The sequence below is a fragment of the Homo sapiens genome, chromosome 10 (genome assembly GCF_000001405.40).
Source record: "Homo sapiens chromosome 10, GRCh38.p14 Primary Assembly".
Classification (NCBI taxonomy): Eukaryota; Metazoa; Chordata; class Mammalia; order Primates; family Hominidae; genus Homo; species Homo sapiens.
This window is the reverse complement of record NC_000010.11, coordinates 46,901,036-47,045,214: the sequence shown is the minus strand read 5'-3', so window position 1 is coordinate 47,045,214 and position 144,179 is coordinate 46,901,036. Positions and strand designations below refer to the sequence as shown.

The following is a 144,179-nucleotide window of genomic DNA, read 5'->3' as shown; positions in this document are numbered from 1 at the left end:
TCTCCTTCTTACAGCCCAGCTCCCACATTGGACTCAGTTCTGTGATTTGGGATCTGGCCTTGACCTCCAACTTGCCCCAGATTGTGCCTTGGACTTGGCCCAGTCCATGCTCAGGTGGGCCACCCAGAGCCACTTTGGGCCTCTCAGAGCTTATTTCCTTTGGTGTTTGGTGCTGTGGACAGAGAATAGTCTGGCGGAGAGGGGAGCTGAGACATGCAGGATGCTGGTGCCTGGAATGGCTGGCACTGAGCCCATCGCTGCCTGGAACCACTGGCTGCCTCCTCTCTGTGGCTTGTCTTTGCCATAGTCTGTGAGCTTGGGGCCCACACCCCATGGAGCACCATGGCCAGACCCAGGCAGCAAAGGTGAGGTTGGCCCACAGGGAAACCTGTGGAAGGCTCTGGCCCCCACCCCATCCCAGGCTCACCCTGCCTCACAGAAAGCACAGGAGACCCCTGGCACTGGGGCTGGAGCCCAGGACACCTCTCCCAACTTCCTCTGGATTATGAAATATATTTCATGTGATATCTCAATTCTTTTCAAACAACATGGAGTGACATCTGCAGGGCACTTTCCTAATGCTAAACACCTTGGGTCAGCAGTAGAAATGCCTCCAGTCATTGGGGTGGCTCCTAATCTTCAGATGTCAGGCGCCAGGGAACCCAACTTAGGGACTAAGATCCTCACTTGGGAAGGGTCCTGGGGGCCATCAGAGGGATGGCCATCACTCACAGGTGAGCGAGTGTGCACATCTGGATTCATTTCCACGACTCAGGATCACATCAGGCAGCATCAGGGGCCCCAGGAGGGATGGAGGTCACAGGCTCCCACCCTCGTCTTAGCCCTGGAAACATGAAGGCCTCCAGTGCCCTCCTCCAGTAACCCCGTGAGTGCCTGGCACAACAGTGGGCACTCAGTGAATGCCGGTAAGTGCCTGCTGACCAGAGCTCATATGGGGGAGTGCACCTCTCTGGCAAGCTGGATCCCATCAGTGTCGGCCCACATGTGCACCAGCCTCGTTTCAGCTGGGAGAATCGCATCAGGACAATGGGAAAGCTTCTCCCCGTTCCCCTGCCAGGTGGGCCCAACGCCAGAGCCGCGATCCAGGGCATCGCTGCTAAGTTTCCAGGCTCCCGTCAGGCATCACTCCCACCCAGGGGGACCCTGCACTGTCTCACTTCTTTAGAGACAGATCAAATTGGAGAGAGTTGGCTCGCATCAAAGACAAGGCCTATGTTGTTTACACACATTTTTTTGGGAAGAGGGAACAAATTATTTTCCTTCTTGTCCATGGGATGCCAATGATGAGTTCTGGAGAACCACTCAGAGACACCTGTCATGAATTCCCAGGGCAGGGTGAGTGGAGATGGAGCAAACAGCCCACAGCGCAGGCTCCTGATTTAGAAGGGAAAGTGCAGCATGGATTCTCTAAAGTCCAGCAGCAGCAGCTTGCAGGAGACACTGCGGCACTCATGGTGCCCTGAAAGTTGCACGGGATGGAGGCCACAGGGGACGATGCATGCTGATGACATGGCAGGAAGGGCAGGTCTTGACTCAGCCCAAGGGAGCTTCTACCCGGGGCCGCCGTCCTGCACTTCTGAGCATATTCATCAGGGACAAGGGGAGAGGCAGGCTCATGGCCCTAGGGTCTGGGTCCCCCTGACACACCCACACAGTGGTGGAGCCTTGAGGACAGCCTGGGGCCTGCTGCAGGTGTCCCAGGGAAGAGGGCATGGGGGATCTGTGCCTGCCCACATTGGAATGCCTCCCCCATGGGAAGCACTGCAGGCTGGGCAACTATGGGGGAAATCACCAGGAGCCTGCACAGAGGCCCCGCCCAATGCACTGGAGCATGAAGCAAGGAGCGTCTGCCTGCCCTAAGGGCACCCCATCTGGAGAGAGTGACTATGGCACTGGCCATCCTGTCAGCCGGGAGCCTCAGGGAACAAAGGCAGAGAGAGCCCCCAGAGGAGATGGCAGCTCAGGTGAGCCTCAAGTGATCACCTGCAAGGAGGGGATTTCCACAGAGGGGCGTGAGTCGACGGTGGGATGCAGCTTCTTTTATTCATTTATTTATTTATTTGTTTGGCCAAAAAGAAGAAAGAAAAAGTCCCACTCATCTTTACCATCCAGATCACATTGGGCAGAGGTTCAAGGAACCTGCGTGTGGCACCCTGGGTGGAAGAACGCTCTGGTCCCGACAGCAGTCTCCCTCTGCTGAGGCCTTCCCTGACTCCCCAACACCCGCTCCCCATTTCCCTTCCCTTCTCTCCCTGCTCTGCAGCCTGATCATCACAGACGTAGTGTGGGCTCCACCCATTTTTGGAGACCGTCAGCCCTTCCATGGCAGCACCTTGCTTTCACCGGGCTCCCAGTCTTGAGCTCTGCCCTGAGTGCCTCCCATGCACAGTGCTCATTCATTTTGGTTCATTCAGCACCTTCCCATTTTACAGGTAGAGAAACATAGGCCCAGAGAGGCTAAGTGACTTGTCCAAAGCAACCAGCTGGCGCATGGCAGAGCAAGGACTCCATCCAGGCTTCCTGAATCTGCATAGTTAACCCCTGGGCCATAGAATCTAAAATGGTAACATTATCTAAGGTCTGGGATTTTTGCAGTTGCAATGTTCCCAGAGCCGAAAACAGTGGGTGGCACATAATGAGATCTTCATAAATGTTTGTGAAATGAATGTAGACCCAGCCCTCCTGACACTGAATCTGCAACCCCCCAACACACATGCATTACAGTGAGAGAAATTTGTCATCTTGGATGCACTGAACCACATGGCATTTCAGCTCAGGGTCCCCACTGTCTGTGTCGGAAGCCTCTGGGGCCTGGGAAAGCAGCACACCCCATACCCTCGAGTAAGGGTAAACTACCAGGAAGCAATGTCGGGTGCAGAGAGCATGGCCTTTGGAGCATCTGCTGGAGTCATTTTCCTGACCCTTTGTCCTTCTGCCCACAGTTCTCTCCCCTTCTCAGCACAGCATGGAGGTCAGAGGCCGCCGTAGAAGCCTCATTGAAGAGAAGACAGTCTGTACTAGAAACTCAAGGATTAGAACTGAGGTTGAATCCCACTTTCGCACTTGGAAGCTGTGTGATCTTGAGCAGGTGTTCCAACCTCTCTGAGCTCCAGATACCTCTGGATTGACAAGGTCAGGGTTTCTCCCTGAGAAGTAATTTTCTAACACCTTGACATACACACTCTCCTGGCCTGTGTCCTGGACCACTGGGCCAGTTTCAACCCCTCTGCTGGAGACAGCAGCAAGGTCCCTGGACGATCCCTATGTTCGAAGTCTGCTTGCCACTGCCTCCAACAGCCTGTCTGCCATTCCCCAGGCCTCAGTGCTATTCTGTGGTGAGCACAGAAGTGTCCTTGCCCAGTCTCAGTTTTTATTTATTTTTTATTGTCAGCCTCAGTTCCTAAAATCTTACCACGTTATTAGAGGAAGGTATATTTTTGACAACTTTATCCACAGTTACCTTAAATCAAGGTGTCATATACACAGTGCCAAGACTGAAGATGTTTTTCAACATAAAAATCCATTTTGATGATGCAAAGGCTGTTGAGAATCCCTTTTGAAATTTCATCAGCCAGTACTCAGAAGACTTTTGGATTTGACTAACACAGAGGAATCTCTTCTTGGTAAAGGACCTCAGATCCAGATGTTGTTCCAATGGAAAAAAAAAAAAAAAGGAAGAAGAAGAAGAAAAAGAACTTTTTCCAACATTCCTTTATAAGGAAGCTGGTGCTGGGGATATGATGTCCACTTTACTGGGACAAACCAAAATATCTTGATAAGTAGAAAATTTTTTTTAGCAAATAACCTGCTGTTGGAAATTTTTTAAAAAATAAACACAGTCCTATAATCTATGTCAAGTTCAGTGGTAAACATGAATAAAAAGAACTTAAAGAACTTAAAGAGTCAAGCGTCATCTGGGTACCAGTAAACTCAATGTAAGTGGTGATTCAGCAAGTGAGCTTAGGTTTTTAAAATGTACTTTCAATTTTTTTGTTAACAGGAAATGAGTTAACTTATTAATAAAATCCAAATAAAATGTAAAATGTAGTAAGGTTGGCACAAAATAATTCCCATGCATGTGAAGTCTGCACCTGTTTATCTGGGGGGACTATAATCTTGCAGAAACTTGAAACATCCTGACATCTTTAGTATCTTGCTCTGCAAATTGGGAATTACAGCACCTACCTCTCAGAGTTGTTTGTTCACTTCCCCTGCCCCACATTCCAGGTGAACCCCCGACAGTGGGTGCTTGCTTCCCCAAGCCAGAATTTAGGTCCAGGTGTGTGGGTCCTTACGGCACATCCTAAGTGACAGCATGCAGGTTCTGCCTCTGAAGACAGCCCTTCCCTCCTTCCCTTTCTCCCTCCCTTTACTCCACACCTCCGCATGAGCATCTAGTGGGCACAGGCCAGGGGCAATGCTCTAGGACTTGGTGATACAACAGTGAGCAAAGTCTCTGTCCTCACAGCGCTTACCATGTAGAACAAGAAGAAAGATGCTCAAGGAACACACAGATGTCTAAAGTTTAATGCAAATAACATAAAAGCCAAGATAACTGAGTCCCAGGCTGTTCCACCCTTCCCCCTTTTAAAACAATCCCCTCTGCTTTGCATGCAGGCTTCTCTCCTTCTACCCTAGCCCAGGTGAGGGCATTCAGAGAGCTCCAGGGGGCATCAAATGGAAGGGGTGGCTCAAGGTCTCACCAGCTTGCAGCCTCAGCGGAGAGCAGTCACTGCCCCTGTCCAGAGTCCGAGCAAGCTAAGCAGGCTTGGGTCTGATCAGCATCCACCCACAACGAGGGCATGAGGGAGGGCGAGTGTGCAGAGGGACAGGCCACACTTCTTCCAATCCCATGCGTGGAGGCAGGCAGGTGCCCTGCTGTGGCTGTGGGGCAGGACTCAGGGGATGGACCAGCTCCAGGAATGGGTATGGAACAGATTCACATGGCCCAGGTCAGATTCATGTCACAGCCTGGTGGGCAGCTTGACCATGCCAGCACCAGAGCACAGGCCCTGCCATGGAGGCTGGAACCTGTGGGCTGGGCTGCCAGGCTTTGGGCTTGCGGAGCAACACACCTGCCACTCGGGATGGGGTTTTGTCTACGGCGCTGCCTTGTGGACAGTGAGATTGGATGGGGGAGCAGCAGAGCAGTCAGGAATGATGAGGACACGGGGTGGTCCTCAAGCCTGGTCCATCTGCTACGGCAAGCCTAGTTTGGGACTTAAGGTGGCTGCACCATTGTAGTGGTTATTACGTGGGTTTTCAGAACCAGTCTTCGGATCAAATCCCACTCCTGCTCCTTCTCAGCTGGGTGACCTTCAGCAAGGCTTCCTCATCTGTAACTTGGCAACAGTGACAGGTGCCTTGCAAAGCTGTCTTAAGAATTGATGAGATGGTGAAATCCAAACCTCAAGCTAAAGCAAGTGGGGAGAAAATGGTCACTGCTGTGAACAGACATATCAGCAGCAGCTGTGGTGCATGGCAGAGCCGTCCCCCCTGCAGCATCATTCCACGAGGCGTGGCTGGGTAGGCCTTGCGGGGCCAGCACATTCTCACCCTGCCCACCTACCAAGGCCTGTTTGTGTTAATGTCACAGCTCTGAAGCATTATCATCAGAGGCCATGAGATTTCAAAGGAGCTTCCTTTGCAGAGCCACATTGCTCTGTCCATAATTAGCACAAGTTTCCATGAGCATGACGATGAGGCCAGAGGGGCTGCCCTGCAGGCTGGTTTGTTAGTGTAAGACATTCCTGGGGCATCTGCGTAGCCTGGGCTATGCTTTTCCAGCCCTCGCTCCCCCTGGCCCCTGCCCTCAGCAGCCCCCAGGCCCTCATTAAGGGATTAGCGATATGGGCCATGCAATCCCTTGGCCATCTGCTTGAGAAGTGCTGGGTTCTTTGCTCTGTCCCGCCTGAACCTTATCAGTGGTCCTCGCGCAATGTTTGTGTTGCAAAAATCAAAGCAGGTCTTGGGCGGAAATTATAGACCACTGGTGTCATGAGCTAATTAAAGACTACGGGGTCATACACAAGGGAGAGGACACAGATTTCTCCCACTGTCTGTCCTTCTGCTAATGGGACATTGACAAGCACAGACCAGGAAGAAGGCTGAGAAAGCCAGCAGCCCGTGAGAGTATGATAAAAGGTGACAGTGACAGGTCTTGCTTCACCAAGTACAGATTGGGGGATGCTCCTATCAGGGCCCAGCACCCGTCACAAAGGGTGTGGCTGTGGGGCCTGGCGGCAGGCTAGGGGCACTCCCCCAGCAGCCATCCAGAGCCTGAGGGAGGGGATCTGTGGGGGGACAGTCTCATGTTAATGGCAACACATTTATGACCCAGGAGGAAGTTTAGGACAGTTCTGAATGTCTACATCTCCATCATCAAAACAGATTAAAATTCAAGAATAATCTTGAACAATGGAAAATAGACAGGCAGGGAAAAACCAAAATGTAACCTTGAATAGCTTCTGCTGTTGTTCTCTGTTTACCAGGAGGCTGTGAGCTTCTTGAAGGGTTTGGCTCCCCCACATGCGAGGTCGGGGACTGGGGTGATCTAAGTGAGTGATGGGAGCTCAAACCCTTGCACATGGGATGAGATAACATCCCTAGGTACCATTTGAATGCTCTCTCCCCCTCCACACTCACCCCAGTTCCCAGCCCCAGGCAGATGGACCAGACTCCACTGCTGAATCTAAAGTAAAGGCGGCAAATGTACGACCACTAGGGTCAATATCTGGTGACTTAGGTCCTGATGAGAGTGCTTGCCATGATTCCTGCACAGAGGGTGATCCTGTACTAGAGGACTGGCTCCAAAGCTTCCACCGGCCAGGGAAGGGGTCACAGGAGCACATCACCACCCAAGCAAGTGTGATCCCTGCCAGGACTAGCAGTGCTGCAGTAGCCTTGCCCACTCTCCTGCGGTCAGGACCCCTCAGTGATGGCACACGTCATCCAGTTTGGAAAGATCATCCAGCCTCAAGACTGGGCAGCACCTCCCACTCAATGCACCCATGTGGCCAGCCCACTCTAGGGGTCCGGGACACGCTTCGGTCTGGGTGCGGGGGTATTCGAGGGGGGACTGCCATGTCTGTCAGGGAGTGTGGGAAGCAGATGCTGTAAGGTGCAAACCAGTAATTTTCTGGGGACACCTTCTGAGCCCCTCCTCCTTCCTTCAGCCATTCTCCATGCCCCCTTTTGCTGAGCATAATCCTCAATTTCTTTATTACTCAATCCAGCCTTCTCTGGCAGAGGAGTATCTACTATTTTCCAGGGGAGGCTTCTCAAACCAAGGCCTGCAGGCGAAATCCAGCCTGCTATCTATTTTTATCAATGAAGTTTTATTGGAATGCAGCCAGGTTGATCTGTTTATGCACTGCCTATGGCTGCTTTCAGGCTATGATGGCAGAGTTGAGTGGTTGCATCAGAGACCCTACGGCCTGAAAGCCTAAAATATTTACTCTCTGACTCTTTATAGAGAAAATTTACTGTCTCCTATTCTAGGAGGTATAGAAAAACTATTTTAGTTTAGCCTCATAATGTCCCTGGGCAATAGACGTTGATTTTCATTTGAAGGAAAGCCACCAAGGCTTGGCAAAGTTAAATAGAACCCAGCTGTTAGGGAAGGGAGGTGGGCCTCAAAGCCACATGTACTAACTCTAAAGACTGTCTTTTTGGCATTTGTCTTGTTGCATCTTTGGCAGAATAAGCCGAGGGTGAAATGTTGCCTTGATCCTGTTGCTGGAGCAGGGCTAGAGCTTTTACACCTCCCAAACCTGCAGGATGTCTAGTAACAGCCCCCAACTTTTCTCCATGGAAGTCCCGGTTAAAATCCAAAGACAAATGACCCTCTCCATATTATCCTCCAAGATCCAAAATTACTCATTCAAACAGCTCTTTCCTCTTCTCCTTAGGTTTGTGACATAAAAGTGTATCCACCAGTGAGCCTCTTCCTCCTCCCTTTGATCCAGGCATTGTGTGTGCATTTGGAGCCTGAGCCAGGTGGGTAAGGTGACCCTGGATGCCGCACGAGGTCCTTTTTGGGACTGGCAGGTGCCTCTTCACTGGGCAGTGGAGACGCAGGATGAGGGAGTTGATTTGTGGCTATAGAGAAGCTGTCAGAGACAGAACCTCTGGTTACTCAGTGATGGCCCTCCGGGAGTCAGGAACCCAACAGACCTCATCTTTAGTCTGTAGGATCCCCCAGAAAGCAGACGCGCTGGGCATTAGAGTGCCTCTTGTTCTCTCTATTGGCTGTCAAGCCTCTGAACGCCCTTAGTGCTTGAAGAACTGGCCCCAGCATGGATGAGTCCTGCAGGATTCAGGACCTAGCTGCTGCTACAGACACGGAGCAGGGCAGTCCAGACTCAGCCATCTTTCTGCTGCTGCACCCACCTACTTGTTACCTGAACTCTGCCACCCAGCAGTAAGCTCTGCCAGGCCTCACAGTGGGGTGGTGGGGTGTGGCCCACACCTCGCCACCACCCACCCCCACCTCCAGGTTGACCTCGGTGGTCAAGCTTGCCTTGATACCTTCCTGTTCTCCAAGCCTGTGCTCCAGGATTCTCTGTCAACCACCCCATCTGTTCAATAAATTCATTTTCTACTAAAGTCAGCCCACACCTGTGCAGAAACAGGGTTGGAGCAATTTAGGTGCCTTGTCCAAAGTGATAACAGATGGGAAAAGGCAGAGCTGGGATTCAAGCGCATCTCCTCTGACCCTAACAAGCACAGGCTGCTCTCGCTAGCCACACCCCTCTCAAGGAGCAGCACTGCTCTTTCTAGACCCTCAGAAATGGGCCACCTCCCAGATGCCAGGTGTGAGTGTCCTGACACCTGCCCCTCACTCTCCTCCCCAGCCAGGGCTTCTCTGATGAATTTTCCCAAGTCAGCCTCTTGAACTACCTGCCTTCCTGGGAAACACCTTCAAATCTGCAGAGGACCAAGTGGGCTCCAGAAATGAAAGTGGAGCATTTCACTGTGTGTGGAGCAGTGAGAAAGGGAGAGGGTAGGCTTGGAGAGTGCAGTTAGCCTGCATTGGGCATCCTGACCCGTCGGGCCCCAGGATGGGAGGGCACAGGAGCCTCCAGTCACAGGAGGTCCTTGGGGGGACAATGCCCAAGGCCTAGTTGAGGAAGGGGGCAGAGAGCCGGCTCCCAGCACACCTGCCAGGCCCCACACCTGGGACCTTGGGGTCCCAGAGATTTCTTTTCAATGCCTAAAGCTTTGCTCTCCGAGCCTAAGGACAAGTGGGCAGGACAGGGCAGGATGGCATAGACTTGACCTCCTTCCCCTTGTCCCAAGTTGCACTCTCCAGACATGGGCTGGCTGCACACATGGGCTGGACACTCAGGGGGAAGGTCAGACTTCCCAATCTGGGACCCTGATTTTGCTGTTCATGGCCAGGTGTCTGTCCCTTGGCTGTCAGCTGTGTTCACCAGGTGTGTGTCCCCTCAGAAGGTAAGTGGCTCTTCCAGTGGGAGTGTTGGGAGAAGGAAGGAGAAGAGCATTCTGCAGGCATCCGCCCTGCTGCAACTGCGTGTGGCTGAGTGCCCCACACTCTGTGCCCAGGGCCACCTGTCTCCCATTATGGCTGAATGTGCTAATAGGGAGATTCCAGACCTTAGTTCCCCTGGTAGTAAAGGTGACCCTGCAGCTCCATCTCAGGGGTGTGCCTCCCTGAGGCAGTCTTTCACCCATGAGAGACTTGCCCAAGATCAAGACAGCAGAACACTGAAGCTGAGCTGCCCCTCCAACCCAGCTCTCGCCGACCCCAGGAATCAGGGGGCTCCCCACTTATTTCCTCCTGTGTTCCAGGGCTAAACATTCGGCTTTACACACACACTTACCTGCATTTAACACCTCCAGTCATCAGCCCTGCTTGAATCAAGTTGCCTATGTGCCAGGGAAGTGGTGGAGGTGACCGCTCCTGACCACAGTCACCTGGCCCCACTGGGCAGGAGCATCTCCTGGCCGGGAGCAGTGAGGGTGGGAAAGTCATTTTCTCAAGCATTGGATGGGGGCTGGAGGGGAGCAGACATGCTCTGTGGTGGGCTTTGGGAACACAGATTCCTTGTTCTGGGTGAGCGGTCATGAGGCAATCCCCATTTCCTCATCTATAAAATGGAAAAAGAACCTGAGAATGCTGGCCTCATGACCTCATTGTGCGGCACACACAGGGAGGATCAGTCCTGTGGTGGGTGCTGCCCCACCAGGGCAGGTGCTCCGGCAGTGACGGGGCTCGTCCACAGCTGTGGCAACCCCGATGCCCCCACCTTATCTGGTAGTCATTGTCATCTGCATCCTCCCTGTCATTAACCTCCCCATGCCCCATGCCCTCCCTTTTACATCCTGGCCAGGCTGTCTGTGCCAGCTCACCAGCAGCCCATGAAAAGCCTGGACAATGATTGGAGAGAACAGTAATGAATACAAATCATTCTCTGGGCACCACAGAGCCTATCTTGGGTGATGCAGCCTCTGGGTGCTAACCATCCTTGGTCCTTCCTGGAATGGCTGTCAGGCCACTGAGGCCGCAGGCTTGATGAAGATGGATGATGGCCTGTGCCTGGGTAATGCTGTACTAACACAGAGCCCAGCGTTTAATCAGAGCTCTGCTCTCTGCCAGAGCCGAGTAATTGGAGGCAGGTGCTAAGCACAATTGAAATAAAATGTGGAGTTAATAAGGACAGTCGACAAGGATGTTACAAGTCCCCTGTCCAAGTTTTCAACAGGAATTGGAAGGCAACTTGGAGACCTCAGAAACTGTGAGTTAATTTCCAACGTTTCTCTTCAAAAACAAGTACAATCAACTTTAGGGCTTTTTTTAAAGCTTATTTATTTTCATATTTGCAATTCAAAAATAAGATGGTCAGAAAAGCAGCACATGTCTAAGATACTTCTGATGTACTACAGGGGACACCAGCTCCATGGAGGCCTGGACACCCCTCTTCCCACCTTCATGCTCCGCACTCAGCACCAGAGTCCTCCAATCTGCCTCTCTGGCTGTCCCTTCCTCTCCCAGCCCATTCTTAATGGCCTCTGCATCCCTCATCTTGTATCATCCAGGCCATTGCTACCAGCGCAGTCTTGCTAGAATGCACAACTCCCTGCAGAAAGTTCTATTCCCTCCCAAGTAGAGCTAAGCCCCAAGTCTCCATGGCCTGGCCCGAGCTGGGCCCAGCCTTATCTCCCACTGCTCCTGTTCCCTTTTGCTGCTCTAGTCATGGTGAAAATCCTCCACCTGCCTGGAGGGTCCCTGCCACCTCCACTCTTAATACACTCTCTCCCTGGCCTGAAGGATCTTCCGCCCTTCTTCATTGACATTCCCAGATAGTGCCCCAAGAGCTGTCCTGAGCCCCGCGCCTACTTCCTGTGCCCACCCATCCCACGGACAGCACTGTCCATCACATCACACCCTCCACAGGCTGCTGCCAGTGTCCTGTCTCCCAACCCGCTAGACTCTGCGGTGCCCAGGTCAGACTGTGACACCTGCAGGACTGCACCCCGCATGGCGCCTGCACCCCACGAGGCATCAGGGATGCACTGGACCAGCCCAAGGCTGTCCTTGTATCATGTGCTATCACTTACTAGCCAGCACGTTCCCTTAAAGCTGCATGGGTGACATTGACATGGTCTGTGCCCACCCTCTTCATCCTCAAAACAGTCCCAGTTTATGATTTCATTTCATAAATGACTGCCCCCCCCCACCAACTAAGAACTGGAACCGTAAGAGGCAGATGAATGAAAGGAAAACAGATTCAAGCCTGAAATCCTCCCCACCCAGCCAGCAAGCTGTCTCGAGTGCCCTCTCGGCTCAGTCTTCAGTGAAGTGACACCTGGTGAGGATGGGCTGTGGATTGTCCCCCTCACCAGCTAATACACCTGGATTACACAGTCACCTGGAGAATGAGCCTCAGGGTGACCCACCTCCATGTCAAGGGGAATCTTGAGGTCCATGAGACCCAGCTCCTATGTGAGGGGACCCACCTCCGTGTCAAGGGGACTCTTGAGGTCCATGAGACCCAGCTCCTATGTGAGGGGACCATTCCGCATTATCCCCAAAGTTGGAGTGCATGGAGCTACCATATGATCCAGCAACCCTACTGCTGGGTCTATACTCAAAAGAAGGAAAATCAGTTTATCAAAGTGATATCTGCACCCCCATGTTTATTGCTGCAGTATTCACAACAGCCAACATGTGGTCACTGAGCTTGACTGATGCTCAGTGTCCATCAATAACTGAATGGATAAAGAAATGAGTGAACAATGGAATATTATTCATCCGTAAAAAAGAATGGAATTCTGTCATTCATGGCCACATGGATGAGCCTGGAGGACATCATGATAAGTGCAATAAGCCAAGCACAGAAGGACAAATATCGCATGTCCTCACTCATATGTGGAAGCTTAAAAAGTGGGTCTCATGAAGATAGAGAGTGGGTTGGTGGTCACCAGGGACCAGGAAGGTTAGGGAGAGCAAAGGATAAAGAGGGGTTGATTGATGGGTACAAATATACAGTTAGATAAAAGAAACAAGACCTCATGTTCAGTAGATCAATAGGGTGACAATAGTTAAAAAAAAATCTATTGTACACTTCAAAGTAACTAGAAGAGAATAATTAGAATGTTTCTAGCATAAAGAAAAGACAAATGTTTAAGGTGATGAGAATCCCAATTACCTTGATTTAATCTACACATTATATGAATATTTCAAATTATCACACATACCCCTAAAATATGTTCAACTATTATGTCTCAATAAAAAAAAGTTGGAGTCCAACTTCCCCCAAGACACCCCAGGAAGGGGTTTTGTGATGAGCAACAGCTCAGAGATCAGAAAGCCCCCTCTAAGTCTTGCTGACATCCTCCTGTCTCTGTCGGGGAGCTACAGAGCCACTCTGGAAGCAAATGCTCCCTTCCCCACCCCTCAAATGGAGCAGTCCCTTCTGGACATGGTTCCAGGCCCATCTTTTTCCTGCTCAGCCACAGCACCTCTTCAGAGGACCTCGGTGGGGTCTGCGCAGCACCGAGGAGGCTTCACTCCATTCGGGCAGTTCTGCCTCTATGGAAGACAGTGGCTCAGAGAGTCAGAGAATGCCCTCTGGAATCTTCTGTGGCTCTGACTCACACCCAGCCAAGGCCTTCCCTCTCCCCACCCAAGTCTGACCATGTGAGGAGCTTTGCACACAATGTCCCTGATTCTCTTGCATCCTTGTCCTCAAGCCAGAGTGGACTCAGCGAAGTGCAATGATCTGAGGGCTGTGCTTACTCGAGGCCCACCTGGGCCTGCTGTCTGCTCCTCCCTGCTGCTCCCAGGGGAGTCCCCCCACTTCCCCAACATCCCCAGCCCCATCTCCCCTGGCTCCAGGCTCCATTGCAATCTGAAAGCTCTACAGGCAGCTCAAACTCAGGTCCCAAATGGAACTCATTATGGATCCCTCCAAACTCACTCCTCCTCCATCCCCTGCTCCAAAGAATGACATCACCACCAGCCGGTCCCCACGCCAGAAACCTGGGAATCATTTGAGGTGTCTCTGGCCCTCATCTCCACCCCTAGCAATCAGTCAGCATTGCGGCTGCACTGGCCTGAGGTTTCCTGAGCCCAGCCCACTCCCTTGCCCACTGTCATTCCCTGGCTCAGGCTCTCATCTTTTGCCAAGGCTGTTACCGCACCAGCGCCCTCACTGTCTTTCTGATTCTAAGCTGGCTCCCTGCCAGTCCTTCCCTAGCACAGGTCTCAAGATGATCTTTATAAAGGTCCAACATGGTGTGTCATTCCAGCTCTAAATCCCTCAAGGGCTCCCCCTACATTTCAAGAACTCAAATGTCTTGACACAGCAAGGGAGAACCACGTGACCTGGCTCAGGCCTGCTCCCCGACCTGGGAGCCTTTCTCTTCTGCACATTCAACACTGCTTTTTTCTCACTTTGACCCTTGTATTTGGACTCCCTTGTCCTCCATCCTCATCCCTGGGCAGTGGCTCTCAAACCTAAGTGTGCATCGAAATCACTGTAGGGGCTTGTTCAGGCACATACAACACTGGGATCCCCTCAGGGTTTCTGATAGGTGAGTTTGGGGTGGAGCCTGAGAATCTGCATTTCCAATGTCAAGTTCATATGATGGTGATGCTGCTAACCTGATGGCCACACTTTGAGAGACAGCACCACCACTAAAACCTTCAATAAGCGCTCGAAAGGACCCAAAAATGCTAGCCGAATGAATGAATGAATGAATGAATGAGTGGGATACACTCTGGCCAGCCAAAGTTTTGCAGCCACTCGTTAGGACTCTGTTGACTGGATCTCACGTATGTGAGTAATCTTGGGTGGAATTTCTGAATAAGTTAAAAAAGACAAAGCTACATGTTGCTTTTATCAGGGTTGGGGGACCCCTGTGAGTTTCTCTTCGAGGTCAGGTCCTGCTGTGCGCCCTAAGGGTCAGCATCTTTCCCAGACACGGAGGTGGGAATTGGAGGGCCTGGGCCTGGGACCTCTGAATGCATTCCCGTTACATCATTTGGATTTCTTTATAGACTGGAGAGTTTACAACATCATCAAAACACATGTTTTTGTGATTTTCCAACAGCCTTGATTCCTGCTACCATGTCCTGTTCCCAGGCCACCACTGAGCACAGCAGACAGATGCCAGCAAGCATCTGAGCTCTCAAATGCACACAGCATGTCCCTTCTCGTGGGCGGGGAGCTTTGGAAAATGGAACACTGGGTGTGAAAGACCCAGAAAGGGCCCTGTGAGGCTGCAGAGAAGGGGTGAGGGTGAGGCCAGCCTGCCCAGCCAGACCGTAACTGTGGAGACTCCGTGAGTTTCCAGAGTCGTGATTAGCATGAAGAAGCCCCTGGGGCCCAGCACAGCCATGATGACCAGCACAGTCCGCTGCATCAGCCACCGAGGGCCTGGGCCCTGTGGAACTCGCCGGGGTAGTGCTCATGATCCTGCTTCTCAGTGTATCTGGACTAGGAAACCCCATGGTGGTCAGGACATCCAGGGGAGCTGACGGTCTGTGGCCACATCACTCTCCCCTTCAGGCCCACCAGGCTGAAAGGGCAAATTCCAACCCTCCTTCAGAAAGGGAGTTCTCCCCGAGTCCTTGAGATCCACTGCTCTCTTGGGGCTAAACTGTGTTAACGAAAAATTCAGATGTTGAAGTCTCAACCCCCAGTACCTCTGAATGTGACTGTATTTGAAGATAGAGTCTTTAAAGACATGACTGAGTTAAAATGAAATCATTAGGATGGGCCCTAATCCAGTATGACTGGTGTCTGTGTAAGAAGAGGAGACAAGGACACAGACACTCAGAGGGAGGACCATGTGAGGACATGGCAGAAGGCGGCGTCTGCAAGGCAGGGAGAGAGGCCTCAGGAGAACCCAGCCCTGCCGACACCCTGATCTTGGACTTCTAGCCCTGTGGGAACTATATGGGAAACCGTGGGAAAACGACTTTCTGTAGTTAAGCCCCCTAGTCTGTGATTCTTTGTTTCTGAAGCTCAAGCCGACTAAGACAGACTCTCCAGAGCCCTGGCCAATGCGGGCCTCTCTGCTGGGTGAGGAACTAAGCTTAGCGTGCCTCATGAAGGGGTTCAGGGGTGTCCCTGAGGCCTGTGCCCATTGCCTGCTCTGTCTTCCCCCTGGAGAGGGCCCTTCAGCTCTGTCTGCCCTGGGCATCTCAATCCCACCCTGGCTTCCCATCCCCACAGGGTGAACTGCTTGAAATGCAGATGTGCTCACTGAGAAAGAGGGGCTTGAGCCAGGTTTCCAGGCAATCCTCACTTGACTGAGCCCCAGACGGCAGCACTTTGGGCCCCATCCCCCAGGCACGGCCTATTCCCCTGGGGCTGCACAGAGGCTGTGGGGCTGTTACCTGGAGCTGACCTTCGGTGCCATACAGCCCTTTTCTCTCTGGCCTGAGCATTAGCCCTCTCCCCAAGGCGGTCCTGCCTCCTACCCCCAGAGGGGTGTGCTTCCCTTTAATTTCCTGCTTCTTCCGTGAGGATCTGGAAGCCACCTTGCCTCTGGGTGGGACCTGAACTACACACCTATAGCTGGAGATGCTGCCATGGAGCGGAGAAGGAAGGAGGTGAGCTAAGAGAAGGGGTGGGTGACAATTCTCTTGACACCAACCGGGGACCCACAATTCAATTCATTTCTAACACAACTGCCTGGAGCTAGCACAGACCCCACAAGCTAGGGACTCTGCCCTGCAAGACTGCACCCACTTCAAGATGCCAGCCACAAATCTCAGGGGCCCCAGGCCACCTGCACTTCTGCCTGGCAGAGTACACATTTGGGGGCTCCCACAGACCGCCCCCTTGATAATTTGCTAGAACAACTCACAAAACTCAGAAAAGAGCTGTCCCTACTATTACAGTTTATGATAAAGGCTACAGATAGATGGCCACATGAAGAGGTCCTTGGGGCCAGATCTGGGGCAGGGCCCATGCCCTCCGGGCTCCCCTTCCAGCACACCCATGTGTTTCAGCATCAGAAAGCTCCCTGAGCCGCCCGTTCCAGGGGCTTTGTTGGGGTTTCATTACACAGACATAATGGATGCAATCGCTGGCCATGTGACGGAACGCAATCTTCAGCCCCTGTGCCTCCCTGGAGGTCAGAGGTGGGCAGGGCCGAAAGCATCCGTCCTGTAATCAAGTGCTTGGGTTCTCTGATGCCCTTCCCTGCCTTATCCCACTCAGGTGTGGAGAACTCTGGTGAGGGCCCTCCTCTGGGATACAGACCACTGGCTTCTCTCAGCATTTTCATGTGGCAGAAAGTGGGTAAGAAATATTCTGGGGGTCCCTTTTATAAGGCACTAAACCCATTCCAGCGGGCTCCACCTTCATGACCTAAATCACCTCCCAAAGGCCCCAATCCTAATCCCATTACCCTGGGGATTAAGATTTCGGCATACGAATTTGGGGGGACATAAACATTCCATCCATTTTCTCTCCCCTCTCTCCTGAGTGACCCCATAGGGTTACTGGGTGAGGGTACCACTCTCGGTCTGCAGGCCCCACTCCTCCTCCCACTGCCGAAGGTGTCTAGACCCAAAGGAGGAGACCCTGCCCCGAGTCATGCTGCTCCCATACTGCCACCAGGCTGCTGGGATGCTGGGTGGGGGGCTGCAGAGGCAGGTGGGGGCCCCGAGAGTGGTGTTAGGGCACCCTGCCCGATCTTCTAAGTGACAGGAGAGTGGGGCAGGGGTGGCGCCCATGAAGAAAGGCTGTTTTGCTGTCCACGTGGAGAGTCATACAGGGGATCACAGTGTACAGCCTTGGGAAAGCTCTCACTAAATAGTCCTTGAATGGAACTGGGGGGGCCTGAAGCAGGTGGGTTAAGGGGAGCCTCCATGTGTCTGAGACCTAAGAGCAGGACTAACTTGGTGACCAGCCGGCTGGGTAGGCAGAGCAAGGGCTTCAGGCTTCTGTCTGGGCTGTGAGAGACCTTGTGGATGCAGGGTAGGGGGGCAGGAAAGAGTGTGGAGTGGCAGCTTCATTGCAGACGTGCTGAAGATGAGGACACGGGAGCCTGGGCAGGGGTAGCCATCAGACATGAGGACACCTATGTCTGAAACTCAGAAGTCAGGGCAAGAGGCACAGATTTGGGGCTAGCCATGCCATGGCTGCTGGGGAGGGCATGCTGGGGCTGTGATGGAGAAGTCTCCTGTACAGCCCTGTCCCTGACCTCCCACCCCTGGCTCTCTCCCTCTCCCCAGGGCACAGCTTCCCAGGAAAGAAAAGCCAATCCCATGAAACATTGGTGGTGCAAGCCTGGCAGCATCTGTAACGCTCTCACTGTGCTGTTCCTTGTTGGGACTAAGACAGCCGCACCAGCAGGCTTCTCCAAGGACTGGGCGAGGCTGCCCTGTGAAGCACATGGCCCACAGGTCCGTGCACCCCTCTGCCACGCCCTGGCTGGGGTGGGCACTGGTTATCCCTTCCCCATTGGCCTCAGGATCCGGGTTGCCTGGCTTGTGGAGACTTGTGCCATGCTCTTCTGATTAGCCAACTGTGGAGGCTTCCAGAAGTGCAGGGCGACAAGCCTGTCCCACTGGGCCCCATCAAACCCCCCAAGTGCTTCCCTTCCCACTCCAATACCTCTGCATCTGAAGCTCCATCTGAGGCTGGGAGGCTCCTGGCTTCTTCCTAGGGCTCTGGCATGCCTCACCTTGGCAGAACACCCTCAAAATGTGAACACAAGTGTGTTGGGGTACTGACGCAGTCGATGGGGAGAACCTGGCAGGTGTGGCATCAGGCTGGCAGCTTCTGACCAGCCCCATGACCCCTGGGTGGCCACCATTCCCTTCTCTGCAAAGAAAGAGGCCATGAGTGACCCCCTCCTCTGGTGGGGTGAAGCTTCGAGGAGATGGGACCCTTGTCTGCCTGGCGCCCAGCTTCCACTGGCACCAGTGGGCATTCAGTGCAGGAATCCCCTCTGCCCTCCCCCTCCCCACCCCTCCTATCCAAGTTGACATCCTCACTCCGGTCCCTGTGGGGTACTCAGAAGGAAGGCCCAAGGCTGGGCAGAGGGCTCACTGGATAGCCCAGGAGCCCAACTCCCCACTTTCTCCACCCACCAACACCTTGTGGGCGAGCGCCCCCCAGAGCCCAAGGGCCCAGGGCAGCAGCCCGTCCTGGAAACTGCTGTGAGGCCTGGTTGTGCACTCAGGGGCAGTGGCCGGGCTCCTGGCTTCCGGCAGAGTCCCGCTGGGAACTCCAAGAAGGGAATGGTGAGTGGGAGGCCCTGACCTTCTTCATGTGTGTGGATGGAGGCAGCTGGACCCCATGAGGAGCTCAGGTCACAGGGGCTGGGCCCTGGGAGTGAGGGGTCAGGGAGGCCAGAGCCAGTATGTGCTGGTTGCAGGTCCAATCCTGTCAAATCCTCACCTTCTTCACGGGAGGGGAGGCGGTCACTCTCATGAACCCTATTTTACAGAAGATGAAACAGGCTCGAGGAGGGTTAGTACCCTAGGCTCACACAGCTGGGGGCAGAGCTGGGATTAAACCAGGTTGGATGGGGCCAGGGACCCTGAGTGAATGCACCACCCACGCTGCCCTGCAGAACCATGTGGAGATGGGCACAGTGACCGGAGGTGGCCTTGGGGGTCGATGACATTTGCAGGCAATAGTGTAGCTCTGGCTCTCTGTAGTATTTCCTGCAGGGAGGCAGAGGGCAGATGGGGTCTCTGCCTCATGATCCTGCAGGGAATCTGCCGTCAGCGCTGGAGCACCTGTGGGCACTTGATCCTATCCAGCTGTAGCAGTTGTCATCCCCAGGAGGGGCCAGAGTGGCAGACAGACCTCCGTGCCCCTCTTCAGGAAGCTAAGGGTGACTGGAGCTCACAGGCCTCCACCCAGCCTGGACTCCTCTCTCCCAGGCTTCTGGGAGTCATCCCAGAGGAGGTGGGGCCCAGAGTCCATCCTGTCCAAAGACCACAGACTTGGATTCCTGCAAGGGCCAGGAAGGATGAGTAAAGAGCTGAGGATGGGGCCTGGTGGAGGCTCTGGCCACCCAACAAGCACCAGCCTCTAAGAAAGGCACAGCCACTGACTGTGCATCTGTGGGCTACCAGGCTACAGCCTCATGTGGACAGGGTCGGATGAGCCCCTGTTCACACAGGTCTGGGCTAGCAAAGTCCTACAGCCACCCTGCCGCACCACACAGGGGAGGGAGCAAAGGCCCCCGACTGCAGAAGCCCCACCCCATCTGGCTTCAGTCTTCTCTCTGTCTCTGGTCCTGAGGCCCTCACACGTTCCCTGCTCTGTTCCCAACACACCCTCCTCCACCAGACTGCCTCTGAGAGCAGGGCACAGGCAGCAGGCTATGCAAGTGAGAGGCTGTGGAGTTAGGCCTGGCTCGCTCCACCTCCCTGCTGTGTGACCCTGGGCAGGTGCTTCACCTCTCTGAGCTTCAGTGTTGTCACTTGACAGGTGGTTGTGAAGATCCAAAGCAATAATGTGTGTCAAGTGCTTTGCATGCAGCAGATGAAGCCTTCCTTTCCTCCCTGAAATTAACAAGTGCAGTGCTGGGAAGTGGGAGTCAGGCATAATATTAAGTCCATGCTCAAATAGGTTGTGGGTCTGATGGCAGAGGTTTCCAGCTGGGGCTCATCTGTTAGCCATGAACTTCTGACCCAGAACAGAGGAGGAGACACAGGTTCAGCAGCTGAGCGTGTGAGTTGGGGAGTCAGGGGATCCTGCTTCCCAGTACCTGCCTCTGGCAGGGTCCTGATTGCTGCGCAGGTGGGCAACGCCACCTAGTGGGCATGCATAGTGCCATGACTCAGGGTATTGATTGTCCTCACACACGCGCACATACACATGCACAGAGCTGTGAACACACACCTCAGGCCCCTACCCACACCTTCACCCGCACACAAACGTCTTCTAGCTTCTTACCCCTTGGATCCTATCTTGGAGCTGAGCATCAGCAGCCATAAAACCATGCATCCTTCCTCTTTCCAAAAGCCAATTTGGGGATTGTGTGAGGACAGCCAGGTAGTCTGAAATGGAAAGGGGGTGAGGTCACATTTGCTAAGGGCATGATAGTGCATGCCAGGCTCCAAGCCATGAGGGAGGTGTCACCGTAGCACTGAAAGGTTAAGAGCTTGCCCAAGCCCACCCAGAGAACACAAGACTGCAAGCCCCAGGCTGTGCAGCTGTACGGCCTGGTTCCTACAAGCTCCACAGACTATTCCATCATAAAAAAGGGTTTTTCTGGATCCTTTAACTTCCTTCTTGAACTAGATTTTATTTGAAATGGAATCAACTTGACTCATAATTCTATTTAGGGTCCCGAGATGATTTTCTAAGTGACAGCAGAACCTGCATTCTCAGCAGCCATTGTCTAACCTATGCTGTCCTCCTCCTCCTTCTCCTCCCAGCAACGGTGTGTGTGTGTGACTGTGTGGTTTGTGTGTGCACAAATGTGTGTGTGTGGTTGTGTGTGTATATGTGGTGTGTGTGGTGATGTATGGTGTGATTGTGTGTGGTGATGTATGGTGTGATGTGTGTGTGTGGTGTGTAGTGTGTGTGGTGTGTGTGATGTGTGTGGTATAGTGTGTGGTATAGTGTGTGTGGTGTGTGTGTGTGGAGTGTGGAGTACTTGTGGAATGAATGTGTGGTGTGTGTTTGTGGTATATGTGCGGTGTGTGTGGTGTGGTGTGCATGTGTGGTGTGTGTAATATGTGGTGTTTGTGGTGTGGAGTGTGTGTGGTGTGTGGAGTGTGTGGAGTGTGAAGTGTGCATGGTGTGTATGGCATGATGTGTATGTGTGCATGGTGTGTATGGCATGGTGTGTACATGTACATGGTATGTGTGATGTGTGGTGAGATGTGTGTGTTATATGTGGTGTGCCGTGCATGTGTGGTGTGTGTAATGTGTGGTGTGTGGTGTGTAATGTGTGGTGTGTGTGGTATGAGTGTGTTTGTGGTGAGTGGGGTTCGCGGCACCAACAGGCGCTCAGAGTGTGGTTAAACCCCTGCTCTGCACCAGATGTCCTGGGTGTGTTCCTGTGGAACCCGTGCCTGGACTGCAGGCTGCTCCTGGTGCCTTGTTTCTAATGAACAGAACAAGGCAGAAGTCATCGGCCACCACTTCCAAGATTAGATTACAAAAAAAAAAACCTCGGGTTCTGCCCTGGGTGCCTCCTGCCTGCTCCCTTGCCTGTTTCAGGGAAAGCCGGTGGCCAGGCTGTGGCCTGGAGAGGACCACGCAGCAGAGAACTGAGCCTGGCCTCAGCCAACAGTCAGCAAGTGATCTGCCAGCAACTGCCTGAGTGTGCTTGGAAGCAGAGCCTCCGAGTGAAGAGAGCGTGTGGGACGCCCTGAGGCAGAAGACCCAGCGAAGCCACCCCAATCCCTGCCCCATAGGAACCGTGCGAGGATAACTGTTGTTGGAAGCCACCAAAGGGAGGGCAGTTTGTCACACCGCCACAGAGAACTAACTCAATGGACCTTTTCTGTCCCCTTCTGAGCCCCACACTCCCTGCTATAAAGTAGGGATTGGGTCACAGGTCATGCTTGCTTAACACGGTACTTGGGACCAAAGAGAGACTCAACAAAAGTTCCCTTTTTCCTGTCCACACTCAGAGGCAGGCTTGGATCCTGCTCACCCAGCCTCATGTGATGAAAAACTCCAAGTCAGGCTCCGTCCCACAGCTGGGGTCTGACAAACAGCACCCCCTTGCCAGCCACGGCAGCTGGAGAAGGAGGTCGCCGGCAGCTGGAGAAGGAGGTCGCCAGCAGCAGGGCTGGAGAGCAGATCTGATGGCATCAGCTCGGGCTTGCTCCGTCCATGCCGGGCTGGAGTGTGGCCATCACTCCCAGCCACAGAAGCTCGTTGATCTCTGACCTCCCTGGTGGGAACAGGCCCTTCTCCAGGACAGGCCAGGGCACCTGCACTCAGACAGTCTGCGGGTGCTCCCTAGGCCAGGGCTGACAGCCCCGATGGAAAGCTGATGCCCTGCCTTTGGCACAGTGAGTCCAGGAAGAGGCACCTAGCCACCACCCACATCTATGGGAGACACACCTAGCCAGCTCCTGATTCCCTAGCCTCACTCCAGGCACCTCCTAACACTCCTTCCATCTTCCTAAGGGGCAAGAGGCAGCCTCCCACCCCAACAACGCTGGCTGCTGCCCAGGCTAGCCCAGTGAGCTCCATCTGCAGTCCCATGGCGTGGATCCCAGGACCCTGACTCCTGGGAGTGGGCCCTGGGAGGAGTTTCAGAGCTGCTGTCTCCCAGGGGAGGCTGGCCAAGCCCCTCTTCTCCTGCTCTCCCTCCCGTCAGGCACAGCAGCCCCCTGCTCTGGGAAAGTACAAAGACCTCACCTCTGAGACCCCTCCACCTTCGAAGCTCTAAAACCAGGATTCTCGCATGAGCCACCCTAACAGCAACCCTGATAAGATGTTCTTCCTACTTTCTAGATGACGAAAGTCAGACTCTAAGGCTCAAGAGTTTTTGGCAAGGTCACACAGCAAGGGTGGCAGTCTTAAACGTGGCCCCAGAATCCCTTGACTTTCCTTCCACTGAGGGGTGGGGTTTATGCCCTGTCTTTGAGCCTAGGCTCTGTGGCTGCTTGGCCAAAGAAACACTGTGGACATGATGCTGGGCCAGTTTCTGGGCTCAGGCTGTAAGAAACCTGGGTTCTCTTGGAACCCAATCATCCTTCTCCGAGGGTGCCCAAGTGGCCCAAGGAGAAGAACCTGGCTTGGCCCCCTGCTGACAGCCATGCGGTGTGCCATCTTGAAAGCGGACCCTCCACCCCACCTTGAGTTGCCCAGGTGATGCCACGGGGAACCATCCCCATGAAGCCCGACCCACACTACAATGTCATGAGCTAAATAAATGTGTTTTTCTAAACCGCTAGGTTTCAGGGTAATTTTAAGTAACTGATACAGCAAGAAGTGATGAACACAGTTCAGATGATCTCCAAGTCCACGGTCTTTTTGATTCCCAACCATGGCTGCCTCCCTGATTCTCACTGTATTAGTCTGAAGAGCTTATTAGGGGAGGAACAGAGGCCTTGAAAAGACCCCCAAACTGAAATCCCCTTCCCCCCAGGGACAGCCCCCTCCAGGAAATTCCTTTCAGGGCTGTCCTCGCTGCATTTCATCTCTAGCCCTGCGGCAGGGGTAGAATTCTCAGATGACCCCTAATGACTTTTGTCTTTTTTATAATTTTCCTCGAGTGAGTAAATGTGAGTATGAAAATCTATCACTCTCAAGATTATGTTACTTATTTCGTGCAAAGACTTTGCAAATGTTATGAAGGTTACTAGTCAGTCAGTTGGCCTTAAGGAGATATTTTCTGCTTGGGTCTAACCTAATCACAGGAGACCTTTAAGAGTAGAACATTTTTTTTCTGGTGGTGGGAGATGAGGTAGTCAGAGAGATTTGATGCTTAAAGGGGCTTGTACACTAGGGAGGTTCTCCTCTCCTGAGACGGAGGGGCCATGGGGCCAGGCCCTGAGAGGAGCCTCTAGGAGCTGGGGTGGTCCTTAGATATCAGCCAGCAAGAAAGTGAGGACCTCAGTCCAACAACCACAAGGACATGAATTCTGCCCACAATCTGAATGAGCTTGGAAACAATTTTTCCCCCAAATTGTCCAGAAAAGAATGCAGTCCTACCAACAACTCAATTTCACTTGTGGGATTCTGGGTGGACAACCCAGTTGAGCCCACCGGGACCTCTGACTTACAGAACCATGAGATAAATGAGTTAAGTTGCTAACTTTGTAATTTGTTACATAGGAATAACAAAATTAATACGATCCCGTTCTTTTTGTTTCCAGACTCTTCCTTCTCCAAAAGTGTCCTTCCTTTTTTTCATTGCAGACCTTGTAAATGGGGTGACATGTAGATCTTTAAGCCGTGGCTGGAGCGTGGGTCTACAGCCTTGGCCAAGGCCCCTGGGCCAGCCCTTGGGAGTAGTGTTTCCACCCATAGCTGAGGGCTGAGTGTGGGCCCACAGTGGAATGCCTGAGCGTGCACTAGCTGGGCCTCCATGGCCTGGCAGAGCCTTCCTGGGCTGGACCGGCTGAGTTTCTGAGTCCAGGGGATGCCGCCAATGATCAGGCTCCCAGACTTCCTGTTAGGGTGACTAAGCCCAGCCTTAATTAGGTGGACTCTGATGATCTGTTCTCTCTCAATTTCCTCATTTCTAGGACAATAATGGTTCTCTGTTCATACCAGAATTTCCTCCTAAAGAACCAGCCCCAGACTCTTCACACCATTTATTCAGTCTTCTCCCTGTGTAACCCCAGCCTTTCCCATCTCTTTCCTTTTCTGAAACCCAGCCACACTCTTACAGCGCACGCTTACACTGCTGTACAGGTGGGGCTGAGTGTGCCTGACGCCCCTTCACCTCCTCTCCTCACCCCAGTTCTTGGCCACACTCTAGAACGCAGATAACACAGGAGTTCCCATGTCCATCTTTGAAATGAGAAGCCTGAGGCCCAGAGCCCTCAGCACGGAATGGAAGGCTTTGAATGCAAACCTAGAGGGTTCCTAGTTACTTTATGTCTCTGCAGTTACTTTCCAGGTTTTTAAGGACAGTGATCTTTGTCTTCTATCACCACTGAAGTTATCCCCTTCAGAAAGAAGCACTGGCCTAGATATGCAACAGATTGTTAAAAAAAAAAACTGTCTGATAATTGCAAGGTTGTGTATTTACTTATCATATCAAGAAGAAACGTGTGGTTTTGACTCTCCATTTCCTTACTAATCATCTTATCTGTGCTACAGCACCACCACATTATCTGTGTCCACTCCACGGTGGTATGTTCACCACATCACTGGAAAATAATGCCACTCACTGACAGCACACCCCCACCAAGCTCCATCTTCTCAGAGGATGAGGGCCCAGACTCTCAACACCCTCTTCTCTCTGCCCCCTGCCATTGTCTCCAGAATGGGAGACGACGCCAACCTCCATGCTCTGACTCTGCTGAAACCCTGCTCCCAGGCCCTCTCTGGTGGCCTCTGACTCCACTCTTCTCAGCCACACACAGAAACATACTCATCTTGGGTTTCTTCATCCCTCAAGAATCAAACCAGCTCCCAGGCCAAGCCCTCTGACATTGCCGTCATTGGCCACAATCTGCCTCCCCTTCCACCTCTCCCCAGGCCTGGTTCACCTGCTTTTTATTTCCATAAAGAACACCCCATTCTTTTATCCTGCAAGTCCCTCCTGAAACCATTTTCAGCTCTATCCTCACACACAGACCAAACCCCTGCAGAGTCCCCCTTTCTATGGCTGCCTTGTCAGGAACCAACCATGGATAAGGCACCACCTGCCTTCCTCTATCTCCTGGCCAGTGCGACATGGAGGGGAAGCTGTGCAACTGTGTGCCTTGGCTCCTTGACAAGCCAGGCAACCTCCATGAGCCCCCCAGGCTGATGCACAGCCCAGCTCTTCATCCCTTGCTAGCATCCAACAGCTGTTCCCAATCTCCTTCTTTTTCCCCAGTCCACAAACCCACCCCCACGTCCCAAACTCGTACCAGATGAATTCACTTTATAATTTATTGAGAATTTCATCCTATAATGACATTCTCACCTTCTCTCCCCTTCTCCTGAGAATGTCTCTTATCTTACCCCAGTGTGTCTTTTTCTGTGAAATACCCTTCCTCTTTTTGAAACAAACATTTCCCTCTGGACTCTAAATCTCTCAGCTTCCTGATTCCTTCCTGACCTCCTTCCATTTTTCTGTCTTCTAACTTCTTAAATTTTTATTTTTTAGCTGTATTGAGATAGAATTGATATACAGAAAATTGCACACATTTCATGTATACCTCTTCATGAGTTTGGACATATGCACACACCATCACCACAACTAAGGAACTAAACATATTCATCACCTCCAAAAATTTGTGTACTTTTTTGTAAGTCACTTTTTTTGTAAGAACACTTAACATGAACTCTGTCCTCTTAATGTATTTTAAAATGCACAATGCTGTATTGTTAACCATAGGTACTATGCTGTACAGCAGATCTCCAGAACTTACTCATCTTGCATAACAGAAACTTTATACCTTGAAAAACAATTCCCCATTTCTTCCCCACCGCCAGCCCCTAGCAGCTGCCATTCTACTGTTTCTATGAGTTTGACTATCTTAGATGCCTTATGTAAGTGACATCATGCAGTATTTGTCCTTCTGTGACTGGCTTATTTTACTTAGTATGTCTTCTAGGCTTATCCTTTCTTTTGCAAATGGCAGGGTTTTCTTCTTTTTAAAGGCTGAACAATATTCCATTGTGTATATGCATGGCAGTTTCTTCATGCATCCATTGATGGACACAGGTTGATTTCATATCTTGGCTATTGTGAATAGTGCTGCAATAAATGTGGGAGTGCAGATATCTCTTTGATATACCAATTTCTTTTCTTTTGGGTAGATACCCAACTGTGGCATGTCTGGGTCATACAGTACTATTTTTAGTTTTTTGAGGAACTGCCATGATGTTTTCCATAATGACTGTAGTAACTTACATTCCCACCAACAGTGTAAGAATGTTCCCCTTTCTTCACATCTATGCAAGCATGCTATTTTTTGTCTTCTTGATAACAGCTATTTTAACTGTGGCTAGATGATATTGCATTATTTTGATTTGCATTTCTCTGATGATTAGTGACGTTTAGCATTTTTTTCATATATCTGTTGGCCATTTGTATGTCTTCTTTTGAGAAATGTCTATTCAGATATTTTTCTCATTGGATTATTATTATTATTATCATTATTATTATTAGCCATTGAGTGGTTTGAGTTCCTTACCTATTCTGGTTATTAATCTCTTATCAGATGGATATTTTGCAAATATTTTCTCTCATTCTGTAGGTTGGTTGTCTCTTTGCTTTGTTAATTGTTTCCTTTGCTGTGTATAATTTTTTTAGCTTGATGTGATCCCATTTGTCCATTTTTGCTTAGGTTTCGCCACTTTTAAGGTATTACCTAGGAACAATCTTTGCCCATACCAATGTCCTGAAGCATTTTGAACTGGGACACTTTTGAAAGTGAAGGAGGTGTCATTAATAATTACGCAGGTCAACAGGCATCAAGTGGACTGTCCTGATCATCCTAGCCCCAGGCTTGCCATAAGGATATTTGGGATTTGTTTGAATCGGGTGTGGTAAGACATGCAGGGATTAAAATGACTGTCATGAAGGAAGAGGCCTCCGCACAGGTCCCTAGAAACAGGAGGCGTGGTGCCCCAGTCAGAGGCCAACAGGGAAGCACTGGGTTTAGTCCGGGGTCAAGGAGAGTGGGAATCTATGGGCAAGAGCCTTTATTGAGGTTTCTGTGAAAAGCAACAGGCAAGGCAAGGTAAACAGGCCTAAGATGAGCTAATTTGAATAATAGGAGAGGGTCTGGGGCACAGGGGCTGCCCAGGTGTCTGGCACCTGGCCCTGGGTGATTAGGGCAGGTGAGTAGTGATCATGAGTGAGAGCCCCCTGGAGGGGGTCACTCAGGGTGTAAGCTCTGGACTGGTTGGTCTGTGTCAGAAAAGCATGGGCTTGGGTGACTTATTCACTGTCCTTAGGAATTGGCAACGCTGGGAGGGGCAGCAAGGCCCCAAACTGTCAGAGCAGCAGAATACAGAAAATAAAAGGGATGGCTAATATAGGGACTATCAGAGTCACCCAACAGGCTTTTTCATAAAGTCCATGCTCTCTTCCCACCCCCGAGAGTTAAGTCCATGCTCCCTTCCCACCCCCTCCCCCAGGTAAGAATGACTGCCTGAGTGAGCCAGTGCTACCCATGTACACGTGCACACACCAGGTGCGTGTGGAAAGGGAGAGATTGGGAGCCAGGGCTTTGCCTGCTGCCTCCCCCTGCACCCCCAACTTATACTCACTTGACACATCTAATGCCTCAAATCTAAGTTTGTGTCCTTCGCCTGCTGGACTGGATCCCACCGCCTGCCTGGTGCCACAGTGACTCCTATTTTCTCGTTCACCTGGAATGCCTTCCCCCTCCACATGTCGAAGACCCAGCTGTCTCAAGGCCCTGCTACAAGGCTGTTTCCTGGAAATTCAGCTTAGGCCTCTCTCCCTGCCTGAGTCCCAGCCGCAGTTTACACTCCCTCCCAGCGCCCCAGCCTGCCTTCCACCATGTCCACCTCTCCTATCAGTGTGCGCTTCCTAAGCAGCTCCTCTGGGGCAGAGAGAGGTGTAGACACTCTTAGAATGAACAATGCTGCCCACCTCCAGCGTAAGGCATGGTGCCGATGTGCCAGTGCCTTACTCCCTGGCAGCATAGTAAATGGGAGCAGAAGCCTCTGGGAAACACGCTGTCTTAGCCTAGTGTTTCCCATAGTAGGTTACAGGGCATGTGCTCTTCCTGGGGTTTGCTGAACTGCAAAACTTCTCACAGCTTAGATACTGAGGAGCCTGTGATGAAGAGATTCTCCTTAGGGCATTGAAAACCTTTTTTTTTCTTTTCTTTTTTTTTTTTTGTAATTTATGTACTTGCCCTCTTTTTTCTGAGACTCATGGGACTGGTGGTCTTGAAAAGCATAAATGTCTAAGAAAGGTGCTTTCAGGAGACTGTAGGGCCCCGCTTAAGCAAGTGGCTCCTCCCGCAGACTGCAGGTCATGTTGGCTGGACTATCACCTATTTTACTGATGATCCTAAACCTCTGATTAAGGTGACCTTTGCCTGGTGAAGCTAATATGTCCCATCTGCTCCTTCTCTTTGGTCCCCCAAGGGACATAAACTAAGCCAGCCCATCCCCTTGTCCTTGGCTCCAGTCAAGCTAATCAGCTTTCAGTCCCCTGAATTCACCACGCTTCTTCTCACCTCTGTGCCTTTCTCACACTGCCTGCTTCAACCGCAAATCTCTCTCTCTCATATACATCACCTAATATATATATGACCATATATACAGACATAAATATAATAAACACATATGTACATATGTATGAAGTTGGACATGCATGTGTATATGCTAGGCTAGAAAGATGGTAGATACATAATAGATGATATAGATGATAGATGGTGGATAGATAGTAGATAGATCAATAGATAGATAATAGAGAGATAATAGGTAGATTATAGATGATAGATATAGATGATAGATTAGATAGATGATAGATAGATAGATAGATAGATAGATAGATAGATAGATAGATGATAGGAGAGATTGCTTATTAGGCTGCCCCTTTTACTTAGGACATATCTAGAAATATTCACTAAATGAAGAAAGGTAAATTAAACTAGAAAGTAAGTGAATGGATGGATGGATGGGTGGAAGGATGCATGGATGGAAGTAGAATTTGTATTACACATATTGGAGAATTTTAATCTGATAATAAACAGAAGGTGTGGCTTGACAAGGACTCCTTCCTTGCCAGACTTTAGTCAGTCTGCTTTGAGCCCTCTTCTTGACTAGGCCGTGGCCTGTTGAACTCAGTTTACGGAGACTTCCCCAACCCTTGATGTCTAATTAAGTTCCTCTTAGTGATTTTCCACCCACTGACACCTGACTATACCCCTGCACCTTGGCTATAAATCCTTAGCTGTCTTTGCTGTATGCAGAGTTGAACTCAGTTCTATACTTGTCTCTCTCCCCTACTGCAAAAACCTTTCTTGCCATTTTTAACAACTGTCCAGTGCAATTTCTTCTTGACAGGCTGTGAATGTGTACATGTATAGACCCATTCTGGGTTTCACTTGGCTGCTTTGGACAAATCTTAGGCATTGTAGGTTGTCACCAGCACATTTGTAACATGGGTGTACTGCCTACTGGGCTCTCTGAGGAAACCCTTCCAGAAAGGGTCAGAAGGCAATTCTTAAATGTAATGGGTGCTTTAGAAGTCAGCCTAGATTTGAAGTGGTGTATCAGCACTGAAGAAACACTGTGTTCTCCTTCAGCACGCTGGAAGAACAGCAACGTGTTACTCATTCAAGTTTGTCCTCTTGGCCCTTGGGCTCCCAGAATAAAAGATGGCTTCTCTAGAGTCAGAAGGGCAAGAGAACTGTGGGGAAGGAAGTGAACGCTGGCTCAACTGCTAGTGCCTGCCTGGTTCATGCTAAGCACTCTGTCCGTGTGGCCTCACGCAATCTTGCCAGCAACCTGCTTGGGCAGATATCATCACTGTTTCACACCTGGGTGCTCATCCATGTGGCTTCTCTTCACCTGGCCTCTTGGCATTAGTCTAGCCCTAGCTTCTTTATAGCATGATGGTGGCTTCCCCAGGGTAGCAGAAGCTGCTGGTCTTCTTAAGGGCCAGAATCAGGACTGGCTTAAAAATCATCACTTTGTCTACATTTTATTGGTCAGGGAGTGTCAAAGCTTTGCCCCCAATTCAAGGGGCAGGAAAAGACTCCACTTCTTGAAAGTAGAGCAGTGTTCCTGAATAGGGAGGGGAGGAATTGATGGAGACCATCTACTGCCTGCCCTGACCCGGGACGGGGACCTGGTAGGGATTCTGCTCACTGAGGCCAGGAAGCAGGTATTGGACACCTGTGGCATCATGGACCGGAAGTGCATTATACCTACCTGGGCCAGGTACAGGTGCTGACGGACTCAGAAACAGATGTAGGGATTAGTGGAATCCAGGACTAACCTACACTCGCTTACAGTAAGCCTGCATGTCACAAATCCGAGGTGGCCCTGTAGAGGGAGCCACGGCCTTTTTCTGCTAGTTTGGGCTAGCCCTGGGCCACAGCAGCCAGCCCATCGGTCCAGGGGGAGTCTAGAATGTGCAGCGAGGCCCTCCGGGTGCTTGCTGGCCAAGCTGCCTGGGCTGTGTGGCTGTATCACAGTCCTGACCGCACCCTCCCAGCCTTCCCAGAACAGAGCTTCCAAGGCGAAAACACCTCCTGGCTGTTCTCCTTCCCCAAATGGCTATGTTTTATGATGTGCTAAGTTTGGGGGGGAAAAAAGAAAATTCCTCCAGCTGTGGTGTAATCCCATCTGAAGGCATTCCAGGGATTTGATTTATAATCTCTGGGCATGAGCCGCATGCTGGGCTCTGTGAGAGGGGCGCCTGTCCGGGGCGCTGCAGGGCCAGGGCCGTTGAGGCCCTCCGGGTGGAGCTGCCTCCTTTGTGGGTTCCCAGTTTCCAGCATGCTGGAGCTGTCTCCAAGCCCAAGTTGTGCATGGAACAGGCATGCAGCTAATATTCAGAATCAGGATGAGCTCACTCTGCTACCAACTTGCATAATATTTATTTATTCACTCATTTAACAAAGTTTCTGGGGACTAGAAAATACCTTAGGTACTGATAATACAAAATGAATATGGCAAAGATTGAAATACGTTTGAACCAAGGTTAATATCAGAGGTAGGTATTGAAAGTTTCAACCCAACAATCAGCTTGTAAAACAGCGGTCTGTTTTCTTTCCCTTTTTTTTTTTTTTTTTTTCAAGAGGGGTTGAATTATTTTTGTGAGGGTGCTGGTAAGAGGAAGCTCTACATGAATTATTGGAGAATAACAGTTCTGAAAGGAGATGTGGCTGTTCTAAGCCCAGCCTGGTGCTGGTCTCCCCAGTGTCTTTCTCTCGAGAAAGAAACAAATGAAAGTTGATCTCAGCAACCAGGACCCATCTGGGTACCCACACCTTTCCTTCCCAGCAGCCCTGCAGGGTTGAGGCTTGTTCTCACAGCCTGGAACACAAGAATAGCATGTGTTCCAGATGGAGCAGAATGATTCTGGCCTAGGAAAGACATTATACCGAATGGGTTTCAGATTCTTATTGGTATCTGGGAAAGGACAGACAGCCACTTCTACTTAAAGAAATGCCCACAATCCCACTTCCCATCATGGGCAGAACATGCACATGAACTGCACCCCACAGAGGACCCTGTGTACAGGGTGGTGCAAGGCCAACATAAAATCAAGTCAGGCCAAAGAGGAAAAGTGTCTTTGCCCAACCGCGGTATTGTGAAGGGAGCCTTGCACAGCTGAGTCACTATTTTGATTCAAAGACTGTCTATTTCTTTTTGTCCTCCCTTTGTCCCTTTGTTTCCTTGGTTGAAATTGTGCTCGGTGAGTGAACTGTCCCTGGCCTGCTACTAGGGTCAGCAGGGCCTGAGTCTCATGTCACCTTTGATCATCATTGGCAGCTTCTCCAGCTCCCTGAGACAGTCAGGGCAGGGGGCTTTAAAATCTTTGAGCAACTGTATACATAGAGGGCTGAATCCTAGACACAGCTGACATATACTATGACTTATTTCATTTTTAACCAGTAAGTCTTGGGTCTATCTGTTATTAGCAGAAGCTTCTAAGCAAAACAAGAATTCCAAAATTCAGGAGGATTAGCTTGACAGATTTCCCAAACACCTTGGACAGCAACATGAGTTAAAATGTGACCCCCATCATCACTATGCATTCATCATGACTAGCTTGCCTCTCTCAAAAAATGGCCTGGGAGAGAATGGGCCAGAGGTGCTGTTCTATCTGTCAAATGTGATCTATGTAATCATCCTAGTTGGCACTGCAGAATGAAAACTCAAATGTGTCTCTTCTCATTCCATGAAAAAGGAAAGCTCCTGAGGGTTCTCTGTGACAATACTTATGCTACTTATTCTTGGTCCTGTGGTGGCACTCAGTTTCTCTAAAAGCGAAAGGACATTATGGTGGCCTACTTCACCCAAATGCTAGGAGATCACACAGTGAAAGTCAGGTATTTGCATTCATTCACTCCTTAGAAACTATGTACTGCTGGAAACTGAGGAGCAGAGACATCCCCTGCCCCTACAGGACAGTGTTGGTGAGGATGGATTTAAAGACAACAGAGCAGAATCCGAGTTGCCCCCTGCCCTGATTCAACACCAGCTGTCAACATCAGCTGGCAGAGAGGAGGAAAAGTGGCTTCCAAAGACGAAAAGAACAATCAAGGAAGCCATTCGAAGATAGTAGAAAAGAAAGCAACAGTCAGCTCAAGAATACGCAGTAGATGAAAACTACAGCTTCCACACAGGAAGAGCTAAAGGAGAGAGGCCCTCAAAAAAAGGTTACAAGAAGAGTTTAAAAGTGAGTTGACCATTTTAATGATATTGATTCTTCCAATCATGAGCATGGAATGTTCTTCCATTTGTTTGCATCATCTGTGATTTCTTTCAGCGTGTAATTAATTCTCCATGTAGAGATCTTTCACCTCCTTGGTTAGATGTATTGCTAGATATTTTTGTGGCTGTTGTCAATAGGATTGTATTCTTGATTTGACTCTCAGATTGAACATTATTGGTGTATAGAAATGCTACTGATTTTTGTACCTTGATTTTGTCTGTTGAAACTTTACAGAAGTTGTTTACCATTTCTAGAAGCCTTCTAGTGGGGTCTTTAGGGGTTTTTTGGTTTAGAATTATATTATCTCTTATTTCTTTTTCTTGCATGATTGCTCTGGCTAGGACTTCCAGGACTATGTTGAAGAGAAGTTAATGGGTATGGGCATGAACAGACACTTCCCAAAACAAGACATACATGCAACCAAAAAACATATGAGAAAATGCTCCACATCACTAATCACTAGAGAAATGCAGCCACAATGAGATACCATCTCACACCAATCAGAATGGCTATTATTAAAAAGTCAAAAAATAACATGCTGATGAGGCTGTGGAGAAAAGGGCATGCTCATACATTATTGGCGGGAGTGTAATTAGTTCAGCCACTGTGGAAAGCAGTTTGGATATTTCTCAAAGAACTTAATACAGAGCTACCATTTAACCCAGCAATCCCATTACTGGGTATATATCCAAAGAAAAATAAATTATTCTACCAAAAAGACACATGCACTTGTATGTGCATCTCAGCACAATTTACAATAGTGAAGACATGGAATCAACCTGGGTTCCCATCAGTGGTGGACTGGATAAAGAAAATGTGGTACATATACACCAGGGAATACTACACAGCCATATAAAGAGAACGAAATCATGTCCTTTGCAGCAACATGGATGCAGCTGGATGCCATTATCTTAAATGAATTAATGCAGGAACAAAATAAAACAAATACTGTATGCTCTCACTTACAAGTGGGAGCTAAATATTGGGTACTCATGGACATAAAGATGGAAACAATAAACACTGGGAACTCCTACAGTGGGGAGAGAGGGAGGGAGGCAAGAGTTCAAAAATTACCTATTGAGTACTATGCTGATTACCTGGGTGGTGGGATCAGTCATATGCCAAACCTCAGCATCACGTAATATACCCATGTAACAAACCTGCACATGTATCCCCTGAATCTAAAATAAAAGTTGAAATTTTTTAAAAAAGAGAGAAATGACTTAGCATGTCAATGAAAGACTTTATATTAATGACAAACTCTAGTGGAATATATGTCCATTTTCTTCACTTTTACGTAATAAAATTTAAAACTTTCAAAAATAAAAGATAAATGAGTCGACAACGGTGCTTGGGGAAAACAATTCTTGTTTGTTAATACTCTCCAACCCAGCTCTTTTGCCTTCCAGCTGGCTAGTCATTAAACAGTTAAATGAAACAATAAAGTGTGCTCACTCCCTCTGTGTATGAGAATTATGTTTCCAACACAATAGATTCCTCCATAACAACACTGAATGTTAAGAGAAAGTAAGTGAAACAATGTCTACAAGCCCTCCAAGTGAGAAAAAAATGACACATGAATTTTATACAGAGCCAAAATGTCACATACATATAAAGAACTTCAATTAATTGAAAGAATGCCAGAAATCAAGGACAGTAGAACTTGTGAGCCCATCTTGGAAAACCTTTTGGAGGATGAACTGTCATCAGCCAAGTTATGCATAATGAAATTTCTATATACTAGCTAAAGAGACAAAACAAATTTGTCATTACATTATGCTCTTTGGATATTTAATTCACTCCTCCTTATCCTAATATTCCTAATTTCATAACCAGAAGCTGAAGTGATGTCACTTTATCCATGTAAGTTCTTCTCCAGGCTCTTCAGGTGCTAATATGCTTAAATCTCTTCAAATATTTTATAGTGTTTGTTTTTGTCGACAATTGGAATATGACCATGTTCCTGCCTGTCCTACTTATTATACGGGTGTGTCAAAAGGGCAAGTGTGTCACAGGGCAAGTGGCATAGCACCAGGAGATACACACCTGCACGAATGTCCATGTATCTGGGTGTGGGCAACCAGAGTGCACATGAGAATGAGAAGGGCTACTTCTGTGACTTTCCTGAACCAATAGTCCCAATAGAGCCAGGCTAGAGCAAAACCACAGCCTCCAAACCCAGAGGTGCCTCCCCCAGCACTGATTTAGGAGCCCCCAGCCCATCTCCAAGTGTTGTGCGGCACTCTGAAGTTCCTCCTCACCCCCTTGAGGCAGCTGCTCCGTGGGTCTCTGGACTCCTCAAACTCTGATTCCCCTGGCAGAACACCCTCCTGGCTGCAGGTGTGGCTCCTGTCCCAGCCTCAAAGCAACAGGTTCCTGTGCTCCCATCATTACAGCGAAGAGCTGAGGGCTCTTTTCTTTTAATTGAATCCCCTGAGGAACGCCCCCCAACAACAGGATATCCCCAGGCTATCTGTTCTTATCATACTCATAATGTTTGGCTTTGTCATGCCATTCACCCAGCCTCAACTTAACACACTTTCCCTGAAGGTCTAAATCCAGACAAAAATATGAGCAACCCTTCTCAACACTTGGCCTCCCTAACATAATTACAAACCCCTTATTCATAGTCTTTGGCTCTGTCCAGAGCTTAGGCAGTCTCTTCATGCCTGGATGATTCTCCCACACAGTATGTGACCTGAGAAGTCAGGAATGATCATTGTGCTCTAATGTCATAGCAAGTGGCATGCCACCTAGCTCTGGGGGTGGCAGTCGGTGCCAGAGGCCCTGTCATTGTCTTCCCTAGAGGCCATAAGAACTCTCATGGAAATAAGTTGACCCCACAGGTATGCCAGCCCAGACATCCTGGTGAGGCCCCAGCATGCCCCAGTTCTCAACGGCAAGCAGCTCGGGAAGTACCGAAAGGACCCAGGCACCATTTAGTTTTGTAAGGCCATTCAGTAAAGCTCAGGCTCTTGGAAAGCCAGCCTCTTTGATTCAGTCCTTTGTTGCTACTCGCTTTAATGTTTACCTCATTTTCTGCTTCATGCAGCCAGAATTACTGGTAAATAAGCCCTTCAGCAACCGTAGAGTCTTGTGCTCTGCTGGAGATGTATATGCTTGGAGAATGAAATACTGTGAACATACATATTTCAGTTTGGACTGTGAAATGCCTTCTATACATCTGATTTGTAAGAGAGATGGTTCTGATCGCTAACATCTCAGTGGTGATCCTGAGGAGAAAGGCTTGACAGAATTTTAAAGGTGCTCTATGGAGTATAATTAACCAAATCCACCCCCCCTCCGTATCTGAAAAAGAATTCTGGCAGTGTTACCAGTGAGGAAGATAGGTTCTTTTGCATAAAGGGACGTTTAGTTGTTTCCCTGGGGTTATTATTTCCAAGCCTGGCTGTGTGATGGACTCAGTTTCCCCAGTTGCATTCCAATCCATTCTTCAGACCAGTCCAAAACAGTACTTAACTTATAGGAGAGAAACAGTGTTTTACCATAAAATGTGCTTCTGTTGTAAGTTTGCTGTAGCTATGCCCTAGCAGATTAAGGTAATTCCCTTCTATTCCAAGTTTACTAAAATTTTTTATTTTTAAAATATAGAATGGATATCAAATTTGATTCGAATTTTTTTTCTGCATCTATTGAGGAATGGCTCTTGGGAACAATATTTTCTGAGCTCTTGCATGTTGATTTCAATTTTCACCCTGTGCATCAAGGTCAGTTTTTCTAGACATAACATATTGGCTCATAAAAATCTTTCCTTGGACATCTTATTATTCCATCTTCTTTTGTATTAAAGCATTACTCTTAAAAATCTGATAATCATCTAATTTTCTTTTCCTCATATTCTTTTGCGTAAATCCTCCCCCCTCCCCATTTTCTTTCTTCAAACTGCAGCAATTTTACTTAAAATTTATTAAACCTTGGTATTGGTCATACTCATTTGATGGTTTCAGGTATGTACTATGATACTTCAACATATAATTTTAAAAACAATTATTTCAGGAAAATTTTCTTTAATTATTACTCTAAATATTTCTTGAATTAGTGAATTTGTTCTGAACCCTTGCTTTGGTTTTTCTTCTTTAAACTTTCTGTTATCTATCTACTAGTCTTCTTTACCTATCATTGATCCTTCTTATGCTCTTAAATCCTGTTTTCTTTCTCCATTTTGTTTTGAAATTATTCCTCTTAAGCTTTCTATTTATTGTAAAGCATCAGTTATCAATTTTTTTGTGTTCCTTCTAGTTTATAGATTTTATTTCTAATTTTTGTTTCTAACTCTTTCTTGATTTTCATACTGCTTTAAATTTTTCTAGTTCTGATTTTTGTTATTCCATCCTGTTTTATGCAATTCTCCTATTGTCTTTAAGCTCATTTTGAAATAGTAGGATATCGTTTTCTGTGACTTCCCGAGCTGCTTGCCATTGAGAACTGTGTTTTGAGTGTATCTTTCTGGTGTACCTTCATTGTTTGTAAGGGATGCTATTCAGCTCCTCAGTCTTTTTTTTTTCTTATGGTAACTTGTACGGGATTTGATCATAATATTTTCTAGTGCTTGTTTCCATGTGAATTTGGATTTCCTGAACTAAACTTGACTTGGACAGACAGCTCTTATAAGTTCACTGAGCTTGCTTTCTGAGGTTTTCTGGCTCTATTCTCCTCAATCACTTTTATAGGATCTTCTCTTTTCTTTATCCCATTCTCTCCATTCTCTCCTCAACTTTGATTCTAAGGTTTCTCCTCAGTGTGACTCTGTTCTGGAAAGGAGCCCTGGCTGGTCACCTTTTAGAGCAGATAAGAGCTACACTGCTCTAACCCCTTCAGGCCCTACCATGTACTCCTCGCACTTTTCCACTTTGAAGGTGAAATTAAAGGGATACAAAGAAATGGAAGAACATTCCATGCTCATGGGTAGGAAGAATCAATATCGTGAAAATGGCCATACTGCCCAAGGTAATTTATAGATTCAATGCCATCCCCATCAAGCTACCAATGACTTTCTTCACAGAATTGGAAAAAACTACTTTAAAGTTCATATGGAACCAAAAAAGAGCCCGCATCGCCAAGTCAATCCTAAGCCAAAAGAACAAAGCTGGAGGCATCACGCTACCTGACTTCAAACTATGCTACAAGGCTACAGTAACCAAAACAGCATGGTACTGGTACCAAAACAGAGATATAGATCAATGGAACAGAACAGAGCCCTCAGAAATAACGCCACATATCTACAACTATCTGATCTTTGACAAACCTGAGAAAAACAAGCAATGGGGAAAGGATTCCCTATTTAATAAATGGTGTTGGGAAAACTGGCTAGCCATATGTGGAAAGCTGAAACTGGATCCCTTCCTTACACCTTATACAAAAATTAATTCAAGATGGATTAAAGACTTAAACATTAGACCTAAAACCATAAAAACCCTAGAAGAAAACCTAGGCATTACCATTCAGGACATAGGCATGGGCAAGGACTTCATGTCTAAAACACCAAAAGCAATGGCAACAAAAGCCAAAATTGACAAATAGGATCTAATTAAACTAAAGAGCTTCTGCAGAGCAAAAGAAACTACCATCAGAGTGAACAGGCAACCTACAAAATGGGAGAAAATTTTTGCAACCTACTCATCTGACAAAGGGCTAATATCCAGAATCTACAATGAACTCAAACAAATTTACAAGAAAAAAACAAACAACCCCATCAAAAAGTGGGCAAAGGACATGAACAGACACTTCTCAAAAGAAGACATTTATGCAGCCAAAAAACATACGAAAAAATGCTCACCATCACTGGCCATCAGAGAAATGCAAATCAAAACCACAATGAGATACCATCTCACACCAGTTAGAATGGCAATCATTAAAAAGTCAGGAAACAACAGGTGCTGGAGAGGATGTGGAGAAATAGGAACACTTTTACACTGTTGGTGGGACTGTAAACTAGTTCAACCATTGTGGAAGTCAGTGTGGCGATTCCTCAGGGATCTAGAACTAGAAATACCATTTGACTCAGCCATCCCATTACTGGGTATATACCCAAAGGACTATAAATCATGCTGCTATAAAGACACATGCACATGTATGTTTATTGCAGCACTATTCACAATAGCAAAGACTTGGAACCAACCCAAATGTCCAACAATGATAGACTGGATTAAGAAAATGTGGCACATATACACCATGGGATAGTATGCGGCCATAAAAAATGATGAGTTCATGTCCTTTGTAGGGACATGGATGAAATTGGAAATCATCATTCTCAGTAAACTATCGCAAGGACAAAAAACCAAACACCGCATGTTCTCACTCATAGGTGGGAATTGAACAATGAGAACACATGGACACAGGAAGGGGAACATCACACTCTGGGGACTGTTGTGGGGTGGGGGGAGGGGGGAGGGATAGCATTAGGAGATATACCTAATGCTAAATGACGAGTTAATGGGTGCAGCACACCAGCATGGCACATGTATACATATGTAACTAACCTGCACATTGTGCACATGTACCCTAAAACATAAAGTATAATAATAATGAAATTAAAAAAAAAAAAAAGAAAGTGAGCAATGCCCATCCAGTTTCAGACGCCATCCTCAGCTTAGCCCCACCACACCTCCTAGTAAATATCTGTTGGATCTTTAGGCTGTGTTCAGGTCTATCAGTTGGTAAATAAAACGGGTCCTTCACCAGAGTTTGAGAAGCATTGCTGAAGGAATCAGCAGAGGGAGAGATGAGTGTTAGAAGGCTTCATAGAAGAGATAGTTCTTAGGCCAGGCCCTGGAGGGCAATCAGGGTTGAAGTGAATGTTGAAGTTCCTCAGTGCTCTGCCCTTGGCCTCCATCTCACTTTGTTTGTGGAGCTTATCCATTCCCATGCCCTCAAACATCACTTTCAAGGCAAGCATTCCTCCAGACCTGAGTTTTCAGCTCAGGAATCTTTTTTAACATGAAACTTGTAGAGACACTTGCATAGGTATAATGAATTCAGCATGAACCAAACAAGTGCATGACTTTCTCCCCAAGTTTTGTCAATGAATCTCAAAAGTTTTGTTGCGTTTTTATTTTCGTTCAGTTCCAAATATTTTGTAACTTCTAATTTTTTCTCTGACTCATAAGTTATTTAGAAGTATGCTGTTTAATTTCCAAATATTTTGGAATTTTAAAAATATCTTCACATTATTGATTTCTAGTTAATTCCATAATCATACTTTATATAGTTACATTCTTCTGAAATATAGTGAGACTAATGACCCAAAATACAGTCTCTTTTGGTGAATGTTCTATGTCCGCTTGAAAAGAATGTGTATTCTGCTGTAGTTTAGTGTTCTGTAAGTATCAGTTAGGTCAAGCAGGTTGGTAGGGTTATTCAAATCTTTTACGTCTTAGTTTCTGTTTACTTGTTCTATCAATTACTTAGAGACAAATGCTGAAACCTCAAACTCTAATTATGGATTTGCATATTTTTCCAGTTTGATCTTATATATCCATTTTTGTTTCATGTATTTGAAGCTCTGTATTTGAAATGCTATCCTTAGCATACAGCAAATTCACAAATATAAATGAGTCTGTAATGCTCAACTCTATTTTGTTCCATTTATCTATCTATATATCCATGTGCCAGAATCAGATTGTTTTAATTACTGTGACTTTAGATAATACTTTGACTATCGTTAAGGCAAACCTTTTCCCTTTCCTCCAGTTAATTTTTCTTTCTCAAAAATATCTTAGCTCTTTTCATACATTTACTGTTCATTTAGAATGTAAGCATCATCTGGGCACGTTCTTGTTAAGTTTAATCTTAAGTATTTCACATATTTTATAAAATATACATTTTATATATGCCTGTTGCTCAAAGATATTTTTCCTGTTGAAGATACAGAACAGGGGTTGGCAAAAATTTTCTTTAAAGGGCCAGGTGGTAAAAATTGTAGGCTTTATAAGACATATGATCTCTGCTGATACTATTCACTCAGTCATCGCCATAATACAAAAGCAGCCACAGACAATATGTAAACAAATGGGCATAAAACTTTATTTACAAAAAAAGGCAAGAAGTCAGATATGGCCTGTGGGCCATAGTTTGCTGGTTGTAGATAAAGAGACAGACTAATAGATATAGAGAAAGATTAATTTTTACATAGTTATCTTGTATCTTAACTTCATAATAAGTTTGCTAATACTATTTTTGAGTTGAGTCTATTATTTCTATGTGAACAACGTATGAACAAAAGATCATTTTCTTCTAGCTTTCCAATATTTACAGCAATTATTCCACTTTTGTAATCTTACTGCATTGGCTAGATAACTCTGGAGCAATACTCAGCTACTGTGCTAACAGGAGGTATTGTTTTGTTAATAGGGGGGGCTCTGTTTTTCACCTACAAATTTGATGTTGCTGTTGGTTTCTAAAAAATGTTATCACGTTCAAGTTTCAGATACAATGCTTGTATTCAATCTTTTAAGATCCCTTCTAATTCAAATTGTTTAATTATGAAGTAATTACCAGTTTTTGATTGAGGCTATAGACAAATGAGTGTTCCAGTGAGCAATCCATCACCCCCATTGAATACCAATGACTTCTTTTTACTTAATAGAGACCTTCTGAATCTTCTTGTTCAATTACATGAACCTCAAGACAACATAGAAGAAAACGAATTCTTCCGAGGAATTAGAAAAAAATTAAGTAGGAAATAAAAGTATTTTGCTTTAGACTTTTTAAAGGTGTTTTCCTTTGAGGTTTTTCAATAAAAATAAATCACTAAAATAACTTTTGAGTGCTAAAGGTAAATTTAGCTGAAAATTCAATAATGTTCTAAGGAGATTGGGGGTAAAAGGTCCAAAGGAAGATAAATTACTAACTCTAATATGGAAGAAAAAAATCTAAGATGTTTATTTCTGAAAAGCTTTGGTCTAACATGTAAGCCTCAAGAACATACAACTTTAAAAATATGTATTTAAAATTGAAAGTTAATAAATATATATATGCTTATATTTAAATATTTTAAAACTTCCTTTAAATTAGCATTCATATACTCACAAAGGTGTCAATGAAAATTTCATGTTCACATTGCAGGCAGAAATTGATTCATTATTGATATAAAATTATTTCAATCAGTCAAAAGTTTTCACTTTGGCATTCACCTTCCAAGAATGAAGTGAAAACAAATGCAATTAGTATTTCCATATTCACTCCTTTAATTTCCCTGGAAAACTAAAAATTAGTCCAGCTGTAAAAATATGAGGCACACATTAAAGAAGAGACATGTTTAACATCAAGCATTGTGGAATTTTTCTTTACAAGACGATTTCAAGGCCCAGATAAATAAAAATACTTCAGGCAATACACAGTAAATATTTTATTTTAATAATAGCATAGAATTCTTCTGAAGAAAATTGTTATACATTATAGCTATTATTTTACAGTAACAGAGAGAAAATAAAATTAGAGATACAAATATTAAAGGCCAATTATCAAAATGAAATTAACACAGATTATTATTCATATGAACAATGTAAACAGAATCATCTATTTGATTTAACATCAAATATATTTTTGGCATATAATTATTTTTACAATGAGAATTATTAATTATTCAACCAATTCAAATATACTCATTCAGCCAAAAGAACAAAATAAGCCTCTTAGAAATTCAAGATTTATAGATTGATATTAAACATTTTCTCAATACATAGAATATTCTGATCTCCATTGAGTTAAACTGTACAAACACTCATATCTATTGTTTTATAGCTTATAATTAGGTATAGCTTGTCACCAGAACTCCTTGTCCAAAATATCACTATTAATTGTACGAGGCAAAGTCCTATAATAAAATTACTGTAATAATGGCCACATCTTTTCAAAAACAGAATATGGAAGTTTCCATTTTCATGACTATGAATCTGGTTTTCCAAAATTGGGTTCCCAAATCCAGTTTCTAAATGTTTCAACAGAGGTGAGAAAGTAAAGGAAATAAATGATTTAATGGAACTCTGGAAAAAAAACTATCATAGATCTTAGTTTGAAAAATACATCAAACATGAGAGATACCATGAATGACTCAGAATTATATAATAATGCCTATATCAAACTTTATTAGTTAGCTAAAGGGCAAAGAGTAAGAGGCAAGTTAAAGGTAATACTTGCTTTTAACAAAGCAGACTAAGTAATATGTTAAGTGTTAGGGTGGGATAGGAAAGAACTCAGGCATGGCAAAAGTCTCCTCTTGGGCTTTCTATATAAACATCTATTTTAGTTTTGGACTGTTCACCGAGAGGAGCTCTCCCTATCCATGAAATGCTTCCCAGACCAACAGGTCTTGGTCTAGCAGCTGTAGGAAGGCAGCAGTATGAAAATGTAGGAAATGGAAGCCAATTTGTGTCCAAAGTTAGTCCACCCTAACTGGACTCTTTTTAAACTGGGTTATTCAAATGCCAGCAAAAAGTACAGGCTCTAGCTAAAGAACATGAATAGACATCTGTCTTAAAAATGCCTGGAAGAGGTCATGATTATTGGCCTTATGTTCTCCCAGAATAAGAACTTACAAAGTCCTGGAAATCCTCAGCTCTCTCCAGCCACCTTTCCAAATAAAATCTTAATGAATATATTTTAAATCCTTTATTGGGCTCTGTAATCCCTTCAACCAAATAGCCAAGCTGCAATCGTTTTATGTAACATCTGTTTCACTGGAAAATGTGGGAAGTTATTTTGATATTGTCTAGCAAGATCAATAAGTAAACACTGATCACCCCAAGCCAAATGATATTGCCCTTCAGGGAGCTTTTAGAAAGAAAATAAACTGATAAACCAAGAAAGCAGATTGTATGCATAGCAAAGCCCTTCAGCACAGTGCAAACATGTTCTTTATGAGGAGGTGCAAACCCACTTGGTAATTTCAAGTGAGAGGCAACAGAAGTCTTTCTTAATCCAAAGTCAGAAGTTTCCGAAGAACTTCAAGCACAATATCGTAACAAAAGTGATACTGCTCCTATATACATATATATAAAAAACAACAGAATGTTAAGTAATTGAATAACAGAATCCACTTTCAGAAAACACATTTGTAATTTTCAGCCACACTGGAAAGTTCCTAAAAAGAGCAAACATTTAACTATAAACACTTAAGAACTTTACGTGAATACATTTTTAAAACTATGAGGAAGATAAATGATCAAAATATAGCTCTTGGCCTAGAACTAGTTACCTTAAGGCTTAACATAACTGTTTTTTTTATCATTATCCATATTCTATTAATCTACCCTCCCAATGACTACTAACAAATCTGTGACATAAATGATGTCTTTTTATGACGTCCTGATAACCTTGACAGTTTAGTGGCAAGTAAATATCTCAAACTGCTATCCAGAAATGTTTTAAAAATAACTTTAGATGTTACTTAAATAGCACGGCATTATGGACAAGGCATGTGTTTGGACACGAGGAGACCTCAACTTCAGGCTTGGCTCCTCCCCTTCTATCTGAGTGACCCCATGGAGCAGGCTTTATTGCTCTGAATTTGAAGTACTTGGTCAGGAATACCAGAGAATCAGAGCAAAACTAATGTCTACCTCAAACAGTAGGAATTCAATGAGATTATGTCAATAAAAGAGCTTTTAAGTGGTAAAGTGTTATGCAATGTTAATCTTTATATTCATTATTCTTATTATTATGTATGTGGTGAAAGCTTACCTTCGTTTGAACCATGCCAGAACGTTGTTCTCTCATTTGGGCCACTATATCCATGATGTTGAACTGTAATAAGATGACAGTAATTTTGTATGATCCACATGGGGGAAAAACACAAATTCACAGATTGCCAAAAAGGGTGAAAGAGATGTCAAGATTTAATCAGAAAGATCTCATTTTCACTCACAAGAAAATGTGCTATTTTTAACTTAGCCCAATGGATAAGGAAGACTATTTTAATAGGTTTTCAGGAGAAAGCAGGAAGCAATCATTCATAATAAGAAATGCTCTCCAAAATAAGTAATAAATTTGCCCTTGTGTGTCCCTGTTTGTTATCCAAAGGCAGAACTTAAAGCAGCACTGTAATTCTGGAAAGGCACAGAAGACTTTCTCTGGCCCCAACAATAGCATATCTGTTTCTTATATGAAGATCCCTGTCAACTCACACGGAAACTGGGAGCAACAGTCGACCCAACACTAGATTCCAGACTGTGTGTGGACACCAGTACAGCTGGGTGTGGTCATTGAGTTGGTGCAGGCCTACAAAGGTCTGTTGCTGGTCCACAATGAGTCAAGAAACTGGGAGTAAGTGCTCAGAAACTCTTATGGCAATTTGACACTGGCACAGCACTGAGAAGTGTGCTCAACTGAACAGGATATAGACCAGCTCAGGTGTTGCTGAACTTGCCTGGAGAGTCACATGTGGGACAAGCTGAGAATGAGTCGTTTCAGCAAGACATTGTGGACACATGTAAATGTTGTCAACTGTAACCCCAAAGCATATAAAAATAGAAAACAATAAGCATTCCTTTATTTTCATAGCTTATCATTTTTATAATTAAAATTTTTAATTAACCCTTTGAAAAAACTTTTAGTTTTTTAGAGACAGGGTCTTGCTCTGTTGTCTCAGCTGCTGGAGTACAGCGGTGTCATCATATTTCACTGCAATCTCAAACTACAATCCTCCCTCCTCAACCTCCTGAGTAGCAAGAACTATAGGTGCGTTCCACCATGCCCAGCTAACTTTTTTATTTTTATTTTTGTTACCCAGGCTGGTTTCAAACTCCTGGCCTAAAGTGATCCTCAGCCTTGGCCTCCTAAGGTCTGGGATTATAGGCGTCAGCCACCATATCTGCCATAAAAAAATTTTATTTTATAATACAGATATACAGGAAGTTGTACAGGGTGGCCCTGTGTATCTTTCACCCAGTTTCCCAGATGGTGTCATCTTGTTTAACAAGATATAATATCAAAACCAGGAAACTGACATTGGGACAATCCACAAAGCTTAATTCAGATTTCACCAGTTTTACATGCAACTGTTAGTGAGTGTGTGAGAGTGTGTATGTGTGCATGTGTGCATGCACAGAGCTCCATGCAATTATATCATATGTGAAGATTCATGTAACTATAACCACAGTCCAGATACAGAGCTGTTCCACCACAAGACTTCCTCCTGCTATCCCTATAGAGTCACACTCATCCACCCCAATCTCTAACCCTTGGAAAATAGTAATCTGTTCTCCTTCTCTATGCTTTTGCTATTTCAAGAAGAAATAGCAAAATTCACTATATGAATAAAATTGCACAATAGCTAACCTTTTGTGATTGACTTTTTTCCCACCCAGAATAACTTGGAGATCCATCCAAGTTGTTGGTGTAACAATAGTTTGCTTCCTTTTATTGCTAAATAATATTCCATGATGTGGATATGTGCCACTTTATTTAACCATCAATTTGTTGAAGGACATCTGGGTTGTTCTGGTTTTTGGCTACTGTGAATATAATCTGCTATGAACATTTACATACAGGTTTCTGTATGAACATAAATTTTGATTAATCTGGGATAAATGCCCCAAGAGTGCTATTGCTGGGTTATATGTCAACTTTAGTTAGTTTTGTTTTTGTTTTCTTTCCAAGAAACTGCTCAATTGTTTTCCGTAGTGGCTGGTACCAGTCTACATTCCCAATGTCTCATACATATGGGTAATGTATGAGCAATACAGTTTCTCCAAATCTTCACATAATTCTCCAAATCCTCACCAGCATTTCCAAATCTTCATCAGCATGGGGTGCTGTCACTATTTTTACATAAGCCTTTCTGATAGGTGTGTAATGCTACTCCATCCTGGTTTTAATTAGCATTTCCCCAAGGGCTAATGAAGCTGAGCATCTTTTCACGTGCTTGTCATCTGTATGTTCTCTTTGGTGAACTGTCTGTTCATGTCTTTTACCCATTTCTGTTTTTCTTTTTTTTTTAACTATTGATTTTTGAGGGTTCCTTATAAATTCTAGATCCAAGGCCTTTGTTGGATATGTGCCCTGCATATAGTTACTCTCTAGCTTGTTTTTTTTTTTTTATCCTCTTCATTGGGTCTTTCACAAAACATAAAATTTTAGTTTGCTTTCCCTCTGAGATCAGTGATGGCAACAACGCCTGCTCTCACCACTCTTATTCAATATAGCACTTGACATTTTAGTACAGCAATAAGACCAGAAAATAAGTAGGATGTATACAGATTGTATACAGATCAAAAAGGAAGAGACAAATCTATATGCACATGGCATGACTGTCTATGTAGAACACACTAAAGAATCTAAAAAAAAAAAAACCTACAAAACCTCTAAGAGCTAATAAGTAATTTCAACAAGATCACAGGGTACAAGATCAACAAATGAAAATCAATTAAATTTCTACGTACTAGCAATGAATATGTGGAAACTGAAAGTACAAACACAATACCATTTACAATTGCTCCAAAGAAAATGAATAGGGTAAATTTAACAAAACATATACAAGATCTATACACTGAAAATGACAAAATGCTGATGCAAGAATTCAAAAAAGACCTAAATAAATACACTTACCATGTTCATGGATTGGAAGATTCAATACAGTAAAGATATCAGCTCTCTCCAATTAAACTACAGATTTAAAGTAATTTCCATCCAAATCCCAGCAAGTTTTGTGTAGATGTAGCCAAACTAATTCTAAAATTTATTAGAGAAAGCACAGACCCTAGGATAGCTCAAACAATTTTGAAAAAGGAGAATAACGTGGGAGGAATCATTCTATCTGATGTTAAAGCTTACTATATCACTACAATAATCCAAAGGGTGGTACCGGCAGAAGGATAGACACACTAATCAATAGAACAGAATACGGAACCAGAAATAGGCCCATACAAATATGCCCAATAATTTTTGACAAAGGTACAACAATAATTCAATAGAGGAATAACAGAATTTTCAATAAATGATATTGAAACAACTAGCCATCAATAGGCCAAAAAATGAATCTTCACCTAAATTTAATAATTTATTAACTCAAAATGGACTATGGACTTAAATGTCAAATATGAACTTACAGAATTTTCATAAAAGAACACAAAAAAATTATTCAGGCCCTCAGCTAAGTGATGAGCTGTTAGACTTGATATCAAAACATGATCCATAAAAGGAAAAACTAATAAAATACAATCTCATCAGAATTAAAAACTGTAACTTCTTTAAAAGCATTTTTTTAATTATAATTTAAGATTAGGCAAATTATGGAAATACATTTGAATTACTAATTTTTAATCAGTTTACTGACTATAAAACAAGCATGACTGGACTGTTCAGTTAAGAAAAGACACAGCTTTCCAAATGTGGCTGTAGTGGTTAACCAAATAATGAAGATGGAAGTGACTGCAATGAAATGAAGACAAAGAGTTATATAATTTTCACTTGGAGTTATGATTCCTCATATATTGAGTTTTATAGTCATTATTGATTGTGAAGCTCTAAAACTACACTTGTGTTATTTCCAAAGATGTACTGGTTAACAAAGCAAAGGAACCATTAAGACTTATTTGTAATTTACATAAAAAATAATTAATTCAAAGATAAAATAATTATCTTAAAGAGAATTAGATTAAAAAGACAAGAGAGGACTTCTGGTTCCAAAATAACAGTGTAGAAGCAAGCTGGCTTCACTTCTTTACAAAGAAAACCAAAACCAAATATACAGCACTGAAATTATCACCAACAATATCCCAGAAATCAAATACGAGGAGAAGACAGTTCCTGGATCCACAGAGATGGGAAAAAAACTCTAAGTAGGCAGTAAGAGAATTGGGTTTCCACATCTGCAATGCCCATTTCTCCAATTTGCCCAGCACCAAGAGTGCAAAAAATCTCCACCTGATTCATGATTTCTATACCAGAAAAGGTGACATCCAGGTTTCCCACCATCTGGGTTACCTGGCAGGAAACCTGTCCCTACCTCAACCCACAGGAAGCACTACATGTGCCTGAAGAAAGAAATACCCTGAGAAGAGTCAGAAACAAACAGGTGAGGTGGGACTACCATCCCCAGCCCTGGAAACTCTGGTCTGTAACTCAGCTAAAGGAGATGCCAAACCAGAGTGGTTGTTTAGTAGCACCACATTGCAGAAGATACATTGCACAGGACCCCTGGGCATGAATCTCTAGCCACCTTTCCCACACTGCCATGATATCTCCTTTGAGACTTTCCCTAATTGGAATGAGCAGCTCTCTTATTGTTTACTGGAGCCAAGGCAAACTTGGTCGTAAGGTGACATCTAGTGCCAAAAAGAAGGCAGCAACTTAGCCCCTCACCAAAAAAAAAAAAAAAAAAAAGAAAAAAAAAATTCGACAGGTAAATTACATAGAATCTATAACCAAATACATTCAATAAAAAACAAAAATAAGCCAGACAGAGAACACTGGAATAAATAACTAATCCTTCATTCAAAGACATCAATACAAGATATATATTTCTTGCACATCCAGAAGAAACTGCAGTCAACACAAAACCATGACCTCCCCAAATGGATAAAGCAAGGAACCAGTGACTGACCCTCATGAGATAGCCATATAAGAGCTCCCTGATCAAAAATTCAAACTAGTATTAATAGCTTTGAGGAAACTCAGAGATCTCCAAGGTAACAGAACACCAATTCAAAAATTTATTAGACAAACTTAACAAAGAGATTGAAATAATTTAAAAATCAAATAGAAATCTTGGAGCTGAGAAATATATTAGCTGAACTGAAAAATTCATTACAGCCTCACAATAGCAGAATGAATCAAGCAGAGGAAAGAATCAGGGAGCTTGAAAACCGGCTACTTGAAAATGCAGTCATAGGTGGAAAAAGAATAAAAAAGAATGAAGATCATCACCAAATATAGACAATTACCTCAAAAGACCAAATCCAAAAATTACTGGTGTTCAAGAGGGAGTTGAACAAGAGCAAGGGGTAGGAAGCTTATTCAAAGAAATAATAACAAAACTTTCCAAAATGCAACAGATATAAATATTCAGGTATAAGAGCATCAGGGCCGGGCGCGGTGGCTCACGCTTGTAATCCCAGCACTTTGGGAGGCCGAGGCGGGCGGATCACGAGGTCAGGAGATCGAGACCATCCTGGCTAACACGGTGAAACCCCGTCTCTACTAAAAAAATACAAAAAAATTAGCCGGGCGTGATGGCGGGCGCCTGTAGTCCCAGCTACTTGGGAGGCTGAGGCAGGAGAATGGCGTGAACCTGGGAGGCGGCGGAGCTTGCAGTGAGCCGAGATTGCGCCACTGCACTCCCGCCTGGGCCACAGAGCGAGACTCCGTCTCAAAAAAAAAAAAAAAAAAAAAAAAGAGCATCAGAGAACACCAAACATATTCAACCCAAATAAGGCTACACCAAAGCATAAAATAATAAAACTCTCAAAGCTCAAGGATAAAGAGAGGATCCTAAAAAGTAGCAGGAGAAAAGAAGTAATTAACATATAAAAGAGCTCCAATTCATCTGACAATTGACTCTCAACAGAAATCATATAGGCCAGGAGGAAGTGGGATAAATTTTCAAAGTGTTGAAAGAAAAAAAAAACCTGTTATCCAAGAACACTATATTCAGCAAAGGTACTTTTAAATATGAAGGAGTGATAAAGTATTTTTCAGATAAACAAAATCTGAGGATTCAACAGCAGCAGACCTGACTTACAAGAAATGCTAAAGCGAGTTCTTCAGAAGGAAAATAAAAAAATACAAAAAACCACATACACATTCAAAAAGAAAACTTTTCAAGGCATAAAATCCACTGGTAACATTAACAACATGGACAAAACCAGAATACTCTATTATTGTAATGATGGTGTGCAATCCATGCCTAACTCTGGTATGAAGCTGAAAGATAAACTCATAAAAAGCCGTAATAGCTACAGCAACCTATTAAGAGAAAGGTAATATAAAAATACACAAATTTAGATAATAAGCAGTTGAAATGTGGTGGGGATGGAGTTAAAGCATAGAGAATTTTTTTAAAATTTTTTCTTTGTTTCTATTCTTTACTTTGTGATCTAAGATAAGTTGTCACTTCTTTAAAATAGCTTATTGAGATCCACTCAAGGCAAAAAGAACTGGGAAGTCCCCACAGCTGTCTGCTGGGCAGAAAACCCTAGGCTATGGGTGCCACATCAGCTATACACCCACGGCAACACCGCCCTGCCTGGAGATCTCACACCCCTGACCTACTGCATCAACAAACCATCTGTAGGTCTACTGCACAATTAGCTCTGACTCCCAAGCACAGAGGATCAGCAGGCCTCCAGTGTGCTGTGGATCTCCTGGTGACCTAATCTTTGGCTCGAGCTGCCCCAAGGGAGGAGAGAGCACAGGCTGCCAGGGTTCCCCTTGGGGTTAAAGAGATGTGGGCATGGTGCCAGTGACTGGAGGGGGCTCCCCTAAGGCCTGGAAATGGACCTGGCAGGGGATCATCGCTACCCCTTCCCACCACCCCCACTGCTGCAAATGTGCTGGAATACAAAAGAGCCATGTGACTGAGAGTCTATTTGCCGGCCATTATTCTCAAGCACCATCTACTGGATTGAAGCCTAAATTACAACACCCCAAACTCTTCCAGTATACACTGCCTGTGAAATCCAGTGCCAGAATCTAGCCACAAGTATTAATAAATATCCCATACAGAGTGTTGGCCCTCTGAAAGCACCCAGAAATAAAGCCAACTGACTATACTCAGCTTATGCTACAGTCAAACCCACAAGGGATACAAAGAATATAAAAACAAAAAGCCTCATCGAAATGATAGCAAATTCAACAAGATAAAAGAACACGTGCCCTCTCAGAAGAGAAAGATTTAATGCAAGAACTTTGGCAATTCAAAAAGTCAGTGCCTCCTTATCTCCAAACAATTGTACTAGCTCGCCAGAAATTGTTCTTAACTAAATTGAGATGGCTGAAATGACAAACATAGAACTCAGAATCTGGGTGGTAAGGAAGCTTAATGAGATTCAGGAGACAGCTGAAACCTAATCCAAGGAATTTGGTAAAATGATCCAAGAGTTAAAAAGTTGACAAAGCCATTTTAAGAAACAAACAAACTGACCTTCTGGAATTGAAAAATTCACTACAGAAATTTCATAATACAGTTGGAAGCATTAACAACGGAATAGACCAAGATGAGGAAAGAATCTCAGAGCTCAAAGATTGGTCCTTCAAATCAATTCAGTCAGACAAAAATAAAGAAAAAAGAATTTCGGGCCAGGGGTGGTGGCTCATGCCTATGATCCCAGCACTTTGGGAGGCTGAGGTGGGAGGATCTCTTGGGGCCAGGAGTTTGAGACCTGCCTGGCCAACATGGTGAAACCCCATCTCTACTAAAAATACAAAAACTAGTGAGGCTTGGTGGCACGCGCTTGTAGTCCCAGTTACTCAGGAGGCTGAGGCATGAAAATTGCTTGAACCTGAGAGGTGGAGGATGTAGTGAGCTGAGATCACGCCACTGCACTCCAGCCTGGGCGACAGACCAAGACTCTGTCTCAAAAAAAAAAAAAAAAAAATTGAAAATGAACAAAACCTCCAAGAAATAAGAGATTATGTAAAGAGACCAAACCTATGACTCACTGGCATTTCTGAAAGAGAAGAAGAGTAAACAACTTGGAAAACATATTTGAAAATATAGTGCGCAAAACTTTTCCCAATCTCACTAGAGAAGTCAATAGGCAAATTTAAGAAATTCAGCAAAGTCCTGTGAGATACCATACAAGATGACCATCCTCAAGACATATAGTTAACAGATTCACCAAGGTCAATGCAAAAGAAAAAATCTTAAAGGCAGCTAGAGAGAAAGGTCAGCTTACTTACAAAGGAAATCCCATCAGGCTAGGAGTAGACCTCTCAGCAGAAACTTACAAGTGAGAAGAAACTGTGGACCTATTTTCAGCATTATTAAATAAAATAAACTCCAAACAATAATTTGATATTCTTCCAAAGAAAGCTTCATAAGCAAAGGAGAAATAAAATCCTTTTCAGACAATCAAAGCTAAGGAAATTCATGAGCACTAGACCAGTCTTACAAGAAGTCCTTAAGGAAGTGCTAAATGTGGAAATGAAAGAACAGTACCTGGCACCACAAAAACACAAGTACATGGCCCACAGACACCATAAAGGAGATACACAATCAAATCTACAAAGCAACCAGCCAACAATGTGATGACAGCATCAAAATCTCACATATTGATATAAACCTTGAAGGCAAATGGTCTAAATACCCAACTTAAAAGGCTTAGGATGGCAAAATGGATTAAAAAAATAAGGCCCAACCATATTCTGTCTTCAAGAGACCCATCTCACATGTAAGAACACCCACAGGCTCAAAGTAAAGGGATGGAGAAAGATCTATCATGCAAATGGAAAACAAAAGGAAAGCAGGGGTCACTATTCTTATATCAGATAAAACAGACTTTAAACCAACAATGATCTAAAAGGACAAAGTAGGGCATTACACAGTGACAAAGGGAAAAATTCAAAAAGAAGAGTTAACTATCTTAAATATACACACAGCTAACATTGGAGCACCCGGATTCATAAAACAAGTTCTTCTGGACCTATGAAAAGACTTAGTCACACAATAATATTGGGAGCCTTCAACACCCAACTGGCAGGATTAGAGAGATCATCAAAGCGAAAAATTAATTAATAAAGAAATTCTGGTCTTAAATTCAACACTTGACCAATTGGACTCAATAAATATCTACAGACTAGTCCACTCCAAAACCATAGGATATACAGTCTTCTTATCTGCACATGGAATATACTCTAAGATCGACTATATGCTCAGCCATAAAGCAAATCTGAAAAAGATTAAAAACACTGAAATCATCTCAAGCATACTCTCAGACCACAGTACAATAAAAACAGAAATTACTACCAAGAAGATCTCCCAAAACTACACAATTACTTGGAAATTAAACAACTTGCTCCTAAATGACTTTTGGGTAAACAAATGAATTCAGAAATCAAAAAAATTCTTTGAAATTAATGAAAACAGAGACAAAACAAATCAAAATCTTTGGGATGCAGCTAAAGCAGTGCTAAGAGTATAGTTTATAGTGCTAAATGCCTACATCAAAGAAGTTAGGAAGATCTTAAATGAACAACCTGATGTCTCACCTAGAGAAACTAGAAAAAAAGAACGAATCAATCCCAAACTAGCAGAAGAAAACAAATAACCAAAATCAGAGCAGAACTGAATGAAATTAAGATGGAAAAATGCATACGAAAGATCAACAAACAATTTTTTTTTTTTTGAGATGGAGTCTCGCTCTGTCTCCCAGGCTGGAGTGCAGTGACACAATCTCAGCTCACTGCAACCTCTGCCTCTTGGGTTCAAGCAATTCTCCTGTCTCAGCTTCCCAAGTAGCTGGGACTGCAGGTGCATGCCATCACACCTGGCTAATTTTTGTATTTTTAGTAGAGACGGGGTTTCGCCATATTGATCAGGCTGGTCTCGAACTCCTGACCTCAGGTGATCCACCCGCCTCGGCCTCCCAAAGTGCTGGGATCACAGGCATGAGCCACCGCGCCTGGTCTGTTTTTTGAAAGAATAAACAAAATTGATAGACTGCTAGCTAAACAACAAAAAAAGGAAAATCTAAGCCCAATCAGAAATGACAAAGATGACATTACAACTAATCCCACAGAAATATAAAAGATCTTCAGAGATTATTATAAATATCTATGCACACGAAAAATAGAAAATCTAGAGGAAATGAGTAAATTCCTGAAAACTCCCAAGATTCAACCAGGAAGAAATTCCTGTTCAAGAAAACCTGAACAGACCAATAATGAATTCCAAAAGTGAATCAGTAATAAAAATCCTACCAACCAAAAAAAGCCCTGGACCAGACGGATTCACAGCTAAAGTCTACCACATGTACAAAGAAGAACTGCTACCAATCCTACTGAAACCATTCCAAAAAATTCAAGGAGGAGGGACTCCTCTCTAACTCATTCTATGAAGCCATTATCAACTTGATACCAAAATCTGACAGAGACACAATGAAAAAAAAGTTCAAGCCAATATCCCCGATGAACATAGAGGCAAAAAAAAAAAAAAATCCTCAACAAAATACTAGCAAAACAAATGTAACAACACATCAAAAAGATAATGCACTATGACCAAGTGGGATTTATCCCCAGAATGCAAGTATAATTTGACATATGCAAATCAATAAATGTGATATATCAACAGAATGAATGACAAAAACCATATGAGAATCTTAATAGATGTGGAAGAAGCATTTGATAAAATTCAACATGCTTTCATGATAAAAAAAAAAAACTCTAAACAAATGAGGCATAGAAGGAACATATCTAAACACAATAAAGACGATATATGACAAACACACAGCTAAGATCATACTGAATGGGGAAAAGCTCAAAGCCTTTCTTCTAAGAACTGGAAAACAGGTCAAGAATGCCCACTTTTACCACTCTTATTCAGTATAATGTTGGATGTCCTAGCCATTGCAATTAGTCAAGAGAAAGAAATAAGGGGCATCCAAATTGGAAAAAAAGGAAATTAAATTGTCCTTCTTTGCATGTAACATGACTATATATTCATATATTCATATATATATGTATATATATATATATCCCCCAAAACTAATGACTCTACCAAAACACTCTAAGAACTAATAAACTAATTCAGTACAGTTGCAGGATACAAAGTCGACATACAAAAATCAGTGATATTTCTAGACTCCAATAACAAACTAGCTGAAAGGAAATAAAGAAGGTGATCTTATTTACAATAGCTATTAAAAAAAAAAAACACCTAGGATAAATTTAACCAAAAAAGTAAAAGACTTCTATGAGGAAAACTATAAAACACTGATGAAAGAAACGAAGAGGACAGAAACAAATGGAAATAATCCTATGCTAATGAATTGGAAAATGGAATACTATGCAGCCATAAAAAAAGAGTGACATCCTGTCATTCACAGCAATATGGACAAGTCTGGAGAACATTGCATTAAGCAAAACAAGGCAGGCACAGAAAGATAAATACTGCATGTTCTCATTTATATATGAGAGCTAAAAAATCAAACTCATGGAAGTCAAGAGTAGAACTGTGGGTATTAAAGATGATAAGGAAAGGTTGGCTAACAAATACAAAATTAAGCTAGATAGGAGGAATGAGCTCTGGTGTTCTGCATCACTGTAGGGCAAATATGGTTAATTATAATTTATTGTATATATTTAAAGAGCTAGGAAAGAAGATTTTTGATGTTCACAACACAAAGAAATGACAAATGTTTGAGGTGATGCATATGTTAACTACCTTGATCTGATCACTACACATTGTATACATATATCTAAATACCACTCTCTGTACCCCACAAATATGTACAATTATTACATGTCAACTAAAAATAAAAGGAAAAACAACATAGATGGAATCATTTTAACAGATAAAACTTGAGAATAAAAATAATCATAAAGGAAATATTGTAATCATCACATCTGATTCCTGTGTCTATCTCTTAGCTGGTTCCAAATTAAAAACAAAAGTAAAGGATTGTGAATTATTGACTCAAACTCAATTATATTATTATGTTTATTTTGCAAATGAGAAAACTAGATTTGAGAGAGGATGAGCAATTTACCCAAAGTCACCAAAATCTAAAGTATGTGGCAAAACAGGCAGTCAAACAGGGACCCCTCATTAACTCAGAAGTCTACATTTTTTCTCACATTCTTATGTGCTTGTCACTTATATTCATTAAAAACAGGCACATTCCATCAACATTCTCTAGTAAGAGTCTAAACACCCCGTGTAAGATACAGGGAAGGAAAAGGAAATGGAACTCACATTTTCTGTGTATCTATTATGTTCCAGACACTGTCCTAAGCCATTATTTACAATACATACTTTAATCCTCACAAACACCCCCAGGAACCTGCAGCAAGTTCGGTGAGAATCAGGTATCCAAAGCTCATGTGCTTTTGATTTACTAAGTTGCTTTTGAAGACCAAATATTAGTCTTCCAAATGATCAGGCTATTAAATGTAGTGTGTAAACACCAACAGCATCAGTGTATCTGCTTGATTCACACACTTACTGAACAGTTCTTTACGATGGCACAGAACACGACATCCACACATAGGAACACCCCTGTCCGGCCTATGCCGGCACTGCAGTGAACAACCATGGGTCCTGTAAGGTGGCTCTTCCTTGCATAACGAATATATTTTATGAAGCTATCTGCTGAGGCAGGAGTGCCATGGTCTGGCCACTTGGTGAACTGCAACTGTTTTACAGAGTGACTAGTTCCCGTCTGTTAGAGAAAGAAACAGAGCGAGAAAGACATTTATTGATTTCTTATATTAGAGACCTCACGCCAACTTCTAATATTCAAATGATAATAATAATGGCTATATGGTATTACCTTGGTATTATATAGAACTTTCAAAAAGTACTCAAACCTCTTTTTGATGTTTATAAGAATTCTGGAAGTTGCTAGGAATAGAGGTTTTCTCCATTTTACAAAGGAGAGCACAGTAACAACAATAAAAATACCAGTATTAACAGGTAACAAAAATTAAGCACTTGCTATGTGGCAGTTACTATGCTAGGGGCTTCACATGAATTCTCTCCTTTAATCTTCACATCAACCATGTGAGATAGGCACCATTTTATCTCCATTTTACAGATGAAAATTTAAGGATGAGGGGGACGAGAGATGTATGCTAGGTCAGAAGGTTCACACGTTTAGAGCTGGAACTGTAATGTAGGTGTCTTGAATTCTAATCTACCATCATTCTTCTGTACCATGAGGCTACAGGAAAACCAAGATTTCAAAATGCTTAGAGTGAGAGATGGACTGTCATGTTAGGAATAAGACCAAAAGGCAAAGTATCTTAGTTTAGAAATGACATATGAAATTTAATTAAGACATATAGGTGTCTGACAAGAGAGGCACCGATCTCTTCCAGCGATGAAGACAGGGTAGTCAATGACCATGAGAGTAGATTGTGGGTCCCACTATTGTGCTGAGCCCCCTTGAAGTGGAGTCATGAAACTCTTCCCAGCATTGTCAGATAAAGCACTTTGAATTTACCTATATCTCATCCAAAGGGATCATGACCCTTTCCTCAGTGTGGGGCCCTTATTTTATCACACATGGGACCCTAATGGAAGAACTCAAAATGAGTTTCTCACTTCTCCTATGCTTCTCCCGAATGCACCTCTTTTTCCTAAGCTTTCTGAATAAAGATGCTAGTGCTCAGAGCTCTATTCTAATCCACAGTGTCGACTGAAATTTGTGATAGTTAATTTTATGTGTCAACTTGGCTGAGCCCTGGTATCCAGATACTAGGCCAAATATTATTTTGTGCCTCTGTGAAGGTATTTTTTAGGTGAGATTAACATTTAAATTGGTAGAATTTGAGTAAAGCAGGTTATTCTCCATAAAGTGGGTTGGCTTCATCTAATCAGCTGAAGGCCTTAAGAGAACAAAAACTGACCTCCCATGAGCAAGAAGGAATTCTACCAGCAGATTGCTTTTGGACTCAAACTCCAATTCTTCCCTGGGTCTTCAGCCTACTTTCCCACCCTGCAGATTTGCCAACCCTCCACAATCACTTGAACCAACTCCTTAAAATTAATCTCTCTCTCTGGATCAGTCCCATAACCTGTATTCAGGGATCTCAATGTTATACTGCTAGAAAAATACACATAATCACATATTTTGTTGCTACTACAAATGTATGGGTCAAACCTCAGCATCACTCAGCAACCCTTTTCCTGGTGATTGTGCTCCAATCAACTTCTTTGGTGATGACTCCAAAACTCACCATTCTCTGCAAGTTTCCTGTTCAACTCCTATTCCCTTCACTCGTGTTAACACATGTATCACCTACCTGCCAACTGAATCCACTAGAGCAATCTAACTCATTGCTTTCTCCTATAAACCATTCCTTTTCTGTTTTCTAAGTCTATTAGACCAAGGAATCCATGAATTATTCTAGACCAATGCTTCTCAACAGAACTTCCTATACTGAAGCAAATGTCTTAAATAGTGGCAATATAGTAGCCACTATCAACATGCCACTCATAAGCCCTAAAATGTGGCTACTTGCAGGTGAGGAACTCAATTTGTTATTTTACATAAATTTAAATAACTTAAATTTAAACTTAAATATCCACATGTGGTTACTGTATTGAATATATTTTCAACCCCTCCTCTGTCACTTATAAATCATAAGTCATAAGTCACATATGTCTCCCAATTTTATCTGCAAAACACTTGCGTCTGTGCTTTCCACCCCCATGCCAACAGCCGTAGTTGATCATGTCACTTACTAAAATTCTTCAATGTCTCCCAATTATCTTCATAATAAAGTTCATGCTACTTAGCTGAAATTTAAGACATTTCACATTCTAGCTGGCCCCTGCTTACTTTTGAGAACCTCATCTCATCTTTTATTACTCCCTGGCACTGAACTTTTACATTTCAGAAACACTTAACTACTTATATTTGTCTCTACACACACCTTATGCTATTTTATATTTTGATCATCTACTTTCTCCCTCCATCTTTTTCATTTGCATAATTCTCAAAACAAATGCCACCTCCTCCAGTAAACCTGTCTCAAAACCCCAAGTAAAGCCAAGTGTTTACCTTCTGAGCCCCAAAGTGCCCAAGACATATCTCAACATTATCACTGAACACGGTAAGTTAGGTATCTATCAGTGAGTGTAACCAACCTCTCCACTATTCGGTAAGTACTGATAGTGCCTGGCCCAGTGATTAGCATACTTTAAGGACTCAATACGTATCTGCTACATTTGGCAGAGGCAGGTATAACCCAGAATCAGACAACTTCAACAGTCACTCTCCCTGCCCCACCTCTCTTTTCCAATTTTTTCTTCTCCACAGAATCTGGTTGAGGAGAAGTAGAAGTGGTGGTGGCTTCTGGTACCAGGGACAAGTAAAAAGTTACTTAAGAAGTATCATCGATCGATTTTCCATCCTACTCCTAACTTCTAGTTCTAAGACATCTGCTTATGTGGTGAAACATATATCTAATACTGATGTTTAAAAACTTACGGACTTCTCCACAACTTGAAACATTCGAATGATGAAATATTGAAGTATCTGGTAGTTCTCCAGGAATACACGGAAGTGTTTCAATTCCAATGGCTTCTTCAGAGAAATGGGCCAGTAATGGTAGCATTTGATAATTCCACCTTCTATCTCTCTGGTTATCATGGCAATAACATTTGAATTATTTTCCAACACCATTTGCCAAAAGTCATCTATGGTGCTCAGCAGTGGTCCTTGAGTAGCGATATAAAAATACTCTTCTCCACAATTGACTATTCTAATATAACTAGCATTGATGTAGTCCTTGCTTTTTCCAAGAGGAACGCGTGTTGAATCATCTATTACAGAAACAGAAACATCTGGTAGATAAAGGTGGGAGATACATCACACCCAGACTTCACGAAAGGATTTCACACATGTAAATCCATATATCTCTTTGACCAATAGAGAAGATGGCCTAGGAGTTTCTTTTCAAAATGGTTGAGTCCATGAGTTTAAATTATTTCCTCCCTGAAAACTATTGGCATGACCTAAGAAATATACAATTATGGGATGTTTATTTTTCAAATCAGTTTTTAATAAATGCAGAATGATATCATTAGCATCCAGGTACTTTTGGAAATTTCTGCTAGAAGTGGCATGGGCAAGGTTAAGTCAAGGGAAGTATCCTATAGTTTGCAACTGAACACAACAGAGGAGAAACTCTTTGTGGGAGTAAATGAGTGATATTATCCTGCAAATCTGAAACCTGCAAACCCAGAGCAGCAGGGGCCAGGGGAAAAAAAAAATCTGATAGTTGACTGCAGACAAATTCTAGGATTAATGGAATTCCACCACTGTCCCCAAACTAGACAGCCATATTTTATGTCCATTCTCAGCCTTCATCTGGTGATAGGACATGTTATTCAAAGCAAAGATATTGTGGCAAAAGGATGCTACCAAGGGAAATTGCTCCAAGTAATATGGGACTCATCTAACATGGACTGTTATAACAAATATGAGAGGGAAAACCAGCTATTTGGCCTACTAACCTTCACTGCTCCAGGAGTTCCTTCTTCACCTGACACAGACATCTGAAGCTCTGGTTCCACCACCATCCCCACAGTGAGAGCAGAAACACACACAGCAAAGGAGGCCCTTCTCTGCCATGCAGCTCTCTCACCAATAACCTCTCCTTACTACTCAGAATCACATGGACCACTTATCTAGTAAATATGCTGACAAGACCTGAACAGGCATTTATATAATATCTGGCAGAACTCTTCTCAAATTTTAACATAGCACACAGAAACTTTCCCTTGTAAATATGAATGAACAGAAAAAATCAGCCAGGCGCGGTGGCTCACATCTATAATCCCAGTTACTCAGGAGACTGAGGCAGGAGAATCGCTTGAACCAGGGAGGCGGAGGCTGCAGTGATCTGAGACCGCGCCACTGTACTTCAGCCTGGGTGACAGAATGAGTGAGACTCCATCTCAAACAAAAAAAAAAAAAAAAAAAAAGCTAGATATATAAAGATACCCGGTATTTCAAAAAGGGAGACCATTCTAAAAAATCACAACAAATATTCTCCTTTCTATAAAAGATGATAACACCTTAAAAACTCCTATTTGTATATTAAATAAAATTCAAGAGAGCATTAATTATTTAAAACAATACTTTATACCTATGTTTACTAACAAATATGTTATATTACTAAATTATAAAGGTGATAACAATGGCTTTGTAGGGAGATCTTTCATCATATTTATGTAGATATATGATGATATATGTCATATAATAATAATAAGCCTGGCAAGTGTTCATCACAATGTTAGCAGTAGTTATTACAGTATCTAAACCATATAAATTACTTCATAGTAAAAAAAGCATTTTTTAAATTTTGAAATGAGATTAAATATGTGAAAATTAAATAATCTAAAATAATAAAAGCTTGATTTCATATAAAAGTCACAATCATTCAACTCAAACTCCTAAAGCAGGAATTGAACAGAAAAACAAATTTATGTTTAGAAAATCAGCTTAAAAAATTTTCCCAGAACTCAGAAAAAAAAGATTAAAAAAACCTACAATAATGATTAAAATGGTAAAAGACACAGCGCATACAAGGGGAATGTAAAAAACGAATTTCAGAAGCAAACTGTGGAATTCACTGCAGAAAAGAAATAATTCAAGTGATCATAGGAAAGCTCCCTAAACAGAAGCAGGAGTACTAACAGAATGCAGTGAAACATGCATACCAGGTTCAAGCAGCATGATACGCTACATGTATCACCTTGTCAACTCCAAAACAAACCTTTGAGGGAGGTGCTATTATATTCATACTTTTCAAATAAAGAATCTGTACAAAGTAACTTGTTCCATATTATGCAGCAATCTTCTAGACTCCACAGACTAGGTAAATCTAGACTCTGGTCCAAAAATAATTCCATGCTCTGTTGTCCATCAAGGAAGACTCAAGTTTGCAGACAGAAAGGCCTAAGTGTCAGACAACATTAATGAAGAGAGCCACTAAGACCCCTAGACCAGCAGAGCATAAGGCCACAGGAACAGGAACAGGAAGCAAAAATTATGCTAATGGATGACTAGGGGTAATGGCAACTGGTGCCACTCCCATTTCCACCCCTTGATTCTTGAATCTTGGCTATGGTAGAAACAGCATCATATATTGGATGCTGACATGGGGCATGTATAATCTCCTGAAGAACATTACCCCAGCCCTGCAAGGTACTGCCACCTAGCTTTCACTGTAATTGAGTCTTCAAAAGGCCATTCATCCATTCTGTCAAGCCAGCCGCTTTGAGAGGATAAGGAATATGGTAACATAGTGGCAATGAGGCCATTGCCACAAGGTATTTGCCACAAAGTGAGTTCTTTGATTACAGCAATGCTGTATGGAATACCATGATGGTGGATAAGGCATTCTGTAGGTCCACAGATGGTAAATTGGTGGGAGCACTGTGTGCAGGGAAGGCAAATCCATACCCAGAGTTACTGTCTATTCTAGTAAGAAAAAAGCACTGCTCCATGCATTATGGAAGTGGTCCCAGTGTAATCAACCTGCCATCAGCTAGCTGGCTGATCATCCCATGGAATAGTGCCCATCAGGTACTCAGTGTTGGTCTCTGTTGCTGGCAGATTGGACACTCAGTAGCAGCTGTAGCCAGGTCAGCCTTGGTGAGTGGAAGTCCATGTTGCTGAGCTCATACATAACCTCCATCCCTGCCATTATGGCCACTTTGTTCATGAGACCTATGGGCAATGACACAATGACAGGGGTGACTGGGGGTATAGTCTAGCTGATATTCATAGAGCATGTCACTCTATTCACTTGATTATTAAAGTCTGCCCCTGCTGAGATCAACCTTTGGTGAGCATTCACATGGGATACAAATATCTTTGTGTTTGTGCCTATCTAGCAAGATCTATTCACGTGCCTCTTCCCCAGACCTTATTGTCACCAATTTTTCCAACCATGTTCCTTCAAATTCCCTGACCATCCAGCTAAGCCATTAAACATAGCCCATGAATCAGTACACATTTATACGTCTGGCCATTTCTCCAAGCAAAAAACAAAAAAACAAAAAGCACCAAGTGCACTACCCAATGTTCTGCCCACTGGGAGTTATTTCTCTTCACCACTGTCCTTCAGAGATGTCTCAAAAAAGGGGCTGTAGTGCTATAGCTGTCCTCTTCTGGCTGGTACCTTTATATCACGCAGAACCTTCTGTAGACCAGGTCCAAGTCTTCTCTTCTTCTGTCAGCTGATCATAGGCAACTCCTCATGAGACAACAGGTGCTGGCTGAAGAGAGCAGGTAATGTAGCAGGGGTGGGAACAGTGAGCATTTGGGCAGCTTCTTCGTGTAACTTATTTGTGCCTTCAGGATCTGCTCAAGCCCAATGTTGTATCTACCACTTTCATTTGATGGTGGAGTGCTGCTGTGTATGCCCAACTTTATGGCTTGGTGGCCCATAGTTAAGCATTCTCTACTTAGTTCTCTATGAAGCAGTCTCTACCAAGGCCCAGTAGCAGGCCAAAAGCTGTTTCTCAAAAAGAGAGTCCAGAGAGGGTGGCAGGAATTTGCTCTAAAATCCTACGTGCCTGCACTGTGATTCATCTAAAGGGGTCTGCCAAAGGTCCAAACAGCACCCTTATCTGCCAATGACACTTCAAGCACCACTGGATCTGCTAGATCATACAGCCCACGTGGCAGAGAGGCTTGCATGGCAGACTGATCCTGTTTCAGAGCCTTCTCTTGTTTTGGGCCCCACTCAAAACTAGCAGCTTTTCACATCACTTAGTAAATGGACCAGAGTAGCACATCAAAATAAGGAATGTTTCCTCCAAAACGCCCTGGTTCACTAGCCATTGTGCCTCTTTTTTGCTTGTAGGAAGAGCCAGATACAATTTATCCTTCACCTTATGATTATCTCCACATGTCCCACAACACTGGACCTCTAGAAATTTCACTGAAGTAGAAGGCCACTGAATTTTTGTTGGATATATCTCCTACCCTCTGACAGACAAATAAGACTAAAGCATTTGCTACTTCTTGTTCACTAGATCCAATCAGCACAATGTCATCAATGTAATAAACCTCTGTAATATCCTGTGGAAGGGAAAGGTGATTGAGATCCCTGAGAACTAAATTACAACATAGGGCTGAAGAGTTAATACACCCCTGAGGTAGGACAGTGAGGGTGTATTGTTGGCCCTGCCAGCTGAAAGTAAACTACTTTTGGTGTTCTTGATTAATAGGTATAGAGAAAAAAGCATTTCCCAGATCAATAGCTACATAGCAGGTATGAAGAGATGTGCTGATTTTCTAAGGCAATGAAACTATATCTGGTATAGCAGCTGCAACTAGAGTCACCATCTGAGGAAGCTTACAATAATCCACTGTCATTCTCCAAATTCCATCTCTTTTTTGTGTAGGTCATATAGGTGAGTTGAATGGGATGTGATAGATATCAACATCACTTCATCCTTAAAGTCCTTGATGGAGGCATTAATATCAGCAATCTCTTCAGGAATGTAGTATTGCTTTTGCTTTTTTACTATTTTCCTAGGTAGAATCAGTTCTACTGGCTTCCACTGGCCCTTTCCTGCCATAATATTCCTCACTCCACAGGTCAGAGAAGCAATGTGGGGATTCTACCAGTTTCTGAGTATGTTTATTCCAATTATTCATTCCAGGGCTTGGAAAATAATCACAAGATGGTTTTAGGGACCTACTGAGTCCACTGTGAAATGAACTTGAACTAAAGCTCCATTGACTATATGACCTCCATAAGCCCCTGCTTTGATTTGTAGACCACAGTGATGTTTTGGGTCTCCTGGAATTGGTGTCAGTTCAGAGCCAGTGTCCAGTAGTTTCTGAAAGTTCTGACTATTTTCTTTTTCCAAATGTACAGTCACCCTGGCAAAAGGCTATAGATCCCTTTGGAGAAGGCTGAAAGATTAACAGTATACATTTTTAGCAGTGTGCCAGGGTCCTCCCTTTCATTCAAGGTGTTCTCTGTGTGTAAACTGGCTCAAGTCTGGGAAGTTATTGACTGGTTGTGATTCTCTGTTCCTATGGTTCAGGTTAGAATTTTGCTCACTTGACCTAGAACTCTTCTGCTTACACCTATCAAGGAAGAATTCAGTAGACGTCCCATCTAGTTCACTTCTAGGAACACCATGATCAACTAATCAACACCACAGGTCTCTACAGGTCAGACTGTTCTGATTGCTGCTTTGACTCTGCTATTACCATACCATGCTCACCTTGCCTTTGGCTATCAAGTGCCACCACCTGGCCCTTATCTCTCTGGGATCCAATTATACCCACTGCATTCAGGTTTCCCAACTCAGTGGCAGCAATTTCCACTGCAATATCTGAACTACAGAGAAGAACAATCACAGTATTCTTCAAGGATTCTGGGACTCACCTCACAAATATATTTCTCACAGTTATGAGAAAAGTACATCCTCTGGACCTCCTGGGGTGGGTTGGCAGGTCTTAAATGATAAACCTAATCTAATATTCCAATCTCCCTAATCCTTTGGATCACAGTATATAGTATATCGAGGCAGTTCTGGCATTTTATCTTCATTTAGACTGGGCCACCTTTTGGTCCATTTAATACAACCAACCAAATAAACTGTAAGAGCTCTTTCTAACTCCCTAATCCACATATTAAGTCCAGAATCTCTTCTTTGTGGTCCCATTTCAATAAATTCAGCCTGATCAAACACTAAGTTCCTTCCACCATTGTCCCACACCCTTAAAATCCCTCCCCACAAATATTTCCCAGATTTCTGTCAGTATAAATTGGAAAAATCATGTAGCTCTTTTGTAGTGTAACATACCTCCCCATGGGTCACACTTTGTACCTTACCTTTAAGGGCCTGCTGGGACTTGAGTCTAGTTATAGGTCTAGAAGCAATGAAGGATGGTAGCTGTGAGTCTTGAGAAGAATCAGCAATGTCTTGCAAGGCAACAAACTCAGGGGAGGTAATAAAAGTTTCCTCAGGTAAAGTAGCATTAATCTCCTCAGATGGGGGTGGCATGGCTGCTTTTACTGGCAAGGAAGACTCATCAGGGTCAAGGGGTTCGATACACCCAGCTTTATAAGGCTCTTCACATATGTCTGCACTCCAGTTTTCAAGATCCCATTCCTTCTCAGTTAATGCCCTCATTTTAACAGCAGACACCCTAAAAGGGTGGGGATTCAATTTGCACTGTAATTCAGCCATTTTCAGGATGAGATTTTGGGTTTGGTTTTCAATAATCTCAGCTTTGTTGTTATAAAATATAAGAGTTTCTTTCAGGGCAGAAAGAGAAACTTTTGGGTTATTCATGCGGCACTTGAGCTGGGAAATTTAATCCCTAAGATCATCCTTTCCTTCTCTACATTAGGAGTAACTAGCCAATCTCATTGTTCTCATGAGAACTCAAAAATGTTCTAAGGTATCAAATACAGATGCCCAGAACCTTGCTTCTTGTAAATGTCTGAATAGGATTACCTAATGGCAATACTTTGCATATCTCTACTGTCACATTACACTATGAATTATTAATACTCTATTCACTACTGAAAAGTCATTAATGCCTTTACATCTTATCAGATTAGGGAAGTAATTCATAAAACTCATCCTTAAAATTCTGTTCCTCTAGAATTGCTCTCAGTACCAAATTCTGTTACTCTAGATTCTCTAGATAAATAGAATCAATAGGCTGTATATATACAGTGAGAAAGATTTATTTTAAAGAACTGACTCATGATTGTGGGGACTGGCAAGTCAATATCTGCAGGGCAGGCCAGCAGGTTAGACCCCAGGGAAAAGTTGACATTGTAGTCTTGAGTGCAAAGGCAGTCTGGAGGTAGAATTCCTTCTTCCTCTGGAAATTTTAGCGTTTTTTTCTTAATGACTTCAACTGACTGAATAAGGCCCACTCTCGTTATGGAGGCTAATCAGCTTTACTCAAAGTCTGCTAATCTAAATGTTAATTACATCTTTTAAAAAATACCTTCACACCAACATCTAGACTAATATTTGACCAAATAGCTGAGTATCATAGCCTAGCCTAGTTGACACATGAAATTAACCATTAAACAAGCTAAAAATTTTAGTAGATGATTTGAAGGAGGAAATTTTTTAAAAACTTATATTAGTTTCCTATAAAACCAAGTGAAAGAAAAAAATAAGAATAAAAATGAGAGAGAGAGAGAGATAGAGAAAGTACTTGCAAAACTACAGAGGTAAAAGAAGTAACGAGAAAAGGTTTTATAAGATAGAACCAAGAGGCAACCCTAAAATTCATAGAAACTAAAAAAAAAAAAAAAAAAAGACAAGAGTAGACTGAAGAGTAGAAATTACAACTAAAGGAAGATCAATTAAAGGGTTTATTTGTCTAGGTAAGAATGATGGAAATGAAGCATACCTGGTAACATTATTTAATTCCAGGAAAATAGTTAAAGATTTTGAAATAAAAGAGCATATTTCTCATGAAGAAAAGGAGTCAGATGGCCATTACAGTTCTCATCTAAAACACTGGAAGGAAGAGGACAGTGAAGTAACACTCAGGGAAAAAAAATGAGAAAAAAAAGAACTAAAACCCAAGATTCCTAAAACCAACAAGGATATTCGTTTATCAGGATAAAAAAAAAAAAAAAAAAAAGTAGAGCTTGAGACTGCATCAACTACTTATACCCATCTCCAATCAAACAATTAATTCATCAGAACAGTGATTTCAAATTAAGGGAAAAGGGAAAGAAAATGAAGTAATAGCAACAAATACTACAAAACATAGTTTCATATCTATAAGAAGAATGACGAGAGCCAGGCATTCCAGCTACTTGGGAGGCTGAGACAGAAGGATCACTTGAAGCCAAGAGTTTGAGACCAGCCTAAGCAAAAGCGTGAGTCCCTGTTTCTAAAAAAAAAATAAATGAATAAAAAATTAGCTGGGTATGGTGGCACATGCCCATCCCCATAGTCCCAACTACTTGGGAAGCTGAGGTGGGAGGATTGCTTGAGCTCAGGAGTTTGAGGTTTCGGTGAGCTATGATTATGCTACTGCACTCCAAGTAGACTCTGATTCTTAAAGAAACAAAACAGCTCTGTGCGGTGGCTCATGCTTATAATCCCAGCACTTTGGGAGGCCGAGGTGGGTGGATCACCTGAGGTCAGGAGTTCGAGACCAGCCTGACCAACATGGAGAAAACCCATCTCTACTAAAAATACAAAATTAGCCAGGTGTGGTGGCACATGCCTGTAATCCCAGCTACTCAGGAGGCTGAGGCAGGAAAATCGCTTGAACCCAGGAGGCAAAGGGTGCGGTGAGCTGAGACTATGCCACTGCACTCCAGCCTGGGCGACAGCGAGACTCCATCTCAAAAGGAGAAAAAAAAAAAGGTTTCTTGAAATAGGAAAGAAAACAATGTACAATAAATACAGTGGTGGTTAGGCCTGGGTTTGAATCCCAGATCTCTCTCCTATTTGCAGTGTGAAAGTGAGAAAATTACTTATCTCTTTTAGCCTTTCTGTAAACAAGGACACTAACATACTGACACCTTAGAGGTAGGTTGTTGTGGGGATTAAACATTACTACCTATAACAGACTTAAATTAGTAATAAGCAATAGTAATAAACATATTAGTGTTACTACTACTATTATTATTAGTGGGTGGTAGTAGCAGAAACAAACATAGAGCAACCTCAAGAAGTACAGAAAGAAGCTTGTTAAATCTCTGCCTTGAAGAGCTTGTTTTCCCATCTATCTATATTATAATGCTGAAGTGTATGAAAATTTTTTAAAAGTGTAATATACCTTTTGCACTCACAAACCACCTTTTTAACAGTTTATGGAGGTAAAACTGTCATACATGTGCACCCATGAGACCACCACCACAATAAAGATAATTAAACATCTCCATCAGTGCAAAACTATCCTCATGCCTCTTTATAATCTATCCTTCTTGCTCTCATCTTGCCCCAAGGCAACCACTGAGACGTTCTGTCAATACAAATTAGTTTAAATTTTCTAACATTTTATATATGTGGAAGCATACAGTATATTAGTTTTCTAGGTTTGAAATTTATTTTCACATTCTGGAGGCTGGAAGTCCAGTATTGTTATGGTTTGGATGTTTGTCCTCTCCAAACCTTATGTTGAAAACTGATCCCCAACATTGGAAGTGGGGCCTAATGGGAGGTTTTGAGTCATGGAGACAAATCACTCATGAATAGATTGATGCCCTTCCTCAGGGTTGAGTGAGTTCTCACTCTATTCACTGCCGCAAAAACCGATTATTAAAAAGGACCAGGCACCTCTCTCTCTCCCTCTTGTGTCCTCTTTCACCATGTAATCTCTGCACATGCTGATTCCACTTCACCTTCTACCATGAGTGGAAGTAGCCTGAAGCCCTCACTAGAGGCCCAATCTTGAACCTTCCAGCCAGCAGAACTGGGAATTAAATAAACCTCTTTTATTTATAAATTAACCAGCCCCAAGTATTCCTTTATAGCAATACAAAATGGAATAAGACAGAAAATTGGTACTGAGAATTGGGGTGTTGCTATAAAGATACCTGAAAATGTGGAAGCAGTTTTGGAACTGGGCGATGAGCGGAGGTTGGAAGTGTGTGGAAGGCTCAGAAAAAGACAATAATATGAGAGAGTGTCTGGAAAAAGTGCCCAAAGGCACTTCAGAAATATTTGGGGCCACCCCTTCCCTAATAGGCCCAAGGCCTTCTGGGGACAGACCTGGAGCACCACTGCCCTTGGCCACCTCAGGATGCTGCTCCCCACATCCTGGCTGCTCTGGCTCCAGCAGTGGGTCAAATGGCCCCAGGTAGGGTTTGGGCCACTGCTCCTGAGGGGCTAAGTGGTAAGCCTTGGTGGCATTCATGTGGTGTTAAGTCTGCAGGCATCCAGAATGCAAGGGACATGGAGGCTTGGCAGCTTTAACCTAAATTTCAGAGAATATATTAAAAAGCCTGGGAAAGCAGGCAGATGCCTATTGCAGGAGTGGAGCCACCAAAGAGAGCCCCTACCAAGGCAATCTTTAGTGGAAATGTTGGGTTGGAGTTTCCTTAGAGTCCCCACCAGGGCAACTCTTAGTGGACCCACAAAGGTGCTGGAACCCCACAATAGTAGAGCTATCCACAGCATTCCACCTCAGCCTGAAAAAGCTGCAGCATTATTACAACCCATGGAAGCAGCCAGTGGTCTACGCCCAGCAAAGCTATGGGGGAAGGGCTACTCAAGGCCTTGGGAGCCCACCCCACACACCACTGTGACCAATATGTAGGAGATAGAGTCAAAGGAGATTATTTTGGAGCTTTAAGATTTAAAGTGTGCCCTGCTGTGTTTTGGACTTGCATGGGGCCTATTATCCCTTTCTTTTGACCAATTTTTCCTTTTTGGAATGGAAACATTTACCCAGTGCCTGTACCACCATTGTACCTTGGAGGTAAATAATCTCTTTTTTGATTTTACAGGCTTACAACTGGAAAGAACTTACTTTGAGTCTCAGATGTGACTTTGAACTTTTAAGTTGGTGCTGAAACAAGTTGACTTTTAGGGACTATTGGGAAGGAATAATTGTATTTTGCAATGTGGTAAGAACATAAGTTTTAAAGGGCCGGGGGCAAAATGCTATGATTTAGATGTTTGGCCCTTCTAAACCTCATGTTGAAACTTGATTCCCAATGTTGGAAGTGGAGCCTAATGGGAGGTGTTTGAGTCACAAGGGCACATCCCTCATTAATAGATTAATGGCAGGAGTGAGCTCTCACTCTATTCGTTCTGCAAGAGCCTGGTACCTCCCCATTTCTCTCCTGCTTCCTCTCTCACCATGTGATCTCTGCATATGCTGGTTTTACTTCACTTTCCACCATGAGTGGAAGCAGCCCATAGCCCTCACCAGATGCCCACTCTTGAACCTTCCGGTCTGCAGAACTATGAGCTAACTAAATCCCTTTCCTTCATAAATTATTCCTCTATAGCAACACAAAGAAACTAAGACAAAGATCAAGGTGGCAGCAGGCTTGGTTTTTCCTGAGGCCTCTCTCCTTGGCCTGCCAATGGCTGCCTTCTTGCTGTGTCTTCACATGGACCTTTCTCTGTGCCTTTGGATCCCTGATGTCTCTTGTGTGTCCCAATTTCTTCTTTATATAAGGACATCTGATGGATTGGATTGGGCACACTCTAAGAACCTCATTTTATATTAATTACTACTTTAAAGGCCCTATCTCCAAATCAGGTCACATTCTGAGGTACAAAGGGTTGGAACTTCAACATACAAATTTTGGGAGAATTTAATTTGGCTCATAACACACAGTATATACTCTTTTGACTGGCTTATTTCACTGAGTAAAATTATTTTAAGATTCATTCATGTTGTTCAATGCATTGTTAGTCATTTTTTATTGCCTAGTTGCATTCTATTATGTAGACATACCACAATTTGTTTATTCACTCTTCCGTTGATGGGCATTTGCACTGTTTCCAGTTTTTGGCTATTATAAGTAAATCTGATATGAACATTAGTATATAAGTCTTTATGCAGACATATGCTTTAATTTCTCTTAGGTAAAACATATGAATAGAACTGCTAAATCATATGGTAGGTACATGTTTAACTTTATTAGAAACAAATTCCATTTCATTGCAGTGAGTGTAAAATGGTATCTCATTATGGTTTTAATTTGCATTTTCCTAATGATTTACAATGGTGAATATCATTTCATGCATTTATTTGCCATCCTTATATCTTCCCTGAGAAGTGTCTGCTCAAATTTTTTGCTCATTTAGTGTTGGGTTATTTGTCCTCTTCTTGATTTGTAGTAATTATAGATTATAAATATAAGTTTTTGTGAGATAAATGTTTTGCCTGTATTTTTCTTCTAGCCTGTTGCTTTCCTTTTTGGTTTTATAATAATATGCTTTGAAGAGCAGGGTTTTTTTTTTAATTTGATGAAGTCCAATTTATTTTTTTTCTTTTACAATTTGAGGGTTTTGTGTCCTATTTAGGAAAAATTTGCCAAAGCCAAGGGCAGTAACGTTTTCTCCTAGGGTTTCTTTCAGAAGTTTTATGTTTTTAACTCTAATGATAGGTCTATAATCTATTTTGAGTTAATTTTTATATAAGTTGTGAGGTAAGAATCAAAGTTCATTTTTGGTACATGAATATGCAACTGTCCAGATGATTTGTTGAAAGATTATCCCTTCCTTATTGTCTTGCATTAAATTTAGATATTATCATCTTCTCTGTTCTTCTCACATGATCATACAGAACACTCAATGAGAAATATATAAGCATGCTCTGAAAAGTGAGAAGCTAACAGAAACCTAAGTCACTACCTTGATTAGTTCTGAATAGGTCCCTGATAGATAAGTAACAGAAAAAATATTAGGCCAGGAGTTGGGGAACCTGTGTGACTCGCTCTTTTATTAGCCTTCAAACTGCTTTGTAAGTTGTGAAATGGTAAAGAAATGGAAGATATTGTCTTTATACCTAAAAATTCCTATACTACATAATAAAGGCCATTCTTGCTTGGCATGATGGTACAGGGCCATAAATATGACCATGCAAGTTGAAACCATGCGAAAGGACCTTTGTTGTTGTTGTTGTTGTTGAGACGGAGTCTTGCTCTGTCGCCCGGGGCTGGAGTGCAGTGGCGCTATCTCAGCTCGGCTCACTGCAAGCTCTGCCTCCTGAGTTCACGCCATTCTCCTGCCTCAGCCTCCTGAGTAGCTGGGACTACAGGGGCCTCCACCACGCCCAGCTAATTTTTTTGTATTTTTAGTAGAGACAGGGTTTCACCGTGTTAGCCAGGATGGTCTTGATCTCCTGACCTCCTGATCTGCCCGCCTCGGCCTCCCAAAGTGCTGGGATTACAGGCATGAGCCACCGCGCCCAGTCACAAAAGGATCTTAGTAATCAATAGGAAATATTATTCTTGTTTCATGGCTCTTAACATTTTTTGTGAAATCATTAAAAACTCACTTATTGCTGGCTATACATATATAGAGAAGCAAAAAATAGCAAGACTAATATTTAGAACATTGTAATTTAAAACATTAGAAATATTGGGAATTAAAGCATTTAATTTGTTAAAAAAAAAAAAAAAAACTTACCCAGAGTAGTTTGAACAGTGTTTGCCTCTTCTTTTTGTTGTATAACTTACAATACAGAGTGAGCATTTTTTCTATGTCTAGGCTAACTTCCAAGTCTGGATCAGTTTCCACCTTTTATCCTTGGCACTTATATTGCTGTGAAATAGCTCCAAAGTTTCTTTAATGTCAAGTTTTCTACCATCATTGCTTCCCCTAGGTTGCCTTTATCCTTTTCCTCACAAGCACTTTGGTCATTCATGTCGGTAAGTTCCCCTTCCACAGGTGCCTTAGGCTGCAGCTCTAGGGTCTTTTGAGCAGTAGCAGTGTCAGCATGTCCCTGGTCAGCTAGTTCTTCTATAACTCCATTCAAATTTCATTTCCAACATTATCACTTTTTATCCCTTTATTGCAGTTTCATCTCTCTCAGCCAAATCTCTCTCTTGATTATACATTTTGGTAAAAGGTCATAGGGGTTTACCATTGAGAGACAAGGAGACAATACAATCACATGCTTTGCTGTGTGTGAACTGAATAAGAGGCTCACAGTTACCTATCACTGACATATTTTGAAAGAAGTAACATTTATTAGTCACTGGTCATGATGCACATCTGTTATTTACATAGGGACTTGTGGACTAAAGTGCCAGCAAAGATGCTTACTACTTTAGGCAATTACTTGCAGTGAATATATTGTGGTAACTAAAATGTGAATTGTACTGTGGGACTGGTGTTATTTAGCTAAACACAGTAACTGATATTTGAGCATATTGGGGCCATGCAAAGTGAAGGTTCCCTATATTTGCAGTGTTCAAAGGTGTGTGAATTCATCTATTTAGTGTTCTCAGCATTTGAAGACGACAAATAAATTACTTCTTTAGCTTTCTTAATATGAGTCTTCAGGAACCTTTTCTATAAAGTCAAGAAATGTGTGATTAAAAAAACCACAGAGCTTTCTATGATGGCCACTTAAGTTGGCTGAGTTTCAGATTAGATTACACTGCGTTATGAGGTAGATATACCAATGGGCCTTTAAAAAGAATATGGTTGAATTATAGTTTCTTTTCTTTTATGAAAAGCCAAAAGTTTTACATAACTTCCCTTACTTTAATGATTTAACATTATTTTTATTATCTTTGAATTTCTTAGTTGTAACTCTTTTGATATCCAGAATAAAAACTTCAAGTCAGATCAAATATTATGTGTACCTTCTATTGTAAAATGAGCTTCTTACAATCCCGAGAGGCTAATTTTTAAGGCATGTTTGCTTTTAGTCTCCTTGAGGGCAAACTGCACATGCAGAAATAGAAATTATAAAATTTGGACCTTTGACATTTTGGAGAAGCAACAAATTATTAGTATTATTTATTAAAATGTCTAATCATGGTTCATTATTCTGATTTCAGAAGTATTCATCAATGCACTTCTCCACACTCTCCCCACAGAAGATAACAGAATAGCTTATTTTAACCATGTTGGATATGTACTTGTTTTTTATCATCATAAAGTTAGTTTCAATTCTAATAAACCAACTAAACATGAAGGTATTTATCTAGTGACCGCAGTCACTGTGTTCCACTCTGGTTTTTATAATAACTATCTCAAGTCTAGTAGGAGAAACAAAAGTGAAAATAATTAAAATATGGTTTGGTAGAAGGGGAGAGTGGTTACAAGATGCTGTGAGACTACTGGAAAAACACCAAACCTAGCTTTGAGGAAAATAAGAAAAGCCTATTGGAGCTGGTTAAGAAAGATAGCAGGAACTGCCTCAGCAAAGAAGGGATGAGTAGTTCTTTCAAGAACTGCAGGTTAAGAGGCATAAAAACCAACAAATAAGAAAAGAATTATGAATTCTAGATACCAAAAGAAGTTTTGTGGGAGAGCTAAGGCTAGAGAGGCAAACAGGTGAAATTCTTAGGCCATGTTAAACAACTGTACCATGATAGTAACAAAGAGCCAAGAAAGAGCTTTAAAAGAAGAGCTACATGTTCTGACTTGCATTTTAAGAAAATCTCAGTAGCTTTTGTGAATGATCAGAAAGGGAGGCAGTAAAGAAGAACGTAACCAGCTGAGAGGTAAAATGGGCTCAGTCTAAGTCAGCAGCAGTGGGAACTGAGAGATGGGGGAGGACTCCAGAGGTATTATGGAGGTAGAATCAACTGACTCCCTGTTTTCTGGTTTGAACTTGGTGATTACATAAGATATAGAATATAAGAAGAGGGTCAAGTTGGAGGAAGTAAAATAGTAAATTTAGTTTTGAAAAACTTTGACTTTGAAAGGAATGTGAGTTATGGAATGAGATATCCTGCCTAAGATTAAAATTGCATTGCTGTGTTTTGATTCTGCTCTTTGAATGGCCTGAGATGGATAACTCCTAAGAGTAACTGAGTGAGGAGGACAGAAGGTGCCACTACCCTCCCATCCAACACAGGGAAGCAATGTTAAGGCTCTGTGGAGACAATCAAAAGGCAGCCTCCTGTTGGAGAGCAGATTAACAGCTTTATTGTCCAGGATGAAGGATGCAAATAGCTCTTTTTTCGCGTGTCTAAACAAAATAGCCAGAGAAGGTGGTTAAGGCTTCGGGTACCAAAAGTGGTGTATGACTCAGACTATTGGATTTTATGTTTTGGAAGGCTCATGCTCTGAGAAGCAGCAATATATGAGAACAAGGCTGAAGGACTGCTGTAAAGGACCCTGTAACAGTGGCTGAAGGATGTACCAGAAAACAGAGGACCTGACTCTCTCATATGTAGCACATATCTTAGAATATGCCCAGATCACCCAGTGCTATGTACCAGAACCCTTTATCATGGTCACAGGCCAAAATGTCTCATACAAAAAGCCATACAGTGCCCTTTGCACTTTTTCTAAATGTAAACAGGAAAATAATCAAAACTATTTTTAGCTTACATGGAAGAATATCTCGGTATCTATTTTTTTCTCTGTTGCTTGGTTGATTCCCAGAGTTGAACTCACCAGGCAGATTCTTAAGTTCTAAAGCCTTTAAAAGGTTAAAAATGAATAAATAAATAAATAATAAATTGTGTATTTACTATAACCAATAAAAAAGAAAAAAATATGCCTTTGTTTAGTGCTCATGATCCTTAAATCCCTATATGACATGACCTGCTATTTAATGTGTTGTATGATAAGTGAAGCTAGATCCTCATTTAAAAAGTGCTATATAAAATATCTCAAGTTTCACATGCCAATCAATGAGTTGGTTAATAAGAAAATGTTAAACTTTCTGGAGATACTTTCCACTTGAACTTCATTTTGTTCTTCTTTCATAAAAAAGGAAATACAAGCTATTCATTTCTCAGAACCTACCCACAGATCTATCATTTTATAAATAAAAATAACAACATAACAACAACAAAAACATATAAACAAAAAATATATACAAACAGTCTCACAATTTACCCTTCCCCTTTGAAGAAATTATAGTTAGGACCCTAAGAATCCTTCCTTTCAAAAAATTTCTTTACCAAGTGTGAATTCAACAAACACTTATTACGCATTTAGTAGGTATCTGGCCTTGTTTCAGACACTGGAATACAGGGATGAATTGGATAATGGCCTCATCCTTAAGGAGTGAACAGAGTAGTTAGAGGACATGTAATCAAATACCATGTGACCAATGTACGGAGACAGTAGTATAAATGACAGCACTAGATTGCACCTAAAAGTCAAGAAGAAAAGCTCCTCAAAGGGAAATAGCCCTTGAACTGGGCCTTAGTGAGTCACTGGAAGTTAGCATATGAAAAACAGTGTGTACTTAGAAGGAAAGAGGAGAGAAGGTGAAGGGGTGGAAATAATGGAGGCATACATGTCCCTTTGGGAAACTGTGACTAATACGGTAATAAGAGCACAAAGCACATGATCTAGTCCAACAACAGACTAAAACTATAAAATATCTTGTTTCATATATAAATGAAATTAGGAGGTAGCTAGTCATACTTTATTAGAATATTTGTGGAGAAAGCCTGAAAATCTATACATTTTCAAAGCTCTTGGGTAACTCTTGTGTAGCCAACCTAGCAACCGCTGCCATGGGGAACAAGGAGCCTGTGAAGGTTTTAAGTAGTACAATAAAATGATCAAGTCTTTCTGAAAATCAATTTTAAAATTAATCTGGAAAAAATTCTGTAGGAAGAATGAGAAAAAATTCATTTATGAATGAATAATGATGGCAGATGAGTCTCATTAGATGTTAAAAGATAATATGAAGCTATGCTAATTAACAGAACAATACCAATAAAGGAATAAGAAAATCAGTAGAAAAAGTCCAAGAATAAATTAAAATATATGTAAGGCTCTAGTATATGATAAAAGTGGCATTTTACCTCACTCAAGAGAAATTCCAGGAGAGTCTTGGGACAACTGGATAGTTATATAATGCTGAGTCCCTATCAAACATCTTATACCAAATTAAATTCTAGCTGCATCAAAGATTTAAATGCTTAAAAATCATAAAGGTACTAGAAAAAAACATGAAGTAATTATTACAATCCTAGAGTAAAAGAAGCATTCCTAAAGAGCACAGAAAGCCCCAAACCCAGAAGCCCCAAAAGCAAAGATTGCCATATTTGACCACTAAAAATCAGCTATTTCTTCATGGTAAATAGGCATGTGTGTGCACATGCATGTGCACCTGTGTGTAACACAAACAACAGCAGAAAAAATACTACGTGTAAGACACACAAAGGCATAATTTTTTCCTTAAAGAGTTAGTAATCGGCCAGGCGCGGTGGCTCACGCCTGTAATCCCAGCACTTTGGGAGGCCAAGGTGGGCTGATCACCTTAGGTCAGGAGTTTGAGAGCAGCCCTGGCCAACATGGTGAAACCCTGTCTCTACTAAAAATACAAAAATTAGCCAGGTATGGTGGCAGGCACCTGTAATCCCAGCTACTCGGGAGGCTGAGGCAGGAGAATCGCTTGAACCTGGGAGGCGGAGGTTGCAGTGAGCCGAGATCGCACCACTGCACTCCAGCCTGGGGGACAAGAGCAAGACTCATCTCAAAAAAAAAAAGAGTAACCAATAAGAAAAAAAAAAAAAGGAAAATGGGGCAAAGAATTGAAACTAGCAGTTCACTGAAAATATAAAAGGCTTAAAAACATATGGAAAGATATTCTTTTGTTCTCAAATAAATACCAATTAAGTAATCAATAAGAAATAATTTGTCATTTAAGAGATGAGAAAAGATCCAAAAAATTGATAGCCCAAAATATTAATATTGTCTTTCTAGGAATTTGTTCAAAAAATATTTAAATATATGCATACAGTATATGAAGAGAGATGACCGCTGTTCATAATAGCAAAGACTAGAACAACCTAAATGTCCAAATGTTCCATGGTAGTTAATTATATGGATAAGTACCCTAATTTCAGAAATTAAATATTAAATAAATTAAGGTACTTATCCATATAATTACCATGCAACACTTAAAAAAATGAGATACTGCTATACATGCTGATAATATACTTGGAAATTGTATCTAGGAGGAAAACAAATTTAAGGATGTAAAGTGCATTCCAACAAATTTTTTTAAAAGTTTGCATGACAAAATGACAAAATGAATAGTGTAAAGGGGCCCTAGAAAGTCTTGAGAGAAAGAGAGAGACTTTCTATTTTATATCCTTTTATGCTATTTGGCTTTTTTTTTAACCACGTACATCTATTACTTTAAAATATATATAACATTTAAAAGTAAAAACAATGTACTAAAACCAAATAAAGAAAGAAAAGAAAAGAAACCCTCTGGCAATGATATAAAAAAAGAAATCACATATAGACTTTCGTTAAGAAAATATTTACCATAAATTCCTGCATGATATCATACGCTGCTGTTTTTTCCTCAAGGATTTTCAAACAATCCTTGATGGCTGTCTGCTCATGAAAATTGAATATTAATGGCCGAATCTGAGCCAACTGATCTAGTTCTCCTTCAGAAACAATTTTGCGCGTATCTAAGGAAGAGAAAAATTCACATATGTAAGTTACTGGTATATATGTGAAGGGAGATTTTATTTTTGTTTCTGTTTCTCTTAAAGACACAGCCATTTAAGGGTAAACAGAAGTTTATTTTTCCACGGGTGAAGAGTCTACTACTTTGAAAGAGGCTTCCTTTGGAAAAATCATGGCTATTTACACCTTGAAATTATACAAAATCCACTGCCCTTGGAGAAAACTGTTCAGTGCCATAAACATAACGAATGCTGTGGATTGAGAAGTGTTCAGTTTTATAATGTGAATTGGGTATATGGATTGAAAATTATGCCAAGGCAAGAACGTACAAGGCTTGGATTAGGAAAGAGAACTTTTGCCCTCCCTGGGACCAAGTGTTTGGAAGTTCCTAGAGTCTGAGATGTGGTGATGTGGAGAGTTCACGTCCTGTTTCATTACTCTGAAACAGATTGAACATGAACGCACACACGTGCACACACACCAAGGATGGAGAGGATCTATGCAATATAATTAATAAGATGGAATAATGGATACATATGGACACTTGCAACCAATAATTGGGGAGAACATTCTATTAATATTTAATAGCACACATACAATCTTTTTATTTTTAATTATGATCTTTTAGGTAATGTTGACAGTCAAGGTTCCAAACATCTGAAATTTTATACATTATGTCCACTGGCCAAAATGCAATAAATCTAGAAGTCAACAGTAAAAGAGTATTTTAAAAGCTTCAAAATTTTGAGGTAAGATGTTCAAGTAAAACAAGTTCTCATAATCTCTTTGCAAAGCCAAATAATGTGAACAATAATCAAGTTAATACCAGCAAAAAGATATATACAAAACAATATAGCAAAAGAAAGAGGTGGAAATTTCTAAGAATCTGCACATTCCTGGGAAGCACATCTTATCTTGGTACTCCACTATATCCAGAGGCTCTTTGTAGGGTTGGAAGTGAGGGCTCTTGGTTGGGATAGACAGGCACAGAAATCCTAAAATTTCTCACAAATATCCCTAACCTTAGTATGAGAGGAGGTCTAAGCAGGCTGGAAGGGGAGATAAAATTCCCACAAGCGTAGAAGCCATTTTGATCATCTTTGATGCCCAACAGAAAAACCCTTAGATCTTCCCATTGTGTTCCACCTTTGCTAGTACAAAAGCTGGGAGAATGAAGAGAGAAAAAAATGAAAATGTAGAATGACTGTAACAAACACTGGTGTTGACTCCCCAACACCGATTCTACCCCTCTGGTTAGTTAAAGCCATTTGTGATCATTCCATAGTAAGATCCTTCCAGTGAATAATTCAGAAATAGGTAGGAGATTTGCGCCAACCATAGAAATAGGCTGGTCTTGTAAAAAAGAGAAGCAAACCTCTCTTCTACCCTCATCCCTCTGTACACACATAAACAAAGAAGTATAAGGACCTAATTATCATAGTCTGCCCTCTTATGGCCATAAAAGGAAAGAGTATAGCAAATGTGAAAAACATAAAGAAACTATGTTCTTGATGACATTAGCAACTGATCATATTGAACCTGGAATCCTTCCTATCTCTGGGCTTCCATTATGGTAGAAAATATATATATATCTTTATCATTAACATCATTCTGAATTTGGTCTCTTTTTCTTGTAGCCTGGTCCAAGAATTCCAATCAAAGTATAAAGGTGAGGTTTCAGCTGTAGATCCTGGGAATCATTTCAGCCAGTTTACAGAAAGGGATTTGATCTAGCTATTTGGTGTTGTATCACCATTGTGTGGGCTTGAAGAACAGATGCTTCTCTCATTATGATCCAAGAACAACACTGCATAATGGTCTGCCAAGAAAAGTTCTGTCTTTGCCACAATTAGGAAACTGAGGAAGTTGGAGACCATTTTTTCTAGCCACTGGCTCCTAGATGACACCACTTCAGCAACAATGGAGAAATAAGAAAGTCACTACCACAACTGTTGGCTCTAGTAACACATCACCTTACCTATAATGAGGACCAGGAACGCCAAGCCTGCTATGATGCATAGCAATAAAATGGATGCCTCTCTACACATTTACATCTTGGCTAAGTGCATATGATCGGCAAAGCCCAAATAAGCTACCAGGAAGTCTTGAAAATGTAATTTTTCATTTTTCTGCCTGGGCCATACAGGAAGGTACACTAGGAGAAGGGTGTGACTGATATTGAGTAAGGGCATCTGTGATATCTGCTTAACATTTCAGCCACACCATGCCCTTTGAGTATCCTGCTCCTTGGCCCCTATCCCTTCAGCACACTTATCATTGTCCTCGGGCAAAATAAACAATGCAGCCCTCCAAAATACAGTTTACAAGGGAAGATGATGAGATCCAAATAAAAATGGAAATCAGGAAGAATTCATTCCTGCTCAATCAACAAAACCGAAGAGACAGAAAAAGCTATACGTGTTCATAACAAAATGGAATAAAATGTGAAACACAGAAAAAATAATAATATAATATAGCATGCAGAATAATTTTTAAAATCTATTCTAAAATGGAAGATAAGCTTAAAAAGGAAAATGAACTGTGTATGCAACATCTGTCGAAAGAAAAAGAAAAATTATTTTAAATAACAGTTCACAAGGAGATAAGAAAACAATAGAATGAGGTTTAAAAAAATTAGTTTATAAACCTAAGAAAATAAAGGTAAAACTCAAAAGTACATAATTACAGCAATAATTTATAATTAAATCGAATTCTGCAAGAAACAAAGCAGACAGTTGAAAATCAACTTATTGCCATAGGACAAAGGCATGTATACATACAGTAATGAAGACAAGAAAGGTTTAAAAACAAACAGTGAAAAGATAATGCATGTGAGGACCTCATCAGAGGCTCAGGAGAAAAGCTGCAGACAGGGTGAGGAACTTGAGAAATCCTCCTTTGTGGGGCAAGCTTGGGAAGGGGAAAAACAGCATCCACAGGAATGGCACAAAGCATGCCCAAAATGCTTTTCCCTATTTCCCTAATGGACCAAAAGCATAAGAACCTGAGAAAACGCATGAAACTCTGTCATCCTCAAGGCACAAATGAAGACTCATTAACATTGGGGGTAGGGAAGAGAGAAGAGCATCCTGGACCCAGGCCATAAGATATTCCCTACACCTGCAGAATGGACAAAATAACAAAGGAGGTACCGCCTGAGGCCTTCCTAAGACTGAGACTGAACAAGGACAGCAGAGAATGTCACCCCAACCAGGTTGGCAAGCAAGGTAATCATAAGTAAGAGCTCTCTACTGCTGGGAATTAGAGAAGATCATGGAGAAGACCTTCTCTGAGGTGCATGTACAATGGGAAGAGCTAAAGCAGAGGGTGGAGTAAACACTGAGGCAAATCCTCTACATGTAAGGTAACACTGGAGGAATTTGAAGCTGGTGGTGCACTAAGGGTAACCATAGCAACATCAAACCCAAGCCCTGCTGCATTACTGAGTAAATTGATGCAACTCCTCACACTGAAGGCCTACCAACAAAAGAGTCATGTCCATCCCTATTTACCTCAGCGTCTAGAACTTAGCTAAGAAATACTACAATAGCTCCCCCTTAGCTGCAGGGGATATGTTCCAAGACCCCCAGTGGATGCATGAAACTCTGGATAGTATTGAACCTGATCGTCATCAACTGAAACATATTTTTGTTCATGTCTTCCACCCATAAATTTAATGCCTTTTCCATCTTAAGTAAGCATGTATCATGCACTGTGGCCATAACTTTGGCACTCTGATGTGCAACAGCAAAACTTGGATAGAAGATTCATTCTTACCATAGGTCTACGCAACTTTAGCATATGATTTTTTTCTTTCCTTATTAAGTCAAGAACTTTCACCTTTTCATGTAAAGAAAGCACTTTACAGCTTCCCTTTGGCATATTCAAATTGCCAGCATCACTACTCTTTGGGGCCATTACTAAGTAAAATAAGGGTTACTTGAACACAAGCACTGTGAGGCCAAAACAGTAGATCTGATAACCAAGATGACTACTAGTTGACTAAGAGACAGGTAGCACATAGGGCATGAATATGCTGGACAAAGGAATGATTCACTCCCAGGCAGGACAGAGCAGGACAGTGTGAGGTTTCATCACACTACTCAGAACAGTGTGCAATTTAAAACTTATTGTTTATATCTGGAATTGTCCACTTAACATTTTTAGTCTGTGGTTGACTGCAGGTAACTGAAACTATGAAGAGTGAAACCATGGATAAGACATTTTTACTTCTATCTCTAGACTATACAATATTCAGTTTTCAACCAAAAAATTATAGAGTACACACAGAAGTAAGAAAAAGAGAAAAAAGTTGCCAAGAGACAAAGCAATCAACAGAACCAGACAGAGATATAACATATGTTAAAACTGTCAAGTGATGAATTTAAAATAGTGATAATCAATGTGTGAAAAGGCAGTGGGAAAAGTAGACAATATACATGAACAAATGGAGAATTTCAATGGAGAGATGGAAGCCATAAAAATAATAAAGTGGAAATGCTTAAAGTAAAAAAAATATTGTAAGAAATTAAGCATGTTATTGATAAGCTCATCAGTAGATTTCACAGAGGCAAGAAAAGAATTCATGAATTACAAAATAGATCAAGAGGAATTATCTGAATTAGAACACAGAGAAAAAAGGTAGATGAGGGGCAGAGGCAGAGAAGAAGAGACCATCCAAGAACTACAAACCAATATCAAACAGACTAATATATTATACCTGTAAATGGAATCCCAAAATAGAAGAGAAGGAGAATTGGGCAGAAGAAATATTTGAAAAGATAATAACTGAGAATTTTTTCCAAAATGAATGAAAGACACCAAGCCTCAGATCCAAAAGCTCATCAAAAACAATATAAGCCAGAAGACAATTGAGTGACAACTTTAATGTAATCAAAGAAAAAATCAAAATAAAGAAATTAAGATTTCAGTAAATACATGACTAATTATAAAAGCTAGTATTCTTGTAACAATAATGTGTAACTTCACTTTTTCTTTTCTACATGATTTAAGAGATGACTTTTTCCTAAATTTATTAGCCTAAAAATAAAAAAATTATCATAACTTTAGATTGTAAATCAACATTTTGTTTTCTACATGAGAAACTAAAGCATTAAAAACATTATTTTATGTTTTGGAACACATAATATATAAAAATGTAATTTTGTGACAACAAATGAAAGAGATGGGGTCAAAACTGTCAAAGGTCCACAGTTTTTTTTTTTTTGTATTTTACTGAATTAGGCTGGCATAAATTCAAATTAGAGTGATAAGTTTAGGATGTTAAATATAATGCCCATGGTAACCACAAAGAAAATAGCTAAAAACAATACATAAAGGAAATTTTTTAAGAATTTAAATATTTCATTACAAAAGGCAACTAAATACAAAAGGAGACAGTAAGGCAAAAAAAAATGAGGAACAAAAAAGCTACAAGAAATATTTTTTTAAAATAGCAAAATGACAGAAGTCTCTCCTTATCAGTAATTACTTTAGATATAAATGAATTAAACTCACCAATTGAAAGAAAGATTGGCAGAATGGATTAAAAAATAAAAACATGATCCAACTATACACTGTCTACAAAGGACTCACTTTAGATCCAAAGACACGAATAGGTTAAAAGTAAAAGAAATATTCCATGCAAACAGGAACCAAAACAGAGCATGAATAGCTATATTAATATCAGATAAAATCGATTTTAATTTTAAAAAGTTAAAAATGACAAAGAAGGACATTATATATCATAAAAGGTTCAATACAGCAAGAACATATAACAGTTATAAACATTTACACGCCTAGTAACAATCAAAATACACAAAGCAAAAATTGACAGAAATGAAGAGAGAAACAGTTTTACAATAATAATTGAAGATTTCAATATCCCATTTTCATTAGTGGATAGAACAATTAGACAGAAGTAAGAAAAGGGAGGACTTGAACAATATAATAAACAAAGTATATCTAACAGATACATACAGAATCCTCTGTGCAACAACAGACCACATATTTAAGAACACATGGAATATTTTGCATGTGTTAGGCTATAAACTAAGTATCAGTCAATTTTAAAACACTGGTATCACAAAGAGTATCTTCTCAAAATACAAGAGATAAAGTTAGAAATCAAATATAAGAAAAACTGATAAACTTACAGATTTGTGAAAATTGAACGACATAATTTTAAAACACCAATGGATCAAAGAAGGAATTACAAGGGAAATTAGAAACATTTAGAAATGAGTGAAAACATAACACAACATATCAAAACTATGGGACACAGCAAAAGCAGGGTTAAGGGGGAAATTTATAGCTATAAATGCTTACATGAAAGAAACAAGGCCTCGAATAAACAAACTAGCTTTACAACGTAAGGAATTACAAAAAGAAGAACAAACTAAACCTAAAGCTAACAAAAGGAAGAAAATAGTAAAGATTAGAGCAGAGATCAAAATATAAAATATAAAAAAGAGAAAAATCAATGAAACCAAAAGCAAGTTCTTCAAAAATATCAACAAAATGATGTGATGAACCTTTAATTAGATAAACTAAGATAAAAAGAGAAAAGACTCAAACTACTAAAATCAGAAATAAAAATGAGGACATTACTACCAATTCTAAAGAAATAAAAAAGATTATAAGGGAGTACTATGAGCAATTGTATGCAGAAAAACTGGATAACCTCAATGAAATAGACAAATTTATAGAAACACAAAACCTACCAAAACCAAACCACAAAGAAACAGAAAATCTGAACAGACCTATGACTAGTAAGGTGATTGAATAAGTTATCAAAACTATCCCAAAAAAGTAAGCCCTGGATCCAATGCCTTCACTGTTAAATTCTATCAAACATTTAAAGGAGAACTAACACCAATACTTGTCAAACTGTTTAAAAAAATTAAAGAGTAGGGAACACTCCCTAACTTAATCTATGAGGCCAGCATTATCCCAATATCAAAGCCAGACAATTATCCTACATGAAAAGAAAACTAAAGGCCAATATCCATCTTAAACATTGATGTAAAAATCCTCAACAAAATAGTAGCAAAGCAAATATTTAGCGGCATATTAAAAAGATCATACACCATGACTATGTGGGATTTATTACTGGAATGCAAAGATGACTTAACATACAAAAATCAAGGTAATACAATACGCTAACAGAAAAAAAGGCATGCTTATCTCAGTTGATGCAGAGAGAGTATTTGACAAAATTCAACATCCTTTCAAGAATATATTCTTTTTGAGACAGAGTTTCACTGTTGCGCAGGCTGAAGTACAGTGGTGTGATCCCAGATCACTGCAACCTCTGCCTCCTGGGTTCAAGTGACTCTCCTGCTCTGCCTCAGCCTCAGCCTCCCAAGTAGCTGGGATTACAGGCAACTGCTACCACGTCTGGCTAATTTTTGTACTTTTTCTTTAGTAGAGACATGTTGCCTAGGGTGGTCGTGAACTCCCCAACCTCAGGTGATCTGCCTGCCTTGGCCTCCCAAAGTGCTGAGATTACTGGCATGAGCCACCATGCCTGGCCTATTTGTTTGTAGAAAAAAAATTCAACAAACTAGGAACATAAGAAAAATACATAAACATAATAAAAGTTATGTATGGAAAACCCACAGCAAATATACTCAATGTTGAAAGAGTAAAAGCTTTTCCCCTAAGATCAGAAACAAGGCACGGATGCCACTTTTGCCACTTCTATTTGACATAATATTGGAAGTCCTAGTCAGAGAAATTAGGAAAAAAAAGAAATAAAAGCCATCCAAACTGGGGAAAGCAAAAAGTAAACATCTCTGTTTGCCAATGATATGATATTATATGTAGAAAATCCTAAAGATTACTGGATTTTACACACACATATTCACACACACACAGAGTTAAAAAAAATAAATTCAGTAAAGTAGCAGGATACAAAGTCACACACAAAAATCAGTTGCATTTATATACACTCAGATGAACAATCTGAAAATGAAATTAAGAAAACAATTTCATTTACAATAATATATAAAAAGAAATAAAATACTTTGAAATTAACTTAGCCAAGAAGGGGAAGGGAAAGATTTGTACAAAGAGACCTATAAAACATTGCTGAAAAAAGAATTAAACAAATATATCTCATGTTCATGGTTTGGAAGATTTAATATCATTAAGATATCAGTACTACCCAAAACGATCTACAGATTCAATGTAATCCTTATCAAAATCCCAATGACTCCTTCTGCAGAAATAGAAAAACTCATCCTAAAATTCATATGGAATTTCAAAGGACCCCAAATAGCTAAAACAATCCTGAAAAATATGGGGAAAAAAGACTCACACTTCTTGATTTCAAAACTTACTACAATACTACAGTAATCAAAACAGTCTGGTACAGGCATAGACAGACATATAGGCCAAAGGAATAGAAGAAAGAGTCCAGAAATAAAACCCAAATTATTTTCAAAAAAGTTGTCAAGGCCATTTAATGGGAAAAACACAGTCTTTACAACAAATGGTGCTGGGAAGCTGGATATCCACATGCAAAATAATAAAATTGGATCTTTACCGAACGCCATATACAAAAATTAACTTGAAATGGATCCATTACCTAAATGTAAAAGCTAAAACTATAAAACTCTTACAAGAAAGCATGGCAATAACTTCAAGACATTGGATCTGGCAATGATTCCAAAGGTACAAACAAATTTTAAAAAATATAATTAATAATACTGAAATATACACTTAAAATGGATAAGATAGTAAATGTTATGTTATGTAAGATTTACAACAATAAAAATAATTTGGAGAAAATACCTCTAAGTAACCCACAGATCAAAGGGGAAGTCATAAGAGAAATAGGGAGACATTTTGTTAAAAATGTGTAGATTGTATTTTTTAGAAAAGTTTTACATGAAAAAAAAATGAGCACTTAGAATTCCCATATATCCCCTGCCAAAGTTTCACTTATTATTAATGTTTTACATTTGGATGGTACATTCATTAGTATTGAACCAATATTGATACATTTTTGTTAACTAAAGTCCATCCTGTATTTTGGTTTTCTTAGATTTCCTTAATATCTTTTTACTGTTTCAGGAGCCCATCTAGGATAAAACATTACATTTAGTTGTCAAGTCTCCTTGGGCAACTTTTGGCTATGATGGCTTCTCAGATTTTCCTTGTTTTTGATGACCTTGATAGGTTTGAAGAGTACTGGCCAGGTGTATTCTTCAATGCCTTACTATTGAAATTTGTCTAATTTTTTCTCATGATTAAGACTGGGGTTATGGGTTTTCAGGAATAAGATCACAGAGGTAGAGTGCCATATTTATCCATAGTATCAAGGGTATATTATATCAACATGATGTATGACAGTTGATGGTGACCTTGATCACATGGCTGCAGTAGTGTTTATTAGGTTTCTCTACTATGCAGTTATTCTTTGTACTCCTCTGGCCATACTGTACTCTTTGAAAGAAAGTCAATATGTGCAACCCACACTTAAGAGGTGGGAAATTATGATCCACTTCCTTTAAAATTGAATATTAACGTAATTTATCAGGAATTCTTCTGCATGGGAGATTTGTCTCTTCTTCCCCATTTATTAACATATTTAATCATTTATTTATATCAGTATGAACTCATGGATGATGATTTTATACTTCATACTATAATCCACTGCTACATTAGATTGTTGTTCAAATTGTTCCACCTTTTGCTACTTAGAATGAGAAAACATTATAAATTGAATGAAAATAAAAACACCTCAAAATGTGTGGGATGCAACTAAAGCAGTACTTACAGGAAGATTTGTTGTATTAAATACTTGTACTACTGTTGTCCCTCTGTATTTGCAAGGAATTGGTTCCAGGACCTCCCACAGATACCAAAATCCTCAGATGCTCAAGTCCTTTACACAAAATAGCATAGTATTTGCATATAATCTAAGCACACCCTCTCTCTCAAATACTTTAAATCATATCTAGATTACTTATAATACCTAATACAACATAAATGCCATGTAAATAGTTGTTATATTTTTAAAATTTGTAATTTTTTGTTGTTGTATTGTTATCTTTGTTCCTAAAATATCTTTGATCCATAGTTGGTTGAATTTGTAGATGCAGAATCTACAGATAAGGAGGGCCAGTTGTATTTATGAAAAAGAAATATATCAATAATCTAAGTTTCCACCTTAATAAATTAAGAAAAGATAAAATAAAATCCAAAGCAAGAAGGAAAAAGGAAATAATAAAGAGCAGAAATCAATGAAATTGAAATCAATGAGAAAGTAAGGGAAACTAAAAGCTAGTTCTTGGAAAATATCAATAGAATTGATACAGTCTCTAGCCAAACTGATCAAGAAACACAGAACAAAGACACATTTTATGAAATTGAAAAAAAAGAGAGGTGATCAGTTAAGATAAGACATCAAAAAGTTAATGAGGGAATATTACAAACAACTCTAGTCCCATAAGTTAGACAATTTACATGAATGGGACAAATTCACTGAAAAATACAAACTGCCAAAGCTCATTAAAAAAAAGAGAGACACCTAAATAGTCCTATATCAATTAAATAAATTGAATATTGTTATGGGCTGAATTGTGGCCCATATGTGGCCGTATTTGGAGATAGGGTTTATAAAGAGGTGATTAAGTTAAAATGAAGTCATTAGAATAGCCCTTAACGTAATATAACTGATATCCTTATAAGAAGAGATTAAGACACAGATATACACAGTGGGAAGACCATGTGAAGACACAGAGGAAAGACGGCCATCTGCAAGTCAAGGAGAGAGGCCTCAGAAGAAATCAACTTTGCTGACATCTTGATGTTTGACTGCTAGCCCACAGAACTGTAAGATCCATTCTTGGATATTTTGTTATAAAAGCACCCCCCCCCAAAAAAAAAAAAAAACTAAAAACTAACACAAATATGTATTTAGAAACCTCACAAATTCTGGGTCCAGTTGGCCTCACTGGTGAATTTTAGCAAACATTTAAGGAAGCAATACTACCAATTTTATACAAACTTTTCCAGAATATTGAAGAGGAGAAAACACTTCCCAAATAATTTTATAAGGGAAGCATTGCTCTGATACTAAAACCGGAAAAAGATATCACAAAAAAAGAAAATTACAGATGAATATCTGTCATGAACATAAACACAAAAAAAGTCTTCAGGAAAATACTAGCAAATCAAATCGTAAAACATAAAAACAATATTACACCATCACAAAGTTGGGCTTATCCCAGGAATGCAAAGCAGGTGAGATATTTGGAAATCAACCAAAGTAACTCACGGTATATCAACAGGCAAAAAAAAGAAAAACTATATGATGATCTGAATAGACGCAGAAAAAGCATTTAACAAAAGTAAGAGTCCATTCATAATAACTCCGGGAAACTAGGATAATAGGAAGGCTCCCTTAATCTGATAAATGGCATTCACAAAAATACTACAGCGAACATTATACTTTATGATGAAAAACAGAATGCTTTCTCCCTAAAATGGAGAATCTGGAAAGGATGTCCACTCCCTTTCCTCTTATTCAACATTGAACCAAAAGTCCTAGCGAATGCAATAAGTTAGTAAGTCAAAAAAAAAGAAAGAAAGAAAGAAAGAAAGAAAGAAAGAAAGAAAGAAAGAAAGAAAGAAAGAAAGAAAAGAAATGAAAGGCATATACATTGGAAAAGTAGAAAAATAAAACTGTGTTTATTCACCAACATGAGTATCTACTTAAAAAAATTCCAAAAAATATATTTAAAAGGCCCTAGAATTAATGAGCATTTAGGAAGGTTGAAGGACACATTGGTAATATACAAAAATCAATCATATTTCTATCTACTATCAATGAACAATAGAAGTTAAAATATTTTTCATAAGTCTCATTTACAATAGCACCAAAACATGTGAAATATTAGATATAAATCTAACAAAACATATATACAATCTATATGTTAAGACTGCAAAACAAACAAACACTGATGAAAGAAATCAATGCAGACCTAAACAGAGTGAGGAATGCTTCCGTCAGGAGAAACAACAACAAATCCGTTAAAGTGGAATTTGAGAACGCCACCAGGACATTTTGGGTTCCTCATATGCTACTGAATCATCAGGGAAAGGGGGATTACTACACTGCCTAGTGTGCTGGATTCCAAGTATTAAGGGGAAACTGGGCTGCTGCTTTCCAATGGAGTAACGAGGAATACGTCTGCAATGCAGGTGATCCTCTAGGGTGTGTCAAGGTGATTAAGTAAACAGAAAACTAGAACCACCCAATTTAGGCAGAACTACTAATGACTTAGATCTTGAGGAATGAATGTGTGGGTCACCCTATCAGACAAGGAACCACAACCAAATGGGATGTTTGCTGAGCTGAAAGAGAATACCAGACAGGTGTAAGACGGCAGTGATCAAAATCAGATACAACCATGTGACCAGCTGCATAAACAGGGATAAAATATTGTGAATTTTTCTTTCTTTTTTGATATGCATATTTTATACATATATATATATCATATTTTTGTTTTCTTTTAAAAATATTAAAGGGAATGTGAATCAGTTGGAAAAGAAAGAATATCACTCAAGACAAAAAAGAGACACTTTTGGAGAAGGGGAGAGAATGTTTTCAGTTGTACACAGATTAGTTTTATCACTGTAGATGCAAGCATAAGGTTGTCCTTATTTGGATATTAAGTAACATTTAAAAGGGTGTATATAGGTGCCAGGCTGATACAGGGTGAACTGTGATAGCTTTATAATATGTTGACATGGCTAGGCTGGACCACTTTTCCCAGAATTCTGTTCTCTGAATGTTTCCAGCTAAAACAGGGCACAAGCGAGGTTCTCATGTCAGATCTGGAAGGTGAACATGGGGCAGCAGCTATTCTGTGCTCAGATGCACTATGGATGATCTCCTGACTCCCCTCATTCTATATGTGGAAGGAAGAACTTAAAATCACAACAGTGCCAATCCTACCTGAATGAATATAACTGGCATGTCATTCTATCTAAATTTCAAACAAGTTTACACAGGAATGAACAAAATAATTTAAAATCACCGATGCAGCAAAAACTTGCCCAAATAGCTACAAAAATGTATTTTTTAAAAAATTAGAGGGAGGATTTTCCTTTCCAGATATATTTAGAATAAGTAGAATCAAAACAGAATAATATAATATGTCCACAGGAACAAACAAGTCAGTTAGTGAAAAAAAATTTAGAGAATACAAAAGGATCAAACATTTTTGGAAACTTAATATGTGATAAAAGTATATATAAATTCATTTGGGAAATGTGGTTTACTTAGTGAATAGTGCTGGTATAACTGTCCAGTCATATGAAAGAAAATATAGTTTTCTATACCCCTATAATATTTAGCAATAAACTGCAGATAGATTCGTGATCTAAGCAAAATAAGTGAATAAAAATTCTGAAGAAAATTTAGGAGAATATTTGCATGTTTTTCCTGTAAAGAAGACCTTTTTAAACATTTTAGAAATTAAGAATGTTCATGAAAGTCTCCCTTCTTAAGGTATAGAATTGAGGGTTACAATTTATAGCACATTTGTCAGACAGACAACATGTTAAGATTTCCAACATGTGAAGAGTTCCTACAAATTAATAAGAAAAACAATGAACAAAGTTTATAAATATGCAAATCCAAGAAGAAGTTAATAAACATATATTAAGATACTTGATCCTAGCTGGGCACAGTGGCTCACGCCTGTAATCCCAGCACTTTGGGAGACCAAGACGGGTGGATCACAATGTCAGGAGTTCGAGACCAGCCTGACCAACATGGGGAAACCTGGACTCTATTAAAAATACAAAAATTAGCCGGGCATGGTGGCTAAGCTTTTGGAAAGGAATCTGGTATTGCCCATTAAAATATAAAACGAACATAAACTTTGACTTAACTATCTTACTTTAGGGAATCTAACCAAAATCAAAGTACCAGTACTTAGGAAATACATGTAAATATATATACTGCAGAAAAAGTCAACTGGAGAATGGGTGAATATATTATGGTATTTCCATACAATGAAATATTAGACAACTATTAATCCTATGTCAGAATATGTCTTAACCTATATAATAATATAGTTTAAATTTTAAAAACTATGGTTGCAGGGTAATTGTAGAGTTGCAGAGCACACATCAATTTTTATTTAAACTTTAAACAGAAAATCTGTTTTTATATCTTTGTGTATTCTTAGATAAACTATTATATTGGTTGCCTCTGAACCAGGATTCAGGATGATGGGAGGAAATTATTAACTTTTTCTCTATATCATTCTATATTGATTTTCACTAAAATATTAGCATACATTAACTTTATAATTTAATTTTTTAAAATTTTGGCTTTTAAAATATTTTATTAAATGTTAAATAGGTACAAAATAATAATTAAGTAAAATATCTTTAAGAACAATACATACCCAATTTAAAACAGAACATTAGCCCCTGATGCTCCTGTGTCCCCTTCCCAGACCTCATTCCTTGTCCTCCTCCCTCAGGGAATAATCACTATTCTGAATTGTACTATCATTCCTTTTGTTTGTTTTGTTTACCCTTTATGCTGTTTTGCATATTTCACAAATTTATATAGATTACATTATTTTGTTTTAAATCTTGACTTTTTTGCTAAGACTGCATCTGGGTTTATTCATCTTCACATTAAACAAAATACAATATCTAATTCATACATGCTGGTGTTGACAGATATCTGAGTTGTTTACAGTTGAAGTCTATTAAAAACAAGCCTAGTATGGACATTCTTGCATATGTCTTCTGGTAGAAAAAGGAAAGAGTTTCTCTAAGCTAAATAACCAGGAAGGAAATTGCTAGGACATATGGCATGTGCACACTAAAAAAATACCAAATTATTTTCCAAAATGGTTTCCATCAAGCCACATACTCACCAATATCAACTATTATCACATTTTTAAAAATGGAAACAATCTAGTCAGTGTAAATTATTATTTCACTATGATTTAATTTTCACTTCCCTGATTCGAAATTAGGTTGGACCACTTTTTCATATTTTCTCTTCTGTGAAATGTTTGTTAATGTGTTTTGCCCATTTTTCTATTTGGTTATCTTTTACTTACTAATATGCAGTTTCTTATATTTTCTAGGCATTAATCCTTTGTGAGCATAGACCTCAGTAACAGACCCTAGGAGGAGCCTAACCATAGTCCTAAACTGAAACTGAAAAGGAGGGTACTAAGAAAGAAAAAAGCAGTGTCTATCTACTTTTCCCTAGGAACTGGCCTTACTCTAACAGCTAAGAAATGGTATTTCCTGTTTGCAAAGTAATGTGTTCTTATTTTTATTTTAAAAATATATTTATATTCAAAATTCCACTTCTGCCTAAATATAGAAAGCTAGTATGAGCATCACTCCTACCCTAACAATATACATAAGTTGAAAAAAAAACACTAAATCAAAATTTTATTGAACCCATTAGAGAGCTGAGGTTGCAGGGCAACCAAGTAGTCTGCAATCTAAGGAAAGACAGACTCTCCTAAGGAGTGACAGGACATGAACACTGGCTCCCTGTGGCAGTTCAAGGGAGAAAGAGATACCAGGCACTATACAAATGGGAAAGAAGTATTCAGACATAAAATGTAATGCACTGCTGATAGCTGGATGTGGGCCAGTGTGACAGTACAGAACAGCGTAAAGCCACAGACACAAAAAGAACTTGCACACATTCACAGACTCAAGTTCACAGACCTCCAACAGGTGCTCATAAGAAAGACTGAGAGCAGAGCAGGAAACGGGAAGAACCATTCCCTCAGAAGGGTAGGCTTGGAGGAGGGGAGCCACTGTCATGGTCGAAAATGCGTAAAGCCCCACTTAGACCTATTTCTCCCAGAACAAAAGCCTTACACTGCAGGAGGAGGAGCAGCAATCCCTGCTTTGTATAAGTGTATACCCACTGCAGTTGGAAACAGAGCAAACAAAATCCATCTATTCCTGGAGAAGGTGCAGAAAACAGTCCTAAGCCCAGGATTTAATGCCATTATTATTACAAAACTCCTACCACTACACTAAGTGAAGGGGAGGAAACCTTCTCCACTGTAGACTTGCCAAAGGTGTCAGGCAGAGTCTGGATGCCATGAGAAGGGGTAGTATCACTAACCAAGCCTGTCACTGAGGACCAGGGACAGAGGACCTGCCCAAGGCTGAGAATGGAATAGGACAACAAAGAATGACTTGGCCCTCCCTCCCCAGGCACGCAAGCACCAGTCTACTGCTGGAAGATAGGCAGGAGAAGGAAAGAAAGCCCTTCTAAAGCACAGGCACACAGGGGAGGCCTAAAGCTGAGGACGAAACAGGAAGAGACCAAAAATAAAAACTCCTTAGCACCCCAGCTGACACCCTGCGCACAAGCTAAATCCTAAGGAATTCTAAGCCAATGGTTCACCATAGGTAATGAGAGCAACACAAAACCAAAACCCAGCTCATGTCCTAAATGGCCTACCAGAGGAATAGGCATGACTATTTCTAGGCATAAATTCTATTTACTTTAGTCTCTTTTTTTCTACACCCAGTACCAACACTCAATCAGATATATAGACACATAATGAAGCTGCAGCAGCTGCAACAACAGAAGCCAGTGTCAAAAAGCAAAGCAATCACAGAAAAAAATATCAGCAACAACCCATCTGTCAGAGTTATCCACCAGGGAATTTTAAATAACTATCATTAACATGTTAAGCTCTATGAAAAATGCAAACAAAACGCATTAACAACAGAGACGGAATCTGTAAGAAGGTGTCAAATGGAAATGTTGTACATAAAAAACACTGTGTGCTTTCAATGGGTTCATTAGTAGACTTGACACAACCAAGAAAGGAATCAGTAAACTTGAAGAAAGGTTGACAGAAATTACCTAACTGAAATACAAAGAGTAAGAAGAGTAGGAGAAAAGAAAAGTAAAAAGCAACAAATAATGTTAGTACAGCTTCTTTGGAATACAGTTTGTCTGTTATACACTTATGACCCAGCAATCCCACTCCTAGATATTTACCTTAAAGTAATGGAAACTTATGTTTACACAAAGTTTGTGAATATCTGTAGTACTTTTATCCATAATTGCCAAAATCTGGAAGCAACACAGTGTCCTTCAACTGGTGAATGGAATACTATTCAATAAAAAAGAAATTAAATACTGATAAATGCAATGACACAGATGAATATCAAAAGAATTATGCTAAGTGAAAGAAGTTGGACTCAAAAGGCTACATATTTATGATTCCATTTATACAATACCTTGAAAAAGACAAAAGTAAAGAGAATGAAAATAGATTACTGGTTGCTAGGCACCGGTGGTAGGGTAAAGGGTTAACTATAAAAAAATACAAGAGAAATTTGGGGGGAGATAGAAATGTACTATACCTTGATTGTGATGGTAAACCTTGGTCAAACCTCATAGAACTGTATGCTAAAAGGGTGAATTTTACTGTATGCCTCAGTTTAATTAAGCATGTTTTAATTAATTAAAAATTATGTCTCGTTTTATAAAAGCATATTCTTATAAACTATTTTTGTAGGAGATCTGCATTTTAATAATTGCATAAGGTGATATTTTCTTAACTGGATTTGACATTTTTCAAATAAAGTCATTAGAGAAGATGTTTCCAACATTTGATGGGATGTTGGTTATGGATGACCTCTAAGATCCTCTCCAACTCCAAGGTTTTTGAGGTGTGCATGTGATCCCCCAAGTTTACAAACACAAATTTTATAAATATATATATATATATATATATACACATACACATATATGTTAAGTATATATTCATAGTTCTAATTACATTTATATTATATATACATGTAAATACGTATACACAAAAAGTTCTGAAATATTCTTCAGTATTATAATTTATTATATATTTGTTATTGTCTTTTTTTCCACTATAAACATGTGATAATTTGTAATCCAAAAATGTTATTATTTTACTTACAAAGCATATATTGTGCAACAAATTTTTAAAAAGGAAATAAGGAAGCAGGTTATTTTTCAAATCTATAAAATACCTAGCTTTAAAAAAATGGATTTTACTAAACTGACATATTTAATACTTTAAAATACTTGAAGAAAGGACAGGAATTAGCCATTGTGAATATGGGGTGTGGAGCATTTTTTTAATTGCATTTTTTTATTTTTAAAAGAAAATCCTAGAAAACCATATTTTCCCATTTTTGAAGTTTTCCCTAGCTCTTTCTTTCATTTGTATTAGAAATATCTTTGTGCATATCTCTAAAATAGAGCCTCAACTTGCTACTACAAATAGGATGATGTCATACCAGAAAGTAGAGGGGAGAGAGCCTGTGATGGCCCTGCAGCCTCCTCATCCTCACTGCTCCACCTGTCTCTTCTGAAGGGGCCTCTGGCTGTCCACATGCTGGGATCACTGCCACTAGAAAAGAAATGTATATATTTGCCCATGGTTTCAAAGAATATATACATTTGAGAAATACTTTCTAATCATCTTCATTGATTATTTAATTGACATTCATTTCCATTTCAATTCAGCCACCCACTCCCATTGTCATCACCTGAAACTGGCCCACTTGTGAAATAATTCCCAAATCCCAATGTCTGATCACAAACTCCATCTCCTCCTACTACTTTTACCTTGCAAACTAGTCGCCTCAGATCCATCCACTTATTTACCTTCTCCCCTCCTTTACCTAGACTGTGGGAGGGAAGTACTCGGGTCACTGGGCTTTCTAATATCGGCAGAGAGCCGTTTGGAAAATACCAGCATGTCCCTGGTTGGTTTCCTGTACCACTCTTCCATGGCAGCAAATTCCAAGCCACCATCTTGTTATAGTCCTTATTTTAATACTCTCTCTGACTTAGTAAAAATGTAACTTCTTCTAGAAAATGCAAGCCAGAAAATAGAAATTCTTTCAATTTATTATCTTTTAAAACATTTACTTAGATGCATCAATGTCTTTCTTATTCCTTGCTTTCTGCCTGTTCAAAATTCCTCCTTCCGTGTTCTTAACCAGATTCCTTCTGCCTCCTCTAAGGTATTTTTCTATAACTTATTTTTTTTTAACATATCGTGAATTTCTCCCTATCTACAAATTCTTTCATATCATAAGAATACACAATTTTCTGTATCTTAAAAATAGGAAATGCTTTAAACTCTGTCTAGCTACTAATTGTTAACAGATTTTTCAAATCCTAGCCCATACCCACTTTGTTTCCTTTGCAACGTCTCCATACTCAACTGACTCGCTAATGCTATTAACTTGGCTCTTGTTGCACTTTCATTTGCAACCCTACCTAGCAAAATCCTCCTAATTTGACTTCTGCATCTAACCTTCAATGTTTAGAGAAAATTCTTCCTAAAATACAAACTTAATTACACCTGCCCACCAATATCAGGATAAATCAAGGCCCCTTATCAGACACAAAAGTTTAGGATATTGGCCAGGTGGCCTCTGTCTATTTTTCCATCACCATCTCCACTGATTTCCTACATGCACTGTATGCTTTAACCTTAGCAAAATAAGTGCCTTTTTCTTTTACTTCTGTAAGAAAATTCGGGTTTCTTACTCTTTTCTCCTTCTAATTTTTTTCTTGGATTACTGTAAACATTTAATTAATCTCCACTGACTGCCACTTCCAGCTATCCTCACCTTGCCACCAGCATTCCTCCTTCTGGATGGATAAATAGATAGTTGCATGAATAAAACAAAAAGACCCTCCGTATGCATCCTTTTGATTTTAACAGACTGAATAAAATGTATACTCAGCTTCACATATATGGCATTACTTCCCTCTCCAGCCCACACTGTATTTTGGGCTCCACCTCTCATCTTCTGCAGCTTCCTAGCATTCCACCTCACATACACCCTACAACTCTTGGCAGCTAATATTTCTCCCCATTACCCCTAAGATATTTTCACAACTCCTTACCCTCGCTCAAACTTCTCCCTCTTGCCTGAAATGTTCTTCTCTTTTTCACCTGCTAGGTTTCTATTTAATTAAATCCTAAATTCAACCAAAATATCTTTTCTTCAAAGAAGCTTGTGGGAAACCTCCCTCATGCATAGTCAATCTTCTGTACCCACAATCTTTGGATTTTTACTCTAAAATAATATTTACTATGTTGTACATCAATTTGTCTTTTATATGTCTGTTTCCCTAATTAAACTGTGAACTAAAGAGCAAAAAATATATAGTAGTTTGTATTTGTATACAGTGCTTAGTGTATCACAGAATCTCAAAATGTCTTTGGAATTACTATTATTTGTTTAATGCACTTCTGAAAATTGTACATATAAATTTCATACAATACGCATACAAAAACACATAATATAAAGAATATACACATTCTTATACAGTGCTATTCCAGTGAGGGTAGCTAATATTACTGATAAATCTCTAAGAAAATATGGCTTAACAAAATGTTTCCTCATTTGATGTTTTTGCTTATAACACCTAAATTTGAACATTTTATAAGCATGAAAACTTGTTTCTTTGTTTTCCTAATGGAAATTTACTGTTCTTCAGGTACTTTAAATTTTTTAAATATATACTACCAGAAATTCACCATACTAATAAACCTGTTGTTTATACCATATAATTTTCTTTCTGAAAACAGATTACATTTCTAATAACATTTAGTGCTGTACCGTGAGCTTCATGCTACCTCAAGTACACTGACCACTTCAAAAGCTCCAAGCATATTTGCAAAAGCTTTGACGCCATGTAACTATTGAGAGGAGAGAGAAATCGAATCCTTCAAGAATACTTTTCCCTTATGTTAATTACCATATTTTTGAGATCATAAACATATTTCTAAGAAAGCTAAATCAAGTTTATAAAAAGCTATATCTTGAAAAATTAAACATTTCAGGGCCATTATTCACTGTCTCCATGCAGAGGGCTAGCTATGAATATAAGTAGCATAAACAGAAAACCCACTAAATAAGCATATTAGTTATACCTTTCTGAAGGCTCTTCAAAAACATCCTCATAATCATTATGTGGGAAATTCCGAAGAGAAAGTTTTACCTTCTCTGAATTAACTTTATTTTCAAAAACCTACAGACATAAGAAAGGAAACAAATTATAGCACTGGTTTTAGAAAAATATGGTTTAAAACGTGATTTCTATAGCTACTTAAGAAGAGCAAAAAGATCTGCAATAATGGAATTATAACCACAATCACATAGTATAATGTCTGCTCCTAGAAAATCACTTAATTGTATATCTCCCTATTAAATATCTTCCAATCTGTCAAAACAGTGTAGAGTACTATGTAAACAGAAGTTATTTATATTGAATTGCTCAAGTGATTTTTCAAAACTAAATTTTTAAAAAGCTTCATTTGAGAAAAAATAGATTTATTACTTCAGCCCAGAAGAGATTTTCTTATAAGTGTTTACCATGTTTTGTTTACTGTGAATATAAAATTCCTGCCACTAAATTTATCTTTACTTTAGTACTTGCACCATCTAATCTACTAATTCTAAGTATTTCTCCACATTCCACTGCCCAATTTTGCACCGGGCAGTGGACTTCAGTCTTGATAACTCGCAGTGCCAGTGCCCCAGCCACCACATACACGTTTCCTTCCTTCCTTGTCTAATACTGTCTTGCCATACTTGGCCTTCTATTTTCTCAAGAACATCTTTTGAATCAGCTGATCAAATCTCATTCACACACAGAAATAACTTTGGGACTATTATTGAAATTAAGTAATATGAATTTTTTAATTTAAATTGGAAATAAGTGATGTATTTATATATTAAGTATCATTATCCACTAATATGATATAGCTATCCAGCAAAAACATTATAAAATATTCTCAATAAAGACAATGTATACCTTTTCTTAGATTTACTCCTAAACACCTTAAGTGGCACAATTGTAAATGTAATGTCATAGAGCAGACCTTTTATTTGATACACACTGCTCAATCCACAAACCACATGTTTTTACATCTAGTATTTTTGTGTACATTCCATTCTAAATACTTTAAACTTCCATTATGATTTCTTCTTTGACTAATGAGTTTGTTAGTGTTTGCTTGGTGTATGTTTAATTTTTACTTTAAAATCACAGGAAAATGTCCACCTAAGATTCCTTCTCATTAAACTATGTAGCTACAATACACGAAATGAAATGAGCTTCACAGAATTGAACTAGTTTTGAAATCAGCACTGATTGGCAAATCCCTAAAAATTAATTTCAGGATAATTAAAATTGAAATGTAGAAAGTGTGGCTCCAGTGGGATGGAGGAAAAGAAGTGGGACACATGCTATTACACAACATGATCCCACTTCCCTCTTATGAGACATGCTTAAAAGTCATTTGAGTACAATTCATTTACTTAGAAAAAGTGATATCTGGAAGTCCTAACACAATTTAAACCTGAGACATCTTTCAGCTCATGGTTCAAAATCAAATTGATTATATTTATTTTTTAAAGAAGCAGACTGTTCCAGATGGCTGCAATTCAAATTTAAGGCTGACTAACATATGTCTGATTGAGTGAAATGTGATTTTGCTAACAATACCAAGAACTAACAAGGAGAAATATAATAAATTATCAAGATGGCAGGACTTTTGGAGATTGCTCACGGAATCAAATTAATATCAAATTTTTTAAATGTTAGAAAATGTTTTCTGAGGAGCCTAAGTTAGCTTTTCTGTAGTCCATGCAGCAAGGATTTATGAGGACAAAGTGAAAACAGTAACACAGATAGGAGCCTGGTTTCTAGTCTGTGACTCAAGAGTTATATGATCATAGACAAATCGCTTCAGCTTTCACCTCTAAAATGAGTGCTGGCATAAAAATGTCTTTAACAGGCCAGGTGTAGTGGCTTATGCCTATAATCCCAGCACTTTGGGAGGCCAAGACGGGTGGATCACCTGAGGCCAGGAGCTCAAGACCAGCCTGGCCAACGTGGTGAAACCCTGTCTCTACCAAAAATCCAAAAAATAAATTAGCCTGTCTCAAAAAAAAAATTTCTTTATGCTCCAAATCTAACCAACTTCAAGTCTATGAGTCTAGACAATTTCTAGGGGACAGCATCATATCTGAAAGGACATAAAAATGGCTACAGTATCAAATTGTTTCATGAAACATAAGAAAAGCAAGTTCTAATAAAATCAGGTAATTTTCCCAACACTATAAAAACCATCCAGGAATGTTCTAAGATCCTTTTTTATGAAAGGAAACTTTAAAGCATATCAGAATTCACCCTAGATAGGCCAAGCTATAACTTAGCAAAAAAACAAACAAACAAACAAGCAAAAAAAAACCCAAAGTAAAAATATAAACAAAATCACAAAATGTGCTCAGTTCTAGAAGAAGTCAAATAAGACTATAAGACTATATAAAGGATATACTTGGGCCATTCTGTGAAGGTGCTCCCTTTCAAATCGTCTCTGCTTCAAAGAGAAAACCATTCTGATCAGAGAAAAGAATCAAGAGTGAGCGGAGAGCCCAACACGGCACTAACAGCCAGAGATTCCCAGCCAAAGATGTGATGGTAGCCTTGATGTGGCCAACTTAAGTATAGCAGAGAATGGACAGGAGATAATAATCAAGTTACAACACTGTTCTTAAAAGCTGCACTCCTGCCCACCTGGGGTGGAGGTGGCAATTGAACAGGGGAAGTGGTAGGAGCAGTTTTTGGTCTATGTACTGACTTTATCTCTATTACTCCTGTAACTTACAGGAAATGAACACAAGGCCAGCATCATCATCGCAGTTCCAAAGCTCCAGTTGACTAGGTAAGAGAAAAAAAAATGCAAAGCACCCACCAGACTAAAATGCATTTCCCTTTTTTTGTGCTCTAACCCTAGCACTATCTCCACAAATGGGGTAATGTGTTGAAGTAAGAGTTTTTGTCACAGACTTTTCACAGCCCTCTACTTTTCCATAGTTCGGAGACACCCAATCATGCTGTCTCAAACAATGAAAAAGTCCACAATCAATACATCTAAAGGTGCTTCATACTTCATGTGACATTTATTTTGTATCTTCATTAGTAACACAAAACTAGTGCCTGTAAAATTTCCAGAGTAGCATTAGAAAATGCAATTCATTAGAAACTTTGCAAAAAATTCCACTCTTTCAAATCCCCATTTTGGTCACTGTCAACACTACAGTGACAAAAAATTAAGAAATCATTTTGGTGAGAACCAAATAGATACCCATTTCCCAGAGAGCATAGTCAGCAATTTAGGTATTAGCCAAAATTAGTAGAGATCCCTCTCCTTTTAGTCTTACCTTTGATCTAGGTGTGTTTTCCTGACTTGATGAAGGCAAAGTCTCCCTGAAATTCAAGTCTTCTGCTTCAGAGTCATTTCCCTCATAATCGTTTACTGAACAAAGGCGGGGGGAAAAACTGATCAAATAGAAAACACTATACAGAAGGAAAAATGGAGCCTTAATGAGAAAAAACAAGCTACATGAGGGGCATTTTCATCTACTTTTCCTGTTTTCCAAACACCCCATCTTTATCTCCTATGGTAATCATCTCTTTCTCCCCTGCTTTGAAAAAATCAACATAGCAAAGCTGATCCTTCTTCTAGGATTATCCTCAGGGAGTTGACTTTTGAGCGGTTCCCTTGTTCCTCATTGCCATATTATTCAAGAAAGTACTCTTCAAGTAAATCCTAGATATTTACAACCTGCAGAACCTATGCATTGGGATCTACAGAATACAGTCTTCTGTGTTTCAGAGTCTATTTCTTGAATAAAGAATACTGTGTTACAAATGTCGCACTGTAACTTCTTGTATTATTTATAATTCATAAGTTAGTAATATGTTAAATTATACAGAAAATTGTTTTCGGCTTTGTTGAATAATGTAATATGAATCATCCCAAGGAAACTCTGGGTTTCTTATATGATTATTCCTAATTACTGTGTTAATTTTACTGCACAGACTCTTTCAGATAAGAAGCCAAGAGAAAATTTTCTCTGATCTCAGTACTGAGCACTCAGAGTACTGTTTCTCATACCATGGGAGCCTTAAATATTATGATTTAGAAATTCTATGGCATGGCATATTACCAAATCAATAAAAATATAGTAAACAAGTACTATGGAAATGAAAAAGTGTGTTCCTGAATGTGTGTTAAAAAGGAAATCTAATAGAAATTATGAACCTTTATAACACATGAATTAATTTTATAAATTAAAACATTAAGAAATATCAATGAAGGGACAACATATCAAAACTAATGTGAAGTAGCTAAATGAGTATTTAGATAGAGGGAAAATGTATAGGTTTAAATGTGTTTACAAAAAAGGCAGAAAAAAAAAGCTGATATAAATGAGTTTTGTATTCAATCATAGAAGCCAAAGAAAAACTGAGGAAACCCAGAGAAACTACAAAGGAGAAAATCATAAAGAAAAATATAATAACAGAAAATAAGCCTAAAGAATAATCAGCAAAATCCAATAAACTAGTTCTTTGAAAAAAAAAACTTAAAAATACGCAACCCTCTTTCACTACAAATCAATGGAGAGTAAGTGCACAAATAACATTAAAAATGAAAAAGGATCGCTTCTCGGCCTTTTGGCTAAGATCAAGTGTAAAAATGAGAAAGGGCACAGCTACAGATGCAACTCTCATTTTTAAAGGTAATAAGCAAATATTATGAGAAACTTTAGGGAAATCTGATGAAATGGAAACTTTTATAAGAGAATTATAAGTTATACAAATTTACTCCAGAAGATGTAGAAAGCCTAAATAGTGTAATAACCATTTAAAAAGTCAAACCAATAATCAAAAATATCACTCCCAAGAGGAAAAAGCATCTGGGCCCAAACAGGTTTCCAGATGGGATTTTATCAGACTTTCAATGAAAAAAATCTCTCATGCAAACGGTTCTGAAAATAGGAAATTCCGCAAACCTAGGAAGGAGCTTCAAGTGCTAGAAAAAAAATTAACAGGAAAAAAAAGTCTATGAGAATTGTAAACAAGCAACTCATAGAAGGCGACTTACAGGCCAATAATATATTCAGAAAAAGTCCAGCCTCACCTGACAAACAAAAAATGAAAAGTAAAACAACCTACAATTGACTTTCATTTATGCTTATGAGAGATTTACTGTAATAGGACTTAACCACAACCAACCAGAAAATAGGACAAAATATATAAAACAATAATTTTCAGACCTTAAACAACAGACTGTGATCCCAGAGAGAAGGGGGTGAGCCTTCTGGTTGCTCCAGATTATGGCCTCCAGAAGTTTGCAGGCTATAGCTCAGGAAAGGAATCAACGAGTCCAGTGATTCAATGAGTTGAGAAGAAAAAGATCAAAGTTAGGAGAGGCTGAGGCAGCCAGAATTTGTAGGGCAGAGTACCAGGGAGGAGGGAGCTATACAGAACAAGAGAAGTCTAAGTAGCTGCAAAGAAACCCTCTCATGTCCTTTGCAGAATATGGATATGCTTATATGAAGGAGGACAATCTCTGACACTCAGGAAGGACCACCGGAAAGTAGCAAGCCACACAATTCCTAGGAACAGTTCATATGAGCCAGAATGAGGAGACCCTGTAATACAGGGGGCGTTGAGGATAGTGCACAGAAGAGATACCTCTTAGTACTAAAACTATCCTTGGAACAGAAGCTCCTTAGGGCCACCTATAAAAAAGGTGAAGAGCAAGCCTCAGACAGGATCAGGTTAAACTTCAAGTAACATAACTACAAGGCAGAAAAACCCAACATTCTTTAAAGAAAAATCAAGGCCGGGTGTGGTGGCTCACGCCTGTAATCCCAGCACTTTGGGAGGCTGAAGAGGGTGGATCACGAGGTCAGGAGTTCGAGATCAGCCTGACAAACATGGTGAAACCCCATCTCTACTAAAAATACAAAAATTAGCTGGGCATGGTGGTGCGCACCTGCAATCCCAGCTACTCAGGAGGCTGAGGCAGGAGAATCACTTGAACCCAGGAGGCAGAAGGTTGCAGTGAGCCAAGATTGCACCACTGCACTCCAGCCTATGAGACAGAGTGAGACTCTGTCTAAGAAAAAAAAAAAAAAAGAAAAGAAAAAGAAAAAAGAAGAAAAAAAGAAAAGAAAAAGAAAAAATCCAGCACCAAAATCATATAATTCACAATGTGTAGTAAACAATTAACAGGTATGCCAAGGAATAGAAAAGTATAACCCACAGCCAAATCAATCAATCAATAGAAATGTACTTAGAAATGACAGATGATAAAATTTAGAAAAAAGAACTTTTAACTATTATAAATTTTTAAAAGGTGCTCAAGGAAATAAAGAAAAACATGATACAATAAAAAGAGATATAAATCATGTAAAAATAAGACCTACTGAAATTTCTAGAGACAATGTATGAACTAAAATAAATTAACAGCAGATAAGGCAGAAGGAAAAAAAATCAGTGTCTGTCAACATACAGCAAGAGTATATCCAAAATGAAGCGCACAGTAGCGAAAAAAAGAGACTGAACAGACTCAGCAAACTGGGACAACATCAAGTGAACTAAAATTCCTGTAACTGGAATGCCAAAACAAATATGAAGAAATAATAGCTGAAGTGTTACCAAACTAGATGAAAACTATAAACCAACAGACCAAAGAAGGTCAATAAAATACAAATGTAATATATGAGCTTATAGAAAAATCACATTCATGTATGTCATATTCAAACTACTGAAAAGAAAAAATGCCAGAGAAAACAGACACATTAAATATAGAAAAACAAAGATAAGAATGATGGATTTCTCATCAGAAATCATGCATGCTAGAAGATAATGGTGAGACATTTTAAAGTATTGAAAGAACATAGAATTCTTATAGAATGTCAATATAGAATTCTATACCCTGAAAATATATATTTCAAAAAATAAGACTTCTGTAGACCAATAAAAACTAAGATTATATCCAGCCTGCACTAAACAACAACAACAAAAGTTAAAGGAAGTTTTTCAGGCACAAGGAAAAGGATAAAATATGAAAATGTAGAACTATCCAAAGGAATGAAGAGTGGCAAAACTGGAAAATACATGAGCACATAAAACATACTCTTTCACATGTTCTAATTTCTTTAAAAGATAACTCAATTATAAGGAAAAATAATAATCTATTGTAGGGTATACAACACTCACAATAAAATTGGTATCAATAATAGCATGAAAGGCAAATGGGAGGAAATGGAAGTATCTTATGTTCCTACAACTATATGTGAAATGGTAAAGCAGTTCCCGCTTACCCACAGGGAATGCCTAGTTCCAAGACCCCCAGTGGATGCCGAAAACTTAGGATAGTACTTCCTGCACTGAAGTCTTAAATCCCTCAAAGTCATCCATGAGGGTTAAAATCAGTTTTTCCCAAACTCCCATTAATGTTGACATTTTGACCTCCTCCCATAAACCACAAATGTTCTTAATGGCGTCTAGAATGGGGAGTTATTTCCAAAAGGTTTTCAATTTACTTTGCCCAGAGCCATCAGAAGAATCACTATCTATGGCAGCTACAGCCTTACAAAATGTTTCTTAAATAATGAGACATGAAACTCAAAATTACTCATTGATTTCTAGGCTATGGAATAGATACTAAATCAGGAACTAACTCAGTAATTTAAAAAAACCTACCAATCAGAAAGAGCCCGGGCCAGAAGGATTCACAGTCAAATTCTACCAGATGTATAAACAAGAGGTGGTACCAATCCTACTGAAACTATTTCAAATAATTAGGAAGAGGGACTCCTCCCTATCTCATTCCATAAGGCCAGCATCGTTCTGATACCAAAACCTGGCAGAACACATGGTCTAATATCCAGAACTTATAATGAACTTATAAATGAACAAGCAAGAATCAAACAACCCTGTTAAAAAATGGGCAAAGGACATGAACAGACACTTTTCAAAAGGAGACATACACATAGCCAAGAAGCATATGAAAAAATGCTCAATATCACTAATCATCAGAGAAATGCAAATGAAAACCACAATGAGATACCATCTTACACAAGCCAGAAAGGCTATTATTAAAAAGTAAAAATTAAAAAAAAAATGTTTGTGAGGTTACAGAGAAAAGGGAACACTTATACACTGCTGATGGGAATTTAAGTTCAACCACTGTGGAATGTGGTTTGGAGATTTCTCAATGAACATAAAACAGAACTACCATTTGATTCAGCAATCACATCACTGGCTATATGAAGGGATATAAATTGTTCCGTCATAAAGACATATGCACATGTATGTTCATCACAGAACTTTTCACAATAGCAAAGACATGGAATCAACCTACATGCCTGTCAACAGTGGAATGGATAAAGAAAATGTGGTGCAAAAACACCATGGACTATTACACAACCATAAAAAGAATGAAATCATGGCTGGGTGCGGCGGCTCATGCCTGTAATCCCAGCAGTTTGGGAGGCCAAGGCGGATGAATTACCTGAGGTCAGGAGTTTGAGACCAGCCTGGCCAACATGATGAAACCCTGTCTCTACTAAAAATACAAAAATTAGCCGGGCATGGTGGCACACGCCTGTAATCCCAGCTACTCGGGAGGCTGAGGCAGAAGAATTGCTTGAGCCTGGGAGATGGAGGTTGCAGTGAGCCGAGATCGTGCCACTGCACTCCACCTGGCTGACAGAGCGAGACTCTGTCTCAAACAAAAACAACAACAACAACAATAAAAAAAAAAAAAAAAAAACAGAATGAAATCATGTCCTTTGCTGCAACATGGATGTAGCTGGAGGCCATTATCTTAAGTGAATCACTACCTGGGTGATGAGATCATTTGTTCACCAAACCACAGCAACAAGCAATTTGCCCATGTAACAAACCTTCCTATGTACCCCCAAGCCTAAAATAAAAGTTGGAAAGAACTAGTCTACAAAAAAGTTTGGGTAGCTTTCCATGTTTTTGCATATTCTAGCTTAACTGATTTATCATTAAAATTAGCTTTTTCATAAAAGTTTGCAACTGTTAAAGGATAGTTTCCAGAAAAAGAAAATCACAGCTCTCATACAGACATATAAATGCACATGTTACTTTATTATATTCATTAATCAGTGAGGGAATCAGGCAGATGTTATTTTTAAATTTTTTTTTAAAAAACCCATAATACTGTGTGTTAGTCTGTTAGCATCACTACGTAGGAATGTCTAAGGCTGGGTAATTTATAAAGAAAAGAGGTTTGTTCTGGCTCGTGGTTCTGCAGGCTGTACAGGAAGCATGGTGCTGGTATCTGCTTCTAGTATCTAACCTCAGGAGGCTTATAGTCATGGCAAAAAGTGAATGAGGAGCCAGCAAATCACATGGTGAGAGACAAAGCAAGAGAGAAGGGGAGGTTCCAGACTCCTTTGAACAATCAGATCTCACATGAACTGAGAGAGCACTCACTCATCACCAGGGGGATAACACCAAGCCATTCACGAAGGATCTGCCCCTATGATCCAACATCTCCCACCAGGTTGGGGATTACCTTTCAACATGATTAGAAGAGATAAACATCCAAACTATACCATACAGGAAGTCCTTGCCAGAGCAATTAGGCAAGAGAAACAAACAAAAGGCATCCAGATTGAAAAGAAGGAACAATTAGGCAACAGAAACAAATAAAAGGTAGCCAAATTGAAAAGGAGGAAGTCAAATTTGTCCCTGTTTAGAGATGACATGCTCTTACAAATGCAAAAACCTGAAGAATCCACCAAAAAACTCTTAGAACTGATAAACAAATTAAGTAAAGTTGCAGGATACAAAATCAACATGCAAAAATCAGTAGCATTTCTATAAAACAATAACAAACTACCTGAAAAAGAAATCAAGTAAGCAATCTCATTTACAATAACTACAAAAAATAATACCTAGGAATAAATTTAACCAGAGATTAAAGATCTCTAGAATAAGAACTATAAAAAATTGATGAAATAAATTGAGGAAGACACAAACCAATGGAAAGACATCTCATGTTCATGGAATAAAAGAATAAATATTTTTAAAATGACAATATAACCAAAGAATCTGAGAGCTCAATGCAATTCCTATCAAAATACCAATGACATTCTTCAGAGAAATTTTAAAATCATAAAATTCATATGGAAGTACAAAAAATACTCCAAATAGCCAAAGCAATTCTGAGCCAAGAAAAACAAAAACAAAATAAAAACAAACAAACAACAACAAAAAAAAAACAAGAACAAAGCTTGGGGTATTACACTACCTGACTTCAAAATACACTACAAATCTATAGTAACCACAAAATCATGATACTGGTATAAAAACAGACACATATACCAGTGGAATAGAATAGAGAACCCAGAAATAATTCCATATGTTTATAGCCAACTCTTTTATGACAAGGCACAAAGAACATATATTGGGGACAAGAAAGTCTCTTCTATAAATGGTCCTGGAAAAAACTGGATATTCCTATGCAGAATAAACTTAGACTCCTATCCCTCATCTTACACATAATCTGACTTACAGATGGAATCCAGGCTCACAAAAGCAGATAGCAGAATGGTGGTTTCCAGGGTATAGAGGAAGGAGGAAATGGGGAGTTGTTGGTCAGATGGTATCAAGTAACAGTTACACAAGATGAATACGTTCTGAAGATCTGATGTATAGCAAAATACATACAATACTGTATTGTAATGATATTTGCTAAGAGGGTAGATCTTATGTTTGTAATACACACATACACACAAAGAAAGAAAATGGTAACTGTGAGGTGGTGGATATGTTAGCTTAATTGTGGTAATCATTTCACAGTATATAGACAAATCAAAACATCAAGTTGCACACCTTATGTATACACAATTTTTGTCAATTATACCCGATAAGGATTGGAAAAACACTTCTAGGGAGAGAGCAATAATAATGACAAGGAGGGCGGATAGAAGAGGGAATAGAAGCTGGGCTGAAGGTGGAAGGAATGAGAAAAGGCATAAAAGACATACTGAAAAATGATGGCAAGCTACTAATGTTTTAAGCAAGACAATGGCAATATGGGTCGGCTGGGAGACAGCTGACATTTAACTAAAACACTGCATTAGTAGATGTATCAAAAACCTTAGAAATGTATATGCCCTGAGTTCACAGCTAACAAAATTATGGAAACAAACAGCTTTGTGGCAGATTACAGGTTGTTTTTATTGTCTTGTTGTTTTCTTTGTGTTTTGGTGCTTTTTTGTACTTCCCAAATTCTTCACAATAAACCTATATTACATTTATAATCAGGAAAAAAAAATGCCATTTGAAAAGGGTAAAGTAAAACACTAGAGTTTAATTGTTGTTACTCTAAGCGTGATGGCTTATTAGAAATGCAGAGTCTTGCCCCCCACCCCACCCCACCAAGACCCAGAGGATCAGAATATGCAGGATAATAATCCACAGGTGGTCCCTATGCAAATCTACAGTCTGAGAGGCACTCCTGTAGCTCCTCCTGATCCCATACCCACAAAAGTAGATGATGCACCTACCAGGCTCTGCTCTAAAGTCCCTAGGTGAAGACATGTTGTTCCCATCCCCTAAATGAGACTGGTAAAAGGCTTCTTCAGAAAAGGAGCCTTAGTGTCCTGTGAGTCAGGCCAAAGGTCTAGTTAGTATCCTGGGGGCCAGCAAACAATTTTTGTTCACCTGGTAAAACACACAAAGCCAAAGATTTTTCTGTTACACAACTGGAGCTATCACAGCTTTGACATATTATTACTCATCAATTCAAAATATTTAAAACTGCAATTTTAATTAAAGACAAAATAAATTTCATTTGAAATTTTATCAAATAATTTCAGGATATTCCTTGAGAACTGGAGATACGCTTATTTATTCAAATACCAGAGCTTAAATATGCTATACCTTGCATTCCACAAATAAATATGTGAATGGCCCCTCCACTCCAATGACGTATCTCTTTATATAAACACACACACACACACACACACACACACACAAATTCAATCAATGTCACTCAATGGAAACTCAGTTATTTAAACGCCACACCTAAGCTAAATTAGGTGCTGAGAATTCAGTACTGAATAAATAAGAATTAATTACAGAGACCGTCTTCAAGGAGTTCTTGTTCATTCAATCTATAAAAAGTTCTCACACAGAATAAATCTTTTTTCTTTTCTAATTCTTGCCATAAAGGGCCTGTAAGGCCATGTTACATTGCTCCCATTGGTTAAAACCAAGAATACTTTTATCTGGAGACCTTTCCATTTACTACCTGCAAATAAAATGGTATTACTATAATCTGAATCTAAAGTTAATGTGTGAAACAGATTTATTTTAAAAACTTTGAGATATAGGTGTTAAAAAATTATTTAAGACTAGGTGTAGTGGCTCATGCCTACAATCCTAGCACTTTGGGAGGCCAAGGCAGGAGGATCGCTTGAGCTCAGGAGTTTGAGACCAGCTGGGGCAATTGGGTGAAATCCTGTCTCTACAAAAATTAGACGGGTGTGGTGGCACACACCTGTGGTCCCAGCTACTTGAAAAGCTGAGGTAGGAGAATGGCTTGAGCCTGGGAGGAGGATACAGTGAGCCAAGATCATGCCACTGCAGTCTAGCCTGGGCAACAGAGCCAGACCCTGTGGCAGAAAAAATAAAATTAAACTAAATTAAAATGTGAAAGTAAGGCAAAAGATAAGTGGAATGTCACTTCAATGTCATAAAATAATGACAGGCCATCCCAAAGATTACTTATGTGGGGAAATTGTACTTTATTCAGTTCATTGTTTACTACTGATTAAAAGTCCTAGACTTAATGCAATTACAACGTAACCTATAGATTTTTGTCCAGCAGTGATACAAATAATTTCTGTCTGATAAGGTAACACTAAAGATTATAATTTATTTCTGTCTGGCATTAACCAGGTTTTCTTAATCTAATCTAGCATTCTTACTCTAACATTGGTTCAAAACGCCAGTGAAAAACCTAGATCCTCAAACTGTTCTTTGAACTACCTTTGCCATCTTCCTGGTTTCTTCACTAATTAATACATTGAGTAAAATGTTTAACCTGGTTTCATTTCAAATTTGTGAGTCACATTTATAATTTTTAAAAAACTCTGCTTTGACAAGGGGAAGAATATCTTTTTTAAATAGGAGGAGGGCTAGGCACAGTGGCTCACACCCGTAATCCCAGCACTTTGGGAGGCCGAGGTGGGAAGATCACTTGAGCTCAAGAGTTCGAGGGCAGCCTGAGCAACCCAGTGAGACCTCATCTCTACCAAAAATTAAAAAAAAGAAAAAGATAGCCAGGTGTGGTGGCACTCACCTGTAGTCCCAGCTACTTGGGCGGCTAAGGCAGGAGGATCACTTGAGCCCGCAAGATGGAGGCTGCAATAAGCTATGATTGTGCCACTGTACTCCAGCCTATGCAACAGAGCAAGACTCTGTCTCAATTAAAAACAAAAACAAAAGGATGGCAGTGTTCTTGTGACTGGCAGTGAGGTAACAGATTTCAGTAAGGAGCCTTCCCTGGAAGCAGACATGAGATCTTAAGGACCTCAGAATTAACTAAGAACCTCTAAGAATGACACCTAAGCTTCTGCCTACCAACTATGTTATTGAAAAGATACAAAATAGTACAATTTTAATTAAAGACAAAATAAATTTTGTTTCGAATTTTATCAAGTAATTTCAAGACACTCCTTGATAACTGGAGACACTCTTACTAATTCAAATACTAGGGTTTAAACATGCTATATCTTGCATTCCACAAATAAATATGTGAATGGTCCTTTACCCCAATGACTTATCCTCTTTATATAAATACACACACATATTATTAAGACCTCTCCAGTGCACAGATGAATAGACTAAAATTCATATCAAACCATACCAATAGTCAGTTGTTCAAACCTTCCATCAGAACAGCTTTGATCAGAAATGCATGCCTAATCCTAGTATTTTAATAAACAACAGTGCAGTGAGTCACAGATAACCCTACAGAAACACAAGAATTAAACTGGATAAATTTCCCTTTCCTGGCATGTTTTCTAGTATATCTTAAAATAGACAAAACAAAGCAATATTAAAATCATTAACATTTAATTCAATTTTGAGTTGCAGCTACTGTAGTAAATCAGTAATAAGATCATACAAGTCAACATCAACACATGTGTACTGAAATTTTAGGTAGCCTAGAAAAGTAAACTATATGATAAAAACAAAATCTTCATTTGCAGAAGAAAACCTTTCAGAAAATATAGTGCAAGCTTTTACCATATTTCCCACCTCCCCTCAAGCTTGGCTAAGTAAGCCCCTGCAAGTGCTTCCCCTATAAGCTCCATGTTTTATAATGATTTCTGGACTCATCTCCTCGGGTTGGACCATAAGCATCTTGAGGACAGAAACTGTAACATTTTCACTTTTCAATCTCCAGCCACTAGACTAACACAATGGAGACATGGCAAGAAATGTTTGAGGGACTAATTAGTTAAATTCCATAAAGAATGTGTATGTATCACCAGGTAACTAATCTGCATGTCCACATCAAGAACTCTGAGAAGTCACAGAGGTACCACTTGAGTGATAGGCACTCGGTCCCTTAGGGAAAGATTGTGAAAGATATTGAGGGACCAGTGGTCAGGTTCGTAAGATAAAGGTTTCCCTCCAACTCCTGGGGAAGGTGCAATAGTATAGAAAATAGAGAATTAGCCCTGATAAAAGAGAAATCCTTAAAAAAGTATTACTTATTCTGTGATAGAGCACTGAGGAAAGAGGAACAAAAGCTCCAATATGAAACAAAGTGATCCCATCTAATCATAAATAAAAGAAAAACTACAAGTGTTTGGTTTGCTCAGGAAACAAAAGCAAAACACCTTTCCTCAGGTGGCAGGGTGACATAATTGGAGAGTCACTGAATACTGTACATATTCTCAAATTCTCAGCTGGGACACTATTTTCAGTCTATCTCAAACTCTCTCAAAACTGAAGCAGGTGCTAACAAAGACTATTTCTTCACAGTGGACTTTGGGTTGGGTGCAAGATGCCAAAATAGACAATGTAAAATGACATGCTCAGCACCTTGGGCCTCTGGCAATTCTTAGCACCAGGGCTACTTCTAATTCTTGTGAAAGTTCTATCATACACTACTCCCTGAGACCTATACTAGCCTGAAGAGAAGGGAATGAAAGAAGTCTCAAATGTTCAATAGTGACTTACTCTTGCCCTACCTGTAGGCACCCCAGGGATATGAGTTCCTTCCTCTGAAATCTGTATTTCCTGTGACTAAATTCTCAGTACAAGCTTCTTAGACTACTAGTAATTATTTGGCATGTTTTATGCCTTTTAATAATGGCTCTTAGTTTTCTATAAGGAATGGTGGTATTGCTTTTTCTGATTATAAACATAACCATTAAGAAATGTCATTCCGTGGTTTCTTAATCAATCATTCCCTGTAGTGTGTGAGTATAGGACTGGGGGCTCAGAGGGAAGCAGGGAGAAGTGAAGTGCTAAAGTGCTACCTCCAGAGCCACTGACAGTTCTGCCCAATGCAATCAGGCAAAACAAGAAAAATAAAATAAAAGGATTCATATTGGGAAGGAAGAAGGAAAACCATCTTTACTTGCAAGGTTAAAAGCTTTATACATAATTACACCTCAATAAAGTTGACTTTTAAAAAGCCACAAAAAGATAATGTACTTCAATTAAAATAAAATACAGAAACTCTAGGATAAAGATAATATCAAGTTATTAATGCAAGTTTAAACATTAAAAAATAGTTGCTACCCACTCATCACAGACATGAGCAGCAAGCTCATTAAAGATTACTGTGAGCATTCATTGGAATAATGGAAGACTCAAGGTTCCAAAGGCACTGAGACCCTATATCAACAATGCTTCACCCTTGAAACCCAGGGACTGATGATGATACAGTTGCCATGAGCTACATTCTGAGTAAATACTTTATCAATTATTAGAATGGTTCAAGTAAAAGTAATGAATGACTTAAGACATCTTTCTGAAATGACTCTGTTATCTGGATGCCTCTGCTATTAGGGTGCAAGGCAAACAACCTTCTACTGTTTGTTTCATTCATGATATAAATTGCTTTGGCATATTCCCTCCAACCTCCTGAACCTCAGGTCGATCTGTTTGTCCATTTGTCTGTTTACACTTCTTTTCTTCCCTCCTTCCTACGTTCCTCTCCCTCTCTTGTGGAAGTGTATCAGTAATTATAAGAGGGTGCTTTATTTCAGAAGACACAATTCCTGTACCTCCAATCACTGTTACCAAGCAAAAGAGTTCACTGTTCAATGTGTTAGAAGCCAATACTATGGCACTGGGTTTTTGAGAAAAGAAAGACTTTTTTCTAGGTCAACCAACAAGGAGACAGGAGTCTAGCTCAAATCTGTCTTCCTGTACTGTTTTTAAGGCAGTATTTTTATTAGAAAATGTGTAGGGAGTGAATTTGGGGATAGTAGGAGATTGGTAGAAGGAAAGGGGGGTCTGAAAAGGCTTTGGGCATTTGCAGTATCTCTTCATGCTATCTCATGGGTCACATATGTAAATTCAGGGGGAGTTAGTACGAAACATGCAGTGGAAATTTGGGCTGTGGCGTCAGCAAGCTCATTCTGTGTAGACTCTAGTTTGCTGTATTGGTTCCAACTGATTTCAGCCAGTTTTGTTATCTTAAAAGCAGAGAGAATTTCAGTGTTTCAGAAAGTTGTTTTTGTTTTTTATTTTTATCAACCAATCCTATAAATTCAAGAATTTCTCTTTGCCACTGGTTAACTCTTTGGGGCACAGTTTCATTAGTAGACCTTGGCCTCCATACTCCAAAGAACTACTTATCTACTGGGTGCAGCTGAACCATTTCCATAACTGAGATCATGTAAGTCAGGAATGTATACACATTACACATGTGTGCAGACAAAAGTTCATGACTTCACCTACCAGGTCCAAGACGAGTCTCCTTAGGAATGCCTGCATACAAGCCTGGCCCTTGGCTGGTGTCTGGGAACTTGGCTGGTAAAATCATTGCCTACACTAATATAAATTTTTTCTAAATGAGAAAAGTAGCTCACTTCTCCTAAAACATCTGTTTTCCTTCTAGGTATCTGGAATTTCAGTGACTGCTATCAGTCACACTGACAGTCTGTGCTCATGACTAACCCCTGATAAAAACCCTAAACTCTTAAGCTCAGACGAGCTTCCCTGATAGACAACACTTCACACAAGTTTCCATACCTTGTTATTCAGAAAATTAAGTGCATCCTATGTGACTCCACAAGGAGAATATTCTGGGGAGTTTGTATCTGATATCCCTTGTTGATTTTGCTTTCTACCTTTTCAGTCTACCATATCTTAGCCATGAATGTGACTACCTGCTGAACCCCATGAATCCTTCTATCCAATCGTTGAACCTGGGAGAGCTCTGACAAAGGCTAGCATGGGAAAATACGTTGTCTTCCTCATTAACAGACCCTTCTTAGTTATATCTCACTTTCTAAGTTCCTGCCTTCCACTTCCTAGGAGAGAAAAAACTACACAGCATTACCTGAACATCATCCCAGGGTAATCACAGAGCAGCCATCTCCGCAAAAGAAGGAAAAATGAACTGTGTAATGTTGCAATATTTTTAACTGCAAATAATTTTGCATACAAGGCTTACCTACAATTGACCATTTTTGCACTAAATGCTTTTTTAAAGTAACAAGCTAATATCTTCTTAATATAAAAATATACATGTCCAACAAAATTTAACTTGTTCTGCTATCATGAAAAGAGGAATTCCAGACAAATGTCTCATAATGTGCAGTCAGTGGGCTTATATAAATAAGGACTAAAATTACAAGCTCAATAAAAGATCATCAAACCAGGGAAAACTCCAAGTAAAATTATAATACACAGTTGTCCCTCCCACCTGAGACTCACCTGAGACTCATACTTTCCTTCCAACATGCCTGTTCTGCCTATTCCCTCAAGACTCAGACTTCAAATGAGTTCCCTTTAAGTAGATAAGAACAGTTTCGCAACGGATTCCAGAAAAACCAATATGCCACCTAAAGGACAAGGAAGGCATCTACACTAAGAAAATGAAAAGAAGTCAGAGAGAGAACTTCCTGACTTACTCAGATTATATACCCATGGGTCCACATATGCCTAAAGGCCAACCTTGTCCTTAATCTTTAGTCACTCAATCTATAAAATAAAAGATTTAGAAAAGGGCTATGGGCAATATGGATCTTTTGCAGGTACAAAATTTTTTAAGTCCATAAACTTTCTCTTTAAAACACTGAAGACCATTAGTGATGGTTATAATATTCTTGTCTGAACTGAGAGCTATAGTCAGGCTCCTTTTAGAAGCCCTGCCATGAACAGAGAAAAAAGAAAAGGCATGTTCCTACTCCTCTATCCTCTGTAGACATCTTCTCCGTGATAAGTTAATAATGAGAAGAGAAAACCAACCTTCTAGCTTTCTCATCATTTAATGGTTTGAACCCTGAGTTTCTGCAGCCTGGAAAAAAAAAAAAAAAAAAGAGGAAGCAGCAGCAGCAGCAGCAGCAAGTTCTCCTCATCTGAAATTCTTCCCTCTCCTAGCTCACCTTCCCCACCTTCTCACTCCTTTGTGGTCCTCACAGTCAGATATGAGGTAATAGGTGGAAAATACTTCCCTGTGATAAGGCAGTGATGCCTGAGCCACCCACTTCTGGTAAGAAAGCTGTTCCTAAAGAATAGCAAATGGTACTCATGTTTTGGGGGACTCTATGCTACTTAGAAGCGAGTGGCTAAAGTTGCACGGTGACTAATTCAAGAACAAACAGAAGAAAAGGACAAACAGAAAAATAAACAGAAAGAGGCATGCCCTTAGCCTCAATCAGGTAGTTCTAAGAAAGTGATTAGGATGGTTCGGAGACCACCAGCCCCATACCTTATCCAGTCACCAAACAACCCAGGCTGGGGTGTGGTTGCCTGGCAACCACACCTTCCATGTACCGAGTATGTCACAAATATGTCTTTCCGGTGTGTGATCTCTTGACTGTGAAAAGTAAAACGCTAAATCAATTCAGCAGGCTTTGAGTGTCTACAATGTGCTAGTCACTGTATCAGAGATGTGGATCCAGGGATGATGCAATAACTTCTGCCTCCAAGGAGCTCATAGTTTAGTGGACATCTGGCAAAGTACTCACTGATTCTTGACAATTCATATAATCATATCAATAGATGCAAAAAAGCATTTGACAAAATCCAAATTCCATCCTTGATTTAAAAAAAAAAATTCTTGGAAAACTAGGACTAGAGGCAAACTTTCTCAACTTGATAAAAAATATCTACAAAAAAAATCTACAGGGAGAATCTAGAGGCTTTCCCCTAAGATAGGTAACAAGGCAAGGATGTTCTCTTTTACCACTCCTATTCAACATCTTATACAACTTCTGACTAATTCAGTAACAAAAGGCATACAGTTGAAAAGGAAAAAATAAAACTGCCTTGCTTCTCAGATGACATAAATGTCTATATAAAATATCTCAAAGAATAAACAAAAACAATTAGCCACTTAATCTATAAAATAAAAGATTTAGAAAAGGGCTATGGGCAATATGGATCTTTTGCAGGTACAAAATTTTTTAAGTCCATAAACTTTCTCCTTCAAACACCGAAGACCTGGAACTTAGCTGGGCGTGGTGGCTCACACCTGTAATCCCAGCACCTTGGGAGGCTGAGGCATGCGGATCACTTGAGGTCAGGAGTTTGAGACCAGCCTGACCAAGATGGTGAAGTGCCATCTCTACTAAAAATACAAAAAATTAGCCAGGCATGGTGCCGTGCACCTGTAATCTCAGCTACTCGAGAGGCTGAGGCAGGAGATTCTCTTGAACCCGGGAGGCAGTGGTTGCAGTGACCTGAGATCGCGCCACTGCACTCCAGCCTGGGCAACAGAGCGAGACTCCATCTCGAAATAAATCAATAAATAAAAACTCCTGGAACTTAATAAGCAATTACAGCAAGGTTGCAGAATACAAAGTTAATATGCAAAAGTCAATTCCTTTTCTATAAACCAGCAATTAACAATTGGAATTGGAAATATAAAACACAGTATCATTTACATTAGCTGCTCCCCAAAACTGAAATATACAGGTATAAATATAACAAAATATATACAGGATCTATATGAGAAACTCTACCAAACTTTGACAAAGGAAAGCAAATATCTAAACAAATGGAGAGATATTTCATGTTCATGTATAGAAACACTCAATATTTTTAAGACCTCAATTCTTCCCAATATGGTTTATAAAGCCAATGTAATTCCAACAAAAATACCAGCAAATTGTTTCATGGGTATCAACAAATTCATTCTGAAGTCTATATGAAAACGCAGAAAACCCAAAATAATCAACAAAATACTAAAGAAGAACAAAGTTGGAAGACAGATAATACAAGATTTCAAGACAAGACCACAAGGTACTGTTGAAAGAATAGACAAATAGATCAATGGAACAGAATACAGTATCCATATAAATATATCCACACAAATGTAGTCAACCGATCTTTAGTAAAGAAGCAAAGAAAATTCAGTGAAGAAAGAATATTCTTTTTCAAAAAATGATAATGGAACAGACCTTACACCTTTCACAAAAAAATAACTCAAAATGAATCACAGACCTAAATGTAAAACACAAAAACTCTCAAACTTCTAGAAGATAACTGTATTGGTGCCCAAGAGCTGCTATAACATGGTACCACAAACTGGGTGGCTTAAAAGAAGGGAAAACAAATCTGAAAATTAGAAGCCTTAAATCAAGGTGTCAGCAGGGCTGCACTCTATCTGAAGGCTCTAGGGGAGTATACTTCCTTGTCTCTTCCTGTCTTTTGGTGGTTGCCAGAAATCCTTGGACAGCACGATTCAACTGTCTCACACAATTTAAACCACAACAGTCTTCTCTCCAATCCCCCAAAAGTCATATCCTTACTGTATGCAAAATACATTCACCCCATTTCAACATCTCCAGGACCCTTGACCCATTCCAGCATCAACTCTAAGTCAAAATTGCCTCTAAATATCAACTGTAATGTCCCAAATCTCATCTCCTAAATCACCTAAATCAAGTATGTGTGAGATCCTGGGTATGGTCCAGCCTGGGGCAAAGTTTCTCTCCTATGGACACTGAAATCCACAAAACAAGTTATCTGCTTCCAAAATACAACAGGCATAGGACAGACAGTCACCTTCCAAAAGGGAGAAACTGGAAGGAAAAAGTGGGTCACAGGTCTCAAACAAGTCCAAAACATGGCAGGGAAATTTTCATTAGGTTTCCAGGGCCTGAGAGGGCTGTCTGGATCCATGAGTCACCAGGTAATCTTTTCAGTGAATGGTTGTTCAGCCACACCCTTGGTCCTGTTTCGGGAGTATGTTTCCTGGATTGGCTGAGAACTTTCAAACCCATCAAGTGCTGGTTCCTTTGCTTAACAATTCCTTCCTCAAGTTATCTCTTTCCTTTTGCATTTCACTATAAGCAGCAAGGAGAAACCATGGCCCCATCTTTCACGCTTTACTTAGAAATCTCCTCAGCTCACTGCCTACAAGTTCTGCTTTCCACCCACAGGTAAAACACAGTTCACCCAAATTTCTGCCACTCTGTAATAAGGATCACTTTTCCTCCAGTGTCTGATAATATATTCACCACTTCCTTTCTAAGGCCTCACAAGAAGCACCTTTAAAGTTCACATTTCTAGTAACATTCTGTTCATGACAACATATGTATTCTCTAAGATGCAAAGAATCTATGATAGATGCTTTTTCTAAAATTCCCCTCTCTACTGAGCCTTCACCAGAATCACCTTTAATATCTGTATTTCTACCAATAGTCTTTTCAAAGCAGTCTAGGCTTTTTATGTTATGCACCTAAAAATTATTCCAGTCTATACACAATTCCAAAGCCACTTACATGTTTTTTAGGTAGTTATTCCAACAGAAAAAGATTTCCTGGTATCAAAATATGTATTCATTTCCTATGGCTGCCATAACAAAGTGCCACAAATTGGATGGCTTAAAAATGCAGAAATGTATTCTCTCACAGTTCTGGGGGCAGAAGTCTGAGGGTGGCAGCAAGGCCATGCCCTCTGTTAGGCCCCAGGGAAGGATGTTTAATTGTCTCTTCCTAACTTTTGGTGGTTTCAGTAATCCTTGATGTTCCCTGGTTATAGACATCCCACTCCAATTTCAGCCTCTGCTGTTACATGAATTTCTCCCTCTGTGTCCAAATTTCCCTTGTTTTATAGGGACACCAGTCATTGCATTAGGACCTCAGCTTAACTTGTTTAACATTTGCAAAGATCCTATTTCTAAGTAAGGTTGGACTCACAGGTATCTGGGGTTAGGACTTCAAAATATTCTCTTGGGGTATAAAATTCAACCACACAACAATAATAAAAGAGAAAATCTATGTGACCTTGGTTTTGGCAATGAGATTTTAAATACAACACCAAAAGGATAATCCAGGAAACAAAGTTGATAAGCTGGACTTTATTAAAATTAAAAACTTCTTTTCTGCAAAATACACTGTTAAGAGACTACAAAGACAAGCTACAGACCAGGAGAAAATGTTTGAGAAAGCACATATCTGACAGAAAATTTCTAATAAAAAATAAACAAAGAACTCTTAAAGCTCAACAATGAGAAAACAAACAACCTCATTTAAAAATTGGCAAAATAGGCATGCCACTGCAAATTCCGTGAAACAGGAGAAAAACTGTGAGTTCCCAAAGTGTAAGAGGGAGAAAACCGACCTCCAAACACACATCCCTGCTGGGAATCTGAAAATCCAGATCACAGGAGAAGAATTTAACCTTACCTAGAGATGGAAGGGATTTAGAGAGTCACACAAAATATGAAAGTAGAAGTAGCAGCAGGAAGTGCCTTGTATGCACTCCCAGTCTCCAGCTCGAGCACAGGGACGCCATCCCTGACTATATCTCACTGGGGCCCTTGTGGAAGACAACCAGCAGAACTGCGGAAGTGTTGTGGGGTGAAGAAAGCTCCCAGATGAAATTGGTAGTGGTTTCGACTGGGCACACATTTTCTGGAGTGGAGTCCAAGGAAGGAGCAGGAGCTGCTGCAGATACAAGCAAGTACAGGAGTACAAGAACTGCCACCAACAGAGCAGGGGCAAGGTCTGGGCGGGGCATTGCAGGATATGCGGGCTTGCCAACTGCATGGGAGTTGAGTCAGGCCTCTTGCTACTGGCTATCCCTGACTTCCCTGGCAAACTATATAATACAGTAGAGGCGGCCAAGATCCCCTATGGAACATAACCCCATTGGCCGGAGAACCAACCCCCAGCCCCCACAGTGGCCTCAGCAAGCCCCGCCCAAGGAGCTTGCCTAACCCTGCTGCCTAACCAGACCTGCCTAACCCTGCTGCCACCTGACGGCATTTCCCTACCTGCCCTGGTAGCCTAACACAAAACATAGAAACTCTGGGGAGCTTCATCCCCTGAACCCTGCCCCCAGCACCCTCTGCTCTGGAGGGTTGTCTTTAATTGTCTATGGAGCATATATATATACTCTTTCCCTATGGTATATAAGCCCTGAGTCTGGGGAGTAATGGTGTGAACATCTACCTGTCTTACACGAACACATTTCTGCCCAAGAACACATTTCTGTCCATAAGTTTCCCCTAAAAATCACCCTCTGCCAATAAACTAGATATGCCTGCCTCATTCTTTGATTTCTTGGCTCCTTCTGTATTTGGAGGTTATTTTGCATATATGGCCCTTTCAAGGAATATCTATCTATATAAAGATAAAACAATAAGCTATCAAGCTATAATAAGATATGGAGAAAGCTTAAATCAATGTTTCTAAAGAAAAGAAGCCAATTTGAAAGGCTGCATACTATATAATTCCAACTATATGACACTAGGAAAAGCAAAACTTTTGAGACAGCAAAAAGATCAGTGGTAAGCAGGGGTTCAGGGGTTGAGCTAGAATAATGAACAGAAGAAGCACAGAAGACTTTTAGGGCAATGAAACTATTTTATATGATACTATAATTGTGGATACATGACATTATACATTTGTCAAAACCCATAGAAATGTACAATATAACTAGTGAACCTTAATGTAAACTACAGACTTCAGTTAATACTAATCTATAGATATTGGCTTATTAACTATAGCAAATGTACCAAACAAACACAACATATTAATAACAGGGAAAACCATGGGGCTGAGGGGGTATAGGGTAACTTTCTGTACTATCTACTCAATTTTTTAATAAATCTAAAACTGTTCTAAAAGTAGTCTGTAAAATAAGATTTTTAAGAGCAAACAGAACAAGAATTTTAAAAGATAATTGTCTGAAGCACAAATAATGACAATTATATGGTGCACTTTATAAGATATGTAGATGTAAAATGTATGGCAATCATAACACAAAGTATGGGTGGGAAATAATGGAAGCACACTGTTGTAAGGTATATATATTATACTATATGTGAAATGATATATTATTTGAAGGTAGACTGTGACAAACTTATACAGCCTAGAGTAACCACTAAGAAAAGAATAAAAAGAAGGAGAAGAAGCATGGAGGAGAAAAAGCAGAAGCAACATAAGGGCAGAGTGGAGATAAAATGGAGTAAAAAATTGAGTCATTAAAGAAAGCCTCATTTAAGCCAAAAGGGTATGGGAAAAGAAGGGACTAGATTAAAGAACAGGTAAGGCAAGCGCAAACCTGGCAAGATGATAGATTAAGATCTAATCATATCAATAATTATATTAAATGTAAATGGTCTGGCCATCCAAATTAAAAGTCAGGGATTGTCTGACTGGATTAAAAAAGTGAGATCCAATTATATACTGTCTACAAGGAACCCACCGTACATATAAAGACATTGATAAACTAAAAAAATGGAAAAAAGATAACCCATGTAAACACTAATCAAAAGAAGGTAGAATGGCCATATTAACATCGACAACATAGACTTTAAAAAATGATAAACATTTCCAGAAATGAAAAGGGGCATTACATAATACATAGGAATTCTAAATGTGTGTGTATCCAACAACATAGCTTCCAAAGTGATAAAATGAAAACTGAAATGAAAAAAACAGAAAAATCTACAACAATGTTGGAGACAAGTAGGCAGATAATAAGGACACAGAAAACCTGAACAACATTATGAAGCAATTTGGCCTAACTTTTATAGGGCATCCCAGCCAACAACAAAATAAGTATTAAAGTGGACACGGAACATTCACAAGGATAGTCCATATTCTGGGCCTAAAAACAAACCATAAAACATTAAACTGAAATACAAAATATGTTTTTAAAAATGGAATTAAAATAGAAATCAACAGAAATAAACCTTTAAAATTCTAAAATATTTGGAAATTAAACAATATATTTCTAAATAACTCCCAATTCAAAGAAGTGACAAAGGAAATTACACAATATTCTGAATTGAATGAAGGTAAAAATACAACATCAAAATTAGTGGATGCAGCTAAAACAGTGCTGATAGAGAAATTTATAGCATTAAATATTTATATTGGGAAATAATAGAGGCCTCAAATGAGTAATCTAAGTTCTTACCTTAAGAAATTAAAAAAGAAATTAAATCCAAGGCAAGCAAAAAGAGGGAAATAATAAAGAGGAAAAAAAATCAATGAAATGGAAAATAAAAAAATAACAGAGAAAAATCAATGAAACCCAAAACAGGTCCATGAAAAGATTTTAAAAAAAATTGCTAACCTCTAGACCCTCAATGTCCAGTAGAACTTTGTATAATGATGAAAACATTCTATATAGCAGCACCCTCCAATGTGGAAGCCACTTGGGACTACTGATCACTTAAAATGTGGCCAGTGTGACTGAGGAACTCAATTTTTAATGTAATTTTATTGAAATTAATTTACATTTAAATAGACACATGTGACTAGGGATAACTATTGAACAGTGCAGCTCTAGAATTGACTACTGAAAGAAAGGAAGGGGTGGGAAGGAAAGAGGAAGAGGAAGAGATAAAGGAGGGAGAGAAAGAGGGAGGCAGAGAAGATGAGATACACAAATAACCAAAATCGGAAATGAAATGAAAAAGAGGACTTCACTACAGATCCTAATGTTAGTGCCATTAAAAGGATAATAAGAAAGTATTACAAACAACTGTATGCCAAAGTTGATAACATAGATGAAAAAAACTAATTCCTTGAAAGACACAAAGTACTAAAGTTCACTCAAAAAGAACTGAGTAGCATATACAATCTGAATAGCCATATATAGTTTTAAAAACTTGAGTCCATGGTATAAAACTAACACAAGGAAACTCTAGGCCCAGATACCTCCCTGTTGAACTCTACCAAACCTTTAAGGACGAATAACAATCCTATACAAAATGTTCCAGAAAATAGAAAAGAGAACACTCCAAACTAATTTATGAGACCACCATTAACCTTGATACCAAAATCAAGAATATTACAGACCAATATCTTTATACACCAATATCCCTCATGAATGTATATGCAAAAAAATCCTTAACAAAATATTATCAAGTAGAATAGATTTATTTCTCCATTTATTTGGTTTTCTCTCTTCAATGTTTTAGAGTTTTTAGTATTCAAATATTACAGAACATCATTAGATTTATCCCTCAGTTTTTCATGTTTTTGATACCATTGTAAACTGTATTTCTAAGTTTTAATTTCCAATTGTTCATTGCCAGTGCTAAATACAATTGATTTTTGTATATTGGCCTCACATCCTGTGTCTTTGCCAAAGTCATGTTATTTCTAGTTGCTTTTTTGTAGATTCCTCGGGCTCCTACATAAACAATCATGTTGTCTGCAAATAAAGACAATTTTATTTCTTCCTTTTTTATCTGTGTACATTTATATCTTTTCCTTCCTTTATTTCACTGACTAGGACCTCCCTATAACGAACAGAAATTGTGAATGGAACATCCAATGTGATGCTGGTATAAGAATAGACATATACCTCAGCAGGAAAGAACAGAGAGATTAGAAATAATTCACACATAGCAACAATTGATTTAGGAGGGGAAAGGTGCCAAGATAATATAATGGGGATAGGATAGTGCTTTCAACAAGTGTGTGGGAAAATGAGACATCCACATACAGAATTATGAACTTCACCCCATACTCATATTATGTACAAAAATCCACTCAAAATAGATGACAGACCTAAATGCAAACTCTAAACCTATAAAACTTCTAGCTTAAAGCTTAGGGGAAAGCTTTTGTGACACTGGATTACACAAAGATTTCTTAAGACACTAAGCACAAACCACAAAAGAAATAATTGATAACTTGACTTTGAAAAAATCAAAAGCTTCTGCTCTTCAGAAGACAGCATTAAGAAAATGCAAAGTCAAGTCCCAGTCTGGGAGAAGATATTTGCAAAACACACATCTGAGGAAGGACCTATATCCTAAATATATAGACCCTTATAACTCAAAAAGAGGACGACCCAATTTTAAATAGTCAAAAGATGTGAACAGATACTTCACCAAAGAAGAAACATAGATGGCAAATAAATATATGAAAACATGATTAAGACAACTGGTCAACATAAAAATGCAAAGGAAAACCATACGAAATACTGCTACATACCTACTAGAAATGCTAAAATCAAGCACACACACACAGTCCAATACAAAGTGATTCTGGTGAGGATGTGGAGCAAATGGAATCTCATGCATTGCTGCTGGGATCTCTACTCATCATCTTGCTTTATTTTTCCCAAAACCACTTTTTATTACCTTAAAGTTTGCTTACCCATGTAAGTCCATATATATCTTCTCACATGTTTATTGTCTATCTTCCCCAATATAAGTACTATGAGGCTGGCAACTTGGTCTGTCCTGTCATCACTGTGTCATTCTGGCACCAAGAACAGTGTCTGGCAATCTTTACATATTTATTAAAAGTGAGGAAGGGGTGGAAAGAAAAGACACTAAGACATCTATAAGTGAATATATGAAGGCAAGGAACCCAGTCACAGCCATCTACAGAGGAGCGTTAAGAGAAAATTAATTTAGACCACCAGGAAGCTGCATGTTGTAATGCATGATTCCCAATTTCAGCTGCACATTAGAATTAGCTGGAGAGCTTTGCAAAATCCCAATTCCAGGCCACACCAGACCAACAAAATCTGAATCTCTGAGAATGGAACACCAGCACTGGTCATTTTTTTTTTTTTTTTTAGACGGAGTCTTGCTCTGTTGCCACGCTGGAGTGCAGTGGTGCCATCTTGGCTCACTACAACCCCCACCTCCCAGATTCCAGTGATTCTCCTGCCTCAGCCTCCCAAGTAACTGGAACTACAGGTGCATGCCACCACGCCCAGCTAATTTTTGTATTTTTAGTAGAAATGGGGCTTCACCATGCTGGCCAGGATGGTCTTGATCTCTTGACTTCGTGATCCGCCCGCCTCAGCCTCCCAAAGTGCTGGGATTACAGGCGTAAGCCACCACACCCAGCCAAGCACTGGTAATTTTAAAGTTCCCAGGTGATCCCAGTGTGCACTCAAAGTTGAGAATCACTGAAAAAATGGAACCTAGACCTTGGAAATGTACACAACTGAGTGTGCAAGCTACTTAACCTCCCTTAGCCTCAAAATTCTCATCTACAACATGGGAAATATATGTACCTCCCAGAGTTGCTGAAATATTGAGATTCTATATAAGGCTCTCAGGAAATGTAAATTCTCATCCCCAAGGGAAACTTGATCAAATCTTCATAGCTTAGGGTAAGAAATGCTAATTCTACCAGCAATTCACATTTTTCATTGTTAGCTGATTATTTTATTGAACATTTACATTGAGGAAATTCAGAAATGCTCATTTTTCCACTTTCCTGGTGGTAAGATGCTGCCTGAAGCTATGTTTAAATTTTCAAGAGTAAATAAACTATGGCGGGAAATCTAGCTGACTATGCCAGTGAATCTCAAACCTAGCTGTACATTAGAATCATCTCAGAAATTTTTTTAAAGAAACACACGTATGTCCAGAACTCACCAGGCCAAATTAAATCAGAATCCCTGGGGTGGCTCCAGAATATCAGTATTTTTTAAAAAAGCTGATAGAAAGGTAATTGTAAAACACAGTCAGGGCTTAAAAGCACTGATTTGTACTAACGATATGCCATGCTAACTGCACATCACAGTCACTTGGGGAGCTCTTAAAAAAGTTGATTGATTCCAGAACCCTACCGAGACTTACTGATTCAGAATCTGTGGAAGTGGAGCCTGTCATTGTGCAAATCTTCATAAAACTCCCCACTGGTGATTCTGATGCAAACTCACTGAGAACCACTACTTTGTATCATACATTTACTCTACGTGTTGTATATCAGAAAGATCATTTAAAACTTTCAGTGGTCTCAAATGCCAAGCCTGCCAGTTACTTTTAATCAGTAACTGACACAACACATCACAGTAACTCCAATGACTTTACAGATCTTTTCAGAACACTTTTATGTCCAGCCCACTGACCCACATCACCTACCCTATGCTGTGCCAAATACTGGCTATGTAGTCCGTTGGTATTTCTAACCAAATTCCTCTAAATGGGCTGCTGATCTGGGAAAAGCAACATGGAATCACATTACTCCCCAAGCCTTATTCCCCTTTGCTAAGTGGTATGTAATGCCAGGATTAATGAAATGAACTCTATTGGTCAAATGAGTCTGAATGAAATCTGAGTTGTTGTCTGCTCCTGGAAGCAAACTGTTATCTATTTGTTTCCCTCAGAGAGATAAACTCAGAGGAAACAGGAGTGATCCCTGAGGTGGGAATAATATAGTGGGCTGCAATTTTAAAACTCTGCTTAGACAATAACAGGACACTTGGAATCTTATTTTGATAGATCAAACCAATCAGTATATACAGCACCATGGTGGTACTACCAGGCAGGTGATAATAGTAGCATTTAAACAACCAGGCACTATATTAGGCATATTAAATATATTAACTCATGTGATTCTCAACTGCGATGATAATAGCCCTATCAGGCAGGTACTATTATTATTTCCATTTTGTCAAAAAAGAAACAAAGGCACACAGAAGTTAGATGATTTACCCAAAGTCCCATAGCTACTAAGTGGCAGTTTTCTGAAACCAGGCAATCTGGCTTTGGAGTCCAACATCTTAAGTACTCCACTGCAATGCAGATGAGTGATGGCCAAGCAGTTTAAAAAAAAAGAAAAAGTTATTGTCTGCAGTAGAAACTGGAGGTCAGGGTATGGGTACCTTGGGCAAATTACTTAACCTCTTGGAGCCTATTTTTGCATCTGAAAAATCAGGATAATAATTGTACCTGCCTTGTAGAGCTGAGGTGATGATTAAACAAGATTAGGCATGTGATGTGCTTAGAAAAGTACTTGGCACTTTTAAGAGCTTTCTGTCAGCCATTATTATTATTTGTATTTTAAAACAGCTCAAGTGGTCAGGGAGAAATGAAAATCTATTAAACTGAAAATTTTCCTGCCAATCTTAGATTTGTAGATTCTGTAGATTACCAGTACATCAGATCCAATATGAAATGCAGTCATAAAAGATTTTCACAAAAACTTAAGGACTGTCACTGTGACAAACCCCAGCCCAAACAGTCCAGGACAATGGCTCTAAAAAGCAAACATCTTCAATTATCAAGCTGTGTACATGTAAACACAACAGGAACCAGACTTCTGAGTAGCTGCAAACTGCAGTTCTCTGTGATGGGAGAACATGCCCCAGAACAGCCTGTCAAGTGGTAATTGCCAGCCATCCTCAGTCACATATGTATAAACAGAAAAGAAAAACAAAACGAGGGCTCAAATAAAAAGCGTTAACATTCATTAAACGCCTGACACTCTATTAAATGTTTTTCATGCATTACCTTCTTTAATCCTCACAACACCCTTCCAAAGTTGAACATGAAACAACCACACTGGTTTATATCACTTTAAATGTAAGACTACACGTCTCAAATGGGCCCTGAGCACTGCCTGGGAATCCAACTCTATTTCTCTAGTACGCTCACTTTCACCCTCTCTAGGACTCTGTCACATATCTCTCCTCCAAGTTCCCACACCTTTCCTCTCCCCCGCTGCCCTCCCTCTAAGCTGATGGATGCCTATACCAATAGACTCTTTTCCCACCACCCACTGTATCTGCACCTGTTATCTCAGCTTCCCCTCTAGTTACAACAGAGTAAGTGTCCCTGCTCATTTCAAAACCAACTACTCACCTGCTTAGGGTCTTCTCCTTTCTCAGGTATTCAACAACTACCCTTTACAATGTTCCCCTCTTTCATCTGCAGCAGTTTTTCCTTTCTACGAGTTTAATCACATTGCCATATAAACATTCTGCTTTCTTCTATCTTGAAAAAAACTCTACCCAACCTTAAGGCCCCTCTTCCCCATTAAAGTTGTTCTTGTCAAAATGATTAAAATCCTCCTAATTACCAAAGTCATCTTATACGGTAACATTCAACATGGTTGACCACTACCTCCCTCCCTTTTTTGGCTTCGCCTCCTCTTCTTTGTGTACACTATTAAACTAGATGTCTTCACCAGTCCCATATATTTTAAATACTATGTACAGTATATGATGCCGATTCCAAAGGTTAACTCTAGCCCGACATCCTCCAGAACTTCAGATTTAAATTTCTAAAAAGCACATTTGATATCTCAACCCAAATATCTACTAGATAATTTATGTGTGTATATTTCACCATACTAAAAAAAACTACCAGGTGACTGATAAATGGAGAGAAGGTGAATAGGTAATGTGAAAAATCAAATGTGCTAAATATTCATGGCACCTGTAGGTGGTAGGTGGTCAGAGTCCTCTGCAAAATTCTTCCCAGCTATGCTTATGTCTTCTATTGGGAAAAACCTACTGGGCATCTCAAACCTAACACATTCAAAACATAAGTACTGATTCCACAACTTCCAAAAATGAAACCTACCCCATCCTACAGTTTTCCTTGAGTCAAGGCTAGCATATGAGGGCCTTGGCATATGGGGGCATTGCCTATCGCGTTCATAGATATTCTGAGCTTCTAGAACAGCATCTGGCACACAGGAGGCGTTCAAAATAGCTGCTGAATGGATTGATGAATTCATGTTCTTTCTTTCTAGGTCCCTCGACCTCCACCCGCCCTTGAGTCATTGGGAAGTTCTGGGCTGTCTCAGCGCCTGATGATGGCTTCTTACCAATCATACCACACGGCTGCTCCTCAGGGAGTTGGTGGCATTCCCCTACCACAGAGCCACAGGGTTCCTGTCCCGGTCCCGTCTCGCATAGGCGCCCCAACACGCGTCACAGTGCAGCTGGCATCACACGGCCAGAATCACGTCCTGCCCTCTGGCTGCAGCGACACTACTTCACAGCTCAGGCCCACCCGGGCAGTCTCCCGGGCCAGGGCCACAACCCACGCCTTGTGACCCCTGCACGTCAACGGCATCTTCCTTCTTCACGCCCGCCCTCCCACAGCCCGGCGCAGCGGCCTCCCGCACGCCCCCTGCCCACCTGGCCCCCAGCCACCTTTCCTCACCTGGGCCTGCGGGGCCGCCCCAACTGTCCCGCTGCAACCCCAGCAGCCTCGCCAGTTGGGTCCACGCCTAGCCTGCCGGCCTTCGTCGCTATCCAATCCCACCTGCGCCCGCGAGCCTGCGCACTGGAGCTTTGCCCTGCGCCGCGGCACTCTGCCCTGCGCCGCGGCCCTCTGCTTGCCAGGCCGGGAGAGACAGAACCTGCCTCTACCGGTCTTCCAAGGCACTGAGAGCCCATCGCCGCGGACGCCGCTGTAAATTCCCTGCGGGCCCTGTGCACCACCCTGTGCGGGTCCCCCTCTCCCAGGCCAGGCTGATAATGTCAACAGCTCTCTGAGCTATGCTCATATCCTGAACCACTGAGGACTGTGTTCTCCAGGAATGCTCGCCTGACCCACGCCTGCCCTCTAAGCCCCTAATGAGGCCCCAGAGGGCTGGGGTGGGGGGGTCTCTTTGTAGTATCAGAGCAGGGCAGATAGGCAAAAGGAGTCAGAGCCTGTGCCAGAATATGAGGTCAGTTGGCTGCTAGGTCAATTAAGACAACTTCAGCAAGGGTGGTCAATGTAGAGGGAATTCAATCGTTGGCATTGCCTGAAAACAGGAAGCCAGAATCTTTTTATCTTGACGAACAAACCTCTATTCATTGGTCCTGACCTGAGCCACTTTGGTGAATCCAGATACCCTGAAGGTGTGACAAGACCTGCCTCACTTATCCCCCAGCCTTCAGTGCTGGTCCCACAGAGAGCCATATGCTTGAGCTGAACTGCAGTTAAGCAGTGACAGCTACCCTCTGTCCAGGCTCTGAGGCCAGCCTTCTGCTCCGTGAGTCACTGACAGTGAGTCTCTACAGAGACTTTTTCTTTCTGTAGCAGCCAAGGTACCCTGCAAGCAACCCACGCCATTGCCATATGTCTTAGTTTGTTTGTGTTGCTATAAAGCAATACCTGAGGCTGGGTAATTTATAAAGAAAAGAGGTTTGTTAGTTTCACAGTTTCACAGGCTGTAAAAGAAACATGGCACCACCACCCGCTTTTGATGAGGGCCTCAGGAAGCTTCCACTCATGGCAGAAGACAAAGGAGAGCCAATGTGTGCAAGACAGAGGAAGAGAGAGAGGTGGGAGGTGCCAGGCTCTTTTCCATGACCAGTTCTCATGAAAACAAAGACTAAGAACTCACTCAGTTCCATGAGACTAGCACCAAGTCATTCATAAAGGATCTACCCACATGACCCAGACACTTCCCACCAGGCCCCACCTCCAACATTGGGGATCAAATTTCAACACTAGATTTTATTTATTTATTTATTTATTTTGAGATGGAGTCTCGCTCTGTCGCCCAGGCTGGAGTGCAGTGGCGTGATCTCAGCTCACTGTAATCTCCACCTCCCCAGTTCAAGTGATTCTCCTGCCTCAGCCTCCCCAGTAGCTGGGACTACAGGAGCATGCCACCATGCCTGGCTAATTTTTGTATTTTTAGTAGAGACGAGGTTTCACTGTGTTGGCCAGGCTGGTCTTGAACACCTGACCTCAGGTGATCCGCCCGCCTCAGCCTCCCAAAGTGCTGGGATTACAGGCATGAGCCAACGCACCCAGCCCAACATTAGATTTAGATGGGACAAATATCCAAACTATATCACCAGGGTAAGATTCCCCTTTAAAGATGGACCCCATGTCTAATGTTTCTTCATAGTGCCTAACATCAAGATTCTGCACTGGTCATCATTTCACAAACATGAGCAGCATGGCTGCTCCAAGACACACAGAGGGAATAACCCCCATTCACATCACCAGGAAATCCTTGCATGGAGGCTAAATGAACAGTTGGTAAGAGTGGACCCTGAGGTGTCATTCCATCTCCCCCAGACTTCCTGCTTGACCACACAATATTCCCAGAAGCCAGTGACCCAGAAGGCTCTTCTTGGCTTTCTGTCCTTTTACCTGTGAAAAATTCGAAGAACTATAAAGTTTAGGGCCCATCACAGTTTACTACCCTTCTTTGGAGGCCTCTTTAAACCCTTGAGTCTTACCAATTACCAGTAGCACTAGGAGCTTTGCAAGCCTGGCCTTAAGTCCCTGCTTTGCTACTGAATAGTTGGTGACCTTTGGCAGGTTACTTCCCAACTTGTGTCTCAGTTTTCCTTTTTTTAAAAAAGGAGACACAGTTGCAAGTGTTTAATGAGACAAAAAACAGAAGCATTCATCACCACGCCTGGCAGTGAACACTGCTTTTCTTGCTCAAGAGGTTTGAGCCATACGCTTCTCTAGGTCTGTGACTCTCCCAGAGTTTCTGGGAGTTCCTCTGTGAGCAACAGACCCACTGCAGTCTCCATACTTCAGGGGTAAGCCTGGATGCCCTTCACACATCAGTCTGGATGAGTTCATGCACCACTCATCCAAAAGTGAATCCAAAAGTGATTCCAAAAGCAGAGGCCAGAGATCTAGTTGCTAATGTTGCCTCTCCTCATGGTTCTAGGATTCAGCCACACAGGGCTTCCCATTGCAGCTTCAGGTCCTCCTCACTCCCCAGTGCAGGCCCAGTTTCACTCTCAGGTCCTCCAGCCCAGGCCTCAGTTCTGCCTCTTTTAGTCCATCCCTCCAGATCCACTTTCCAACAGGGCTGGGAAGTCGCTTGGTTGTCCCCTGCCTGCTGCACCACAGCCCCCAGACACCGCCTCCTTATTTCCTGCATGGTCCGAGGCTCAATGCTAATCCCTGGGTGTCTTAGTCTGTTTTGTGCTGCTATAACAGAATTCCTGAGCCTGGATAATTTGTAAAGAACAAAACATTTTTTTCTCACAGTTCTGGAGAATGGGAAGTCCAAGATCAGGTGCCAGCATCTGGTGTGAGTCTTCTTGCTGCATCCTCCAGAGGAGAGGAACATTGTGTCCTCATGTGGCAGAAGGCAGAGAGCAAATAGGAAAAAGGAAGGCAAACTCACCCTCTTCTAATAGCATTAATCTCACCCAGAAGGACAGAGTCCTCATGGTCCTTTCACCTCCCGAAGGTCCCACCTCCTAACACTGCCACAGCAGCAACCAAATTTCTTTGAATATTAATACATGAGTGTGGGAGGGGACAAACATTCAAATCATCACACTGGGAAGGCTCAGCTGGAGGAGCAGAATTGGCCAGCACAGGGAGGTAATGCTGGGTTTGGAATTTTTGTCTTTGCAGTCCTTGGCCTTGATCCGGATACCCAGACGCCCTCTGAGATGGACCTTGAGGGCCGTGCCAATGTCTGCTCTCTGCTGAGGTAGGGCTCATCTACTCCTTACAAGTATAAGAACTTACTGCCAAACATACCCTCCTCCAAGCCATGGGTCCCCAGATACAGTCAGGAGGACCCCAGTGGATAGCTGGAACTCAGGACCTCAGGAGAGATCCCAAGGCCTATGCTCGAGTTCAGAGTTTTCTAATTCAGGCTTGGAGCCCAGGAACAGAAGATAACTAAGAACAATACTGACAGAAAAAAATAATCACTTCATTGACATTACCCTTCACAGGACCGCCTGCTTCAGGCCTGTGCTTTGCAGCCTGGTTCATTTGGGAATGGTATGCTTCACACCCAGCCCTGTTAAGTGTGAGTTGATGAGGACCATGAGCTTGGAAGAAGCCGTGGGGGCCTCTCTGTGTGTTTCTCTCTGCCCTGCTTTGAGACACTTCACATAAAAGACTCTATAAAAATAAACTGTGGAGATTTCAATGCCAGTAAAAATCCCAGTGGAGGTAGAAAACTATTTAAAGAGCACAAGGACATACATTTATCTTGTTGTGAATCCCCGGCTGCCTGGTCCCTGAGCCTGACACACGGCAGATGCCCAATAAATATTAATAGATTGATCAATTTGTTGGCTGCTCATCCATTTGCAGCTTCAGCCAGCCCATGGCTCTGCGTGCACACACCACAAGGAGAGAGAATCCATAGACTTCGACAGGAGAGAGCTGCTCAGCTGGCAGGAGAGCCTGCCACAAACCCTTGAACATAAATGTCCTGCCCTCCACTTCCAGCTCTACGTACTAACTGTAAAATAATGATGTGGCAGAAAGTGAAGTGCAAAGACTGCCAAATTCTAAGAAAGAACCTGGTTTCATGCCTTTTAATCCTTATGAGTCATTCCTTGGTCTGCGCCAAGCCCTGTGCTTTACAGCAAGAATACAGATGTCTTCATTGAACTGCATCTCATTAGCTGGACCTAACAGAGTGCAAATTTCTTTCCAATGCCATTTGAACTCAATGCCCAGATGCTTTTTTCCCCTGGGCCCGTGCAGATGAAATCTTGGGCTGGTTTATAACTTTGAACACCCAGAATATTCCCATTTCAGTTTAAGATTCCCTCTGACTTATCTAATTGTTAGGCTCTCTTCACCTTCAGCCTGAGAAATGGGTACCATCAATTTCTCCTTTCTCACCCAGCTTCACACCCAGGCCCTCCAGACTCAGTGGGTGTCTGACACCTCTACAGCTGGAGTCCTTCAGCAATGGGCCCCCTGGGCTCAGCAGATATTTTGAGCTGGCCATTTCTTCTGTGAGACAATCTTGTGTTTTCTCAGGAATTCCCCTGCAGAAGATCTCTGAGTACAAACCCATGCCCAGTGATGTTGCCTCTGCCCAGCTACTTACAAGACCATTCCTCGGCCCATCCAGGGCTACCAATCTGTTTATGTAATTTGTGCCATGAATAAAGGTACCAGACAAATGAGTAAGTGGAGGCTGAGTTGTAGGCATGGTTTTGTGCCCCAATAATGGGCTGCACAGGAAAGGAAGGGCCACCTTTGTGTAATTCATAAGCTACAGGTGGATGCCTTTTTGTGATTCCCCCTAATGCATGCTCTGTGTGAGCTGAGGCTCTGGCTCTCTCTCTGCTGGGGTCAACATCACCCCTGCTTGTTTTACAGGCTATGACCTGCCTGCAGCTTACTTGCCTACATAAAAAGGGCATCCGCGCCCTTGCCCTGACACGGGGATTGGCGGTTCACTCCTAGCGCCATCCTCTTTCTCTTTGCTCTCCCGCCAGACATGTTGTTGCCGTCATCACCTCTCACCATGAGATTGCTCAGGGATGTTCCAGACACCAAGCCCTTTCAGAAGACACATGTCAAACCCTGTATATGATTTGAGCAGTCTTTCTCATGTGGCTGGAGGGAAAGGAGAGGTACCTCATTCCTCTCCCCTCCACAAGGAGGGGAAAGAGGTATGGAAGGGGAAATGTCATAGCATTCCAACAACTCTTTTCAGAGGAATTTTCTACTCCTGGCCTCAATTTTTTATAAACCCTCATGGGTGTGTTAGTGGTGGAAGTTATCTAGGTTATCGGTGGCAAACCTGTATGGGTCTGCAGCAATCTCAACTCTTGCCTCCTCAGAAGAAAGAATCTGAGGTGCATAAGGCAGAAGGAGAGGCCAAGACAAGTGTTAGAGCAGGAGTGAAAGTTCATTAAAAGGCTTTAGAGCAGGAACAAAAGGAAAGAAAGTACACTTGGAAGAGGCCCAGGTGGGCAACTTGAAGGACAAGTGCCCCATTTGACCTTGAACCTAGGATTTCATATGCTGACCGACTTCCAGCATTTTGCACCCCATTTCCCTTGATTTTTCTCTCAGGGTGAGCTACCCACATGCACAGTGGCCTACTAGCACCTGGGAGGTGAGCATGGGCAGTGTGTTTAGTGGAGCTGTACGCATGTTCACCTGAGGCTTTCTTCCCTTTCCTGGTGGAATGCCTCTGGAAGGTCATACTCTGCCATTTTGCCCGTTAATGTGCATGCTTGAGCCCACTTGCCCAATTCCTGAAAGCTGCCAGTTACAGATGTTTTTATCTATTGGGAAGCTGCCTCTCTCTGGTGCTGGCTGTGACCAGTTATTCTTTCAGAGAGGCAATGTGACAATTGCCTGACCATCACCTGTTGGTTGCCTGACATTTCTTGTTGGTGGGGGTAGCCCTCTCCTGCTCTGCTCCTGCCTGACTAGCTACCTACCAGGAGCTCCAAATGACTGCAAGAGAGAGTTTGGAGATGGTCCAAGAGCTGGGATTGGAATTGGAGAACTAGGTTATAGCCAGATACTGGAGAGTTTCACATGCCATGCTAAGAAATTTGAACTTTATCCCATAGGATTGCAGGTGAACGATATTCAGCAGGAGAGTACCTGGTCTTATTTGCCTCTGAGCATGCTGGGTGGAGAGGCATGATGAAAGTGGAGACCTCTTTGGTGTGCACTAAGTAGGTTAATAAGCAATGTTCAGAGAATCTTCCATTCAAAGTAAAAAAATTTCTCACCTTTTTTTCTCATTTCTCAAGGTGGTTTCTAATTCGGTCTTGAGAGCCAGACATTCTTCCTGGTTTGGGTTTTGTATTCTTTTATGAGTTCATCAATCAGGTGAGGCCACAAGGGGAGACTTAGTGCTCAGGAACACAAAACCTATTATACTCTTGGGTCCTAGAGACAGCAGGCACAGCAGGCACAGCAGGCCACATGGGGAAGACACCAGGGTGGCCAGGAGACTGAGGACAGGAGCATGCATTTGATATACAAACTAACCAGCACAGAGCTACATCTCTATCTGGCCCTACGCTCCAGAGACCATATTCCTCTCCTTAATCATCCCAGGGCCAGGTACAAGACAACTAGAAACCGTGCCTAGAGCCAAAGCCCGCTGGAATGATTCAAACTAGCTAGTCCTAAGCTGTTCACCCTGCCTTGCCTTGCCTTTCCCATGAAACCCGGTAAAAGCTATGGCCTAGGTGGCCCCCTCACCTGTCTTCTGCCTCCTGACCACCCTGATGTCTTTCCCATGTGGAGTGGCATGGAATGCCTCCTGTTTCTAGGACCTGTGTGTATCATAAACTTTATTTTCCTGAGCCTGTCCTGGGTCTCTTCTTGTGGCCACACCTGACTGACCACATCATAAAAGAATACAAAACAGCTTGCCAGGTCCTTAGGTGGGCAGCATGATTGAGTGAGAAGGGCATAGGCCTGGGTTTTATTTCAGTGCCTTTATCTACTTGTGGCCTCAGACAAATTATTGAACTTCTCTGGGTCTCAATTTCCTCATCTATAAAAATGACCCTTGCAGTGTACGAGTCAGAATAAACTAGATTATGCTGCTGTAATAGATAAACCCTGAATCTTAGCCACCTGTATCAGTAAAGGTTTCCTTCTTGCTCTCAGTGCATATGCAGTGAGGGTCAGCTGGCTACTCTGCTCCCTGCTCCCTGACTTAGCACACAGGCTGATGGCACGCCCACTGTCTGTGATCACATTAGGATCTTGGTGACAGATGGAAGGAGCACTCTGGTGGGTCGTCCACCTGCAATTAAATACACCGGCATGGAATTGGCAATCCATGCCTCTCCTCACAGCTCCGTGGTTGGAAATCACATGGCCCTGCTCCACCACAAAGGGGCCCTGTGTGACTACCACAGATGCCTACTCCACAGGTGTAGGGTGAGGGTTACATGGGCTACAACACAAAGAGCCTGGTGCAGGGCTTGAAGGCTGGCAGGTTCTGACAAAACTCTTCTAGGAAGAGCAGCCTCCACCCACAGCTGTGGTCAAGACTGCCAGATTCGCACTGGCAAGTACTTTAGAAAAAGCATACTGTCTACAGTAACACTGCTAAGCATGGAGACTTATTTATTTATTTTTGAGACAGAGTTTTGCTCTTGTTGCTCAGGCTGGAGTGCAATGGTGTGATCTCAGCTCACTGCAACCTCCGCCTCCCGGGTTCAAGCGATTCTCCCGCCTCAGCCTCCCGAGTAGCTGGAATTACAGGTGCCCACCATCATGTCTGGCTTAATTTTTGTATTTTTAGTAGAGATGGGGTTTCACCATGTTGGCCAGGCTGCTCTCGAACTCCTGACCTCAGGTGATCCACCCACCTTGGCCTCCCAAAGTGCTGGGATTGCAGGCATGAGCCACCGTGCCTGGCCAGAGCTTTTCACTTTAAAATTATTTCAAAATGGTAAAAGGAAATCTGAAAAGTCCAGTGAAGGAAAACCACTTGGGAAACAGAAATCCCAAAGATCAGGATTGATAAATGTCTCTATCTTCGAGTTATAGACAGAGAGGGCTCCAAGGACAAAATTTGAGGAAAGATGGTTGATAATCTCTTGTGTAAGAAAGTTTTCATTTGCAAGAAACAGGCAGAGCAACTTAAGCTGGCTTAAGCATGCATAGACTGATTGCCACAGGAGCTCCAAGTCCCGCTGCATGACAGGGTTCAGTTGGTTGATTCAGTTATAACAACTGGGACCCCAGCTCTCACCATTCTTCCTGCTCTGGCATCCAGAGTGTTGATTTCGCTTGGCTTCCTTTGAAGACAGATCCCTTTTAAGGTCATGGAAAGGCTGTCAGAAGCTATACAGTGGGGTAGATAAATAATTGCTTCTGGAAATTTTCCCTAAAGATGTGTGGGCACTTTTCTAAAAGTCCCTATGAAATATTTGTGTGTTTCACTGGCTTAAATTTAACTATGACTTCTGTCCCTAGCAAGAAGGGTTGCCTTAAAGCCAATTGGGCCTTCCCTTCTCCCCCACCTCTCCTTAACTTCTTGTAACCACTAATCCATTCTCCATTTCCATAATTTTGTCATTTTAAGAATGTTCTATAAATTGAATCATACTTGTACTACCTTTGGGGATTGGCATTTTCTCATTCCACATAACTCTCTGGAGTTTCATAGAAGTTGTTGTGAGTATCAATAGTTATTTCTTTTGATATGGATTACCACATGTTACTTAGCCATTCACTTATTTGAAGGATATCTGGGTTCTTTCTCATTTGGGGTCATTACAAGTTAAGTTGCTATGAATATTTTCGTAAAGGTTTTTGTATAAACACAAATCTTAATTTCTCTAGGATAAATACCCAAGGTGCAATTGCTGGGTCTTATGGTGATCGTGTGTTTAGTTTCGTAAGACCCAATCAAACCATTTTCCACAATGTATACACTATTTTACATTCCCATGAGCAATGTATGAGCAATCCCCTTTCTCCATGTCCTCAGCAGCATTAGGTGTTGTCCTTATTTTTTATTTGACCATCCTGATACATATGTGGAGATATCTTATTGTAGTTTAGTTTGCATTTCCCCAGTGGCTAATTGAAGTTGAGCATCTTTTCATGTGCTTATTTGCCATCTGTATATTATCTTCAGTGAAATATCCATTCATGTATTTTTCTTATTTTCTAATGGGATTTTTTTCTTTTGTCAAGGTTGAGTTTTGTGAGTTCTTTATGTATTCTAAATACTAGTCCTTTGTTCCGGATACTTCCTCCTCATTTGTTGCTTGGATCTTTTATCCTCTTAACAGAGACTTTTTACAGAGAAAAAGAATAAACAAAAAACAATTTGTCAAGTTTTCCTTTTCTTTTTACAGATCATGCTTTTGGTGTCAAGTCTGAGAACTCTTTGCCTAGCCTTAGATCCCAATGATTTTCTTCCCCTTTTTTTCCCTAAAAATCATATAGTTTTGCATTGACATGTAAGTCCAGGATCCATATGGAGTTCATTTTTGTACAAGGTGTGAGGTTTAATGTCAATGATCTTTTTTTTTTTTTTTTCATCTACGGATGTCCTATTGTTCCAGCACCATTTATTGAAAAAGCAATTCTTTCCTCATTGAATTTCTCCTGCATTTTGTCAAATATCAGTTGGGAATATTTGTGTGGGTCTATTTCTGGATTATCTATTCTGTTCCATTGATCTATGTGTCCATCTTTCTGTCTCACTATTACTGTAGCTATATAGTAAGCCTTAATATTAATTACAGTGATTCCTCCCACTCCACTCTAGTTTTTGAAGATTATAGCTATTCTAGTGCTTGTGCATTTTCAAATAAGTTTCAGAAGATATTTTTATTTGTATAATGTAAATTACATTATGAATATACAATAAAATTTATAAAATTAATTTCAGAATAAACTCATCTATGATTACAAAATACCTTGCTCGGATTTTGGTAAGAATTGCATTGGACCTATAAAATTAATTTGGGGAGAATTGATGCTTTTACTATGTTGAGTTTGGAAGCCCACTTTTGCACTACAATTTAGTGCTGAATATGTATATGCTTTAGCAACCTCATAACAACGGTGTGCTGGCACATAATAGGAGCTTCATAAATATTTATGGCAGGGAGGAAGGATGGGAAGGCCAAGTGAAGTCTTGAAGAGTTTGGATCAGTTGTCCTTAAATCTGGCCACAGAAACAACCATCTGCTGAGCTTGGTAAAAGTACAGATTTCTGGGCTTCATCTCAGCCCTACTGATTCAGAATCTCCGGGATGAGGCCAGTGAATCTGTATTTTGAACACCTGCTATAGTTGATCCTCAAGCACAGCCAGGTTTGTAGCATGTAGCAGCCAACAATGGAAGCAGTGTGCAGGCGCTGAGCTGAGTCTCCTAGGAATTAGCTGTTCTTTCTGACATTTGCCCTGAAACAAAGCAAGTGGTAGCTGCAATTGAGTCCACCT

The 144,179-nt window shown here is 40.9% G+C and overlaps 1 protein-coding gene across 93 annotated transcripts; it reads right to left on the bottom strand.

Moving 5' to 3' along the window:
* Positions 1–41,561: 41,561 nt before the first annotated feature.
* On the bottom strand, positions 41,562–133,787 carry PTPN20 (protein tyrosine phosphatase non-receptor type 20). Of its 93 annotated transcripts, none has more exons than XM_047425004.1 (11): positions 119,088–119,215; positions 112,682–112,838; positions 104,498–104,592; positions 101,200–101,297; positions 98,540–98,652; positions 80,078–80,229; positions 77,168–77,258; positions 60,651–60,985; positions 57,660–57,875; positions 45,241–45,303; positions 41,562–42,692 (listed from the first exon to the last, which is right to left on the bottom strand). In XM_047425004.1, exons 2-11 carry the CDS (start codon positions 112,713–112,715, stop codon positions 42,663–42,665), a joined length of 1,227 nt encoding a protein of 408 aa, XP_047280960.1. In that variant the 5' UTR covers positions 112,716–112,838; positions 119,088–119,215; the 3' UTR covers positions 41,562–42,662. The 93 variants fall into 91 exon arrangements, 89 of the variants coding, with proteins under 89 accessions (XP_047280960.1, XP_047280964.1, NP_001035816.1 ...); NM_001042357.5 differs by lacking the exons at positions 41,562–42,692; positions 119,088–119,215 and adding exons at positions 42,893–44,539; positions 133,714–133,787; XM_011539605.3 differs by lacking the exons at positions 41,562–42,692; positions 119,088–119,215 and adding exons at positions 42,893–44,539; positions 133,373–133,493.
* Positions 133,788–144,179: the final 10,392 nt, after the last annotated feature.

What these genes read in the sequence shown, in the direction of transcription:
- PTPN20 (NM_001042357.5), bottom strand. Translation starts at nt 112,715, where the DNA reads ATGTCTTCACCTAGGGACTTTAGAGCAGAGCCTG. An exon ending in TCTCTCCCCTCTACTTTCTG is followed by an intron (nt 80,230 to 98,539) that starts GTATGACATCAT and finishes TCTCTTCCTTAG; the next exon opens with ATACGCGCAAAATTGTTTCT. An exon ending in ATACCGAGATATTCTTCCAT is followed by an intron (nt 60,986 to 77,167) that starts GTAAGCTAAAAA and finishes TTTCTGTAATAG; the next exon opens with ATGATTCAACACGCGTTCCT.